The 144,179-nt window shown below is 41.7% G+C and overlaps 2 protein-coding genes and 1 long non-coding RNA gene across 7 annotated transcripts in view; 1 reads left to right on the top strand and 2 right to left on the bottom strand.

The window, feature by feature from the left end:
- ARID2 (AT-rich interaction domain 2) overlaps positions 1 to 22,938 on the bottom strand; it is a 103,937-nt gene extending 80,999 nt beyond the window's left edge. For 2 of the 4 annotated variants that reach the window (XM_081928912.1, XM_081928915.1), the window contains exons 1-4: positions 21,248 to 22,938; positions 11,174 to 11,449; positions 10,900 to 10,993; positions 9,691 to 9,788 (exon numbers count right to left, since the gene is read on the bottom strand). In XM_081928912.1, coding sequence (XP_081785038.1) covers positions 9,691 to 9,788; positions 10,900 to 10,993; positions 11,174 to 11,265 — 284 coding nt within the window. In that variant the 5' untranslated portion in view covers positions 11,266 to 11,449; positions 21,248 to 22,938. Of the gene's footprint in view, positions 1 to 9,690; positions 9,789 to 10,350; positions 10,536 to 10,899; positions 10,994 to 11,173; positions 11,896 to 21,247 lie in introns of those variants that run through there. The other 2 variants (XM_081928913.1, XM_081928914.1) reach the window with 2 other exon arrangements.
- Positions 15,268 to 19,325, top strand: LOC309379666. The gene is made up of 2 exons (XR_014172572.1): positions 15,268 to 16,000; positions 19,070 to 19,325. It is a non-coding gene; the product is annotated as an uncharacterized lncRNA (long non-coding RNA).
- A 44,794-nt stretch (positions 22,939 to 67,732) lies between the features above and the next one.
- On the bottom strand, positions 67,733 to 133,095 carry ANO6 (anoctamin 6). Of its 2 annotated transcripts, none has more exons than XM_081928958.1 (20): positions 132,849 to 133,095; positions 110,052 to 110,131; positions 105,665 to 105,790; positions 101,219 to 101,284; positions 99,072 to 99,350; positions 97,794 to 97,907; positions 94,097 to 94,212; positions 92,776 to 92,910; positions 91,005 to 91,110; positions 89,441 to 89,501; positions 86,019 to 86,164; positions 81,563 to 81,640; positions 78,711 to 78,936; positions 77,723 to 77,892; positions 76,000 to 76,097; positions 75,160 to 75,290; positions 74,022 to 74,227; positions 71,908 to 72,110; positions 71,128 to 71,233; positions 67,733 to 69,150 (listed from the first exon to the last, which is right to left on the bottom strand). In XM_081928958.1, exons 1-20 carry the CDS (start codon positions 132,970 to 132,972, stop codon positions 68,944 to 68,946), a joined length of 2,778 nt encoding a protein of 925 aa, XP_081785084.1. In that variant the 5' UTR covers positions 132,973 to 133,095; the 3' UTR covers positions 67,733 to 68,943. The 2 variants fall into 2 exon arrangements, with proteins under 2 accessions (XP_081785084.1, XP_081785085.1); XM_081928959.1 differs by lacking the exon at positions 132,849 to 133,095 and adding an exon at positions 116,115 to 116,430.
- Positions 133,096 to 144,179: the final 11,084 nt, after the last annotated feature.

The following is a 144,179-nucleotide window of genomic DNA, read 5'->3' as shown; positions in this document are numbered from 1 at the left end:
ATTAAACTAATGTTAACACCAAACCACAAAGTATTAACTTAGTGACGTGTTGAGCACCCTAGTCCACAGGCAATTGCTAGTACAATTGTGCCAATTCAAAACATTCCTAGGACCAGCCACCAAGCCACAAAAATTGAAGTTTAAAAATGTATGGCTAATGAATCAGAACCTGATAATAAACATTCTTCTGTAGTCTCTGATTCTCACCTGCAGGCCCACAAATGGAGCTTTATGCATGAATTAGTTAACAACTCTTTATAGGGCTGGACCTCAATAATCATGACATTAAAAACAAACGCAAAAAAATGGAGTTTAAAAATGTATGGCTAATGAATCAGAACACGATCATAAACACTCTTCTGTAGATTCTGATTCTCACCTGAAGGCCCACAAATGGAGCTTTATGCATGAATAAGTTAACAACTCTTTATAGGGCTGGACCTCAATAATCACCACATTAAAAACGAACACAAAACACGTTTAATCTGGAAACCTTCTCCCAACCTTCACATTCCCATGCTATTATTTTCTTTTACCAAATAACAAAACATGTAAAAGCACGCTTCCCAGCAGCACTGTTTCTTTAAAATCCTTCATTTATTTATAATCCTTCAACTATTTGTAATTCACTTTGCTAATATAACTGAGCAAAGCTTAAACAACAGACCTAAAATCCAGTTCAGAGGAATTATATTAAGTGCTGCTGCTCACATCACAAGAACAGGTACAGTCCATGAATGGTTACTGACACTCTGGCTTCTGACTGCTCACTACACTTCCACAAATCATAAAATTACCACATCTGCCAGGAAGTGCAATGCAATATAGTTAAACTAGAACCTCTTTTGTTTAACTTTTTAGGTGGGAAACAGAATGTAAAACTGAATTTTTAAAATGCTGAGAGCATCCAATCTTCTACATCCAATTTTAAATAAAGCTGAAACCCACTACCTCATTGTGAGAATGCAACTGTCAAAGTAAAAAGCTTGTTCATATTAATAAATCTCTCTCTCTCTCTCTCTCTCTCTCTCTCTCTCTCTCTCACACACACACACACACACGAAGAAAGCGAAATCATCTATAAAGAGGAATGTGTTGAAAATTCAGTGAGGTGTTTGATAATCTTGTAACATGTTGGAAATCTGATGAGGTTACTGAAGCAATTTTCATACACACACGGTTATTGGCCTGAAATGTTTGGATATTAAAGGACACCTTGGTCAGCCATTCTCATTCTAAGCACCTGCTAATGAAAGCAATTTTAGGAAGAATTGTTTAGTTTAACACTAATATGATGCAATTAAAATACTGAAGTCCGGAGCACGTTAATATGTGGTCATTTGTTTAACTTCTTAAAGACGTGGTCTACATAAAGACCAACTCACGAGCTCACTATATGTATACCAACGGCACACTCCTATGCTCAAACTGCACTGGCTGAAGGTGTATCAGTGTGGGGTCTTGATGCATACATGTCTGGGATACATTGACAAATTCTCACTGCTTGCTCCACCAATAGAGGGACCAAATACGGGTGGCATTAGGAGCAAGTCAGGGAAGGAAGTCCTAAACACCTTCAGGCCCCTCTCCTGGTTATTACGCTGGTAAAAGGTTATGCCAGCAGAAGTATTGATCTGATTTAAAACAGCCCTAATGAACTCACACTGTCCTCACTCTGTGCACACTATTGTGACAAAGCATAGGATTCTGAATAACTCTGCACTCAAATCATAGCACACCCATACCTGTATACAAAATCTCTTCCACAGAGCCCATAACACTATATGATGTACACCAGGAGGCTATATTTCTCTGGCCTCCTGTCAAGCATACAAGGGGATTCTGATTATGGGAACTATGGAGAAAGGACACTTTGCACAAAGGGCTTTAACTCAGCAATATATTATTCCTCTACTTGTTGTTCTAACACTTTTCTTCCAAGAATCTTTAAATATATTTTGCCTCAGGACACACACACAAGATTCTGAGTTTGACTCCTTCAACTAGAGATGAAGGGACAAAGCACCCTACATGGGAAAGGAAGGAAAAGAAGAGTCCATAATTCCATCCATGACTACTGAAAATATTTCAGTCTTTTATGTGCTTCTCCCTGCCCCCCATGAAAACAGTGCCCCAGTTATACTGTTTAACTCTTGGTTGCAGTGCCTATCTGCACTGTATAGAAAGGGGTAGGGTTAATGCCAGGGTCTCTGATCCAACCACTGCTACTACTGCCCAAACACACTTGATGGCTTTTGTCCTGCAGGATCACAGTAGAATTTCCCTGCAACTACTCTCATGGAAGATGTTATTATATTTTCAGTCATTACACTCTCCATCAGGCAGAGTGAAGCTGAGGCAAAGGAACTGGAAGAGACTAGATGGCAGCACCCAGTATTAATCACTCATTAGCATCTACTGAGAATCGAAGGAAAGGCTGTGTGTTGCAGATGCTGCCTATTGCTGATTCCTGTCCTGGGATCACTAGCCTTACCTCCCCACAAGCAGCCCTCCAACAGGTGCGGAGGAAAGGGTGTTCCCAATTTCCAGTGTCATAAAGACAACTAGTGAAGCCTACTGCAAGACCAACAATTGCCAGCCTTCATGTTCTAGCTGGACAACTTTGCAAGATGTTTGACAGATGTTTATGTAACAGTTGAAACCATACACAGCAAAGGAGGCAGCGATAGGTAAATGCTACTTGTTACTCTTCTGTTTATTATCATAGGCATAGTAGCCCTACTGGAGTAAGAAGGTTGGCAACCATAGCCATTTACCTGCTTCCACAACTGACTTCGTTGCCAATGTTCTTTAGTGAAAACATTCACTTTCTCATAGCTGTTGTTTGTTAGTTACTGAGAGCTTGTTACTGCAGTTTGTCTTCCTGTAAGTTGTTTTTAACTTTGTACTATATAGGATTCTGGCTACACTACACATTACACTGACTTTATATGGGGTAACCTGGCAGCCAGCTTGATTGCCTGGTAAAGCCAGCTTTGTCAGATGCTGAGATGGAATGAAGGATGACAAGTATTTAAGAGCAGCTCTTTCTGTGTTGTTAGTAAATGCTGCTAGTAAATGCCTCAACAGCATCATTTTAAAAAGTCACCCCTTAATTTCCTTCAACAGGTTTTGTGATAAGGGAAAAAATCCATAGACCCTAGTGAAAGTCTGGTTTTCATAACTGTTGCCAAAACAAGCTTTTTAAAGACACCACAGACTTCCTTAACAAACTTAACTCTATTAGACAACTTCCACAGGAAACAGTCTCAGCAACTGTGGAAATAGAATTATTATATACAAACATCACAATGACGATGGGCTTTGGGATATCATAACTACCTTCCCTGGCAAAGAAATACAGTCAACATCACCCCAGAACATTCATATATCATCCTCTTTACATACTATTGTTTCAAGTTGAGATACCCATCCCTACAAACCCACAGTACCACAATGGGCACATGTGCAACAACATATACCAACATCTTCATAGCAGACTGTGTAATATGTATTTTAACTAGCAGTTAACCCAGTGGCATATCTCAGATACACTAATTATGTTTTAATCATTTGGACAAACAGTGAGGAACAATTTCAGAGATATCACCAAAACATCACCTACTGCCACCCTACAGTCAAGTTCTGCTTCATCAATTCCACAGCAAGCCCAAGAAACTTGGTGGTTTAGACCACAGTGCCTTTGCCTTTACCTTACCTTTAGCATCTATTCTATACAACACACCCTGGATATAGTACAAAAGACATCTGAATACGATCTTATACAGAAACTAACCGACCACTAACACCTACTTCTATGGCACCAGTTATACCAACAGTGCATTATCTACATTCAGTTGACTGTCTGTAAGGATCTGTTCAATGAATGGAAATGCCTGCTTCACACATAACCCTATCCATGGTTTGGTGGATCATCTAAACCATGCACAAACTATGGTTTAATTACTGCCAACAAACAAGAATCTGAAGTAATGGTTTGTTGTTGGCTAAGGAACCTTTAGTTTGTTTTAACTACGGCTTGGCATTACATGTGACTCCGACACCCTTCCTTAATTATGGTTTGGATATCCTACCCAGATGCCCACCAAGCTACAAAGGTGACTATGGGGTGCGGTGCTTGTCTTGCTTCAGTCTGAGGGAGCAGGCATTTGTTCACAGACAGCCTTCCGGGTCATGTAGCCAGCATGACTAAGCCACTTCTAGCGCGACGGGACACCGTGACGAGTGCCGGTGCACACAGAAACGATGCTTACCTTCCCACTGCATACACTGGTATGCTTTTGAACTGCTGGGTTGGCAGGAACTGGGACAGAGCAACGGGAACTTACCCCGCTGTGCAGATTCGAACTGCCAACCTTCCAGATCAGCAAGTCCAAGAGGCTCAGTGGTTTAGACCACTGGGAGTGGGTACCGATACAAAGGAACAAAACAAGAATAGTTGGAAATAAAACAAACCTCGGTTTGTTTCACGGTCTGTGGGACTATGTGTGATTAATATGTGGTTTCCTAAACAAACCATGGATCACTGTTATGTACAAACCAGGCCATAGGCACCAATGCAACAAACCAGATAAATCTTTTTTATTAAAATGAGAACACTGCTAACAATGCAATCTATAGCATCTAGGATTCCTATGAATGCCACTCTACAAATCACAAAGTGGCTGTCCTAAAACTCATTAATCTGGATGGGCAGAGAAAATAGTAATTGTGTAAACCAGTGTCTCAACAGCTACCATTGATTTCTTCTTCCCTGTATAGTATCATGGAAAACACTAAGGTGCATCACTTTAAAATGTAATTTCCACTGAGGTGTTTCCCTTTAAAACACAAACAACCACCCTTACATCTATGCTATTATCCAGTCCCTTTATGTATATGATGAAGAGGACTTTAGGCCATGAAAGTTAATGCTTTTGAAATGCTGGGCTTTTATACCACTTTTTAAAACCGTGCTCTGTTAGACTTTTCTGCTCAGAAGTAAGATCCACAGCTTAGGGACTGCCACAGATAATGCCTCTTTAAGATTACCTCTCCCTGAAGTTCTGAGGCTCACACAACTACCAAGAGGACTCCCTCATCTTAACATCTGAGAGGGTATGTAGGGAAGTAGAAAGCCTTCCAAATATTTGATGCCTAAGTTCTTGCTTTAAACAATGAGTACCTTGAGTCAGGTCCAGAAACAAACCAGCAACCAGTGCAGCTCTTTTAAACAGGAGTTATGGGAGTTGTAAATATTAGCCCAGCCAGTAATCTGGCTCTTGCATTTTGGAACAGTTGAAGGTTCTGAGTTGCCTTCAAGGGTAGCCCCACATAGGGTGCATTCTAGTAATCCTATCTGGAAGTTACTATAATAATATAATAATGATTTATTATTTATACTCCGCCCATCTGGCTGGGCCTTCCCAGCCACTCTGGGCGGCTTCCATAAAGACCAAAAATACAGTAAAATATCACACGTAAAATATACTAGAGCACAGAATACAGTGGTCAAGTCATCTAAACAACTATCTGGGCATCTATTAACTTTGTGTATTGCTTTAGCACCAGCTGACTGTCTGAGACTGGATGCCCACATAAATGTACAAGATGAATAGAAAAGTGACAAGTAAATGCCTTCTTAAGTTGTGAACAGTGATTCCCCAGAAGTCATTTACACAGGTTTACAGATCCTCACAGGGATAATTTCAGGATGGAAGCAGTAAGTTAGATGTTGTTGTTATATCAGAATAAAGATGTCAGCCATCTTTCCATTATTTCTTCAGAGGCACCCACAAATTCACTTGCCAGCTCACAAGGAGAAAGATCCCCAAGACCTCTGTCAGCCCTCTGACAAAGTGGGAATCCAGCACCAAACAGATCCCTGCTCCAGAAGCCTCAGTTCCACTGTAGGTTTTGAGCAGATAAGAATAGCAGGAGTCCCTTCCAAGCAGAGGGAGAGACTTATGGTGTCTTAGTTGACCCTTGTGGTCCCTTCACCTCTAATAATAATAATAATAATAATAATAATAATTGTACCCTGCCCTTCTTACTAGGTTGTCCCAGCCACTCTGGACAGCTCTACAATTCTGTTTCTACTTTCACCATACCGTGCACAAATGAAATACTGTACCAGTCTCTCAAGCCCCTTTGCATGCCAGAGAATACAAGGGTAGCTACTTTTTTAATGGCTGATTAGTAAGCCAAGCCAACATTTATTCTACTGTTTACTATATTCTGCCCCTTCTCCAAAAAGCTCAGAGCAGCATCTACTTCAAGGTCTGTTTTGAGAGAATGTCTGTTAGAGGGTGAGTGTGGTACAATGGTTAAAGTACTGAACTATGACCTAGGAGACTAGGGTTTGAATATCCAGTCAGCCATGATGCTCACTGGGTGACCTTGGGCTACTCATCATTTCTCAGGGTTGCTGTGAGGATGAAATAAGGAGAAGTAAAATAAATAAAAAGGTTAGGCTAGGTTTGGTTAACGTAAAACGCCTTGCTTAGTGCCAACCAATTTTCTCCATAGGTGAGAAGAAATTTTAACATGGGCTTCCCATATAGAAACCCAACAGGTATCACTCACTGACTGATAACTGTTGGGTTTATTTACACACTGGCTGCATTACCAATCTTACATAAATAACACTAATTCGACATTTTAAAAAACAGTGAAGCGTTTAAAAGCAAATTATTAAACAAGATTATTGCACATAGGACTCAATCCACCTTACTTAAATGATTAGATCAGTGTTTGATGGATACTAAGAACAATTTTAAAGAAATTTTCCTATTCATTATCTGAAAAAGCAGATTTATCTCTTCCAATTATTATTTTCTTCAAGCTTCTCCATTTTTATTTTAATGTCTTCATTTTCTGCCTCCATCACACTCCCTGGACAACTGCCTGCACCTCCTTAGGGAGACCTGCACCACATGTAAACCAAAGCCTTCTATTCCCATTTCACTCTAAACAACTAGAAATGCCAAAATCTGTGCTTCTATTACCACAATGTCCATAAGGCCATGTGTTTGTGAATACCTTCACATAGATAATTGTCAATGATCACACCAATATCTGCTTTAAGACCCACTTGAGGGCTCACAACATTTTTGTTGTTGAAGATACTACATTTTTCAGAGACTGCAACATGAAATATAAATACTGTGTGATCATAGAATTGCAGAGCTGGAAGGGACCCCAATGGTTATCTAGCCCACCCCTCCGCAACGCAGGAATCTCAGCCAAAGTATCCATGGCAGATGACTATTCAACCAGCAGTTGTGAAAAGGTTCCTCAGCAAAACACAGACCTATTAGCAGCATAGCCACTATTGCAGTCACTTACTTGAACTCACTCTCCTGCACTGATCATACTAGTATGTCTGGACAAGCAACACCCACCCTGAGGACTAGTCCCCTTGTGGCTTACAGGTGTGAAGCACATCAATTCAGTATACCTGGAACTTGCAAAATCATTCTGTCTGGAAGGATACTTCAAACATGCTCAAATCATGAACAAGAAAAAAGCAAGGAAACATCTGGGCGGGGGTGGGGGAATGGTTTGATAATGTTGACATTGGTTCAAGAATGGGCTAATATCTGCCCCCTCATGAATATGTTAATAAAACAAAGACCAGTGCTCTAGATGAAAATCTGCAGCTACAAACTAGTGTATGTCCACATATGATGATTAAAAAAAGATTTATACATCCCTACAAGGCAAAGCCATAACAGGAAAAAAATCACAACATAAGTGATCTGGGGCCAAAGTTGGGAAGGTAATTCTTTATAGGTAAAAGGTAGGTCTGGAGACTTTAAAAGCCAGATCAATCACCCTTACAAAGATCAATTATAACAAATAATTGTATCAGTCATAGGATGCTCATACTATACTAATTGAGAAAATAAAAATTCTTCAAATTCTCTTTTTTTAAAAAAAAGTTCTGAAGTATTATGAAAATGACTGCATAAATTCAAAAACAATAATTATTGATGCTTATGAGTTTATTATACAGTCATCAGCAGATAAAGTTGATTTTTGCCAATGTTAGCCAAAAAAAACCCAAAAAACCACAAAGAGATCACAGTCATTTCCTAGTGCAGCAGTGGCACACATGTATTTTAACAAGGGCCCCCTAAAAGCAAAAACGATACAAAGCTAGATTTTTAAGTATGTCCAGGTGTGTGTCTGCTGAAATGAATATCAGGAATAAAGAGATGACATGATCTAACACATGAGTTACAATGGAATCTTATACATGCCTGCTCAAAAATAAGTCCCAGTGGGGATCTGGGTATAGGACTGTATTCCTAATAGGAATTAACTCTGTGCCACACTTTGGCTGCTGTTTCATTTGAAACTTGAGTAATATGGGAAAATTACAGTGAAATCTCAAGAGAAGCATGTACTATGTTTTTTGATTAAGTGTATCTCTATTAGCTTTTTCCAGCACTTAATATCTGTAACACATCCCAAAACATCCTTTAAAATATCAATATTTCCTTATCCAAACCCTTTAGAAGTGAAGATACAAATTAAAGGTGCATATACACACTTGTAAACAAGAAATTTCTTGTTATAGTCCAATTTTAACAAAAGCATATGCCATCACAAACATGTACACAGCAACTTTATATTCCAACTGATTCTGCCTATTTCCAGACTTCCTTGTAACTCAATAACCACTTCTACACTGTTGCTGTGACTCTACAGCTTTAAACTGGAAGTCAATCTAGGACAACCGATGGAAAGTGCACCTGCAAAAATTACATTTCTTAATTCAGAGTGCTAAATCCCCTAAAGTTAGATTTTAAAATTATTAAAACTTGCCTGTCACAAAACAGAGCAGACTGTACCTATACTAACAGAAAAATGAAAATATTTGCATCTTAAGTTTAATTATAAACTCAAAATATTAAACTTGTTTAAAATAAAATAACAAAAATTCACATAGATTCCTTGGCACAAACATCTACAAACATGGGCTATATATATTTGTATTAGTTGAAAGACAACATCATATTACAATTACTACAATTCCATTATAAAATATAGAACTTCAAGTAAATACTACATGAAACCATTTATCAATTAAAATTGCTAAAGATTGGGGGGAGGGGAAATCAAGTAACAGCAACAGCATACTTCAGAAATCCCTTAATAGAACCAACATTTCAAAAATGCAGTCCCCTCCCATATTTATATGTAATCCAAAGCATACCTTCAGCAATAGCAGTCTTTGATGACAAAGAATGTATACATTTACCATTTATTTTAAAATACATAATTGTAAAACAACATCCCATGTTAAAAAACAGACAAGCAATGTCACTTAATTATTTTGCAATTAAACACTGAGTTGCTAAAACTAAAATTAATTTGCTTCATATAGCCAGCCTTACTGTGATATCAGTGTTAAATAACCAATAAAAAGCTTCCTACAACTACTATCTGTACACACTGGGCATCAGGCAGAAGTAAATAAAAAATAATGCAAATCCAGAAACATCATAGCCTTTAACAAAAGCAATAGGCACTTTCAACTGGCAAGAGACACAACAGCAATTTTTAAAAAGAATGTCTTAATGAAGGAGAAGATATTGCTTATTTTTCACACCCTAAAAAGAGCAAAATGCTACTACCCCCATGTTCCACACATCTGCTGCAGAAGTCCTTATCAACACTTACCGCAAGTAATACTGTTTTAAAGCGAAGGCAGCGTTAGAACAACTTCTGGGAAAGTTAAACTCTTCTACAATTTCTCCCCACTGATTCTTCTCAGATACCTGTCAAAAACAACACACTGAGATGCACAAAAACCACACACATGCACAACGTCGTCGCTCGCCACCCTCAGAAAAAAGGGCTGCCATGAAAAACCCAAGAAATGTGAGGAAGATCTCTGGATTTGTTTCCATCGGGTCTGGGATCCCTATTTCGCCCTGACAGGCAACCGTGGCGATCCCATCTCGCTCCTCCCCTCGCCTTTTACAACATTTATTTTATTGGGGAGCGAGAAAAGGGTTGTGAGGGTTTTTTTTGTATTTCGGTGTGGAGAGGTTTGTTTTTGTCCTCGCTGCCTGGACAATAACCAATCGGGAGTCTCTCCGGCCGCCTTGCTTTTAAATCCTCCCGCGGCCCGTTAAAAAAAAAACAACAACCCCAAGAAGTTGAAAAGGAGCCAGGCCGAGTCGGGATGGGGGGCCGCCCCCGCCGGGCCAGGGGTGCCGGGGCCCCGTCCCGCCGAGCCCGCCCGCCAGCTCCCGCGACACACAGAGGCCTTTCTTTTGAGGCCTACATTTTCTGTCCCTAGCCTTGAAGCCTAAAGATGGCTATTTGATTACACACCGTCTTGGCTGCCCCTTTTGTTATTCCTCTCCGGGAAGGGCTGGCGGGGCAGCGCCTGGTCCCCCCCACGGCCGCCGGGATCATCTCCGAGCCCGAGCTCCGTGCCGATTATCGATGTTAAACATGCCCGCTAATTTTGAGTTGCACTAAAACTGCACTCAGAGTCTCCTCTCTCTCTCTGTGCGCGCGAGGGAGAAAGACACACACACACAACCCGCAAGCGGAAGAAACTGCCTCACACACGCCGCCTTGCCCGCTCTCTCCTGCCCTCCAGGAGACGGGGGGTGATAGCAGGACCCCCCAAAAATAAATATCTAGAGGGGGGACCCTGGGAAAAGCGGCAACCCCCCCCCCACACCCCGGGCTCCAGCTCTCCGCCGACAAGGCCGAGGCACCAACCTGCCTTGCCTGCTTCCTCCTTCCCCTTCCCCCCCTTCCCAGCCCGGCTTGAGGGAAAGACGGGCGCCGACCCCCCCAGCCCGCCGCCGGGGCCCCCGAGGGCGGCGAGAGAGTTGGGGGAGGAGAAAGCGAATTAAAACTTCCACTCACCTTCCCGAATCCGCCTAAAGTGGTGACTCGGGTGTAGAGAGCGTGCAGGTCCAGCTCCTTCCCACCCACCACGGGGATCTTCTTGAAAGGAGACCTGCCGAGAGAGGGGAGAGCGCCACAAAAACAACTTGTCAAGTCGGCCCCCCTTCCCTGCCCTGGCGGGGGGCCGCCTCGTCCTTCAGGGAAGGGGCTGGAAGTTAAAATCGGCCGCTTCGCACAGCCTCCCCCCGCCGCCACCATCCCCTTCCATCTCCCCATTTTCCTTCTCGCTCACCCTCTGCTGTGGTGAAACTGCCGCAGCTCGTCCAGGAAAGCCAGTCCTTTTCTCCGATGGTCGGGTTGGTTTTTCCCGGTCGAATTTGCCATGTCGGCCCCCCGGATTTAAAAAAAAAAAAAGAGGTCGGGGGGGGGGGTTGTCTCCTTAAGTGGAGGGAGGGGAGAAAAAAAAATCCAAGAGAAAAACAACAACAATCCGCGGCTCCTCCTCGCCTTTTTTTCAAGAGACCCGGGTTCCTCCTGTGCTCGGCCGGGGATCAGCCATGGAGAGGGACTTGTTTCGAGAAGAGAGAAAGGGAGAAAAAGTTTAAAAGGAATAAGGGAGCCCGGAGAGAGTGGCAATTACGAGTCCTGTCTCCACACGGCGAGGGAGAGAGGGGCCACCGCTCGGCAATTCTTGCCGCCGCCGCTGCCTTGCCTGCCTCTCTCAGCACCACGAACCCAGCCGATCCAGCCTGCACATGAGACTCAACATGGTGCTGCTGGATCACACAATGAATTGGGTTAGTGTTGTGGTAGGGTGGGGGTTGGGGAGGCTGGAGTGAGGGACTGACAGTGTGTGTGTGCGTGTGTGTATTACAGACGCGGCTCCATGAGATCTCCCCTCTCCCTCTCTCTCGCACACACATACATACACACACACACTGTACAGCGGCGGCGGCGGTGGTGGCGGCGGCGGCGGCGGCAGCGGGATTCACTTCTCTCCTCTCTCAGACAAAAAGATCTGAGGCCGCCGTGCTGCTTGCCTGGGCGAGATCGCGACACAGCGCACCCCGCAGGCCGGCCGAGGCACTGCAAAAGGCAGCTCCGAAATGGCAAAAGGCAGCACTGCCAGCGAGCAGTTCCTGGCGGGGAACAATAGGCTTCTCTCGCGGCTAAGGGCTCATCTGCAATGTGCCGCAAACTTCACACACACAAAGCCGGGCGGAAAGAGAAAAGGCTGGAGGAGAGGAGGGGGGGCAAGGAAGGGGTTGGAAGCGGCTACTACCGGTTGTTCCAGGGTTAGGGGCAGGGGGGAAATGTTCCATTCTTCCCAAACTTTAGAAAGATGGAAGTACTTTCCAGGTTAACCGGAGGAGATATAAGAATAGGGGGAGGGAGGGACTTGCGTGTTCTGTATATAAACACACCAACTGTATCTTTCAAAAGGAAAAGGAAATAATCAACAGTGCATTTTTAACTTTGAAAACCTTTCTACTTCAAAACTGGGAGATCCCGCATATTTTTGGACACCATATGTTTTTACATGTGAACACATTATTTCCTAGTATCACATTACGCATGGCCTAAAGTAATTTTATGAGAGTTCCTAACCTCTGTAGTTCAGGGTGATCAAAAAAATAAATCTAGAAAGTTTTCTGTAGCACATGACTTCTGAAGATTCACTAATAATACAAAGGTTTTATATTTAAAATAATTATAATCGGCTTCAAAATATATGAAACTTGTCTAACCATGGCAAAGCTGGGCGATCTTCCTAGTTCAAATTCCATCTCAGCCATGAGTTCACTATCAGGCAAGTCTTTATTCTCTCAGCCTGAGGCCATGTGCAATGGGGGGGTGTGTGTAATAATATTGGCCTACCCTGCAGGGGTGTTGCAAGGCTCAACGGAATAAACTGTAACACACTCTGAAATCCTGAAATGCACTAGATAAAGTTTTATTATTGTACAATGAGCAAGTGCAGCTGTATTTATCAGGTAATATCATAATGTACTCACTGAGGAAACTTGGGCTACAAGTTACACCTGGCCACATTGCGTATGCAGCACATAGTTTTATAAATTTACACCATATATATTACTTATTTGGTGTTTTTTAAACCAAGAATATGACATACCAGTGGGGTATGACATACCAGCCCACTCATTTTGCAAATCTTATAGGTAATAACGCAGTTAAACTATTAAAGGCCCCTGATCCAAAATATGGACTGTGAAACCTAGAGGTCTGTAAAAGTGAATGGCGGTTTTGTGTTCCTTGACTATTGCAAGCCCAGACTGCAAATCAAGTAGCTCAAGAATGAATGTGTAAGGAACACAAAAGTGCTATGAGAGATTATAGCTGTTAGGGGGAAGGGAGAAGGATGTGAACTTATGCGTACAATAGGTAGGAATGTGGGGGGAGGGTGAGCTCAAGGTGTGCGAGAGGGTAGAACATTTGAACCATATTATGTATCCATATACTTCATAAGACTTGCTGCAGTACCACGCAATATGTATCGACTCAGAAGTTAAACCCCATTGTTTACTCCCAAATATGTATGTATAGAGTTGCAGCTTGAAGTGGGGCATTGTATGCTGGTGCTCCATACTATGTATTAAAATGCATGTCCAAAGAAAAGCTTCTGATCATTTCTGGTAACTTGATTAATTTAAGCACACCACTGAAGTGCAAATCACACTACGTATTAATAAAACAAGCCCTTCTTGATTTCCAGAATAAGCTTGTGTGATCCCCACCTCCAAAGTTTGCTTTTAGTTTGCAATCCATATATTGGGGTAAATTCCAGTGAGTTCAGTAGGGCTTACTTACTAGACATGCCAAAGAATGTAGTATGTGATAGTCCTTGTTAAAAATTTAGTAGCAATAATACCCAATAAATAATTTTGTAATCGCAACCCAACGAGTTGGAATTATGTGTGGAAATCAAATAGATTTTTTTGTTCCCACAGAGTAACACATGATTTCACCCATCTTCAACAGATGTAAATGGAACTTCAGATAAACGCTTTGAAATACTTGGGAATATTTCTCAATCACAGCTCTTTTTCAATTAGGCCCATAAAATAAATTATACTCTAGATGAGTGCTTGATATATTTTTTTAAAATGTCACTGACATTTAAAAATTGTAATGTAGGTGAACACTTGCTCTCTCCCTTAGAATAAGCAAGATTCTAGACTATTTGAGACTTATGGGGCAAAGGGCACTTTTCCCTCTCCTGCAGTGAACTGACCCCCCCAGCCCTGTATCATCATGTTATCAAATCTGAGATCTGGTAACTAAAGTTAGGAGAGAGTTCTGTTTAAAAATCGATTACACATTATGGTCTCCAGTGAGCCGGTCAAGGAAATCTATATTCCCTTTATGCCATGTACTAAATTGCTTCAGGAAATTAAAATCTAAGATTATGTTTTTCTTTCAACTGGATTGCAGTTTCATCTTGAAAACAGAGAGATAGAGATGTATTAAGACGGTTGGTAAAACCTGCCCTCCAGGTCATATTCATTATTGAGAAGAGGGCAAAATCCCCTGGTTTGGGATTATTTCTCAACATTTTAAACCTCCTGCCCTTCTATAGTGGTTTCTTTGAAGGGGGAGGAGGAGAAGTTCTGCAACTCTCACCCCCAGAAGCACCCTAATCCGAAGGGATGCATGCAAACTTTGATCGCCGTTGCTTATTTTGCTCTTTCCAAGTTAATAGCATCCGCAGAAATAGCTGTTGCTGTCGCTCCAGAAAAACAAATGCAGCACCAGGCGAGCGTGCGTTCAAGCGCCTTGTGGGAACATAAGGCTTTTTTCTCGTCCTCCACTCAGGAGGGAGAGTTGTAAACAGTCCTCGAATGACTCAAAAACTAGGGGTCTCCCTCCCACAAGCGCCTGGTAACTTGGCAGAGGTGAGTCAGTTCCCTCGCTTCAGTTCCTTGCGCGTACTGTATACTGCGGCGGCGGCGGCGGGAGCAGCGGCGGCAAGGATACTCAAACTGCGTAGCCGGGCTCCGCTGCCAGAGCGCCGCAATTTGCGCACGGTCCCTTACGCAACCGTCCGCTGGGGGATTCCCTGGAGGGGGTCGATACCATCCCGCCACCGCACTCAAGGCCCCGGGAGCCGTTTACAGGGCGGCCTTCGGACCGAGGAGGAGGCGGCGGCGACGCCACCACAGCACCAACAACGGCCGCTCAGCTCTTCACAAAATGGCGGCGCCCACGGAAAAGAGCAGCCCCATTTTGTGCCCGTGGAGCTGTCACAGCAGCAGCGGAGAGAGAGAGAGAGAGAGAGACGGGCTCGGCTGAAGGGGGGCCGCGCGGAGCAGAAGGCGGCGGCCAGGTCAACGCGTTGAAAGAGAGCGTGTATGAGGGAAAGGGGGAGCAAGGACTTAGCCTCTCCCTCGCCCCCCCCCCACCCCGAGACGAGCCTTGTTGACGCGAGAGCCGGAGGCGGGCGGAGTCGGCGAGGCAGCAAAAAGCAGCAGCAGCAGCTGCCGCCCGCAGGGCTTGAGGGCGCGGGGCGGGGAGCTGCTGCTCCGCCGGTCTTCGCTGCGGCTCCTCGCTGCTTTTTGGCCTTTCTGGATTGGCTGCTCTTTTCTCTCTCTCTCTCTCTCTTTCTGTTATTTTTTATTTTTTTGAATTGGGGCCATTTTCTCCGCAGTTCGGATTTCCCTCAGACCTCGCGAGCGTTCGCCTCCTCCCCTTCCGCCGCCGCGACGCAGGTCTCCACCCCGGGGTGGGACTGGAGCGCCGGTCGCCACAGCGCGGTGGAGGAGCCGGAGGAGGAGGGGATTCTCTCGCCGCTGCCGCCGCCGCCTCGCTCTCAGCCCCGTCCCCTTCCTCGGCTTTCCTCCACAGATTATTCTTTTTTTAACTACAACAGGGCCCTGTAACTTTTTTCCCCCTTAGTCCCCCCCTCTCTCTTTTTGTTCTAGCAAACCAGCACTTCTTCCCCAAGCGAAGGATGGGCAGAGTTGTAAGACTTTTAACGCGCGTCACGTCTGGGAATGCATAACTCTCGTGCTTCCTTTTTGCAATTGTGCCTTTCTGAATGTATCTCGCCTTGTTAAAACTGATGCTCTCTTCCGAGTTGCAGTGCTGGCAACCCTGCAAGGTACATCTACGTTTATGTAAGGGATCTCGTGTTTGGTCCTGTTATCAATGGCTTTTTCCCCCCCTACGAATATGATGTTTCGTTTTTAGCAAGCTCTTTTTAAAAAGGGATTAAAACAAAACTAAACTTGAATCGCTTGTTTTAATGGTTAGATTATTTAGCACCTCTAGCCTACGGAAATTATTTTGAAAAGGCTTTAAAGTGATGCGTTGAGGCTGCTGTGGTTTGCAATGCATTGTCCTAATTCTGGGGGAAAAAACCCCAACCTCATCGTAACGCTTTTTCAGTTCGCTTTGTGCGATCAAAGTGCCTTGGTGAGCAGCACAAATTATACTACGTACTTGATTTGGTAATATTTATGAAAAATAAAAGCTCAACTGGAACACTGCCTAATTGTATACTCTTAATTTGTATCAATGTTAACATTAACTTGGTTAGAATGCAGATACTGTGATGTTGCCACAGACTTATTTTTAGTAGAATTTAAAAGGTAGTTATGAAACAAAGCCACTGTGGTCATTTCCCCAGTGCTAATTCGTACCCACAATTAACTGTTTACTAACTCGTCTACTTCTCCCTTCTGCTTACTATCCTTTTATGCAATGGTTGTTGTTTTCCTCTGTGGTCTCGGCTTTCTTCTCAGGAGTAGACTGTTGCAGCTTGCTTTCTGGCATTTTGGTCTTGTTACTTTTAGTTTTTGTTAATAAAGAACTTCAAGCTTCCTAGAGTAAGCCATGTATCTTTACTCAGAAGGAAACCCCACTGTGTTCCATGGGGTTTACTCCCAGGTAAGTTTACATAGGAACTATATGCTTCAGCAGTATGGGCTTCTCTTAGAATTTAGGTCATTATATGTGCTTTATATTTTAAATAACAAGTACTTGCACTAGTTGTTGAAGGTTGTAGTCCCACAGTGTGCATTTTATTCAGCTTAATAATCAAGGCAGGAATATATTTACTCTAGCAAGCATATCTTATTTCTTTGTTAACACCTTGAAAATTCAATTTCCCAGAGCCTATCACATTCTTAATATAAAAAGACTTGCTTGTTAAGCACTTTTACCAAACATACTCTGGAAAAGACTGTTCCTTTTTTTTTAAAAAAAGATGCTTTCTCTCACAAGTCTTTGTTATATCCATTTTAAATTGAATGTGATTTAAAGTGATAACGCCAATGCAAATAGTGTTTCTGTTTGGCGTAACTAAAATATTGTCATCAGTCATTTGTCTTTTTATCACCCCCCCCCCAAGTGATTAAATTGTAACTCTTAGCTATAAGGAGAGTCACCTAAAATTGAACCTTGTCACTTAATGGTCACATCCATTAAGCTAGCTCTGCAGTATGATTTGAAGCATCCTTACTCAATGGTAAATCTCACTGTACTCAGTGGGAGTACCTCTTAAGAGTGGGTAGATTGGAGCCTCAACTTCACAAATACTCATCCTCATAATTCACATGAGACTTGCATTAATCAAGTACTTATCTAAACTAAGCTATGTAGCCAGCTGTATTCACATGGTTCATGATTTATATTCAAGGAATCCTAAGTTATCTGTTGTGGAGCACCTGGAGCTGTGATAAATTTGTTTATAGGATGGCAGGCTGGTATACATTCTTAAAAGACAATAAGATATTTGACTGTTTCTTTAACACTGTGGTCTTGGATAAATTTCTTTGAGCGTTTACAGCATTTGTGTCCCTAGTTTTTATCAGTAGCTATATACATGGCACGCTTAAATGTTGTGTCAATATTTGTCCTTTCTTATGAAACATAACTAGGTTGATATATGACATTGGGTTGCATTTCAAATGACAACCAATATTCTATTGTGCAAAAAATAAATAAATGAAGATCTGAGTTTCCTCAAAAATAGGAAAAAAATGCTTCTTGACTCTTAAGAATCTGGTGGATTTAAGACAATTGGTGTAAGTTTTCCAGCAAATGATGCAAAAGCATGCAGATGAGCTTGTGCTGACCTGCAAGCCATTATGGTGAAATTACTCTTAAAGGATAGCTAACTGATACTCTGAGTAAGCAGAGCTATGTATTCCTTAATGAGAAGGGCTATTGGTTCCTGTAGTGATTGTAAAGGGAAGAGTGCTCCTAAAGGAAGTGTTGAGGTCCGGTCTGACATCTATTCATTTTTTTAAAAGAAAAGAGAGGGAGTTATTCAGTAGGGAAGTAAGGGAACCTGAGTAACTCTCTTTCAACATAAAGGTACAGTGCCAATAAGTGCTATAAGATGGGAAGTGCAATCACCTCCCCATCCCACCCTCCCCAGTTCCCAAATCACTACATCTCAGTACTTGGAAAAATTTAATACTTTCCAGTTGTCTGCCTACCATGCAGCTATTAAAGCAGTTGTTGGGGGGGGGGGGAAGGTGGTTTCCTTTTTCTTCTAGAGAAATGTAAGTATGGGGGGGTGTCGTCTCCCATCCAAAAGTTTACTGACCATAGTTAAATTTGGTTGTTTTCTCTCCAGTTTAATCCTAAACAACATTGGTTTGTACCACACCAGCTAAACTGAGGTCCTAGGTTGATAGCAAGGGCAGCAATCTCTATTTGCTCTTTATGCATTGAAGAACAAGGTACCTATCTATCTGCATCAGCACTAACTCCCTGTATTGCATCTTGGTATTAAGTCAAGCTTCCATATTGTCATGCCTCTCTTAAGTCGTACAGGAAATGATGGAAGAACAAAAGTTTAGGTTTCTTCTGTACATTACTATTAAATCAAATACTCAGGCTTTGCCTAGTTTGTGGACTGAAGTTTTTGCACTAAATAAAAACCAGTGCTCATATATTAAAAGTGTAAAAACTTTGGACCATTTTGCGCAGAACAGTAAACTGTATTTCAGTGTTGTAAGGACAAGACTCAATGATTCCAAACCAGCTGCAAGGAGGAGTTCAGAAGCTTTCGCTACAGTTGAAGGTTTTGATGCAACACTTTAACTATAGTTAATCTTTACTGGTTTGTGGAAACAAAGCATTGTTGAAAACTATTTTTGGGAGGTAGCTTGTTTCTACTAATCATAATTAAGACTAACAACAATTTGTCTAGTTTCAGATGCCATGACAAGCTTTGGTTAGGTCAAAATGGAAGCAAAAGCTTCTGAACCCTTCAAGGGAACACCAGAGGAAGAAACAAAAGGAGGAGTACAAGAACCACAGAGCTGCTGGAGTTCATCATAATGATAATCTATAGCAGTGGTTCCCAGTGGGTGGTCTGCTGACCACAAGGGGTCTGTGTAACCCACCCAGGGGTTCCATGGCACCATTCACATAACAAAAACTACCATAGAGATAAAAAGGTTTTCTAAAGTAGGGGGTCCATGGCTTGGCTTTTTAAAAACTGGAGAGCCACAGTACTTAGCTAATTGGGAACCACTGATCTATTGTGTTGCATGCAAATGCAGCCACTGTATTTATGTGCAAGGTAACAAGTTAAGGTAGCTAGTTGAATATAGTTCTTATGGGGGTTATTCACTAAGTTTCAACAAAGCTAATTTTAGTTTCTAACCTACACATGAGCAAAGAAAACAGTGCTTTAGAGTGTTGAACATAAAAACTAGTTCTAGTGTGTTTACACACCATTTCCTATAAAGCACCTATATGTCTTGTTCTTAAGTCTGCAGTTCTAAGCATGCATCTGTAGAAGTCCCATTGAACATGATAGAATCTAATTCTATGCAGAGATTGTCCTGCACATATATTTACATGAATTTCAAAATTTCCAGTTATTGCCACTGTTGCTAATTAAGTGCATAACAGTATTTTAGACGATGTAGAATTTATAGGTCCCCTATCATAATGGCTGACAGTTTAATTCAAAACAGGTAGGGTGAAGGAAGAGGGGGAAATGAGCAAATCCAGGTGCTAATTGCAGGAAACAGTTGCAGTAATGGAGCAAGTCTCAACTCTCCCTCAAATGCAATCAAGTGCAGTGGGATGGTAGAACCCTAAAATATGCATGCTTCAATATTATGCAGCCTTTGAAGAGCAGTTTTCCTGTTACAGTTAATCAGTGAATCTGAATCTCTCTTTGCTTATTTTGGAATCCAGTGGAAGTGAGTACTGAGAACTAGAACAAGCAGAGAAGCAGGATCTCTGAGGTACTGGTTAATTTAGCTATCTTATCCTATGAGGAAATGGAGAAAATGCTATCATGCGCACTGCTCCATCCTTTATCGGTGCCAACAGTACAACACCTCATTTCTTGGTGAAAAGCACTGGTTGGCTTACACTGGAAACGGCAGCAGCTCCTCCAAAATTAGCAAAGAACATATGCTGTTTTCTGCTTCAGGCTTCTGAATTGCAGTAACAATGGGAGGGATCTGCTTTACAGAGACAAGCAACAATCAACATTCACAGCTTGTTTATGAAAGTATGAGGAGGTTGGTCTTTTTTTAAAAAAATGTTCCTTGAATGCATGTAATGGATTCTCCCAGCAGTGAAGAAATAATCCAAGGGACATCCCAGCAGTGGTTTGACTACATTTGTATCATATAATGGATCCTGCTAGATTTCCTTTTGGAATTGTCAGCTCCAGTTATCCAGACCCTGAAGTGGTTTGCAGTGACAGTAGAGACGTCAGCCATGTCCATAATCTTGTTCTGAGCTTTTGATCCCTTTTGTGGCCTATTTCACCCTCTGAACCATTCTCTACTGCCCTTTGGGACGAGTTGCAATGTGTATCTAATCAACACATCCACTGTACTTGGAGTAAGAGGAGAATTCTCTAACCATCAGGGTTAGCCCGACTCCACCTTTGCACACACACAAAGAAACCCTGCCGTCTCCTTACACTCTGTTCCTTACACTTGTGAGGTTGCTTATTGGATTAAACTGGGGTGGAGAATAATCATTATCCCACTCATGCACACCCACTTGCCTTTACTTTTATAATAACTTGACTCATCCTTCCCCCAACTTTGTGCCCTCCAGACACTTAATCCATGCTGCCTGGGAGCAAAATATCTGAAGGGCACCAGGCGGAGAATAGTTGCTCTGAGGTTCTAGCAAGAGGGCCAGAGGCTTACAGAAAGAGCTAGCTAACACAGATGCCAAAACTACCATAAAGGAGCCATGAGGCTGAAGGAAGGATGGGGAAGCCTCTGTCTCCCCCCAATGCTGAACTTGGTTGGCCATGCTAATGGGAAGTGTGCAGGTTCTCCATCCTTGTGTTCAAGCACCAGCCATTAGAACTAATAGCTGGCAACGTTAAGTTAAAATGCATAGTACTCACATCGCCGTAGGCTTTGCAGGTGACTTCCCACCAAGGTTTCATTTTAACTCGCCGCTGTAGAGAGTCTTATCACCCCACGAGGAATTATGTTGCTGCTGTCCAAACAGTTGGGGGTGGGTGGCTTGCTTTTCCTTCTAACAGTTTGTCCTAACTGCCATGGAACAATTTAAGTCCAAAATTCCATTCTCCTTTCCCCCTCCCTTAAAAGGCTGTTTGCTATTATGGAAGTAGTCGAGCTTAATTCCTTTATGTACGGTATTTCATGCAAATTCATCATGAACTACAAAATGCTGACTTTGACCACTGAAAGGAGTGTAAAGATGGTTGGTTTATCTACCGTCACTACGAGGAATGAAGTTAGCCTCCACAGAGCCAAACAGTACTTCAGAAAAGGCAACCTGTCTGGATCTGTTATTGTAGAGGAAGATCTAAAATAATTAGTATGGGTCTGAAGGAATATGGTTAACAGATTAATCTCTTCATGCAAAAGGACTTAAAGTGTACCTTGTCCTTTTGGGACAGAATAGTTGGCTGAAAGTCTCTTTGGAAATAAGCTTCTTTTGAACTAATGACTTTTCAAGGAAGTTGTGGTTTTTATATGCCCCTTTTTATGTAACATGTTTCATCAATCCTGTGATCCTGGAAGAGGTGAAGATGAGAAATGCTTGCTTTACTTGCCAGTACTTTCATAAAGACCTGTGTATTGGGGAAACTTGTCTTCATCCTTTTTAAAAATTTCATTTACAAGTAGATTTAAGTCTTTGTAAGGGTTTCGAGTCTTTGAATCTAAGGGTAGTTTATTCAGGATTCAAAGGCAGTTCTTTTAACAAAGTTCCATTTAATTTCATGGGATAATATGTTTAGAGTTGGTTTTTCAGTTTGTGACCTTAAGATATGCACATCTTGTACAAGTCTTCAGAATAAAATTCAATTTTATTATTGGATCTTGCTCCTGAAAGAAATCTCAAACGACAGTACAGTGGTACCTCGGTTTAAGAACGGTCCTGTTTATGAACGATTCAGTTTATGAACTCCGCAAAACTGGAAGTAGTGTGCCGGTTTGTGAACTTTACCTCTGTCTAAACGGAATCCGAAGGGCACCATCGGTGGGAGGCCTCATTAGGGAAAGCACGGCTCGGTTTAAGGTTTCAGTTTAAGAACAGACTTCCAGAACGGATTAAGTTGGTAAATTGAGGTACCACTGTACCTTACAACATCTGTTGTTGTTGTTTACCGTATTTATAGTCCATTCATCAGTTTTTTTCAATTCCAGAATGGGGAACAAAGTAATAAAAATAAAAAGAGGAAAACTATACAAAAACTACAAAATCATATAATCAGGACCAACAAACAGCTAAACAATTATAACCAAGCAAAACTACAGCAATCTAAATTAATATTTCCAGTTTAATGAAATACGGACCTCAAAAGTCAACAAAGCTGCAGGTAGGGATGTTCAGATGGATTTGTTGGCCTCTGCCATCTTTCTTTTCCTTACCAGTCAGCAGTCCTCTAGTTGATCATGTTGTAACCATTTAGAGATGAGGGAACCCTGGACTTATTGTTAAGTGGTGTCCAGGACCTGGTGTGAGATGAAGAGTTATTAAATTCAACATAAATGTAAGTGAACATTTGACAAGGAAGTCTTAACACAGTTGTACTGTATTTAACTTCAAGGTGGAAGCTTCTATAAAAAAAAAATGGGGGGACTTCCGGGTCGGCGCCATCGCAGAATGGCGGGCTCCCTCCGAGCTCCGGAGGGAGCCTGCTCGGCAGGGGCTGGGTCCTACCGCACCGGCGATGCGGGGACCCGTAAAAACCACGGCCACGGAGGCCGTGGACATGGAGACTCGGCTGGCACCGTTAGCGCCCTCCCGACTCGTGAAGAGCCTTTTTAAAGGCTGTGGATCGGGTGCCGGGGAGGAGCGTGGTGCCTTGAGTCCTCTGCTATCCCTGCCGAGCGCAGCCGCGAGCCATCCGGCGGAGAGCGCTGACTTCTTCTATTGAAAATTTGGACCTAAAAGAAGAACCCGTGAGTAATTGGAATATGGACTAAAAAGAGAGCTAAATTTTTTAAAAAATTGGGAGCGAACGGGGGAGGTGGAAAAAAGGAAGTCAGCCCCCCCCTAAATTGTAGAAGAGTCAAAACAAAGGACTGGATAACTAAGATCGAGTGGAACCTTATCTTGCTGAACTAACAACTTCGCGAGGGAAAATTATAAGATTGAGCTGGAGGAGAAAAGTGGAATTTGTATCAAAAAGCAACCCCCCCCCCCCGAACCCCTGGAGCGATCCGTGAAAGTGCCTGGAGAAGAGAAACGGAGGTTTTGACAGCTGTCAAGAGCTGTCAAAACGGAATAATAAAACTGAGACTTTGTTATGAGGACTTTGCCGGCTACATTTGCTATAAATTGAAGATAAATTGTTTCAAATAAGGATTTACAAGTTACTTGGACTGGTGGACGTGATCCGGAAGGGAACATTGTTACTGTAATCCATCTAGAGGAGCTGAGGGATATTGCATGTGTTTTCGACGGGAAACATGAACAGTTGAAGGGAACTTTTAATCTCCTGGGAAACTGCAGAAATGGAGCATTATTTTGTCTACAGAGGGTTTCAACCTACCGGGAACAATGGATCTATCTGTTCAAAACTGAAAGGAACATGACGCAATGTTCTGCTTTTGAACAACAAGCCTCTGTAGAGACACTAGAAGCTTTTGGAAAAAGAACATTTCTGTGAGGGAACAGGGAAGTAAAAAGGAAGAGAATGATTGACAAGAACAAGGAAGCAACAAGAATGGAACAGAGTTGGGGTGGGAACATTTGGGATATCCAGATTTGACAAGCTTATGGTTATAAATTTGGAGTTTTTACTCCTGGTTATAAAAATCTGGATAGAAGAAATGGGCCCCTTTTTGATAGACTCCTCCTAAGACTGGACTGACAAGAACAAGGAAACAACAAGAATGGGACAGAACTGGGGTGGGAACATTTGGGATATCCAGATTTGACAAGCTTAGGGATATAAATTTGGAGTTATTACTCCTGGTTATAAAAGTCTGGATAGAGGAAATGGGCCCCTTTTTTGACAGACTCCTTTTAAGATTGGACTGGCAAGAACAAGGAAATAATAAGAATAGGACAGAATTGGGGTGGGAACATTTGGGATATCCAGATTTGACAAGCTTATGGATATAAATTTGGGGTTTTTACTCCTGGTTATAAAAATCTGGATAGAAGAAATGGGCCCCCTTTTTATTGATAGACCCCTTTTATGATTGGACACGTGCAATTTAAAAAGGCCGGTAAAGGACCAGAGGGATGTGGATTTATTGAAATGTGGGATCTTCAGGAAGAGGTTAGAAGTGGAGGGATAGGAGGAATGCAACAGGGAACGAGGGGAGGGAAATTTGGAATCCAAAGGTTGTAAAACTATTATTTGTTTTTATTTTATTATTATTAGTATTATATTTGAAAGGGGGGAACTCGTGGAAGGGAATAGATCGACCTTAGGGGATGGAAATTTGGATAAATTAAGTTAATGAGGATGAGTGTATTTTGGGAATAAGAATTTGTTGAATTTTATTGTCTTTTTGGAAGATTTGGAACACAAGAGGGGGTGGGGAGGGGAAGTCCTGGATATTGGAAAAAAGTTTATGAATTGGATGTTATTTGTTTTAATTTGGAAAATCTTAATAAAAATTATTTAAAAAAAAAATATAAAAAAAAAATGGGGGTGAGGAACTGGTAAAAAGAAAAGTAACGACCAGATCTCTCAAGAATTCTTGGAGGTTTCTCACGTACAACAATAGAAGCTTAGCTTAGCTAGAATATATTTTGCAAATTGGGAAAAGTACTGCTAAGGCCACGAGGATGCAAAAAAAGAGAGATGAATATCACAGAGAACATTAAGACCAACAACAAAGTCTTTACAAAGGAGTCGGTGGTATGCTAAATGAGATTGCAGACAAGCTCAGTTATTTCATCTTTTGATGAAGGCGCAGCAAGTTCCATTTTTTAGAACTTTATTTCTCAGGCAAGCAGGGCATTAGAAATGGAAGCAAGTTGTGTTGGCAAGCGACAAATTTCTATGCCTTGCTGACAAGTTTAAAACTCACAAATCATGGGGTTGGGATGGTATCCACCTGAGAGTTCTTGAACTTCAATGTGACTGCAGATTTTCTGACAAATCTGTAAGTTGTCTCCATAGTTGAGAACTGGAAAGTGGCCAATGTAGCGCACTATAGGAGGGTTCTACTTGTGCTCTATAGCAGGGGTGGGATACCTGTGAGTCTCCAGATGTTGATGAAAAACAGGTTCCTGCCTGGGCCATTCTGGCTAGGATTGATGGGAGTTGGGAATCCCCAAAACACCCAGAGGTCTACAGGTTCTAGTTGAAACCTCTGTATCCTTAAATGCTGGAGAGTGACGACAAAAGGACAGAAATCTGCCTGACCAGCTGGTTACTTTCAAAGGAACTAAAGCATGCTAAACAATAAGATAGCATTTTTAGTGTTGTCATCTCTAGGAACTGAGCTGCAGCTTGTGCAGCAGTTCACAACACCATATTTCAAGTCGGATCAAAGGCAGTTCTGAATAATTGGACGTGAGCTGACAGAAGAATGTAGTTCTTTGTCAACTGTCAGGATTGCCTCAAATTACGTGGCTGGTTGTATACTTAATCTACAGAAAATCCAGGGACTCATCTTCCTATCCCCTAATTAGTATTAATAATTTGGTCTGCAGTTTATTAATATACTGCAGATTACGTATCCTCGTTATATATTTTCTTCCCTTTCAGTGCTGTTAAGCAGATATATGTGAGGTTAGTGCAAAGTGGCATTGAAGAGCATTTCTGTTTGAAGTAACTTAATTATTTAAAGGTTATGTGAGAATTGAAGTCACATCCTTGAAGTACGGAACATGCACTGCATTTATCGTCTAAAATAATATTGGTTTGGTATTCTAAAAGTTTGTGCTTTTGTCATCACTGGCATGAGCAATAGGTGGGTTTGGATGTGTCTCACTCAAGTGGTCTCTTATGTTTGGATGATAGGACATGTTGACCTGCCTCTGATGAGAAAGTGGAAGAGGAGGTTTGAAGAACTAGCTCTTAATCTAGAGTTAACTGTAACCTGAATAACTTAGCTGATTTTCAGCAAACATTTCCCAGTGAGGCAGTGTGGTGTTGTGGTTAGAGTGCCGGGGTTCAAATAATTAATTGTTGTAGCTTGTCTTCACTTACCCTAACCCACTGCCCTGCTCACAGTTGTGAAGGATATTCTTACGTTATGAGTGGGCCATGTTACCTTTAAGAAAAAGGGGTAAAGGGGTAGGATAGGCAAATATATATGTGGATTAAGTGACATTTCTTCCATAAGTTCTCAAACCTAGCTCAAGGTAGTCATCTAAGATAGCCAGATGTTGAACTCATAATCAATCACAGTCGGTCCATCATTAGAAAAACAAGACTTTAGAGCTGTCTTACCCCAAAATGGCAACTAGACATTTCATTTTGGAGACTGTAACCTTCATTTAAGAAGCCGTTTAGCACCTAGCTTATATATCTTGAGTTTCTAACACTGCCTACCTCACAAGGTTGTTGTAAGAAGAAAAGAGGGAGATGAATGTAAGCCACCTTGAGCTCTTTAGAGGAAAGGTGGAATTAGAAATGTAATATAAGCATGCGGTCCTATCTGATCATTCCAAGGAAGCTCATGTACAGCTCTTGAGAGGGAGCTGCTGCTTTTTAATCCGCCAGTGAAAATCATTCGGGGAAAGTAAAAAAAGACATTAATGGGATTGGCTTTTATGGAAAGGTTCTGAAGGGAGTAATCTTGGAATGAAAAACAGCCATTAAATAAGTGATCTTTTAAGTCAGGAATTCCCCTTGTTTGAAGGAGGAAGGACTGCATTGTGAAGTTGGCATTGCTGATCATTGTCAATGCAGACCAGAGATTCAAGCAATACAGTCATAGTGGTTTGAGAAATGGCACAATATCCTAAATCAGGCATAGGCAAACTCGTCCCTCCTAGCTAACAGGACCAGTGGTCAGGAATGATGGGAACTGTAGTTCCAAAACATCTGGAGGGCCGAGTTTGCCTATGCCTGTCCTAAATAGTCAAGGTTTCACATTGGTTGAAATACTGCGGCTGTGCAAATAAGGAAGGGGTTGCTATTTTAGGTCGAGCCTATATATGAACTCCTCCCCCCCCCCAAAAAAAAGTACTTGGGGAGGAGAGCCACAAATATGAATTTACAAAATATTATAAACCTATAATACTGTCTTTAAACCAACTAGCATAGTTTTGTTAATGCAGTGAGCTAATTTAAATTTGTGACATCAGTGCATTCTTACCATGATACTGTCCTTACTGCAATCTTTCTTGGAAATTCCCCTTTTATATTCTCTTTCCAGTGTTTCTAACCACACGAATAATTTTTGTAGAGCTTTATTATTTTTTACACAGTTACAACTGCGGCTCTTGTTATTGAGGACAGATTGTTCTGTATTGCCTTTCATGTTTTGTGGCAGGTTTTTTAATGTTACTTTTAGATTTCTTCCATTATTTCTAATACGACATTATTAATGTAGAATAACCTGTTGTGGGTGAGTATAGGAGCCTCCATTAGGGTAACATTGAACATTGTGTTTTAATTGTATTTTGTTTTAATTTGTTGGCAGCTGCCCAGAGTGGCTGGGGTAACCCAGTCAGATGGGCAGCATTTAAACAATAAAGTATTGTTATAAATTTACCTACAATTCTATGACTCTTCTGCAGTTTTCTTGTATTATGACAGAATAATTATTTCATTAATATTTTTTCCATTAAAATATAGAATTACGGAGCATTCATCAAGGATAATATGTGGACTGTAAAGATCCGATCATCAATGAAATATAGAAACTAATGTGCTTTGGTTTGCATTTCAAGATATAGATGTATGTATAAGTTGGCTGATACTGTCTTTTAATGGTGTATCTAGGCACATTCTGAATACAGTGGTACCTCGGTTTAAGAACAGTCTGGTGTAAGAACTATTTGGTTTACAAACTCCACAAAACCGGAAATAGCGTCCCAGTTTACGAACTTTACCTCGGTCTAAGAACGGAAGCCGAACAGTGGAAGGGCACCGGCAGCAGGAGGCCTCATTAGGGAAAGCACGCCTCGGTTTAAGAACTGTTTCAGTTTAAGAATGGACTTCCGGAACGGATTAAGTTCGTAAACTGAGGTACCACTGTAGTATGGATAGGACGTATATTTCTTTGTAGGAATGGCTAAAATGACCAGGATGGTTGCAACAACAAATAAACTTTGACCTCCAGCTATATAGAATGACACATTTTCATTTTACATAATTTGTGCTTGTTTAGACTTTAGAGATACTGAAGTGGACAAATATGAAAAACAATGGATCTTGTAATGTATTGGGGTGTGTGCATAATACATCCCAGTTCCTTGTTTGTCATCTTTCATCAATAGTATCTAGTTCACGAGGAAACAGCAGGTCCAGAAAGGAATGGGCTAGCATTCAAAGAAAGCATCTTTTGTAAACACCCAAGTGTTGAATACCTGAAAAATACTGATCACAGCTGGCACAAAATCACAGCAACAAAATGTCTCATGATTGCCATGAGCCTAGTTAAGTATCGGTTTGCTTTTTGCTGCTTTCATAATGTATTCACAATTTGGCTTTCCAGATGATATTTTGCAAACCAGTTCTATATACAGTTAGCAAACAGGTTTCATTTTTAATCTAGGCAGATCGATCTTAACTTTGCAGCAGAGCCAGTTATTTTAAACCACAGTCTCTTTATATCCCTCTCAGCACTGAGGGTTCTTTGAATATTTAAATGTAGTGTACTCACCTGGCACAACTGTGCTATTTCAGAATGCTTGTTAACAGAATCTGAAAATCTGTTTAATATATGCAGGTACCATTAACAAGCTCATTGTGTAGTAGTCAGTAACATTTAGATCTAAATCTGTGGCCAGATTCAGACACCTACTGAGGTGGACCAAATGTATGTCTGTTGCCTTCGCCACATAGTCTATATGGACCAATCGACACACATCTTTATCCTTAAAAAAGAAAAAGTGGGATGATGACCCATAAAGTGTGTTTGAGCCAATGTGCATGGAGTCTGCATCTAATACCACTTTGTGTTCGATGGACTGCACACCTTCATCACCACTGTGAGAGTTGCAGAAGCAGTTTGGTTAGTTTCTGAACCAGGCTATTGAATATCACTACCTGATAAGACTGCACCTCTTTTTCTATTATAACCACCACAAAATCCCCTATCAATCAATGCTTGGGGTTATGGGTAGTTTTTATTTTTAAGCTTGTTATCTCAGGATTTTGTTTCTCTCCTCCATTCAGTAAATATTTCAGTTGAGTGACCTTTTTAGCAAAAAAGGAAAGCTGGGGGCGGGGAGTATACCAGTCAGTGCAGTTTGGTGAAATTATTTTTGAAATTCACAGTATGCAAATAATACACAAGTAGTCAAGGAGACTGCTTCTGTTTCCATAAATTCTTCAGCCTCATTGCATTTTTATGTATATTTAATGATCTTGGGCCACACATATTTGAAGTTTAATAGCTGTGTTGCACACAACTTAATTTTGACAGTGCTTAGTCCAATATCAGTTTGTCAACAATGGTTAAAAGCAGGGTTTTTTTCATCTGGAACTCAGTTCCAGTTCCTCTCAGGTGGACACCATTGCTATTATAAGAGAACAAGGGAGGTGTTCATTGTGAGTTCCAGCACTCTTTTTCTAGAAAAATTGCACTGGAAAGGAAGAGTCTTATGGCTCTTTAGAGCAAGAGTGGGGATGGTGTTGGATTGCAGAGGCTATCATCTCTGACCAATGGTCATGCTGGCTGAACCTGATAGGAATTGAACTCTATCTTCATCTTGCAAGCCACATGTTTGTGCCTTAAAGACAATTTTATTTTGGCATTAAGCTTGCATAGATGAGAGTTCATCAGATGATAGAATACCCCCCTCAACTGCATACTTTTGATGAAGTGGCATATGCCATAATTATTTTTCTTAGTCTTTAAGGTGTTACAAGACTCTTCGTTGTCTTTGTTGCAGCAGATTAGCATGGTTACCCCTTGGTGGGGTTGCCATATCTTGAGCAAAAAAGAGGACAATCCGGAAACCCAGACATTTCCTTTAAAGCGAAGCGTGAACCTCCCCCCCCCTCCCCAAAGAGGACATGTCCGGGATTTCCTGGATGTATGACAACCCTACCCCTTTGGAAATGGTCACAATTGAAGCAGGCTACAATGGTTTCTTTCTTTTCAGATGTTTTATGTTGCCCAAAATTGAACCAATTGCGGCCCTTATTAAGGCCTAGCTTAAATTAGTGATGACAACTAGCAACTCTGAAGTGGGGTTTTTTTTTAATTCTCCCCCCCCCCCCGCTGCAAAAATAGAGTCCCTGAAGCTGCTATTACCATTTAAAGGGAAGCTGATATTGGTACTAAGATTAACTTACCATGGGAGTGCATGTTGGGAGTGTAGTGCAAAGCCCCAACACTGGTTAATACTCTGGTCCTGATTCTATTGGACTCATCAGTCACAGTTGTTGTAAAAGTGTGAGAGAGAAAGAGATTTAAAATGCATGATTGGCCTGAGCATTGGTGTGGTGCATGTAGGGTAGAATCCTTGTGAAACAGCAAAATCAAAGCCAACATAATTTAGGATTTGTTGACTGAATTTAATAAAATGGACCCAGTAATTACATAATTTTAATAATGCTTGTTTTTTAAAATTTTTGTTTAGACTCCCGCAGAGTTAAAAATATGAACATCTCAAGTGGGAGGAGGGAGTTAAAATACTGTACTGGTAATGGTACGTTAGACCTTATTCTGCCAGCAAGCAAAAGGCTCTTGTTCTGTCCCTTGCAACTGCCAAATAATGAATTTGAACAGAGCTTCTAAGGAATTAAAAAATCCTGCATGATTTCTCCACTCCCCTTCCTGCAAGTATTCACTGGAAACAGAAACAACAAGAGTCTAAACCAGAAAAACCAGCACCAAAATTAGGGCAGAACCCAAAAGGTGAATGGGGTTCTGTATACACCATTGCTTTTTAGGAAAATCACATAGGAGCATGGTGAAGCACAAGGCAAAGGAGTCTGGAAAGTTCTTTCAATGGGAAATGCTACCAGGCTAACCCTTGGCTAAAGGCTTTATGGACTGGATAAGGCAGAAGTCAAATAAGTATTCTTATGTGATCAGCTAACTAAAAACACTTAACTTTTGTGGGCGATGACACAGGAAATGGTCCAAGGTCACATGAGACAGTTCTTGCTGAAGCTAATCCATTCTTTGGACCTTGTAAGTGGCCTAAATTTAGTGAGACCACTTTGAGTTCATTTAAGTTATACTGACATTTACGGAAGAACAGCATTACAATAGTGAATACTGTAGAAACATATCCCCTCACTAATTCAGAACTGGAAAGCCTGGTGGAGATGTGCTCATCTGGCCATTGGTTTTGCACACTCAGCCATTATAGGTGCTTTGTCTGTACAGTGACTAAGCAACTCTCAGCCAGTGCTGTCTTGTGCCCATTGAGACCGCTAGGCTGGAAGATGGGAAGACCAACAGTAGATGGAACCAGAGCCAATGACGGGCAGAGTCAACAATTCTAGTTTGGGCCTCATCAACACTAAGCTTGGAACAACAAAATCAGGTCTGAATCCAGTCTAAAACCAGTTTATATGCTGGGTTGTAAGTGATGTTGCAATGTTTTTTTTAAAATTATTATTACCACCAGGGCTTTTTTCGAGCTGGAACTCAGTTTGTGCAACTCACACACGTTCAAGTGAACAGAAATACCCTAAAAAGCAAGCAGACAAAACCAAACCCAAAACAGACCTAGGAAGATTTTAATGCTCATTAGCAACAGAATGTTGACTTGGGACATGGAAATGGGGGGAGGGATGATATTGCCACTTGAAGGTGAACATCGCTAGAAGTTGGCAGGAACTCTGTGTGGTGTGTTGCTGTCAAGAGGTGTGAATACGTTCTAGCATTTTTTGGGTGTGTCTCAGTGACATGTGTAATGCATAACATTTGCCGTAGAATTAACATCTGCTATGTTCTGTTCTTTTTAAGTTATACATGTAGCCGGTTCTTAACTATGTTAAAAACTCTGGTTTTATTTTTTGTTGTTTTAGACAAGCAGGGTATGGAAGAAAAACACTTGTCTCTCATTACACCTGCAATAATAGAAGTAGAGGGTGTATGCATTTGTGCAATCATGCCCAATCAAAGGGACATTATCAGAATGGTGTTTTAATTATCCAGATGAAAAAATGCTGTTATCTCTTGTGCACCAAACAGTTTAATAAAGTTCCAGAGACGTATTGCGTAACTATGTTGCATTGACATCCTATAATTAAGGGGCAGATGGAAAGCAGTAAGACTGAAGAGGGAGATGCTGCTTCAATCAGAATGTGTGGAGTGAATCTGCTGAAATAGGCTAGTGGGCAGGGAGGATTAGATGCTGTGCTCCCTGCTCCTATAATTTGGGGCTGGTGTTTTTCTAAAGTGGAATGAGTTCCACTAGCCTAGAAAAGTCACAGGAAAACAAGTACCTAGCAATGTTGTAATTGTAGCAAATAGAGTACTACATATGGTTGCATCAGAGGTCAGGTTTAGCATTTGTTCCACATAGATTTGGTACCAGCTAGATACCTTATATGGATAATACATTCAGCTGGCAACCATCCCAAAAGTGCAGGTGCTTTTCTCTCATATCAAACTTAGTACTTAAGCTGCAGCCTGCCTCATGCAGCTGCCTCTTCCTCCTTTCTTCTGGCTGGAGGTTCCCTTGTTCTAACAGTGTAGTTTAATTGGTTTGTACCATGACAAAAAGCTGCACAGACCAGAATGTACATGCTTTGTTTTCTTACATTTGTCCATCATGGAATTCAAGGTGGTACATATGAGGCTATCCAGATGTTGACTAGACCCAGACTTGCTTAGCTTCAGCAAAGCAGTGGCCTCTTGTGCCTTCAAACCGCACCCAGTTGGTTACCTCAGGTTACATATGCTTCAGGTTACATACGCTTTAGGTTACAGACTCCTCTAACCCAGAAATTGTACCTCGGGTTAAGAACTTTGCTTCAGGATGAGAACAGAAATCATGCTCCGGCAGCGCAGCGGCAGCAGGAGGCCCCATTAGCTAAAATGGTGCTTCAGGTTAAGAACAGATTCAGGTTCAGAATGGACCTCCGGAACGAATTAAGTACTTAATCCGAGGTACCACTGTATATTCTTTCCTGCATTAAGAACATTTGCAAGGGTATAAGCAGTTTTTTTAATATTGTGTTTGAAAATCTCCATTGTTAGAATAGCTTATAGGGTTAAGAGTGCTACAAAGCTGTCATAAATGTAAAAACATCAGCTTAAAGAAACTCTGAAGCTTCCACTCACTTAACCGTTTTGCCCTGTGCAATCTTGCCCTTTCGCTCCATCGCTAGACAAGGTTGATAAAGGTTACCTTGAAAATAAAAGGGAAGCCTGCTGGTGCTCTTCAGATGCGAAGAGGGAGGAGCAACATTCTACCTGAGAAGAAGCGCTTGAAAATTCGTATGTGAAAAGGTAGAGAAGGCTATTAACTAAAATCATCAGCAAGGGTTTTGCCAGCAAGAGCTAAGAATATGCTATTCCTTTTTAATAGTAAATATAGAATCAAGAGAACAATGTTAGAATCCACATGTTTTACCTTCATTATGGACCTAGATTATTTTCACTGATCATGTTAGTTAATAAAGACATAATCGCTCAAAGTTAATTCTAACCAACAGCTTGCAAACGAACCTGAAATGGGCAAGAGATCTATAATAACCATATATGACTACGCATCCTTGAGGGAACAATGCTCCACATTTTTGGTGGGGGAGGACATTTTCTTTTACAATAGAGCTTTGCTTTCTTCTAAGCTAGTATTACTTCTGACTTTTTTATTGGAAGAATTAGACATGTATTTGGCAGCTCCTCAGGGCAGGTGTCATCTTTCACAGTACAGCACTCCACAAAGAACAACTGTAATGCAAATCACTGTGGTAAAAGTGTGCCTGAATGGAATCTAAAATAATGTGGGGAGCAGTTTGAAAGTTGATGATGAAGTAGGCCCTGGTAGCAGGTTCACTCTCCAGCATGATTTGTAGCAGAAGTAGAGGACACTGGGGCCATTCATATTTTTCATCCTATACCAGGGATCTCTGAAAAGACTGCTCAAATTTTCCTTGAACAACGGGAAAATGGCCAAATGTATTGGGTTCTAACCAAGTTGCCAATGTAGAAGCTTCACAGAACTCAGTAGAAGTTGTGTCTTCTGAGAAGACCTATGTGGTACTGTACATGCAGAACGTGGTTGTGGTTTTGGGCTTTTCTTAGCATCAGAAATTCTCTCTGATGAGAACTTCAAACCCGGGAGAGTTAGGAGGCACTTCTGCAGCTAAGAATCACTTCCACATTTGTTTTTATTTCTTAAACCTAGCCTCCAGGTGGGTAACTTCAAACCAGCCTCTATACAGTCCAGTTTTTCATTTAATTCTTTGGCGATGCCCTCATGAACTTGAGGCCTCGTAATGGTGATGGCCAAGGAAATGGTGTGCTTTGACAAACAGCAGAGAGTTTATCCTTTTCAGAAGGAGCAAGTGTTGTTTAATGGAATGTGCCTTTTTCCGGAGGCTTTCCACTATTCTCACTGTGTTGTGTCCCAAGAATATCACCACACTTTGTCAATACCACTGTTTGACAGCAGTGACTTGCAACCATGCCACCATGATAGATACGACCATCACACTTAGGGAACAGAAGTGAAGGTGGGGCAATCTTACCCCTGTGACATTTTGGCCCATAGCAGGTGACCTTGTTCCTCCTCTAGGTGAATGGTTGTGGTCCCTAAGTGACAAATACAGAAATGGGGGTCCGTAGTTGCCTGGCACTTTTAGTTTTGCTTCTTTTGCAAGCTGGAATTCCCAAAATCTGCAACACGGTAAAGTTTAATTCCCCTCCCTGTTTGCTGAGGTCCTAAGCCAGGGGTCTGCAACCTTTAAGACAAAAAGAGCCACTTGGACCCGTTTCCGAAGAAAAAACTGGGAGCCGCAAAACTCGTCATTATAAAAATAACTTTTTTGTCACTTTTTATTATTTCTTTGTTTGACCCCTCAGAATTACTCCTCCTCATAGAAATAAACGTTAAATTAACAAGTTACCTTTTTGTGTATGTGTGTTCTTTACTCCCCTTCAAAACAGTGACCAGCGTACATGCCCCCTTTCAATGCAGTGACCAGCGTACATGCCCCTTAAAATGTAGCGGGCCGGCGGGAAGGTGACGTCGGGACAGTGCGTGACTAACGCACGCACCGCCCCCATGCGACGTCACAGCCAGTACAGCGCCCGCCACAGTGGGGAGTGTTGGGGCGCACAATGCGCCTCCTCCCCTCGCTAGTATCCGCCCCGGAGCCGCGGCAAAGGTGTAAAAGAGCCACATGCGGCTCCGGAGCCATGGGTTGCAGACCCCTGTCCTAAGCAGACCACCCTCTGCCTGTTTTTTGTTGGTTTTTTTTTTTTTAAAGAAGACAGAAAGGAAAAATGCACATTATGTTGTATGTAGTTGGGTCATCAGTGACTAACTGATGAATATGAATTGGTGAATATGATATCTTATAAGACGCTTAACTCTAAATAAATAAGTAAATTAAATTAACAAATATCTATCTGATCTGCGTTACTGTTCACTCCACCCACTTTCAAATTATTTCTGTTTAAAATTCTATAGCCGCCTGCTAATAACTTTACTGGCACCAATTTATGTAGGCAATATATGGTGACAATATAATTGCTGGTGCCAAGCATCCTCTTCTGTCACCTCTGAGGGTCATTCCACCTATTACTCAGGTTTGCTCTAAAAAAAGAAGCTACCGGTACTTGCCAACCAGAATTTCCTAATAAGTATGCTTGCATGATGCATATGTTTGCCAACACATTTGTCACAGAGTCACACTACAATAGTGAAATGTTATGCCAGCAAAAGCTTGGTATAATCAAATTTGGACTACAGTCCTAAATTCAGTTAGCTGGGAGTAAACCCCATTGAGTTCAGTGGGAATTCTATGTAGGCATGCATACAATTGCTCTTTTAATTTGAAGCTTCAATTTGTTTAAAAACACTATATTGAAGCTTCCCAATTACTGTGATGCATTGACTGCTGTTGAAGATGTTTGGAAGTTTCAGCTAAGTGCAGATGACAGTAGCCAGGTTTTTGATGGTGCACCTCACTTGGATCACATCTCAAGTTCTAAAAGAATAGTGTTGGCTGCCTGTTTATTGCCAAGCCCAATTTGAAGCACCAGTACTTAACTTCAAACCACATGGGGTCCATCTGAAAAAGTTTCTCCTAACATTATCAGTTTCTTCCACACTTGGAAGATATTCTGCTGGTCGTCTTTTATGGATGCCTTAACCTTCAGAGATGAAGTAGATATGATCTACAGAAAGAACTTGGTGGGGGTTGTATTACTCCAGTGATGGAATGCTTTTCCCTGGGAGACTCACTCACCTGGTCCCATGCTAGTAGTATTATCTTCCAGGTAGCAGGTGGAAATCTTTTGTATTCTTTGAAGAACGTTTTAAGTATGGTGCAGCTGTAAACTTTTATCTCTTTGTTTCACAGGGTTATGGGGCTGTTATATGTGAAACATCTAGAAATAGTTTTTGATGAAGGGTAGTGTATAAATGCTTTAAATAAATACATGCCCATATGCCTGCACGGCTGTCTGCCCCTGTATAGATCAATATGATCACCTGGGGAAATTCTACTTGTGACCTCACACTACAAAAGACCACATGGCGGTAACCCCAAAACAGGCATTTTCTGCTATTGCTTCTGTGTTGTGGAATGCCTTTCCATCTGTCATACCTAAATCAGCAGTCCCCAGTTGATTCAGATGCCTTGTAAATATTTATTTTGCCCAAGATTTCCCTGATTCTTCAGATAGGACCCCAATGTACAAGTTACCTGAATTTCTGTCTTTTCTTGTTTTTATAATGTTTTATTGGTTTCAGGTTGCCTTTTTAATAGGTGATGTTTTATATTGTACATAGTGCACACCACTTAGAGATTTTAAAAATATGAAGCACTGCTTTTAAATAGAAAATACACTATATGAGTAAAGCGGAATTGGCTAGCCCAGAGTCTTGAAAGCAGTGGGTGAGAAGCAATTAATACTGAGAATGTTCATTGCTTGTTCTACAAGCCAAAAGGGCCATCCATTCTAATAGTTTTGACCATATTACTGCCACTGTGGTCTCCCTGCACTATACAAAAGTTATACTGCAGTTATACCTGGAATTGAACATACCTGTTTACAAAAGGGATTTCTATATGGCTTTTCATGTGGCATACCAAAGTGTTGTGCAACATGATTAAAACATTAAGCACCAAGCAAAGTATACAGAGAGAGTCACAGAATAAGCATGATAAAAAGGAATTAATGAACCAGTGATCAACAATGAAGACACATATTTAACTGCTGACAAAAGCACATTATGGAGGTTGCTCACCCGATCTGTGAGGGGAGACTGTCACTGCAAAGGAAGTCATTTTCCTGTTAATGCAAGGTGGATCAGAGGTGCCATGGTGCCACCTAGAGCAGCTCCTCTACAGACCTCGGTGCACAGGTAGGTTCACGTGGGAGGAAGCATTTTCTCAGGTAATTGAGTACTAGTTGTTCAAGGCTTTATTGGATGATAACAGAACCTTAAACCTAGCTCTGCAGCAAATTGGAAAGCAAAGCAAGGAGTGGTTAACATGAATGGTCTAGAATGCACTAGTAGGTAGACCTAGATCAGCATTCTGTACCAACTGCGACTTCCAAACCATGCTTAAGGGCTGATGCAACTCTCTGGGACGCAAGTGACAATAATGGCTCCAAGGGCATCTACTTAACGTTTCTAAGGGGAAAGTTCAGCCCCGTCCAGAACAGACAATATCCCTGATTCCCTGGTCTGGGATGCACTCACCCAAAGGGCCTCTGTCTTTATTGCCACCATATTTAATTATCCACCATCACACACCAAACTTCCCAACACAAACATTAAAAAAATATTTTCAGAATTCAATCTGAAAGTGTTCTAGTTCTGCTTGCATTACAAAACTTGTTTGTGTGCGTGTACATGTGTGATACTAGGAGTGCAGATTTTTGTCCACAAGACAACAAATGATTTTATTTTCATTTAAAATCTCATTGTGCTGTCCTTACTTTAAAATGAGTGCATTGTACTTGGCCAAGTCCATCTGTACCTGTGAGATCATTTGACCTGTGCCATGTTTGTGTAGTATTTCGCTCCTGATGCAACTAATGGAGTGACTCATGGGCTAAGTCATGCTTGTTGCCACAGGCATGTGGAAGAGGGAGGCAGAAGTTGAGCTCTGCATTTATTATAATATAACTTTGCCTGTCAGAGTGTCTGGGCCAGGAAACTCCCTTGCTGTTTGTGAAGATGTCACAACTGAACCGAGCTAGAGAACACCACACAAATTCATTGTGGAAGTACATGAAGCAATTGCTCAGTGGAGCCTAGCAAACAATCAGAAAGCAAAAGATGTGCCAGGCAGTGATAATTTTCTTGAAGTGGCCAGCAGACACAGGTAGAAACAGGTTTTGGCTTGACACAAATACCATAATTGGAACTGTCAAAATTGTTGCTTGCTAAATTAATGGTGTGTGCGCAGTGCTTCTGTTCCATAGCAAACAAAAGGGATGACCTGTACCATAATGTACCAGTCCACTAATTCGTTCCAGAGCAACATTCTGGAGAAGCAAGTATGTAGAGTACGGTGTGTCCCCCAGTATCTCCTACTTTCTCTTCCTGCCCAGGACCTATTTGTACCGGTTTAACCTTGCCTACACTGAACAGCTTAAGCATGCCCATATTTTAGTGGAAACCAGGGCCAGACACACTGACACACACTTCTGATCTGAACAGAGGAGAGGTGCAAAGAGCAAGTATTCTTTGTGAGTGAGTATAGCAGTGCCTGGTGTAGGTGCCTTTGTTTTCCATTTGTGGGGGAGGGCTTACGGGGTGCATTTTACACTCCTCCCTTTTTCGGCTCTTAGATATGGTGGTCATTTGGTGTTAAGCCACACCCCCATGGCAGCCATTTTGTGGTACGCAACGATGACCCTTTCTCAAAATGCCATATAAACCCAGTGGCCTGAAAAGTTTGGTAGCCACCGGTGTGAGAGTTAAAACTTACTTTGTAGCGGGAGTAAAAGCTAATGTTTTTGAACAGCCACAATCGGCAGGTACTATACATAGAGCAATGAATGTAACATCCCTGTGATCTAAGAGACATACAGTGGTACCTTGAGTTACATAGGCTTCAGTTACATATGCTTCAGGATAAGAACAGAAATCGTGCTCTGGCGGTGCGGCAGCAGTGGGAGGCCCCATTAGCTAAAGTGGTACCTCAGGTTGAGAACAGTTTCAGGTTAAGAACGGACCTCCGAAATGAATTAGGTATGTAACCAGAGGTACCACTGTACCACAAAAATGGAAAGCGAAAGGATTGAAAATGGGAGGTGAGTCATAAAGCTGAAGGGAGGGGGGGAGAAAAACACACAAAGGCTGAAGCAGCCCTAAATGCAGTCCAGGCTTGTTCATTAGGGCGCTGCCTCACCAACCTCGCTCTTGCCATCAATGGGCACCCCCTACATGTTTTCCTGTTTGCGTCCAGGCCAGGGGATCAGATTCCACTTTATTCCTTACTAGAAGTCCAGTCCAGTGGGTCTGTTCTGCATATGATTTAGTTGGGTGTCACCCAGAGTCTTTAAAGGGTACTGCATTTAATTTAGATTGCTGGTCCTCACTGGCCATTCCTGCTGCATATTCAGCTTTGGAAACATTATGCACAAAGTACCTTCCTGTCTGAATTTCTGTAGCATCTACAAAATGTTCACATTCCCATCCACTCACCTCTTTTGAATTGGACATGCCATTCAGACAATGCATCTAGGACAACTTCTTTTTTTTTAATTCCCTTTTTCCCCCTAGAAGCATAAAGAATAAGTAATTTGCCACCATAGCAGCAAATTACAGACACAATGTTTGCAGAGACATCCTCATTTTCCTTTGCAAGTAAAGGAATATTTTCAAAGGCACAAGGAGCAGTGTCTGGGAGAATTATGCAGGCACTATTTCACTACCAAAAAGAATTAACTTCTCTTTTTCTTCCTTCCACACTACGCTGTATATAATGGCTCGCCTACAAATAAGTTGGCCAAAGAAACTCTGGCTGCTTTTCAAGAACTGCCGAGGCATCTACCAAGTATTGAGAAAATATAATCACTTCCACTGGTAGCAGCTCGTCTACTATTAATATCTCACATTAGTTTCCTGGGTGTATGTGTGTGCCTGCATAGAAAAGGATAAACATTGCCATAAAGTCTTAACATCAGGAGGGGGGATTCACTAGATTAAAAATATCAGTTTTTATCTGTTTTTATTTGTGTTGCTCACATGACAAAAATGGCAATTGATTCCTACTCATCCCTATCTATATCTCATACAGAGAGAGAGAATTCAGTGGGGTTTACCTGCTAGAAAGCATGGTTTAGGTTAGGCATACTCTCAAGTTAACATGAATTCTAAGATTTAAAAACGCAACAGTTCTGTTTAAGTGAGGAGTGTATTTATTATTTATAACACTTTTCACTGATGGTTTCAAAGGGCTTAAGAACAGCATGACACAAAACAGAGTTAAAGTACTGTGAGACAATATTAGCGTGTGAACTGCTTTGGTATTACTTTTTGTGCTGAAAAGCATGGTAATCCTAATCATCTCTACTAAGTCTCATTGAATTCACTGGGGCTTGCTCCCAGGTAAGTAGGGACAGCATTGCAAGCCTAAGCAACGAAGGCCGAAAGTGCTTTGCCTGTTTCCAGAGTATCAGAAGGAAACCCCACAGAACAACTCTCCTACCGCCTTCAGAAATTTCCCTGGAAGGAGGAATGGAACCAGGTAAAAAAAAGGTAAAGGACACCTGGACGGTTAAGTCTAGTCAAAGGTGACTATGGGGTTGCGGCGCTCATCTCACTTTCAGGCCGAGGGAGCCAGCGTTTGTCCACAGACAGCTTTCCAGGTCATGTGGCCAGCATGACTAAGCCGCTTCTGGTGCAACGGGACACCGTGACAGAAACCAGAGCGCATGGGAACGCCGTTTACCTTCCCGCCACAGCGGTAACTATCTACTTGCATGCTTTAGAAATGCTAGGTTGACAGGAGCTGGAACAGAGCAATGGGAGCTCACTCTGTCATAGGGATTCGAACCATTGGCCTTCTGATCGGCAAGCCCAAGAGGCTCTCAGTGGTTTAGACCACAGCGCCACCCGTGCCCCTTTATGGAACCAGGACAAGGTGGTATCCCATATTTGCATGCCACAAAGGCCGTCTGGAAGGACAGCCTTTGTGGCATGCGTGACTGACTGCACTGAATCACAGATGTAGCGGAGAATCAAAAAGACAGGAAGAATTGGGGCCTTTATGAATGCACCATCGTTTCAAAAAGCATGGAAGTTGCAAGTTAAAAGCTTTTGCTATCCTTCAGAAATGGATGATGAAAGTGTTCAGCTACTTTGGCTCTTTACAAATTCAGATGTGATGAGAGGGACTGTATGGCATGAAGCTCTGCTCACTATTTGCAACACAGAAGGGCAGACAGGTCCTGACTTCCTTGTACAAAGACCTTCAAAAGCATAAGTCAAAGATGGGCTTGGCTTATGTCAAAGATTTTTCAAAGGAGAGGAATCGAGTTCACTCTGACAACACAGACAACTGAAAAACAAGAGAGATGTCGGGAACGATGACTGGTGGCTGAGAACGAAGTATTTGAGTGCATGCTGTCTCTGTCAGCCTGGCACAATTTTTATGTTGGTCTGAAATGTGTTAGAATCTTGTATCTTGGAGGAAAACCAGTATCTGCTAAAGCAGACCTTTGAGAGCAATCTCTAAGGCAATAGGTCTGTTTGGTCCCCTGGGGCATTCTGGCTTATCTATGCTATTTTTGTAGTGTAGGCAAGCAACGCTCACAGCAGGAAAGGGATTCAAAAAGGTAAGGCCAATAAAAGAGGGACTATCTCTGAGCTGCAGAATAATACCAAGCACACATGCATTCCTTTCCACTGATACTGGCAGTAGTTGGTGAAGATAAATAATAAGAATTATATATTATTATTATTTCCTTTGGTGGCGATAGGTGTCCTCAGGACTAAGGACTGTACAGATGGCAACTTTCCTCGTGTGCCTCTTAATAAACTCTCATGTAAATAAAACAAGTATTCTTAATTTTCCTTATTTAATGATTATTTCCTGCAAGAGGTATTAAGAGTGACTGCTTTTTCTGGCACCCTTGTTTGTCACAGAACATTTGTGTAGCGCTACATTCCCCTTTTCTTTTAAATATAATAAGTGATAATTATCCCCCTTGGGTACACCTTGCCCGCTGCTGCCTAACACACATGGCAAGTTGTTTTCTAGAATAGGCTTGAAATGAGGATACAGCCACACATGTGGAATTAAATATGAATATACCCGAATTAACGCACAAGCCCAAGCAACTGTAAGAGAAAGAACAGTCAGTATCATTTTCAGTGTCTCCTGTTTCCACATTAGCTAAAGAGACACCCATCCTAAGGATTTTCTGGCCCAGTACACTGTGAAATGGGCCCTCAAACCCACTAGGAAAAGAGGACACAATTTGCATAAAATTTGTGTATTTTTTGTTTGTATTGTGAATTTGTGTCCTCTTTTCCTAGTGGAGTAAGGTAAAGGGACCCCTGACCATTAGGTCCAGTCACGGACGACTCTGGGGTTGCGGCGCTCATCTCACTTTATTGGCCGAGGGAGCCGGCATACAGCTTCTGGGTCATGTGGCCAGCATGACTAAGCCGCTTCTGGCGAACCACAGCAGCACACGGAAACGCCGTTTACCTTCCCGCCAGAATGGTACCTATATATCTACTTGCCCTTTGAAGTGCTTTCAAACTGCTAGGTTGGCAGGAGCAGGGACCGAGCAACGGGAGCTCATCCCGTCATGGGGATTCAAACTGCTGACCTTCTGATCGGCAAGTCCTAGGCTCAGTGGTTTAACCCACAGCGCCACCCACGTCCCTCCTAGTGGAGTGCAGGACCCCAAAATAAATCCATGGACTCGTGATAAAATGGCTGCGCAGGCAGAATGTGAAGAGATGACGTTTGTCCCATAGCTGGCGTTTCCGAACGAGAAAAGGCTTAAACTGTTGTACAGCTATCTGTTAAAGGTACCAAGGACCCTGCTTTTCCCCATTGCCAGCTCTAATGCAATACTTAGACTTCAATCCTGTAATGGGAGTAAGCTCCATTAAAAACAGACTTATTTCTGAGTAATATAATTAATAGTACAGTGGTACCTCGGGTTATATACGCTTCAGGTTACAGACTCCTCTAACCCAGAAATAGTACCTTGAGTTAAGAACGTTGCTTCAGGATGAGAACAGAAATCGTGCTCTGACGGCAGCTAGAGGCCCCATTAGCTAAAGTGGTGCTTCAGGTTAAGAACAGTTTCAGGTTAAGAACGGACCTCCGGAACAAATTAAGTTCTTAACCTGAGGTACCACTGTAATTTATTATTTATACCCCGCCCATCTGGCTGGGTTTCCCTAGCCACTCTGGGCAGCTCCCCACAGAATATTAAAAACAGAATAAAACATCAAACCTTAAAAACTTCCCTAAACAGGGCTGCCTTCTAAAAGTCAGATAGTTGCTCATTTCCTTGACATCTGTAGGGAGTGTGTTCCACAGTGAAGGAACTGCCAGAAGGCCCTCGGAGCTGGACCTCAGTGTCCGGGCTGAACGATGGGGGTGGAGATGCTCCTTCAGGTAGTAGACTTGTACACCATAGTGCTGTCAGTTAACTATGCATCAAATGCTTAAGTGCCTGGTCTTTAGGTTTAACTAAGCATCCTGGCAAAGTTATCCCAGTCTCCATCTGTTCAAGAACTGTTTATAATTATTTTTGTATATGGAATTACTTTTAGTTGTTTTATATATGGAACTGGTTCAGTTTTTGCATTGTTCTTGCTTTATGGTGTTGTAACTGTTTGATTTGCTTTTATAACTGTTTTTGTTATTATTGCAAAACACCCTAATAAACGTATGGTAAAGAGCAGGTATGGAATCTATCTGAACAGACTTGCTTTCCCCACTGGACTTTTTGCAGTATGGAAAGTGACAGGGCAAGTATGGGAGAACAAATCATAATGAATGCTCAATAAATAGCCAACACCCTGCCAACAGATCAGAATTATTAATAAATTATTATTATTTGTACTCCAGCCACTCTGGGATAACTGCTTCCAGCACATATAAAAACATAATAAAACCTTAAAAAGCTTCCCTGTACAGGGCTGCCTTCAGATGTTTCCTAAATGTTAGGAATGTTTTCACATCTGATGGGAGCGCATTCTACAGGATGGGCACCAATACCAAGAAGGCCCTCTGCCTGATTCCCTGTAGCTTCACTTCTCTCAATGAGTAAACCGCCAGAAGGCCCCCAACATTGGATCTTGATGTCTGGGCTGAACGATGGGGGCTCCTTCAGGTATAAAGGGCTGTATATCCAATAAATGGAAGTGCCTTGAGGCCAGTGACACTTACTCCTAGGTAAATGCATATAGTATTGCAATCTTCACTTTGATCTTAAGCATCAGTGATTATTCTGCCCAGAGAATGTGTTCTGTGGTCATTTGTGCTATGTATGTATATCTCTCTATATATATTCCAAGAGATAATTGATTGCTCAACTGTCAGCATCAAACAAGTTCTGCCAACTGATGGGCCATTGACTGGAATGAGAGTGAAACAGCAAACATGCTCATTAACCCATGGCCTGTTTATTCTCACATTTTTGAATGCCAAAACATTTTCCGTTTTAAATAATTTTCTCCATGTGAAAAATTCCTGTGAAGATGTTCCCTGTTACCATGAGTCTATTTTAATTATTCTACAGTTGGAAAAATGATCCACATTCACAATTGTTTTTCTAAAAAAATTCTTGTGTGGATTTTTCAATTTTTCGTCTATACATTGATGACCCTGGTGACTTGTATATGCTCATGTATTCTTTTCCCTTTCTTTTCTTTCACTTTGGATATTTGTGTCCTTTTCAGCTCCTTTTGTTCTATTGATTCATGGCTTTCAGAATACTCCATTAACCCGAGACTCTTCCCTCTCCCCTTAAAGCCTCCTTAAATACACTTTTTAAAGGTTGTTTCATGCAATGTTCTTCTTGTATCAGTGCTTGCCTTCTCAGCGATATCCATATAAATTACCTTAAGTAATGGCCGGTTTTCTCCACACATGAAATTCACCTGAAAGCGCATCGTATTTCATTTCTAGAATGCTTTCCCCTCATTCTATGTTTGAACATTACCCTTAACTCCAAACAAATGTGGAAGTATGTTTTCCTTCAGTTGGCTCTTCACACAATGGTTGTTTTTAGGTGTTTTTTTGGGGGGGGGTTGCCCAAAAAGTCACTATTGCACTGTAGGCTGTCAGCTGGATGGCAAGCTACCCCAACCATTTAAGTGTCCTCAAAAGTTGGCAGGAATCCATGAATCCCTTGATTAAGTTACCAACAATGGTATACTCCTCAGAGTGGGGATGCTGTAGCCCAGCCTTCCTCACACTTTGCTCTCCAGATATTTTGAGACTACAATTCCCATCATCCCTGGCCATTGGTCCTGCTAGCTAGGGATCATGGGAGTTGTAGGCCAAAAAACATCTGGAGGGCCAAGGTTGAGGAAGCCTGCTGTAGCCTTTCAGATAATGCTGGACTCCAACTTCTGTCATCCCCTGCAAGCATAACCAATGGTTAGGAATAGCGGGAATTGCAATCCAACAGCAGTGGAGTGGTCACAAGTTCTTTAACACTGCTCTGCATTTATGGAAATAGGCATATAAGCGAGACTCAGCGCAATTGTCTCAGAAGTTCATCAGGGTTGATCATTTCTATGAGAAAATGTGTGAATTCTATTTATGTGGTTTGCCTCCCTTCAAAGCCAGTTGATATCAATTCAGTTCATTAAGTTTGGAATCTTTCTGCTTGAATACTAACTAAAACAGTCTTAATTGGTTCAAAACCATCTGATTAATGATCCAACTCTACCTGAAATGAATCTGGTGTTCAGTGGAAAGGGGCGCAATTCTTCCTTGAGCAACGTTGAGATACCGATGCTGCAAGGCAGATCTGTTATTATCAAGCTGATTAGTGACTCATAAGAAGTGAGGGCAGAACACTGGCAAGGATGGATTTTAACCAAATGTATTGACCATTGCCAGAGAAACAGAAATGAAGAATAACCTCTACGCAAATGAGTAAAGGTCATTTTCATCACTCTCATAACTAGGTAGGGCAATTTCTGGCAATTTCATTTCCCCCTCTGTTTCTCATTTTTCCAATCAAGTTCTGTCTGCAGTCTGCATTTTTTTTTAATCAATATGAAATTATACCACAATTTTAGGGCATATTTCTCATTAATATGCACATTTTTGCAAACCAGTTTCCCTCAAAACAACGTACGTAACATGTTTTTATGCACACACTACCCCATGTATATGTATTTTTGTACACATTACCTGGCTGGAGAATGGCATAGCAAAATTCAGAAATACGCAAATTCCAGAGGGTGGCGTGTATTTTGGTTTGCGCATCACTTCAGAAAGAGCATATCAGGTAGAGTTGCCCTGAAATGCAAACAAAGTTCACCATCTTTACTCATAACAAAATTCTTGAGATGTTACTATATACCTGCACCAATCTGAAATACTACTGTTGCTCTGTTTAGCTGCCCCGTGCATAATTTGCTCCAGTTAATAAATGCATGGACAGACAATGCTTGCTAAGTCTTCTCAGCTCTCTGGAAACTCATGAGATACGAGACTCCAGATAACTGAAGGAATTTTTGGTGTGTGTGTGTGTGTATTTTCTCATCCTTTTACTTTACAACTGTTTTAGGCTCCTTCCGACTCCTAGGCATTGCTGCTTTGTCTTACTTTTGGTTCTTCTTACAGAAATGATCACCATTCACCAGATTATTTCTTAAAATAAAAGCTTTAAAACGAAGTTGGAGGTTTCCTGTGACCTCATTCCCTGCCTCACTAACCCCAGAACTATTTTGATATCGAACTTCTGTGATGCAGTTTAATCTTCCAGACATGCATGAGTTAAAGTGTGGTTTTCAGAAACCATACATAAAGTCGTTTGCCAACCTCTCCTCTTGTTGTCCAACTGTGTTCAGCTTCAACATAGCTGCACCTGTTGCTGACACCTGCTTGTCAGCAACAGGTAATTTTAATGGTGTCAACAATTCAAGAGAAACTTTATTCCGGCTGAAGAGCTTAATTGGAGAAGAGCAAAGTTATCCATAGCCAAAAGAGTGAGCTTCATTTACTGTATTGTTCTGAAAGCCATACTTTATGTATTTAGATAATTATGCCTACTTTTTTTAATGCATGTTTCTATTGCCAATTTTTAAACATTTCATTGTATTTAACCTAAACTACTTATGATTTATATACCACTCAATTTTAAAAATATCTGTTACATAAAATAAAAATAAATTTATGATCAGATGCTAGATTAATCTAAGGCTCCATCTTGACCTGGATCAAATTCATTATGTGAAGATAGTAAGTCTGCAAAGATGTATATCCACTTTGCAAAATTTATTCTGGCTCAGCGAGTAAGAGGGAGGATTTAGATGAGAGTACAGGCCCTTTGACCAATAGGCAGACAGCCTTCTCGCATGCCACAAAGGACTGGAGACTTATATTTCATACACACAGGGATAATAAAAATAAATTAACAATCCATTAGTATTATTTCTTTAGTAAAATCCAGCTGATATAGGACTGACTGCCACCTCAGATCATGTCTCAGGGTGAAACTACACATTACATGAATAGCATAGATTCATGTTTATTGTCTGGTTTGGGGCAGGGTGTGTGTGTGTTACTTTAAAAATGGTTGCTGTGTCAATCTTGCAGAAAAGACACCCTCACCCCGAATGCATTCCTCTTACAGTACAAGTACTTTATGCTACTAATACTAATACAAGAAAGGAAGACCATTGAGGAGTACTAGAATTTAATTTTCGGTGGCAGTGGAATGGAGCCAAGTAAATTTATGTTGCTTGTATTGTGTGTGGGAAAGGTTTTATGTGGACAGAAGCCTGAGGACATGGAAAGAATTTCAACTAAAGGAGCAAACAGCACTTTGGGAGCGGGGGAGGGGGGGAAATAGCACATAGGGGGCAATTTTCAGGGAAAAAACAAAATGGAGAAGCACGAACAAGACCCTCCATTGAGAAGCCCACAGTCCAAAGGCAGATGATGGACCCCAAGTGGTTACTCCCTGCCCCCCTTAAAAGAGGGGCTAGCACATTTTTTTAAAAAGTGCTTTACCACATAGAGTTTGGTGATCCTATACTTTATTACTATTGGTACTAAGCCCCTCTAGTTTCCAAAAATCGTTTTTCTCGTCTTTATTTTCTTGTTAGAACTTGCTAACTTCTTACAACTAAAAAGCACGGTGTTATCTACTGAAGTTCTCACCCTGGGCCAGCAGGGGGATACTGTAGATAGTTATGCAAATAAGGGATCGAAAGTGACATTCAGTGATTGGATAGTTTTAGAAAATTGTTACAGTTACATAGTACTGGAGCTCTATATAAGCAGGCTGACTGAACCCTAAAGTTCAGTTCTGTCCTGGCCTGTGAATAAACAAGAGCTGTTTGAAGAATCGCTGTGTCGTCTGATATGTTCACCCACAACTTAATACACAGCATCTCAAGATTCCAGGACACGGACCAAAAACAGGACTTGAAAATTTAAACCAAAGATGGCAAACCTGTAGTCCTCTCCCAGCTACAGTTCCCACAATCCCTGACCATTGGGATGGATGTGCCTTATAATAATAATACTAATAATAATTTATTATTTATAACCCGCCCATCTGGCTGGGCCTCCCCAGCCACTCTGGGCAGCTTCCATAAAAACCAAAAATACAGTAAAATATCACACGTTAAAAACTTCCCTGAACAGGGCTGCCTTAAGATGTCTTCTGAATGTCAGGTAGTTGTTTATCACTTTGACATCTGCTGGGAGGGCTTTCCACAGGGTAGGCGCCACAACCGAGAAGGCCCTCTGCCTGGTTCCCTGTAGCTTTGCTTCTCGCAATGAGGGAACCGCCAGAAGGCCCTTGGCGCTGGACCTCAGCATCCGGGCAGAATGATGGGGGTGGAGACGCTCCTTCAGGTATACTGGACCGAGGCCGTTTAGGGCTTTAAAGGTCAGCACCAACACTTTGAATTGTGCTCGGAAACATACTGGGAGCCAATGTAGGTCTTTCAAGACCGGTGTTATATGGTCTCGGCGGCCGCTCCCAGTCACCAGTCTAGCTGCCGCATTCTGGATTAGTTGTAGTTTCCGAGTCACCTTCAAAGGTAGCCCCACGTAGAGCGCATTGCAGTAGTCCAAGCGGGAGATAACCAGAGCATGCACCACTCTGGCGAGACAGTCCGCAGGCAGATAGGGTCTCAGCCTACGTACCAGATGGAGCTGGTAAACAGCTGCCCTGGACACAGATTTGACCTGTGCCTCCATGGACAGCTGTGAGTCCAAAATGACTCCCAGGCTGCGCACCTGGTCCTTCAGGGGCACAGTTACCCCATTCAGGACCAGGGAATCCTCCACACCTGCCCGCCTCTTGTCCCCCAGAAACAGTACTTCTGTCTTGTCAGGATTCAACCTCAATCTGTTAGCTGCCATCCATCCTCCAACCGCCTCCAGACACTCACACAGGACCTTCACTGCCCTCACTGGTTCTGATTTAAAATAGAGGTAATGCTGGGTATCATCCGCATACTGATGAACACCCAGCCCAAACCTCCTGATGATGTCTCCCAGTGGCTGCATGTAAATGTTGAAAAGCATGGGGGAGAGGACAGAACCCTGAGGCACCCCACAAGTGAGAGCCCAGGGGTCTGAACACTCATCCCCCCCACCACTTTCTGAACACGGCCCAGGAGGAAAGAGCAGAACCACTGTAGGACAGTGCCCCCAGCTCCCAGCCCCTCAAGACAGTCCAGAAGGATGTTATGGTCGATGGTATCAAACGCTGCTGAGAGATCCAGCAGAACTAGGAAACAGCTCTCACCTTTGTCCCTAGCCCGCCGGAGATCATCAACCAGTGCGAACAACCCCCCCCCCCCAACCCCTGATGTGCAGAACAGCATGCACACAGATTTCTTAATCTACAGCTCCTTGGTTGATCAGTGAACCAAAGTTGTCCAGTACTTTTAGCAAGTTCCTAGAAGTGCAGATCTTTTTTTAAAAAAGCCAAAACTTGTCCATTTCTTGCTATTAGTAGTATCCATTCCTTTCAGATCCTGCACTACTCCTTTGCTTGTCCTACAAAATATAGCTTCACAGAAGAAGGAGGCTTTGGATCTGAGTCAGGAGATCAGCATGTATGCTTCAGCTGCATTTAATGGGCGTGTATCACTCGCCTGAGGACTTCCTTAATCACAGGTACAGGTTGAGTAACATCAGGGTTCAATTGCACTGTATGTAACACAACCTACATTTTAAAAATAGAAACTATAAATCCTGCAATTGGCCTACTTATCTCACTGATTTTCCCACCCTGCTCTTATAAATTTGTTGCTTCTGAATGGAGATTTCCCATCTTGATTCCTACTAAAAGTTTCTCAAGATACTTCCAAGGATTCAGTCTGTGAAATTATCCTTCTGACAATTTTGATCTTCGTATTGTTCATGTCTAAGCGAGGCAATCCTGGCATCCCTGGGACTTCAGGCTTACTGACATCATCATCATATTTATTTATAATCCGCCTCTTTCCCTGACAGGGACTCAAGGTGGCTAACAAGTAAGAATCACTAATAACGTCAATAAAAAGCAATAATTAAAAACAATTAAACATTGACAGGATTAAAATGTGTATGTTTGTGTGAGTCTCTCTCTCTCTCTCTCTCTCTCTCTCTCTCTCTCTCTCTCACACACACACACACACACACAGAGAGAAATATACAGATAATTACAATAAAAACAGCACTGCACCACCCCTTTCATTAAAAGCAGTCAGTTCCCAAAAGCCTGTTGGAACAAGAAATTGTTCACCTGCCAGTGGAAGGACAGCAAGCAGGGAGCAAGTCTAGCTTCTCAAGAGAGGGAGTTTCAAAGTCTGGGTGGAGCCACTGAGAAGGGCCTCTCCAATGGTGCTGGTAAGGGTGGCAGGACCAATAAAAGTCTCCCCCAAATATCTCAAAACATAGGCGAGTTAATATGAGATAATACAGCCATCAGATAGCTAGAACATAAGCCATATAGATGACAAGGACACAGAAGAGAACAGCCCCGCCCAATCCATCACTTTGTCCTGAATTGTGTTGGAAGATATATCCTGGTGGCAGCTGAGGGTGTCAAACGGGATTTTTCCGCTGCCCATAAAGTTTAAACTATAAAATCAATTCACCAGTTGTATGCAAGTATCTGCTCACACAGTGTTGGCTTTCCTACCACTGATACAATATCTCTGAACACTGTTATCCTTCAATTTTAGGCTGTGCTCATATATTCACTTACCTGAGAGCAGGTCTCATTGAACTTATCTCTGAGTGGACATGCATTTGGTTGCACTGTTCTTTGAACACATAGCTTTATTCTTTTCTGCAATTTAATCTCATTGTGTTCTGAACTTGACTTTTTCCATCTTCACACATTTCTGAAATCTGTTATTTTGGATGCCTTATTCTCCCGGTACACAAGGTATCGGCAGAGAGAACTCCCGTTACCAGCTGCTAATGGGAATTTTGTGCTTAAGTCTCCTGGGTGTTAGAAGTGAGAACGTTCTCTTCCTCTTTGAAAGCAGCTCTCTTCTTTGAGCATTCACAGAAAGCACAAAACAAATCGATGCCCTGCCTGGCTAAAGACTTCTTTGACTAGCTGAAGTGTCCGATTTTGGTCCCAAACTCTCAGATACGGAACATCCATTAACAGTCCAGATTAGAATTCTAATAAACTGCAACATGATGGCCTTCCAGAGCTCAGTATTCAGAAACCCAAATAGGGAAAAGTTGAATATTTAGAGAAATACCGTATTTTTCGCTCTATAAGATACACCAGACCATAAGACACACCTAGTTTTTGGAGGAAGGAAACAAGAAAATAAATATTCTGAATCTCAGAAGCCAGAACAACAAGAGGGATTGCTGCACAGCAAAAGCAGAGATCCCTCTTGCTGTTCTGGCTTCTGGGATAGCTGCACAGCCTGCATTCGCTCCATAAGACGCACACACATTTCCCCTTACTTTTTAGGAGGGAAAAAGTGAGTCTTATAGAGCAAAAAATATGGTAAGCCATAGGAGTGGGGCTTTTCTGCTTCTCAATCTTAGGAACAGCTGGTTGTGAACTCTTCACATGTCATAGAACAGGCACCCCCAACCTGCGGGCCTCCAGATGTTTTGGCCTACAACTCCCATGATCCCTAGCTAACAGGACCAGTGGTCAGAGTTGATGGGAATAGTAGTCCAGAACATCGGGAGGGCTGATGGTTGGGGGATGCCTGCCACAGAATGAGGTGACTGAATGCTGAGGAAGTACAGCTGGCAGCATCACCTCAGACGCTGGCTCTGGAGTTGAGTCATGTTTTTGAAAGCTCACCTGTGGAGCATGTAGAAAAACAAACTCAGAAGGGAGAAACTTTTCTCTTTGATAGGCTAGTTTGCTGGTAGTCACCAGCCCACCTGCATCCTGAAAAGGTAAAATCGAGGCCACTTTGTGGCTTGAGGGGCTTCCATTGCTTTTAGGTGGCTGAAAACCACCATTTAAATTTCCCACAATGCTCCTGGCAACAGTACGATAGGGTTGCCATAGGAAATCAAAATGGCAGTGATCCCTCTTGCTGTTTTAAAGCAGGGCCCAGGGCAGCTGCCTGAAAGTGCTGTGTATTGACACACATGGTGGCCACAGAGAACAGTCCTGTGGTTGAAGGCGTCTTCTGCCTGAAGTGTTGTCTGGTTCAAATCTGGGTTAAATGTAATGAGCCAAAGGAAAGTTTTCCATCAACAGTTGGCACCTGGAAAGTTGACTGAGCTGGGACGCAGGTCACCTGACCGCAGTTGTCCCCACAATGGTAAAATGGATTTCTAGTCCCATGTTCAAATCCACACTCAATCTATGACACTCACTGGGTTACTATGGGCCAGTCACTGCCTCTCAACCTAGCCTATCGCACAGGGTTGCTGGGAGGATAAAATACGTTTGTGTTTGTGGTGTGTGTGTGTTTGTGTGTAACCATTTACACCATGCTGAGCCCCTTGGGTTAAAGATGGGATATAAATGTAGTAATAAAAAGTACATTCATACATATAATTTTCTTATTATTAATTTAATTTGTACACCACCCTATAACCTGCAAATCTCAGTGTGGTTCACAACATAAAAATCACAAAATAAAAACAGGAAATACTTAATAAAAATGAAAGCAAATACAACTCAACAATCCTCCCCAACAACACATTTTAAAAAGACATTTATTTTGCATAAAAGTGGTATATGTTTATATCTGAAATGATATAGACACGGACACAAACACACACTCACTCTTCACTTTTCTCAAGGTAATGGTTTCCTCTTCTGTTTTTTCTGCTTGCCTTTGGCTGCTAAATGAAAGAGTTGCTCCCTCTACAGGACACTGCTGAGAGTAATAATCAGCTTATTTTAGGGATGAAGTGGAAATAGGAAATAAGTGTTGTAGCAATTTACTTTTATTTATTTATATTTTTATTTCCTTATTTCATAAAATTTATACCCCACTTGATGAAAGTTCAATAAAGAGGACTATTTACCACTACCTGTGATGTACTGCCAAATGAGTGAGGATAATTTTCTTACCCCTTCTTCTGATCATATGCAAAAAGGTGGTAAAGATTCCGCCCCCCCTCTATTTGGCAGAATGCTTCAGATAACTGAATTGCCATTTAGCTTACCATCTTCAACTATGTAGTGAGAAATGGGCAAAGTGGAGGTCCCGAGTCATCTTCATCTTTCAATCCTTAGAAGATAGGATGAGTTGGAAGCCAGTCTCCAAACCAGACTGAACAACTCTGGATTCAGAGTATATTAAAGCCTGTACAAAGCATATTGAAGTAATCAATTCTATCCCATTTCCTCCAGAACTGGGTAGAAAATATATTGTCTAATGTGTAAATAAACTATTACATTCAGTTCACATTTAAAGGCGTACCTACCTAATTCACAATTTCTGAAACAGCACAACTGAAATCCACCCATCCTTCAAAATTCACATTTCCCTAAATTTTGCAGTACTCAAGCTGTGTAATGCATACAGAAATGTATATCTTAGGGTAAATTGTGCATAGAAACACACACATATTAGGCAAAATCGCATATATAAACATGGATATAATAGGAGAAATTTGCATTAACATGCTTATGAATTTTATGAGAATTTTCAGAAAAATCACAAAATGACATGGAAATGTGGAGAGCTGTTTTTAAGATGGGGGGGGGGGAGAGAAAAGAAAAACTGAACAACTGATAGACTTGCCCATCCCACCGATTTCAATGGGAAGGAGTAACTATATGTGTAACTCAACAAGGATCAATGGGACTAGGCCTTTTTCATTCCTCATTTTATTGTCCACATGGGGGAACCAAATGTATTAAGCAGCTGTATGTAAACAAATACCTATAAAGCCTATAAAGAGTAAAAACCAACTCCTGACAGAGCCTTCGTTCAGTTTCACAGGCATTGTACTCTAGCAGAAGAAAAAGCTGGCATAACAGACTAAAGTGTAAACAGAAAGTCTGCTGAACCTAAACGACAGGAGAGAGCTATAGCTCTTTATTAACCTGGAGAGATTCATCTATCAAGATTTCACATCTGTCTCTTGCTTCTTCTTCTTCTTCTTAAGACAAAGATTTAATGTTTGCTCTGCCACTCCCCAAGTTTGGATTTAGAGATTTGACCTTGGATCCCTTCCCATATGCTTTTGGTGCTGTGCTTATTAGCTTAAAAGTACATGCTGTGTTTGTGTGCTTCAGAGGGTACAGTTGGACTGGAAGGCTGGAGACTTTAGGTGCAACTAGGAGCAAATATTAGAGCAATCATTCCCCACCAAAAGAAGCTGGTCTAGGGCAGAGGTGGGAAAAGTGACCTCTTTAAGATGTATCTGGACTGCAGCTCCCTGAGCACTGGTCATGCTAACTGGGTCTAATGGGAGTTGGAGTCTTAATAACTGGAAGACCATCTTTGGTCTCAGGAGGGGAAAAGACTCGAGATACATTGTCTGGATTAGGCATACATTGTGGATATTTTCCTCCCACGTATGCCAACATTTGTGATCTCTTTTATGTCTCTATCTTCAGATCAAGTTCTAGGAACTCAATGCTGTTCTCTTTTCTTGAGTGAACCTTTTTCTCTCCCCCTTTTCTCTCCTTTAATTTGTTAGATCCATTTCATTATTTTTTTTCAGGCAGACATCAAGATTTTCATTTTTTTAAGGGTGCCAGCATGTAATATCAAAATGCAGTTTCCAGTACGTATGATACAAGTAAAAGCAACTGTAAAAAATAAGTAAAAGCAACTGTTTAAAATACGACAGTGGTACCTTGGCTTACAGACTCCACTAACCCGGTAGTAGTACCTCAGGTTAAGAACTTTACCTCAGGATGAGAACAGAAATAGTGCGGCGGCAGCAGCGGGAGGCCCCGTAAGCTAAAGTGGTATCTCAGGTTAAGAATGGTTTCTGGTTAAGAACGGACCTCCAGAATGAATTAAGTTTGTAACCAGAGGTACCATTGTAACAGCAGATAAAGCCTTATCAGCTCAGTTTTGTTTTTTTAAGTAAAATAATTTCTACAGCAGTCTTTCCTTTCCCTTTCTTTTCTTAAAGTACGGTTTCAGTGGGAGCCAGGATTGGGAGCACAATGAAGGGGTCATGCTACAGACCTGACAAAAAATTTAAAATAAATCACCCTCCAACCTATTCACAATCAACAGGTCTGGATGGAGACTTGATATTCCACACACACATCCTGAAGCAGAAAAATCACAACTGGTGCATTGCTGCTAAATCACTCATATCTGGAGGCATCCTGGACTTTATATATGAAACATGTAGTCTACCATTGAGTTATGAACCCAGTCCAAATAGATTCTAAAGCAATCATGTACAAGGCAAAGCGGCAAAGTATCAGACTCTTCAGGGAACTACTCAGCAAACACTGTCAAGTCAAAAGTCTGGCTCTTTGAATTAGCCTTCATTTGGGATTCAAAACTCGAGACGCTTTTGCAGTTCCATCCCTTCCTCAACTTGTGCACCATTGTCAATAATAAAATAATTGACCAGACTGGCCTTAATTTTTTCATTAAAAAAAACCCACATACCCAGTGGACACACATAAAGCCCAATTAAAATGAAACTAAATCTGCAAAACAAGACGGCTTAAGTGTTCTTACACGTATTTCAGACACACGTTACAGCTTGGTTTGTCTCATGAATATCCCCAGAGTCTGTTTAAATGAACTGGCTGTACCCAATATGAAAGGGCATGAGTTTCAATCTAGTTCAATTCCAGACAAACTATGTGAAATCAAACAAAGGAAAGCTGGAAGAATTGCTTGCCTCAAATTACACTGTAGATAAAAAAGACTTATCCTGAAATAATAGCTTATGGCAGGAATAATGGGCTTTATTAATATATTCAATTACTCATGGCTGTGCCTATACATTGAATTGTATGAATAGTTCACCATTCACACATAATCTTAGAGGGGGAAAAAATCTTCTGCTTGAGGCTAAGATGGAAATTAATTTGTTTGTTGAAGCTTGCCCTGTTTACAGTTTTAGCAATTGTTTCTGCAGTTGAAAGGGTTGCACTTAGTACTGCCAACAGATTTAATAAAGTCTATTCCCGATACTGAAAACCAGGAATACAACGGATTTGCAATATTTGGAGAAGGGGCAAATGAGAAGGAGAGTGATGTTTTGACCTGCATGTTAGTCTGGGAGTTGTGGATCAGCTCAGCTCAGCTTGGAATCCACAAGAATCACATTCCTTTTGCATCTCTAGTCCAGGGTATCTGACGGAGCGCTCTCCTCTGAGTTCTACCCGTCTCTGAGGTCAGATTTCTAAGTCTATGGGACACAGCCTCCTCCAGAATGACACTCAGATCCTTGAATTCCCTTCCTTAGGAGGTGTGTTTCTTTCGCACACTTTTTCTGTTAAGTGACCGTTTTTATTCCCTGATTCTAACGTTTTGTTGCTTTTATTTTGCAACTGGGAGATTTGAATCATTTCTTTCTTGGTTGTATTTGATTAGGTTGTTTACTTCCTTGCAAACACACCCCTTCAGGCTGGAAAGTGGCATGTAAAAATATACTACAATTAAGACTTATAGAATACCATGTTGTCGTGGTGCCTAGAAAATGCTGAGATCTTCTTCCATGGCCATCAGCAGACCAAGTTGCCACTATAATCCATTATCTGGCCACAATAGGTGTGTGTGTGGGGGGGGGAGTGAACAAAATGGACCCTGGAAACTCATGGGGCTGTTGCATTTGTGATGGGCTTCTGAAGACCCGGCATGAAATAAACCTTTCACCAGCCACAATGCTAATAGAGTCATCAGTCTGGCACATCAGTAATGCTGAAAAGAAAGTCTGCTAATCCCCTCTGCAGTCTCCCGCTTTATGCCCTTAGGCTGCAAAGAGACTTGCCAAGTAAAGGGAAATAACTGGCTGCAAATATCTGCTCTCAGCTGTTATCTACTCCATTAAGGATCTAGGTGAGACCAACCTCTGCCGAGGACAATGCTGTACAAAATATCTGCGATTATCCTGCTGACTTTGCTATGAGATTTATAGTCATCCTCATCCCTCTCTCTGCTCAGGTTGAGGGACTGCCCAGGGCTTTCAGATCATGCCATTTACATCTGGAGGAGAGCAGTTCACCATAGAATTACCGTATTTTTTTGCTCTATAAGACTCACCTTTTCCCTCCTACAAAGTAAGGGGAAATGTGTGTGTGTGTCTTATGGAGTGAATGCAGGCTGCACAGCTATCCCAGAAGCCAGAACAGCAAGAGGGATTGCTGCTTTCACTGAGTAGCGATTCCTCTTGCTTTTCTGGCTTCTGAGATTCAGAATATTTTTTTTCTTGTTTTCCTCCTTCAAAAACTAGGTGCGTCTTGTGGTCTGGTGCATCTTATAGAGCAAAAAATACGGTAATTCTCTTCAGTTGCAATCCTTAACTCACTTACCTGGGAGTATACCCCATTGAACTCCATCAGACATAATAATAATAATAATAATAATAATAATAATAATAATAATAATAATAATTTATTTATACCTCACCCATCTGGCTGGACTGCCTCAGCCACTCTGGGTGGTTTCCAACACATAAAATAATAAAAAAACATCAAACATTAATAGTAACAATCTGATCCTATATAAAAAGTCTGGGAAGACATGGTAAGGATCATATTGTTAGTATGGTGCCAGCATCAGTATGCATGCATTATATACCAAGAAATGAATTTCTGCCTGCGAACTGGAAAAAAAAGGTTTGTACTTTGTTTACAACTGGTTAAATGAACTGACAAATAACATGATTGGAAAAAAGAGTGCTGAGAATTCTATAGGGCAAAAAATAAAAATTGTAGCTCTTCCAGGAAACGATTGTGCAATTTCTCCCAGTAAAGAACTTCTGTGTAAAAAAGAAAAAAGGGCAACATTTGTGCAAAGCAGTTATTGCACATGGCAAATGCCTAGGCAAGTCTTTTGCCATGTGTACAGTTTGGTAAACTGCTATGAATGGCAGCTTACACTATGGGCTTTGCAATACTCAGTTTTAGATACACACATGCATGATAGCCACATGCAACACATAGGTTCCATGCTTTCGCCAGTATGTAAATAATCCCAAGTGTGTAAGAAAAGTGTGAAGTGCAAAGTGGCGTAAGCTAGTCTCCAAAGCAGTTGCTGTTCTACCCCAGTTTCTTTACAGTCACTGCAAATACAGTTAAAAGCAAGTAATAACCACAATGGATTATATCTTAGTCTATTCACTGCCACAAGATGTGGTGAATGCTGGGACAACACCTTTGTGGCATGTGGGTTCCACTACTAGGACTATGCTCATGGGTTAACCAAGGCCCACATCCCAAAATGAAATGGGCTTTGGTTAGATCAGGTAGAGAGAGTCAGGCAGGTTTTAGAACCCTGATTAAGCATGTGGTTGCGAGGGCGTGTGTGTCTCATTTTGCCCCCTTCCAACCACATTTAATTAGGATTTAAAATCCTAATAAAACATTAGGGCTGGCTCCCAAATCAATTCAGGGCCTCGGTCTGGGTCAAGCCGGCCCTGGATTGCCCCCTGTCATATTTGTGCCAATCCAAAGTTCTGGTCCCAGATCAGTATTTGTGTGTGCACAGCCATAACTACTACACTGTACAATTGTAGCATCACATGTGTTCCAAACCCCTGGCCTACCTGGCAGCAAGTCAGTAGGCCAAGTCCAAAGTCTGAGGGTCGATTCACACAAGCAAAGTCCAAAGGTCAGGAAACGAGGCGCAGGGTCAATGCAAGTAGCCAAGTCTGAAGTTCAACAGTCAGGATTCAACCCAGAGTCAAACCCAAAGCACAGTCCCATGTAGGTCCAGGAACATCCAAGTCAGGGTCCCTCAACATTGACAGTTGAGAAGCCACTGCACATCACCTTTGCTTCCCTTTTATACTATTCCTGCTGATTGCCTCATCTGGGCTTGATGAGGCAGGTGATTCTCATCTGCTCCAAGCCTACTCCAGCTGAGGAATCACCCAGCTCCTCCCAGAGCTAGTGAGACCCACCTGGCCAGCTAGGGAGCTGGGCTGTGGGCCTTTGCCTGCCTTGGCCTAGAGCACTTTTGAGGTCCTGAGCATCTCTGGTAATTGCTTGCATGCTTGCTTGTTTATATGATTTCTAATCCACCCATCATCAAGAAGATTCCAGGGTTTTGTGAGACCCAAGCTGCTAAAGGTGGCATCTTTTAATGTCTGCTATGCCTGTTCAGTTTTGAATCACAGGGTTATGATGAAGATATGCTTAGATAGAGCTATATTCTGGCATAGCCTGTGCACTTGGGACAGGGTGGGAAAGATAAATTTATCAAACACGCTCTAGTTAAGTGAACCCATGTGTTTAGGTCATGGCAGGAGAGCATAGCACAGATTCTTTATTTTCCTCATTAAGTGTTTCTTGCTCCACCTTGCTCAGTGTCTATTCATAATGTGGATGGTCTAGAAGACTCATTCGCATAAAACAATTACTATGATAGGAGTCCTTAAATATATTTACAAAATGTGCAGGCAGACTGAGAAATATTTTCACTAGCCTCAGCTAAAATGAATCCCATGACTGCAAATAAAATGTGTTAAGTGTGTTTTAAGTGCAGTATACAATGTGACACTAGATAGTGATGGTGAGCCTTATGGAAAATTTCAGAATGGTTTTTATATGTGTGTAAAGGTAAAGGGAACCCTGACCATTAGGTCCAGTCGTGACCGACTTTGGGGTTGTGGCGCTCATCTCGCTTTACTGCCGAGGGAGCCGGCGTACAGCTTCCGGGTCATGTGGCCAGCATGACTAAGCAGCTTCTGGTGAACCAGAGCAGCGCATGGAAACGGCATTTACCTTCCCGCCGGAGCGGTACCTATTTATCTACTTGCACTTTGACATGCTTTCGAACTGCTAGGTTGGCAGGAGCTGGGACCGAACAACAGGAGCTCACCCCGTTCCAGGGATTTGAACCACCGCCCTTCTGATTGGCAAGTCCTAGGCTCTGTGGTTTAACCCACAGCGCCACCCGCGTCCCTTTATATGTGTGTAGATCCCACCTTATTTAGCTTATGAACAAGTCATTGGCCAAGACCACAACCACATTCAGAGGCAGAGCTTCCTGCTCTGGCACCCAGAGCGGTGCAGGGGCGGGGCTAGCTGGCCTGGGGGCACCACTAGCCTCCCGCCATCCGCACAGCGAGCGTTGTGAGCACCGCCACTAGCATCTTGCTGCCCACGCGGCGAGTGTGGGGGTGCCACTAGCCACACGGCGAGTGTCAGGGTGGGGTGCCACCATCCGCCCATGCGGCAAGCGTCTGGGGAGCAGCGAATGGGGGGCACGCAGCGATGTCACCTCCCAGGGTGACCCGGGGTGGACCAGCCCCACCCCCTTCCTCTGCCAGTGCCCACATTTTAAAGTTACATTTGAAGAGGGGAATACTAAAAAAAAAAGAGAGAGACTTATTTTTAACATTTAACATGGCTGAATTTTCCCAAAAAAGCTCTGCTGTTAAAGGAACATTTATCTTCCTTTACGCTGCGTTTTTCTACTGTAATAACTAGTTGCTACTAATCCATAATTCTTCCAACAGGTGTTTGGCACAATATGGCTTCAGGCACCACTGAGCTAAAAACTCCCTTGCCTGTTTTCCAGCTTTCCCAGTACAAGAAATAAAGAAGAAGACGACGGTTCTTGTGTGATTTGTCAATTCCCATGTGAGATTAGTACGGATGCGGGTGATTAAGTGCCAGCCTCTAAATCCTAGTTGTCCCCCAAGTTCTCAGGCAGGCAGGAAGTGTAAAATGTGGAAGAGAAAGCGGGGGCGGGGAGGATATTGCATGTTTGCAGCTGATGAAATGTGAGTCATTCAAGCTGGGCGGTGTTAAGCAGGCAGAATATTTTAGAAAATAACTGGTTGATTAAAGAATTCCTGGAGTGAAGTTTGTCAAAAGAAGCTCTGCTGCTAAACTGCAAGTTAAGTTGCATTCATTTACATGAAATATTTCTGGTGTAATATTAATTCAGAATCCTTGCACCAGATGTTTGTAGCGGGTCGCAGTAACAGGAGCCGGTGACCACTGGGGTATAAAAACTGGATTGCGTAAAGTGGGGGCAGAGCAACCACCACTTGTACATTTGTGGAAATAAGCACTCCTGCTTATTCACTCAGCCACTCTATGCGTCAAGGGAGAAGAGGAAGAAGTTGGTTCTTAATGGGCTCAGCTTGTCTAAAAACAGCTTAAAGCCACTTCCTGTGCTGTTAAGTCCCTATGCCAGTGGGGTGGGGGGGGCAGTGCTGTCCCAACCCCTCCCTCAGTCTCTCAATACATCTCAACAGGGTCTATTTTACATTTTGTTCAAGTTAAACAATAAAAAAAGGGAATGCACCACCCGATCACCTCAGCCCTGGAAGAACAGTTGCTGCTTAAGGTGGTAGATTCATTGCTACAATTAAATGGCAATTTACCAAAAGCAGTGAATCATGGCTTAGGTACAACTTCCTCTGCATCCAGCCGGCCTATGACACCTGGGCAGGGCAGAGGAGTGGTCAGGGCTTTGTGGACATTGCCCGGGGTGCTGCGTTGCCTCTTCCAGTGTGTCAAAATAGGCTCACCCTCACCACCACCTTGCCATAGCTGTCAACTTACAGATTTGAAAATAAGGGACCAGCAGCCTCAAAAATAAGGGATCAGCAGCCAAAATAAGGGATTTTACTCAACCAGCTGAACTACGAAGTTAAAAGGGACCAGATAATTTTGGAGAGCAGCGCCGGTTTTTAGCCCTTCGTTTCCAGAGGTTGCTGCTCAAGACACCAGCCGATGAAACACTGCAATTAAATAACTACAAGCAGCAACCACTTTTCACGCAAAACTAAGTCCAAGCTACGAAAATGCTGCTGCAGTTCTGTATCTTTTCTCTCGTGCTCCATCTGCAACTCTCAGTTCCATCAGGCGGGGCGGGAGGAAGGGGGGGGGAATAGCGTCCGAAGTAAACCCGCAGATCAGACCATCTATGCTAGTCTACCACTACAAATCTATGGGAGAAGCACTTGTGGTCCTTCCCTTGTAGCCTTTGGAACACCTGCCCACACCTTGGCCTCCTCCTCCTCTCTCTGAACTGCTTTCTCTATGGTTGGCCTCGCTCTCCTCTCAATGCTCCTCAGCAATTCATAGGCCATGCCAGGCTGCCCATCTCATCCGGGTCCTTCGGCGGCACAGCCACAGTACGGCCTAGCGGGAGCGGCGGCGGGACTGGCAGAGGGGAGGCCCCAGGCAGAGACGCTCAGTTCGGGGGGGCCGCGAGGAGGATGGTGGTGGAAGGGCCTGAGGCTTCCGCCAGTCCCAGCAGAGAGGAGCTCCCGGGGGCCGAGGATGGTGAGAGGAGGCCGGAGGGGGGCAGGCCGGGCAGCCAAGCAACACAGTTGGAGCCTCCCTCCTCCCTGGCCAGCAGGGAGGGAGGGAGAGGAGCTGCTTCCTTTGAAACCTGGGAAATTTAAGGGACATCATCAATAAGGGACAGCAGCGGGACACGGCACTGGAATAAGGGAGTTTCCCGCCAAATAAGGGACGGTTGACAGCTATGCCACCTTGCTCCCTTCTAGCACTTCTCGCGTAAGTCCTGCGGCTTACAGTGCCAGGAAGACGCCTCCATGGCCTTTTCCCACCACCACGACTTCCACTGGCTTTAGATCATTTATAGACTTTATGTTTCTTTCAAGAAAATTGCATTCATTTGTATGTAGAACTATGTGTTCAATGTTTCGGATAATTGAAAACTTAGTCTGGCAAAAGTCATAAATAAACACCCTCTCAATAACACTTATCAGTAGATTATTCAGTCTTGTAGTCAGGTGTTTTTTTTTAAAAAAGGCCAGTATTAAGAATGTTACATTATAAAATCAACTTTATTACAATGATAATAAATAAAAAGAAGAGGGAAAAAATCAGTTCAGAACATAATAGTCAATATTACGTGAAAAGGTTCGGAGAACATGTTCTTAGTAAATATTATTAAGCCAGGGGAATCCTCTGAAATATTCATTCACAGCTTGATTCCCCAAATGCTGGTCCAGCACTTCTTGCTGTGAGACGTCTGGGCTTATCGCTATCACAGTTACTGTCTGTTGTTGACAAAACAGCTTGTGTTACGGTTATAGCCAAAGCCAATATATAACTAATGAAAGTAATAATTTGCAAAACAATCTTCCAAACTTTATTCCTGCGTAAACTCTTTCTAATTTCTTTAGGTCATGTACCAAAAGTCTTGTTGGCTTTGTAATCTGGTGCATAGAAGCTCTGTAAAGTGTATTAATCCCACTTACTGGTCGCTCTTCTTTTTAACCTCCAATTTAAAAATTATTGTGCAGCAGTGATGTAATTAGAAAAACATTTTTTCCCATTTACATCATTATTGGGCCTACCTAAGTTTTTTTTAAAAAAATTGTCCGACAGAGCAATCTTATATGGGTTTAAGTAAGGATCCATTGAGTTAAATAGGATTCACTCCCAGGTAAGTGTGCAGGGGATTGCAGAAAAAGTTCAAGATATAGAGCAGGATGGTTCAGATCAATAAATCTAGATTCAAAAAGCAGGACTGTAGATTGCTGGTAAAAGCTCACACCCCTTTTGTTCATGCATCTTTTGGGAATCCTGCTCCACGGTTCATGCACTAGATATAATATTGTAGATAAAGACTAATTGAGTTAATCCTAGGAAGGGGAGAAGAACCCGTATGTATTATGGGGAACTTATGGATAAAATATTACTGGATGGGAAAAATGCTGCTCAGGGAAGGGTGATTTCCATGTCAGGCAATATGCCCAAAGAAAGGGTCAATCTCCATATGTGTGCTCATCACCTGATGACGATAATATTATCATGTGATGCCTTGCATGCAGTAAATACCTATCACAGAGCCAACAGCACAGGAAGTCTTTCATATCAATTCAAACAAACACCAATTCAAGCAACCCAGTCTTGAGACACGAACCTCTAGTTATTTGATGCTGAATGTAAAATTTTAGCCTGAAATCCATGAACTCAAATGATGACTTCAGTTTTCAGAATAGATGAAACAGAAAGTTTAAAATCTATGTAAAGGGGGTATACATATAAAGGGTGGGATCCAAGACATACCCAGAGTAGACCCATTGAAATTAATGGACAAGAGTAACATGAGTATAATTAGCACTGGACATCAACCAAAATATATGCATTATAGTGCAGAAATTTTAATTATCATGCCTCATGGTAAGTCTCTGCATAACACTTGGTATGATCCAGAATTTTGGGGAGGTAAAGTAGTCTGCAAATAGGAAAAAATAAGAGACAGATAAGGCATGAAATGGGATACAGTGGTACCTCACAAGACGAATGTCTCGTAAGACGAAAAACGGGCAAGACAAAAGGGTTTTTCGTTTTTTGAGTTGCTTCGCAAGACGATTTTCCCTATGGGCTTGCTTCGCAAGACGAAAACGTCTTGCGAGTTTGTTTCCTTTTCCTTAAAACCGTTAATACCCAGGGAATCCGCGCTTCGCAAGACGAAAAAATCGCAAAACGAAACAACTCGCAGAACGAATTAATTTCGTCTTGCGTGGCACCACTGTACTAGAAACTGTCATTTCAGTTCAGGATTTGAACCTGGGATGGATATCTAATTTTTCTTTGTTGACACCCTATCTGAAAAAAGCTATATATTCTCATCACCGTTCTACCCATGCATACTAGAAATAGGTTGTGTTGTATTCAGTGAATCTTATTCCCAGTAAATGTGCATGTGATTGCAGCCCCAGTTGCTCTCTGAGGAAAAAGACCCACTGAACACAGTGCAATGTACTTTTGAGCATAAGATTGCATCAGGCCTCATTGGAGGTATCTGTGGAACATATTCATTATGGTGTGCGCGCATATTATACAACATAACAAATTGCATTGATGGGAGGTAAAATGAAGCAGCAATATAGAAGATTATCTACATGCAAGCATTACATCAGTATTCTTTTCTGTTACCATGATTAAAACAAAATCAATTACTCAAAACTGCAACTCTGTATTCATAATATATAATCATATATAAGTAACACTTATGGCTCCCCTAATACATATTAAATGTAAAGTTAGCCACATTGCCTCATAGCTGATACACAATTAACACAGTGAAACAATAGATCTTTTGAGTAAGTCTCTTAATTCGAATGTCAGAACAAGTTGTCAGTGGTCAGAGTTTCACAGCACACTTCATCATCATCAACACATCCGTCTATTCTTGGAAAAACCACTTAATAAAGCAGTCATTACTGTCAAATATTCTAAACTGATGGTACCTCTATTTGTAATCTTTATTAGATCAATCAAAAGCTTTGCAAAATCAATTGGTACAAAGACTTTCAATGCTCTGTGAGCCAATGTACTCCCTACAATACCAGCCAGTTGTTCCTGAAACAGTGATAAACATAGGAGCCAACCCCTAGGGGCTGAGGTCCCTTTGTCCCGTCCCCCCCATAGAATATTTGAGCTCCTCCCCAGTTGATGGGCATTGCCATTCAAATGGAGTGCGTGCACCACATCTTGTGATCAATTTTGTGGGGCAGGGATTATCTCCACCCCCCCAAACATTTTATTCAAGTTGGCACCTCTGGTGATAAAGCACTATAAAGCTGCACCCCATTCTAAATATTCCTTTGCTGGTGACACAAGTTACACATCAGACTATTGTCTTCATTGACCTCTTTAGAATCAGGGCTAGCTCTACCATTAGGCCCAAGGAGGCAGCTGCCTCAGGTGGCAGATTATGAGGGTGAGGCTCAATGGTGAGATGTTGGAGGATAGAGTCATGTGTGTCATGTACTTTTACTGCCAGTCTGGTCACCTTCAGCACACAGAATACATGGGTGTACCATTTCGTCCTTCACCTCAAGCAGCAAAATGTATTAGGGCAACTCAGAATTCACACATGCTTTTGTAGATACACACACTCACCTATCTGAATCAAATTATTATATACACAGCCACATGGAGATATCTCTTCTTCTATGTGGTTGCATATCCATGTTTATGTTCACTTAAGTGAAGTGAGGGGTTAGTGTTTGTGTATTGGATCAACAGGGGTAGGCAAACATGGGTAGGCAAACTAAGGCCCGGGAGCTGAATCTGGCCCAATCACCTTCTAAATTCGGCCAGCGGACGGTCCAGGAATCAGTGCATTTCTACATGAGTAGAATGTGCCCTTTTATTTAAAATGCATCTCTGGGTTATTTGTGGGGCCTGCCTGGTGTTTTTACATTAGTAGAATGTGTGCTTTTATTTAAAATGCATCTCTGGGTTATTTGTGGGGCATAGGAATTCGTTCATTATTTTTTCTCCAAAATATAGTCCGGCACCCCACAAGGTCTGAGGGACAGTGGACCAGCCCCCTGCTGAAAAGTTTGCTGACCCCTGGTCTGGAAGTTGGGACTTGAATATTTGTTCAGCATTCTGAATGACTGAAAAGGCTTTCTCCATCCCATTTAATATTTCTTGGTGGTGCCTTTACATTGATCAGGCCTGACATGTCCATAGTCTGAACTACAAACCAGTGCAAGATCTTCCACTCTGCATATTGAAGCTCAATAGTTTAAGATGGCAGCTGAACACTCAAACATTCTCCAGAAATCAACATGAGCTTGGGATTCCAGTGAAACAGAAGAATGGCTATAGATCCATGAAGCAAAACAGTAATGTCTGCTAGCACTGTGAACTGCTTGCCAGAGACTTCTAGGGACATTCAGGTGGAAATGAGAGGTGGAAAATTAGAGAGTACAGAGCAAAAACAGAGGCAGGTCTGAAGTGTCCACTCTTCTGTGGCTCTTCTAATCAGCAGAGGTGCCAGTGGCAGTACGGCTCTGACTGGGATGCAAATCCCTTCATAATATGCTGAACGCAGGAGCAGCCAGTGCAGGGCAGCAAAGCCAGGCGGCTGATTGTACAGCAGTCGGTTCAGCTGCTCCTTAATGGGATGGGGCAGCATGGCAGTCAGGTTGGGCCTATGCAGGAAGGAGACACTGGATTTGCTCTACTACTGCCTTCACGTCACTGCCACCCAGCCCCAGCCCTGCCCCATTGAGCAGCAGCAACACTGCTGTCAGGGGAGCTGGGGCATGTCGCTGCCCCACTGCACTGGCCATTCCTGGCTGAACATTACTGTGTTCCCTTCGGTATACATATCTCTTAAGGCTTTATGGAACACAAGAGTGGTTTCCCCCCTTACCTTTGGATTGTCATTTTGCTTAAATGCATTTTGTGCAGACTGTACATTTGAGCGGAGGGGGCTCGAGGCTGAGGCCAGAGTAGGCAGCCCTGTTTCCCCTCCTTGCCACAGTGTCCATTTCTACCCAGTTTGATAAAGGCAATCAAAGTATTCAAAACTGGTCCCAATAAGCCGTGTCGCTCTTAAGACAAGTGGTTTGGTTTCTGAGGTTTGGTTTCAAATGGCATACAGCTGGAAGGCACACCACAAAAGTCTAGATTAGGACAGTCCCTTTATAGCAGCCAACAAAAACCATGGTGAAATGCTTGCCCATTCTGTTTACAAGCATTCACTTCTTCCTTTGCAATTACGTTCTTTGGTCCAAGTCTTTGGTCCGATCCCTTTGTTTGTTTTGGAAGAAAGATTCACACACCACTGGTTAGGCACTGTCAGGCTGTCATGTCTCTATTCAGTTTTAGGTCGGAAAGTGCCGTCTGCGCCTTTTAATATTTTGTCGGCGATGCTCCCCATATTTTTCTTCATAGCTTTCACAGGATTCTCATGCAGGAGTGTCTGTATTAGATACTTCTCCCGTTTAATTTTGCTTTTGGTTTTCTTTGACACATCGGGAATTATGTGTGAAATAGCAAATGTCACCAAGTAGATGATATGCTGGATGGGGGAAGGAACACAAACAGAGTCAGCTACTCAGAATATACAACCATTATAAAAAAGAGTAATATTGCCCAGTTATTGACTTTTGCCGCAATCTGGAATTCTGTAGGCCACATCTGCAAAACACATTTAAAGCGCTGCTACACCACCTTAACTGTCACGGCTTCCCCCAAAGAATTCTGGGTATTGCAGTTTCTTAAGGGTGCTGAGAATTGTCAGGTTAGAGAATTGTCCTATTCCCTTCACAGAACCGCAATTCCCAGAATTCCCCGGGAAAAGAGACTGATTGTTATAGCACTCTGGCAACTGTGGCAGGGCAATAGAGGTCTCCCAACATTTCACAGCACCCTTAACAAACTGCAGTTCCCAGGATTCTTCGGGGGGAGAGGAAGCTATTACTGTTTAAAATGATACAATAGCACTTTAAATTCATAGTGCAGATATGACCTACGTGCACTCAGAAAACAGACACATGAGGATCTGCACATTCACGTTCAATTCAAAGGATCGATCTAATCTGGAGATGCAAAGAAACAACCTCTAATGCACGGCAAAGGGAAATGTTTCTTTAAGGTTTCCTGCTGGTTGCTAAGAGAGTTTCTGAGAGCATGCCCAGGTGGCAATTTATTTCTCTCTCCGCTCCCTGCTAGGAAAGCGCCAGCCATGCAGCTGTTTATCTGTGCCATCCCAATGTGCTACCTACCACGGAGACCACAGAGCTATGCACTGGTTGTGCAATACGGACAGAGAAGGACCCTCATTGGAGTCCTACCTGGGGACAGACTCTGGGGGGACAGCAGCTTCCTAGCTGCCTATTTACTCCCTTTGTGAAGAAACAGTGTTTCCCTGAGCTGAAAGTTCGAATGTATTTTATGTTTTGCACCATTGCTGCCATCCTGCACATTCAGTGTTGTGGGCCCAAGGCTGTGGGATTCCATCCCAACCGAGATTAGACAGGCCCCTTCCTTGCAGACAGATGGGCGAGGTATAAATAATAAAACCATTACTATTATAAAATTATTATTGCGGAACTTCAGGTGCCTGAATCAGACTTTCTTGTTCTAGCCGGCACTTTGAGGTAGTCCAGTTATGTGATAAATGTTTATTGCTTCATTGTCCTATTTTTTGTAGATTGTTTTGATGTAAAAGGACACTGCTTAGAAATGTGAATAATTAAGCAAGACACAAACGTCTTAAAAAAAATTAAGCAAGACACAAACGTCTTAAAAAAAATAAATAGTTAACCAAGTGAAGGCGAAAATCGGGGTTTTTGTGCAATGGCTGTTTTTTTTCTTTTTTGGCAGGCTTTACTTTTAACTCCCAACTAGGGTGGCAGGCAGAGATCTTAGTGGAGTTTAATATCCTTACAGACAGAGTTAAAAAATAGCTACTAATAACATAATTTTTAAAATGCATTCACAAACTTTTTGCCTTTTTGTTCCCCCCCATCTCAGTCTCCAGAAAGGCAGTTCAAAAAACAACAAAAAACAACAACAACCCACCCCAAAAACAGTATTCAAGATTTGCTCAGCATATTTCTACCCTCCACCGTAGAGGAGAAAGGGAAGAACTGGAGAAAGGGAAGACTTGCTTCAGATGGAGGACATTCATGAGGATTTCATTTTGCACAATTTTTGTATGTTTTTCTTCCGAAATGTATGCCATTGAGGCAGGCTGCACCAAAACTGCATGGCAAGTTTTGTTTCCATTGAGATCAGAAAAATCTGTTTGCTGATTCCCCACCCCCCTCAACTCCCCCACCCAAATTTATTGATTTTCATGAGGATTGCACCAGGAAATTTCTGAAAAGCATGCCTGAGAAATCTTCACCCCATTGCATGGCTGGGATGGGCTTACTCAAGGTATACAAAGGGCACTACTGCAACTTTAGGGTGAAGGAATGGAAGACACATGCTGACATGGTTTTTAATACAAAATGATGAAGAAACTCCTTTTAGGAGGAAATATACTGACCTCCATGACAATGATGAATGAGAGCTTGGCTGCAATAACATGCCAGTAATAGATATTGTGTTCATATTGATGTTCGTGCCCAGGGGGGTATCGGAAATCCCGGTACCTAACAGTCAAAGACAATGAAGCAATCATTTCAGGAGACTCTGCAATATGGCACTCAGGCCAGAAGGGGGAGCAAAATCCATCCCATTCTCCTGATAAGGCAACACACAAGTTAAGCAGAATGTAATTGTAGAATTATAGACCCGGAAGGGACCCTGAGGATCATCTAGTCTAACCCCCTGCAATGCAGGAATATGCAGCTGTCCCATAATGAGAACTAAATGCAGATAAATCACATCTACTGAAATGCATTATTTTGTCGACTCTAAACAATCTTATTTTTTTATCTTCTCTTTTGGCCATTGTTTACTATTACTTTACAATGCTGAGAGGTAAAGTATAAGTGAAGACACGTATCTGTGTGTGTGTGTGTGTGTGTGTGTGTGTGTGTGAGAGAGAGAGAGAGAGAGAGAGAGAGAGAGAGAGAGAGAGAGAGAGAGTGTATACAGTCAGACCTTGGAAGTCGAACGGCATCCATTCCAGAAGTCTGTTCGACTTCCAAGGTGCCACTTCCGATTGCCAAAGAACGTTTGCAAACTGGAACACTCACTTCCGGGTTTGTGGCGTTTGGGAGCCAAAACGTTCAACTCGCAAGGCATTACAGAACCAAGGTACAATTGTATATATCCATATATATATATATATATGCTATTTTAAATGGTGAAATAGACTTGCCTGCATGTTGTCTGGTTAGCAAACATGGGAAGAGCGGCTGGCTTGCTTTCGTTTCTGAAGTCTGACACAGCAAAGACGGAAAGTGTGTTGTTTATGTACCCCTTCATGGAGTAAGTGCTCTGACTTCCATAGGGAGGAACGGAAAATGACCAGTAATACACCAGGCGTGGAATCATATCGGACGTAAAAGCAATTATCATTGCCTGCAGTTGAAAAGAGAGGGAAATAGGCAAGATTTAACTGCATCTAGGTAGAATTTTATACAAAGAGAGAGTGTGTGTGCCTGTATCTGTCTGGAAATGGGAAATATATTATTGTACTAAACAGAAGCGCAACACATCCAGATCTCTCCAGTTTCTGGCTGGCAAAAAAATCTCAACTCCCTGTTTCCATTATGATTGTACCCACAACAGGCTATGTGCAATGGTCTGTGTCCCTGGTGAGAGGGTGGGATAAAACATAAGCAGCTTTTCCCTGACAGACGACCACACAATGCATGCAATAAACTGTTGATGTAATACCCTGGTGGCTTTGCAGAAATGATTTTAAGAATCAGGTTTATGCATGCTAGTAGGGAACACCCTCTGAGTGATCACAATATTATACCTTTCTAATACTGCCCCCGCTTCCCAGTTTTCCTATGTATAAGAACACTGAGTTATTGCGAAACGCTATTTGCAATTCAGTGTAACTTATTTGCTCTTTACGCTGCCTTTCTCTCTCCCTCTCTCCAGTATTCTTCCCACATAAACTTTCACCTCTTTCAAATGATTTCCAGATGTGCAATAGCCGTGATGACATACACAGGAGAATATATTCTTCTGGATACTCTGTAAAAATAAACTCCCCCCACCATTTGTAGGCTGTTTTCTTTAAAAAGAGGATCACACTAAAAAAAATATCTGATTTCAATGTTCCAAGACGTGATCACTTTTCCTATTACCCCAGAACAAATGAAAACTGGGCTTATGCTTGGCAACTGAATATAGCAATGTCAGCTCTGCTGCATGAACTCTTAAGTGCCAAGGTAGCTTTGTACAATATCCACTTAAAGTTCTGCCAGTTTTGCAGAGTAATCCATAAAGTGGAAAGAAATGGAACTTGCTGTAAAAGAAGCATGGCATCAACTATTTTGGGGATTTTTATTTTTTTATTTTAGAAAGCCTCTGCTGCGGTTATGACCGTCAGGCTTTCTGGGCCACTGTGCATTTTCAGTGGCTATTGTTACTAAGGGTTGCAATCCGTGCTAGTTCTACTCAAGAGTAGACCCACTTGAAATTAATAGCCATGGCAAACTTTGATCCGTTAATTTCAATAAGTCAGCTCTCAGTAAAACCTAGGAGGCAATAATTATTTGGCTGTTCTATGATCAAACCACCTGAGTCCATTTGAAAACAATTGAACTTTTTAGATGAAGAAAACATCGACTCAGGGGAAAAACCATACAAGATTTCTTTTAAAGTGACTTACTAGTTAGTGTCGCCAGAGGCATCTCAGAAGATGCATTCCCTCTTCCTGTGTGAACGAGAAAGGGGAATGCCTCTAGCATGGTGCCAGCTAGCAGTAAATTTTGGACACTAAACCTGGCACCAGCCAGTTTAATTGAGTGGAAACTCCTACCGCAGAGCCTTCATTGCAGTAGGGTTTGTTGACCCTGTCCTCAAAGGGAGAAAGAGAAAGCAGAGGGAATATGCTTATTTAATTTATAATATTTATATACCAGCTGTCATCACACATTGTCTTGCAATGGGTCATAACAATTTAAAGCGCAATACAAAATAAGAACAAAATAGAATGTGCAATAAAGTACAACCCAAGATGGTCAGCTTGTATACAAACAGATATCACAAAGGCACCATGAGTCTTAATTGGTATCTCATAAAAAACCAACCAACCAACCAACCAACCAACCAACCAACCATTGGTACCACTGTCGCCGGACTTCTCATTCCTCAAGGAAATGGAGAACATCTAACATGTCAACAATTTCATACTGTTCGAAGGTGAGAATGTGGAGAACGGACATTACAACTGATTGAAGAACACTTCCCCATGGGAAATAACTGTTTGGCATTTCAGATCCCAAATTGTCACTACTTAAAGACTGTACTTACATTGGTCACCACAGCAAGAAGAGCTATTCCTTGCATGATGGGCTGCCATGCTCCTATGTCCTGAGCTTTCTGAGGAACTATGCGCCTGAACTGTGTGGTAATCTTCCAGGCGTCTATACGTATTTCCAGTAAATTGTTCATAAGTGCCAGAAGGGGAGCCAGTGGGAACGAGGCCACAAACAAAGTGACAAATCCAAACTGTATAACTGCCAATGAGAAATGTGACAAACACTGGTGAAATATTAATTAGCATTGTGTGCGCTTTCAAAAGTCAGGCATGCCAAACCCAGTGGCTAAACAGAGCTACTCTAGATCACTTGAAAGAGCTGGGTTCTTGGATCAGAAAAGTATGGGAAAGTTATCCAAAGTCTATGGGTGATATTCAGCTAAGATTTACTCAGACTGGATCCATTGAAACTAATGGACCCATCTTAGTCACCTTCATTAATTCACTCTGAGTAAATTACTTTGAGTAATGCTTAATTCATTTCATTCATTATCTGCACTCTGTAGCCAGCAAGAAACCAACGACATTGTAAAAAGGAATTTATAATGCCAATCAAGACACAGGGTGTGTAGAAATATTATATATATATATATATATATATATATATATGCAGGTTTTGGTGTCCTCGGGTGTCTTCCCGTGTAAAAGTTGGGGTGTCTAGGCGACGTTTCGACGAGGTCTCACTCGTCATCTTCAGGCTGGTGCTGATGACGAGCCTGAAGATGACGAGTGAGACCTCGTCGAAACGTCGCCTAGACACCCCAACTTTTACACGGGAAGACACCCGAGGACACCAAAACCTGCATTCCTGTACCCGTGAAAATCTACGAAAGCATATATATATATATATATATATATATATATGCAAGAGAGCAACATTAAATAGTACAGTTAGAGAACAACCATGTGGTTGTTCACTCTGTAGTAAAGCCCCACTGTATTCAGAGGTATTTACTCTCAGGTAAGTGCAACTCTAATGTCTTGTGTACAACCACAGTTAAAAACTCTGTGTTCAGATTTATTTTTTTTAAAGAAAGGAATAGTCCAGCCATCCAATCTAGCAGAATCCACCCATTCTGCTTTTATTAATAGAAGGTTAATTATTAAAGAGAATTATAGCAGCCAGCTTACCCATTTCAAGATACTCATAAAACAATCCAAGTTTGCCAATGGGTTGCAGGTGGTAGTCCTGTTCCCAGCGAGGGACAACTTTCTCAGACCGTGAAGCTGAACAAAATCTTCCAATCAGGTTCTTAAGCCACCTATGAATGGAGATCATCAGCTAGATTTATTTTTTATGGTAGAAATCATGCAATTTTTGACCAATATGGAATAGCTAAGTCTGCCTCTTTGCTTTTCTGGCAGATACAGGCAAGGTCAAGCTACATGTTACACTGGGAGATCCATTCATTATTTCATCTGTATAGGTTCTGATGGATTTGGCCTGTTTGGATCCTCATTTTTCTACCTTTTTTTAAAAAATGGAGACAAAACAATAGAGAATAGGGATTCCATTCATGACCTCTTCATGGTCAAAAGCACATGTTGCTGTGTTTTCCATTGATGGAGACTAATGTTTCTGGACCTTGCTTTAATCCACTGCCACTTGTTTCTTAAAATTTCCAACATTCTGAGAAGTAACTCAGTGTCATAGTTTGAACCAGTCCTATGTTTCAGAAAGTAAAATAAGGCACAACTATCTCATTGCTCATTATTATTTCCTAAATCTGTAGGACTGGATGAGGCCGTTTCTCACTTCCTATGGAGTCCTCATGAATTTCTGATCATTAAACTGCTTTTGTAAAAAAAAAAAATCAGTTGCAGCTTTTTGTGTATTAGGGGCTGCCTTCTGCTGTGAGCTCAAAGCAACCAAGAGGTTTAAATTCAGGTTCACTAAAAACAACCACCCTGTATTCAAATTCAGGTTTGGCTTTGACTCCTAGCTATCAACACTATTTACTATTTACTTACGGAAGAAGCACTTCTTGTATATTATTCCAGATTGCTTTGCCTCCCATTATTATTGTCAGTTGTGTTGTAAGTTCAAGGAGACATCCACCTGGATCACACTAGGATTGGAAGAAGAAGGGGGAGGGTGGACATGAATTTTTCCAGCTCATTAGCCGCAGGGAACAAACTTTCAATTAATGAAAACATATTAAAATATATTCTGTTGCTTCAAAAAGACTAGCATAATATTTTGTTTAGCATCATTCTATTCAGATAACTATTCAGAAAAATGCACAAACTATCTAACATTGGTGATTATTACTAAAAAATGTAACACCTTCATTTTAAATAAATTTGCTTCATTTATACCAGACTTTTTCTCCAAAAAGCAAAGAATAGCTTACATATGGCTCCTGTAGTCTTCAGCCCACAAAGTTTAGAGGTTAAACTTGTGTAATGTCTGCAGCAGAACTACATTTACCTTTAACCATAATCTGTGCCCTCCAAAATAATTGATTACCAGTGTGGGAATAGCATATAGTTAATCTTGCAGTCAAGGACACTCACTCAGAAGCCTACTTCCAGAACTCGCCCTGCTTTTAGGCAGTGAAGCAAGAAGTTGGAGGGCTCTGAATGCCTTGCAGTTGCCTGCCTTGGGTCTAAAAGTTAGCTTGCTGTCCTCGGATATGGTGCAGGTTTGTGTCCTATTGTCAGTGTTGAAAGAAGAATCGCAGAGTGAAAGGCACCATATTGCCTTTGTCCTGGGCAGCAAGATGTCTTGGGCTGGCCCTATCTGCTTCTGTCAGTGGCCTGATCTGATTCAGGGCACTTACATTTCTCACAATTTAGTTATGTGGGGTTGCGGTGAGGAGAGTGGAGGGGCTGAAGCAGCCCCAAAGATTCTTTTTACAGGTGTGGAATAGTAACAGCGCCATGTTGTCTACAGTGGTATTGCCATTTGCAGTGTTCACAACCATTAAGGGAAGTAAGCAAATCATCTGCTATTTCAAGCAACGCTGACCATTTTGTGAGGCCTCTCCATCACCATATCATCACCACCATCAGTTATTATTTCTACCCCGCTCATCTGGCTGGGTTTCTCCAGCCACTCTGGGCGGCTTTCAACAGAACATTAAAAACAGAATAAACCTTCAAACATTAAAAGCTTCCCTAAATCATTGCAGTTAAGTTATTTTTGAGGGGGAGGGGGATCAGCTGTGGCTGCAAGAAGTTATGGCACCTGAGGTTTGATGGAATATGAGCTTGGAGGCTTTGGACTCAGCTCTGAGTGGCGGTAGCTGTGAAGCTGAGTTCTTCAGTTTACCATTGCGAGATCCCAATCCCACCAAACTTTAACACCATCACTGATTCCCATGTATCTCTTGAAACTGATGAAGTGGCCAAGATTCAGGGCCAAACTAGATGTTACACGCATACATGTATAATATTACCACGATGGGATTTTCAAAAATCAAATTAAGCTTTTGAAGGGGGAACTGGGAAATGCGCAGCAGCAGCAGTGTTCATCTTCTGTCTGTTTTCCTACTTTGAAGTTCATGAAAAACAGTTAGTCGGGAAAGGGTTAAGCATCTGCTTTCCCTTCTGCACAAAAATTCTTTAAAAATGATATTTGGCTAATGTTACTTCCAACTATGTGTAACATCTGGTTTGACCCTAACACTTCTAGCTGAAAATTTTTTAAAAATGAAGAGAGGAAAACCGACTGCAGGTTGTTCATTCATACCTCTTCATTTCTGTATTTCCCCAGCCAATAAACAGGGTCGCCAGGGTAACCTACAAATTTACCCTTAAAGAATGCAATGTAGAAACAGGAAGAATAATAGTTGACAAATTGGAACAAGAACATCTTCATGGTGAGGCTGTTTTCATAATCGGTCTGCGTCCTTGGTAGTTCTGTAGTTTAAGGGGTAAGGGAGAGAGAAATGGTTAACTCGAGAAGAGCTTTAGAGATATGTATGTTGTAGACTTGAATACAATTTACATCTTTATAATTTAGATTATTTGGAGTTCTCTAATATACTGTAGCCATTATGTTAATTTCATGACAACGTGTTATAAAAAGGGGGGAAATATGTGCTCTTCCACACAAGAACAAGCAGCGATTCTCAATGCAAAAAGCCTCCAGCAGATTCAATACATAATGAACATAACATTTTGATGTGATGCAAATGAAAGAATATTAAAATGAAGCTACTTTAGATGCACCAAAATAGGACAGCTCCTTTAATGTAAATGACCTGGATGGGAAGGAAACCAGCAGTGTTTGCTCTGTTTTCGCTATTTACTAAGGCATGAAGGGTTTCAAACAGTGATTCTATCTCTTTTTATTTACAAGAAAATGACTACGCTATCTATAAACAATACCGAATGTAATTGAATGCATTATGCAGTGCTGATCCATTTTCATAAGGCTGGAATTATTACAGTAATCTTCCGTGCTTTGTCAGTTTCATAAATATACAGCTGTAAACAATTGATCTTTCATGCTGGCTATAGAAGGATTCCTTAGGCAAGGAGCTGAATGTCATTTCTTTGTTAACTGAGAAAGCCTGAACTTTAAAATCTTTAGAAGTCATTGCAAGCAATGGTGGGAAAAGTTCTTCAAATACATGGCAGAGGCATCCTGTTTTGCTGAGTTACTCCTTAAGAACACAACGCTTTTCTCCATTTACTCTGAAAGGCTTTGTAACTGGGGCAAGAGATCATCTTACCAAAGTCAGTAATCATGATTGCTACTTTCTCATAGATCATGTTCAGAATCATAATGATGATGAAGCTTATGATGGAAGCAGAAACTGAAGTTGCTGCTTGCGGAGTCAAGTACTTCTGGATAGCTTCGGTGCCATTGATATGCCTTGGGAGCGTTGCGGAAAACACCAGGAAAACAGACAGCCTGTAAACAATTATGCCAATAACCGAGGCGATAATGAGCAGGATCTGAAATCAAATAACAAAATAACTGCTATATAATAAGCATGATATATTTTATGTGTCACATATATACACATATATAGCGTGCACACACACACATATTTAATTGATGAATTTATTATATAAACACAATAACATATATAATTATAGAAAAAGTAAATGAAACTATGAATACAAATATATTAGATTTATACATTATTCAAAAGTGTGATTAAATGTATCAGTAAGTGTTTATGCAATCGTTAACATGCACTTTCCTTTATGCCACTGATTGATTGCATATAGCAATCAATATACTATTATTCTGATGCATATACCTACAATGCATTTCATTCCTCTCATAATTAAACTTCCTGAACATAATTAAACTCCCAAATCGTAACTCATTTTTTTAGACATTAAATTTTCCCCAACAGTAAATATGGGTTCGCTGAATCGTAGAGCTGCCATATGATCAGATTTTCCTGGACAGTACCGGGATTTCCAAGCCGGAATTGATGTCTGGGGGGAATTTCTGGGGGGAAATTGTCCTGGATCTTACGCAAGCATCTCAGAAAAAAGCTTGGGTCTTCCTAAAAAAAAGCTCAACAACTTGTTGTCCTGGATTTTACTTCTTGAAAGCTGGCAACCTATGAATCTTCTACTTCATTTCTGGTACAGAAAACATTTCCTACAACAGCATCCACAATATCTATTTGCTATGGGAGAAAACATAAAGGTGAGCACTGGGAACTGGAAATGGAGCGTGAAAGGAAAAGTGGAGAAAGGGAGATAGACAGGAACACAAGAATAGCATGCAGTGCAGCACTCTGTAATAAATTTCACCCCTCCAGCCCTGAATATAATTTTAGCTTCCTCCTTTTGCCAATTGCCTCTGCTCATTGCAATGTCCTTCCTTCTCATAGCCCTGTGGTATGTTCCTTAAGAGGAAGATTACAGTAGCACTTCCATGGCTGTATCTACAGCCGTGCTAATGACAATCCTACCACTGGCATTGGCTAGTGCACATTGGAACTATTTTTGAAACTCTTCCACGATGCCACACATTTCCCCCCATGGCTGTATAGACTTCTTTTAGTTTCTCCTTTGAATTAAGGCTGGAATTGGGGTGGGGGGGGGGGAGCAAAGGACACACAGCTTTGCTCTCTTAATCAGATGAAACGGGTAGAAAAAGACCCATTACAGTGGTACCTCTGGTTACGTACTTAATTCGTTCCGGAGGTCCATTCTTTACCTGAAACTGTTCTTAATCTGAAGCACCATTCTAGCTAATGGGGTCTCCTGCTGCCACTGCACCGCAGCCATGCGATTTCTGTTCTCATCCTGAAGCAAAGTTCTTAACCCAAGGTAATATTTCTGGGTTAGCGGAGTCTGTAACCTGAAGCGTCTGTAACCTGAATCGTATGTTACCCGAGGTTCCACTGTAATCTGTAACACACTTTTGAACCAGATGCCTGGAACAACACGTCTGAAAAAAGTGGCAGGAAAGGTAACAAGGTTTGGACTGACCAAGTTCATGGCAAAAAAGTTACTGTATTTTTCTCCCTATAGGACGCACTTTTCCCCCTCCAAAAATGAAGGGGAAATGTGTGTGCGTCCTATGGGGCAAATGCAGGCTTCTGGAAGCTATCTGCAAGCCGTGGGAGGGCTGTGCGAAGTCGTGCAGCTCTCCCACGGCTTGTGGAGAGCTGCCTGTTCTGGGGGCTGGGATTGGGGGAAGCTCGGGCGCCTGGGGGGGGAAATAATTTTTTTTTCTTTATTTCCCCCCCAAAAAACTAGGTGCGCCCTATGGGCTGGTGCGCCCTATGGACCGAAAAATACAGTATGTTTTCTACCAAGTGCCAGGCCAGCCGTTGTCTATCTTAGCTCCCTGGAACATGAGTCCTATTATAGAAGCTGCTGGTATCATGTTCTGCTGTGCACTTATGTAACATTTTTAGATGTTTTAAAACGTACCTTTGAAATATAACCTGTGAAGGAAATGAGCCAAAGTATCCAAGAACTCAAGCTGATGCACAAGAGGTAAGAAGGGGGTTCAGAAGAGATGGGGGATCGAGATGGGAGTAAGGAGACAGAAATCCAGAAATGGAGCCATCAGGAGAGAAGTCCAGCTAGGCAAAAATACCTGAAATTCAATGCAGGATAGCATAAAAAGAGGGGAAATGGGACAAGGTAAGGGATCAAGCCTGGCATAAGGAAGAAAGATGCTTTCTTGTAGGTGGGGGAGAACAAAGTGAGGAATCCTTGCCATTCTGAGATCCAGTTTAAAGGCACAGTTGCTCGCATGGCTCAATTCTCACAGTGCCTTGCACTGTCTCCTTTGAAAGGAGGGCTGTTTTTCAAAGTGTTCTTAAGACAAAAATAACCCATGAAAAGCTTTAAAATGTCAGGCCGGAACTTTCTCCGATATTAGAGTTCCATGTGCAGAAATGTATTAATGTAGCAAGTTGTCCCCCCCCCCCCCGTTTTAAAGAAAAGTCCTGTGCAATTCTGAAGCAGAACAGCCATGAGAAATGAGTCCACCACAGGAACAGCCGTCCTTCAGGAAGGGGCCATAACCACTTAAGCTTTACAGAATCTATCATGCTGACGAAGCTAAATAAATGACAAGCAGCAGTTGTGGAAAATTTACCCAGAATAAGACAGCACTCGTGCAGAAGGTCATCCTCACGCACTTCCCACAAGCTGTGTAGGGGATATGCTCTTCTTGCTGTGAAGAAAGGGGATCGAGAAAGAATTCCCTTTGTTAATATGCACATTTCTTTTTCACGTAGCCCAGTGTTTCAGGAAAACAGTTCGTTTGTGTTTTTTACGTTTCCAGATTAAAATACTTTGCTTCCCATATCGTCCTCAACCTGTCTGAGCATTGTTGAATCTAGTTTTGATAGGTGTAGCATGCTAAAATTACATAAAGGTAAAGGTAAAGGTACCCCTGCCCGTACGGGCCAGTCTTGCCAGACTCTGGGGTTGTGCACCCATCTCACTCAAGAGGCCAGGGGCCAGCGCTGTCCGAAGACACTTCCGGGTCACGTGGCCAGCGTGACATCGCTGCTCTGGCGAGCCAGAGCTGCACACGGAAATGCCGTTTACCTTCCCGCTAGTAAGCGGTCCCTATTTATCTACTTGCACCCGGGGGCTGCTTTCGAACTGCTAGGTTGGCAGGCGCTGGGACCGAACAACGGGAGCGCACCCCGCCGCGGGGATTCGAACCGCCGACCTTTCGATCGGCAAGCCCTAGGCGCTGAGGCTTTAACCCACAGCGCCACCCGCGTCCCTTAAAATTACATACTCCCCTCAAAAAAATGGGCTCCCCCCCCAAAAAAAACTCTGCAACTAGTTCCATGCATCTAAAGGAGCTTTGGGTTTCTCAGAACAACAGCTCTCCTAATGTAATTTAGGAAAAGGCTTTTGGAATTGTAAGGAATTTCAAAAGCAGTGCACAATATCCCCCAACACTGGCCCTGCTGTTAGACAGAGAGAGGTTGTTACCTCAGGCGACAGGTTTTAGGTGTCATGGAAGGGCAGCAAATGGTCAACTTATCTAATTTATGATCACTCTATCTTCTCTCTGAAGGTGAAAATAAGCCAACCAGCACTGGGTACTTGGCACCATGACATTTGTGTCAGTGTGTGGGTGATGGCAGTGGTAGGACCATTTGCTGTTTTGCCTCAGGTGGCAAAAATGTCTTGGACTAGCCCTAGATATACGTTGGAGATATGCTCTTCAAAGGAGAAAAGGTTCCGAAGCCTTGGCCATGCCTAAAGTAATTCTGTGGATCATTTCCAAATGTATGAAAAACATATTGTGAAAAATATATTGACTTCTTTGAATTGCTGTCATGTGACACTGCCCTCTCAGAGTCTGGTTCTACCTCTCCTGCACTTGAATGATCACAAATATTTTCTGTTTTATCCATGGACAATGATTTGTTCCAAGGCAGACATGCCTCTTCTCCTTCCCTGGCATCAGTTTAAAAGTTGCTCTGCCACCTTTTTGATTTTAAGTAAAAGTAAAAAGCAAAATGTGCTTTTAAGTTTCTGTCAAAGGAAAAGCTTACAATTTGAAAGGATTATAGAAAATTCCCTTTGCTGAAAGCAGAGACAGCACTGAGATTTGCTTGAAATAGTGCTCAAAATAATGCAGCTTCAAAAATCTATCTATTATCTATTACTAACATTAGCTATTGTTTAACACAAGATGCAAGCAGTTTAGACCCATTCAGGTCAATAATCAACTGACTTAAAAGTAAAAGTAAATTATACTCGCTGTGCAATAACAAATAGGTATCTGATCACCATAACATAACCTGAAAGCAGTTTTCCCCTAGGTGAGAGTGGTAGGTGATATGCTTTATGATGCTGTTACAAAAACATTAAAGAATTGGCAACAAAGCACAAAACAGTGAGAAAAACAATTTCATTGTTTTTCAGCACCAAAAATGGAGAACAAAAGATTTTTCTTCAAAGGGCTGAAGCTAGACTTCAATACTGGAGGATAATAATGTTACAATAAAAATATTGTAGGAAAAATGCCACATATTCATAAATGCTAATCTGGAATTCTCCATGTTTGGGAAGATGATATTAGGTGCAAATTAGCTGGCATGCCTTCATGAGTATTAATATTCTTGCTATATTGGACTACAGAATGAAAGAGATAAAGCTCATGTGAGATATTTATTTAGGTCAATTTAGCAAATTGAATTTAATGCATAGGTGTATAAACATCAGTACCAGCCATGTGTCACAAAAACTCTTAATACCTAAACTATATTTGTTCCTCATAAAATTAAAATTAAAATAGTTTCTTGCCATTCTTCAGCCAAATATATATTGTTAAGCTTGAAATTTTAGCCACCTTCCATTTTTTTGCTGACCATTCTTTCAGAGTAAGGACAAAGTCATCACACTATTTTTGGGTAATAAAACTATTTGCGACTGTTTGCAACAAATTCCAGACTCTTTCAGACAACTCAAAGTACAGTAGCTATTGTTTTTGTTTAACCAGTAAAGCCCTGAGTATCTCAGGGAGCTTCTTTCTCCCATACAACTTGCATAGTGTTTCAAGTTCTGCCAATAAGTTCTGCTCTAGAGTTTGTCCTTCAGAAGATAAGGATTCCAGGCATCAGGAATTCTGTCCCCTGGGAAGTTCCAGCAGTAGTCTCTGCTCAGAACCAGGCAGTGGGAGGTTGTTCCACTGGAGCTAATAGGGCACAGCCCTACCAAGGACAATGGCAAGTGATTACAAAAAAATAAATAAAATGAAATCAAAACCACATACTGTTTCACACACATTTACAGTAATCCTTCCATTTGAATTCAAGAGAGGCTCTGCAGACATTTCTGTCAATCTACCATTCTCTAGCCAACCAGATCTCTGAACCACTCAGTCAGTCCTTTTCCAAAAGTATTGCTCAAAGCAAAGGGGTCCCTCTCAGGTATCTCTGAACAGAAAAGCCATGTGAATGTTGCTGGTGAAAGCATTGTTATTCAAAATTAGTTGGAGGTTTCTTACTTTTAAATATATATATATATATAGAGAGAGAGCTAGCTTTAAATTGCTTTATATTGTAAAAATTGGATTTATTTTCATGTGCATGTTTGGTTTTTTTTGGAAACCACCTGTGAACAAACACTAAAAAAAAAAAAAGTTGGTGCATCAATATTACAATAAATAAATAAACTTCTGTTCACATGGCACCCATTGCAGTCATGGAGCGATTTTCTGTTTCATCATATAGCTTTAGATTTGTGTTGTAGTATATTATGCAAGCACCTGCCTCATACCCAACATCATATTAAATAGTTCCCCTGCTTTAGAAAATATAAATCAACTCATTTCAGATGGAGGTTATGGGAAGGCATTGTAAACTATCCCCCTTTACTCCATAATCTTCCACGTAAATTACAATCTGCTATGATATATATCCTTTGAGTCTTAGTTATGGCTGATGACATGAGCCTTATTTATTGACGGCGAGACTTGCCCTCAGAACAGCCTCCTTTCCAGGATGAAATAAAGTTCTAATATGAGAACTTTACTAGGTCATTAGAATAAGTTTGGGTCTTTCCCCGCAGAGCCGAACTATGAATTTAAAATTGTGCAGTACTCAGGCAGTGACAAACCTATTATATAATTGAATACGTAATTGAAATATAACAGAACGAGGGCCAGAGCTCAGTAGTGGAGCATATCCTTTAAATGTGTGAGGCTCTTGGGATGAATTCCCAGGCTAGGAAAACTCTTGCCTGAAACCCAGGAGAGCAGCTGCCAGTCTGTGTGAACAGATGGGTTAGCGGTCTGCTTTAAAGCTCGTCCACCCTTCCACACTAGAATGCATGGGTCCGAATGGTTTTCTGCTTGATCCATGCTTTCTTAGGCACGGGTCTGAACAACTTTCCATTTGCCCCAAACGCAGCTTTCCCTCTCTGCACAACGCCTCTCCAGCAAAGGGCGGCTATCCCTGAAGCCAGGAGAGCAAGAGGAATCGGTGTGCACCAATCCCTCTTGCTCTCTTGGCTTCAGCGAAAGCTGCACAGCCTGCATTCGCTCCATAAGACGCACACACATTTCCCCTTACTTTTTTAGGAGGGGAAAGGTGCGTCTTATAGAGCGAAAAATACGGTAAGTTATACTCAGAGAAGAACCACTGAAATCAACCAGCCTATGTTAGTCATGTTTGTTCATTTATGCTAAGAATTACTAACAGTGAATACAACCCTAGGTTTCCTGAAGACGCTTTTCCAAGCCTTTCTACCCAAAATTCCTGAGGTTGGAGTTCTATCTATGTAATATTTTATTTTATATATTATTTGCTTAAGGTATCAATACCAAGGCAGGGTACAGCATAAAAAATGCAAGTTAAAACTACCAGTAATCAACAACAACATTCTTAAAAATACGAGCAAACAAGGGCATAGTAATGAAAAGTGATTCTTTGTCCGTATTACATTATATTCAGCTTAGCTGATATACATTTCTACAAACAGATCTGGCTCCTGACAAAAATACTGGACTTGATAGAGTCCAAAGAACTTTTCTTATAATATTTCCAAGCACATTTTTCAAAAAACAAACCTATGCAGACCTGTGTTATTTCGTTCACTACGACGCGATGGCATCTCGCTTCATATTCGGGACGTACTTGTTCTTCTTGCTCCAAGAACTCAACAGTGTCCCATTCGTATTCCAGCTCAGCCTGCCGTCTTTTCCAAAACTCCAGAAACAAAGTAACTGATGAAAGAAGGATTAAGCAAGGATAATTTTAGCTGCTGGGGATTACGAATCCAAGGTTTATTAGTTTTCTTTGCCAATCTGTGAAGAAATGGAGTCAAATCTTGCTGGTTAATGGAATGGCAACCAGGTGTTTATAAGGAAAACAGTGGAAACTATTTTTGTTTTTTGTTTTTACCTTAATCGTCTTCTTTTTGTGATGCACCATTATTTCTATTTGTGCAGAAAGAACTCACAGCAGCCAGTGTGGCCAATGGCCAGAAATTATGTGAGCTGTACAGTCATACCTCATGTAACGTTTGCTTCATGTTACTTTTGTTCAGGTTCCATCCCACAGCGACCTGGAAGTACCGGAAAGGGTTACTTCCGGGTGTCACCACTTGCACATGTGCTCAAGTGCCAAATCGCGCCACATACCTGCACAGACGCGGCACTTCAGGTTGCGGGCTTTTCAGGTTGCAAATGGGCCTCCGGAACGGATCCCGTACGCAACCAGAGGTACCACTGTACTTCAATAACATCTGGAAGGACACAGGTTCCCCACTCCTGACCTAAAACATACTCAAGTCTCCTTTAGAGATACACATTGCAGGGGAAGGTTACCACTGTTTTCCAGGCAGCCTTCTCTGCTGTTACTGTTCTTTTCATTGAGAAAAGGTAAAGGTAAAGGGACCCCTGACCATTACGTCCAGTCGCGGACGACTCTGGGGTTGTGGTGCTCATCATGCTTTATTGGCCAAGGGAGCCAGCGTACAGCTTCCAGGTCATGTGGCCAGTATGACTAAGCCGCTTCTGGCGAACCAGAGCAGCGTACAGAAACGCTGTTCACCTTCCCGCCAGAGCGGTACCTATTTATCTACTTGCACTTTGACGTGCTTTTGAACTGCTAGGTTGGCAGGAGCTGGGACAGAACAACAGGAGGCCACCTCATCGTGGGGATTCGAACCACTGACCTTCTGATCAGCAAGCCCTAGGCTCTGTGGTTTAACCCACAGCACCTCCCACGTCCCCTGGTAAATTTCAAGGTGCTGGCTTTGGTGTATAAAGCCCTATATAGTTTGGGACCAGGATAGCCTAAAGATTGTCTCACCACCTTATATACCCAAATGATCAAAGTACTGTGCAGATGAGGGCCTTTTCCAGAAGCCATATTACCAGGAGGTCCTTTCTGCACAATGCAGGAATTGGGCCTACATTGATTACAATGGAGAAAAGAGGAATGCTTCACTAATGTTGCAAAAACTATGCCTTTTGAGCACATACAGAAGCTGAAGGACATCATAAGGAGAGCTGAGCTCCTCTGGACTGGACCAAAGGCCCAGCCAGTCTAGCTCTACATCCTCACAGTGGCTAATTGGATGCCTATAGAAAGCCTCAAAGCAGTACATGACTGCAACAGCAGCATATGTCACATACAACAAACAACTCAATAACTGTGCTGGATAATGTGCTTTCTTCTAGCTACATGTTGCCTCAATATACTTTTTTTGTAATCCACAGCTCTTGTTAGAAACTTGAGGATCTCTGTTTTATTTAGGAAAGCTGTGGGTAACGTGCTCTCTCTCTCTCTCTCTCTCTTTCTCTCTCTCTCTCTCCCCTTCTCCTGATGCAATGCTAACTCAACCGTGGTGTTTTTTATTGAAGATTTCTTAGTTTACAAAAATACGTGCATTGTCTCTTTTTCTAAGTTGTGTTTTCTACAGATCAGTTTCAGTTGTGGTGAGACATTAGTGTTGCATGCAGTGTTGCATGGGAAGAAAACAGGTGGAGGGAGATGGTAATGCTCCTCTTCTTCTACTTACTGTATGTGTGTTGACTCAGCCATGGTTAAGACAAGAACAAGGGCCTGGGACTTACCCCCACCTGTCTTTGGTATACATTGCCCCTGCTCACCTTAACCATGATTGGCACCTACCCTAAGTAGAGTTTTCAGTTAACAAGGATTTGAATCTTGCAGAAGCTATGCTGTTATGACACCGCTGTGGGAAGTGTGCATGTTAATATAATGCACTAAAATAATGTGTTGCATCATTGGAAATCCCTGTATTAAATTATAATAGCACCAGAAAGCCATTTTGCAAGGTGAAGCAGTTGGCTGCTGGGTGACATGACCCATGGGTACTTCAGTAAGTTGTTCTTCCATTACTGTAATTATTATTGTTAATAAATATTTAAGAATTGTGCATTACTGGCAAGTCTTTTATATTCAATTTAAATATTGTAGAAAATAGGTAGTTTTGGTCCATTTTAATGTTAAGTGTCGGAGGACTAAGTTGCAACACACTTAACATTGAAAGCCTGTTGTTGTCAATTTGTAATATTTGCCTAAAATGTTACAACGGCACCTTTCTGTATATTCACCTTTACAGAGTGCTAATGGTGGCCTAAATGTTACTTGACATACTGTGCAATTAGATTTCAATATAGCACTAATTTTAATCACCAGCAAGCAAGCCTGGTGATTAAACAGGGTGGATTAATGCTAGTTATTGTGACCTTGTAAATAGCATCTATTCAGTGAAACAAGATGCTTTCTGGGTAAAAAACAGCAACCCAAAACTTTACTGTGACCATTTAATACATTAGTTGCTAACAACTGTTGTGTGTATAGAGTCAGAATAGAATAGAATAGAATAGAATAGAATAGAATAGTTGTAAGGGACCACGAGGGTCATCTAGTCCAACCCCCTACACTGCGGGACTCTTTTACCCAACATGGGGCACAAACTCATGACCCTGAGATTAAGAGTCTCATGCTCTACCGACTGAGCTATCCAGGTGTGCAGTAGTAAATGAACTAATAAAATGAGGAAAGAAGCAAACGTTTTTTCACCCACACAACTGCCTCTTTCCTGATGTAATAGTTTATCACATGCAGGGTTCTTTTTAAAGGGGGAGCACACAAAAATATGAAACCCTTACCTGCAGTCTGAAATGGGACCCTCCATAAGTCTACCCACAGCAACAAAGCCATACAGTGGTACCTCGGGTTACAGACGCTTCAGTTTACAGACACTTCAGGTTACAGACTCCGCTAACCCAGAAATAGTACCTCGGGCTAAAAACTTTGCTTCAGGATGAAAACAGAAATCACACAATGGTGGTAGCGGGAGGCCCCATTAGCTAAAGTGGTACCTCAGGCTAAGAACAGTTTCAGGTTAAGAACGGCCCTCTGGAACGAATTAAGTTCTTAACCTGAGGTACCACTGTATTTTGGCTTTGGTTTGGATTTAACCCCCCCCCCCGCCTCAAATAATGTATTTGAAATTAGCTTACCCCATACTCCCATAAATACTGCAAACACAAGTGTTCCGAAGCTATCGAAGATACACAGCTTCTGGAAAGCATTCGGAAAAATAGGGGTTAGCATACAATTTTGCATTGTTTTTTGGAACAGCTAAAGAACATAGGGTGTTACACAACACCTAATTTCATAGGAGGGGCTACCTATGCATGGAAACAAATTTTCACATGGCAGACCATCTCTTCTGCCATGGAAATGGAAGCCCCACATAGACATTTGGCATTCCTGCAGAATGCATACAATGCCACAAGAAAAGCATTCCTTATCATTTATGGGGAAGGGCTGAACTCAGACACCTCCTTGTTGCTTTCTTGCCCCACAGCTAATCAGCTGAAGACATTGGCCATCTGCTTGCTAGAGGGGAGGAAGCGTTTGCCAACTGGAAGCAGTGGCCATGGCACACAGCTTGCTACTGTTTGAGAAGTTGCCTTGATAACAGCCTGCATTTTATAGTTAAATAAAGTTTCCTTTTTTTAGTGTTCTGCCAAGTTTTAGAAAACATTTTAGAAAATGCCAATCTAGTCCCATATTATGGAAAATGGCAAAATATGTGATACATAAGGTTTTGTTTTGTTTTGTTTTGTTTTTAAAGGCAAATCATTTTATAGCGCCTACTTATCCTGAAAAGAGAGGCAAAATATGTTTCAGTGTTGGGAATATTAAATGCATACATAAAAACCTGAGCAAGCTGAAAACAAATGAAATGTCAAAAATTATGTATTCCCAATGTGATGGCAGCAACCATCAGATGATAATATGGTTGTGTAAAACTAATATCACAGATTAGCAGCTCCAGCTGTTGCATTCTTATCATCATATAAACAAAAGATCTACCAGTGGAAGGCAAACTATAATGTGATAAGCTTATCACATGAAAAACATGCTAAGTCTAGGTCTATTAAAACACACACACACACACACACACACACACACACACACTTAAAATGATTTCATATCTTTGCTCTGTTTATTCAATTTATTTCACTTTCATCTCTATCATATCCCTTATATTACTCTTCTAAACTGAGGTTTGGGTCACTCTATTTATGAAGGAGAAGAAAACAGTTTGTGGCCATAAGAGGCACCAGACTATCACTCTTCCTCCTTCAAACACAGATGCGCAGGACAAACCACATGTAGACAGGAGCAATTCAAGTTAATGGACTATCCATTTTCCTAAGGATACTTCATAAAGCCAAAACTCATTTACCTGAGCAAACAGATGGGATACTGAAAGACAATATAGGAATTTGTCTTCAAGTTTCACATCCCAGTCAAATAAAAATAGAGACATTTATCTAAAGAGCTTTTTCCTGAGGTTGTCTTTTAACTTAACCTTCACACAAGTTCAATGATTGTAATCAGTAAGTTGCATTCTCCCCTTTTCATTAGTGGTCTCGTATTATTATGTAGTACCCATCCTCTTTTCTTTTCTTTTTTCTTTTGCATGTATTTCTAACTTCGCTTCAAAATAAAATTTCATGCCCCAGAAAACAAAGTCTTTCCATATTCCGCAAGAGTAAATGTTGTTGTTACCTTGGACGATTCACAGGTGATTGTGAGGTTCCAGTATGTACATTCTTGATCACATTGGGGGCACATGATGATTTTACCTCCTATGTTCGGGTCACAGACTTCTTGGCTAAAATTGAAAGGATCCATCTGAGATGTTGAGTAATTCAGTGAACAAATTGCTTAATTCACTGCTTTCATAGTTCTCCCTGCATGCTATATTCCCTTATGTTTCCACTTTGCAGTTACTTCAATAAGGCCAAAGTAGACTTTACATACAATAGTGCTTTTTATCATAGTGACCCATTTGTACAGAAAAAAACAAGTTATGGAGAAGTGATAACTTCTCCATAACTCCATTCTCCAGTTACAGATAGGTAGCCGTGTTGGTCTGCCATAGTCAAAACAAAAAAAATTCCTTCCAGTAGCACCTTAAAGACCAACTAAGTTAGTTCTTGGTATGAGCTTTCGTGTGCATGCACACTTCTTCAGATACCACTGCTTCAGATACCATTTTCTCCAGGAAAATGATTGAGTGGAGGAACTGCTTAATCTTCTCCCATCTTCTGTTTCTCTTTCCAAAATGCCACCCCTCCATGTGACTTCTTGCAACTGAGTTCCAAACACATCTTCTGTATGTAGACTGCAGTAACTTATCTTTCATTGTTCTTCGGCTGCAATCCTAATACCCCTTGTGTAGCATAGCCCTGTTGATTTCCGCCTTTATTGTCCCCCATTGCTATTTTGTGTTTTATTTTATTATCGTTAGCATCACGATTTTTAAAATTCATAAATCAAACTAATATTTATACGGGTTTGTGAGTTTCAACAGCAGATTTTTTTCAACTGATTTCAGCTGAGAGTTGTATAAAAATAACTGCTGAGATTTCCCTCTATGCCTATGGCATGTCCAGAAGAGAGGATCGTTAAAGATTTGCAAAATATATTACTCTAGAGAACTATGAAACAAAGGAATAAGAACAGATGCAAAAAAGAAGTTTGGAAAACTGGTCATAGATGACAGGAGATTTGTGGGGCAATACAGTACCACACACTGAAGATTAACTGGCCTTAGCATACTTTAACCTTTTCACATTGAATGCATACCCTTCAACATTTCTCTGATGATAGATGTCCCATTCCATAATGATAATTTTACTATTTATACCCCACACAACTTACTGGATTGCCCCAGTCACACTGAGCAGCTTTCAACATATATAAAAACAAAATGAAACATTAATATATATATTTTTAAAAAACTTCCCTATACAGGATTGCCTTCAGACAGCTCAGGGGTTCAGATAACGCCATACCCTTCAACATTTAACCAATGAAAATAGGGACATCCTAAGGGAAAACGGGACATTCTGAGATCAAATCAGAAACCAGGACGGCTTCTCTAAATCAGGGATGTCCCTGGAAAATAGGGACACTTGGAAAGTCTGTGAATGTGGTTACTCAGTAGCAAAAGGGGTGGCAAAATATGTTTGAACACTTAAACAATAACTTGACCATTCGTATGTTATTATAAAACAACAAACAGTGCAATCCTATACATGCATGCACATAATATAGGCTGCGGCCTCAACCCCACTGGCTCAAAAATAATCCTCATTGAATTCTGTGTCGATAGGTTTGAGATTGCACTGAAAATCTATTGAGTTCTGCTGAACTCTGGAGCAACAAATTATTATTTGGGAATGGTCCACTTAATGACATTTGGATCTTTATGCTGGATCATATGCATGCTGGATCATATCCAACGAGAACGACATGAACTGGTGCAGGTTACCTCCAAGTGCAGTTGTCCTTCATGAAATAGCCATACAAAAAGCACCCGAGTCCAACAACTGCTGCCAGGAGTAGCATCTGAGTATAGAATCCTAGCCAGGCAAAATAGATTCCAATTTTCTCCCCATAATATTTCCTGCAGATAAAAACACATATTTAGAAACTATGAACGAATATACATTTCCTCTCAATCCAATAATTTGGGGAAGTGAGAAACTCCTTATACTTAATGCTGACATGCATGGATCATTGTGTACTGCCATCAGTTTCCAGATTCCTTAAAGCAGGCTTCCTCAACCTCGGCCCTCCAGATGTTTTGAGACTACAATTCCCAGCATCTCCAACCACTGGTCCTGCTAGCTAGGGATCATGGGAGTTGTAGGCCAAAACATCTGGAGGGATAAGGTTGAGGAAGCCTGCCTTAAAGGAATTGAACCTTGAGGCCTCATTTTCTGTGTTTATGAATGAACTCCAAGAGCATTCAGAAGCAGCGATGCCATCTTTTCTTTTCTTTTGCCCTAGCAAGTTTAACAACACACTTCCTGGCATAGAGGTACAGAAATAGAAAATACTTTTTGTCTTTTAAATTTCTGCTTGTCACACAGATATTAAGAAACCTTGGGAACCTTGTCCCAAAGGAACTCTATCAGAGCACCACAATAACAATTTCACTTGTGTTAAAATTTGTATAATATCCACAGTTGGATTCTCTACTAATGTGAAACCTCCTTATTTTGTAATTTTGCTGAAGTGTAAGCCTGGTAATTTTTGGTTTAGGGCTAAGTTTTTATAGCTTTTGCTTAACATTTTTTTTTTGGGGGGGGGTTAACATATTTATTTCATTTTTTAGAAACCTAGTTTCAAAGATTTCCATTTATGCTACAGTGTTAGGGATAAGGCCAATTATAAATATCAAGAAACAAATAATTTAGTTGCATGAAAACTGCAGTCCTATGCAGACTTAGACAATGACTTGGGAGTAAGTCCCATTGAATGAGAAGGGGTATACATTGGATAGACATGCATAGAATTGTGCTGCAAATTACATGGCTTTGAGATAACTTCCAAGTGGGACCTTGGTTTTCTTATTCATTACACAAATATATTTAGGCATCTTGAACATTCTCACAAATATGTAACCAGTAGCTGATTATACAAAATTAAACTGTCTCCAAGGAACATCAAGAGAAACAAATTAAGGTGACTTGACTAAGCTACCTGCACTCTGCATGTTTTCTCTAAAAATAATGATTATACATGGAGCAGGGAGGGATCACATTAGAAGAGGACTTTCAGCCTCACTCATGCTTGTCCATACCTACCTGACAAGATCTAAGGGCTGTAACTTGAAAATATTTCGAGGGTGAGCCCATTCTCTGTACAGCAGATACCGTTCATTTGGACAGTTGGGATCCTCTGACTGGTAGTTGAATCTTGACTGTGAAACAGAATATTGAGTGGATAATTAAAGAATTCCCACCTCCTTGAAGGCACAGCTCATGTCATGCCTTTTTAACATCAACTGTTGCTCAGACCCCTGCTCAAAAAAGGAATGGCTTCTCTTGTAGCGTTTGCGGTGCCTACCAGGAAATGCCTGAGGGTCAAATTACACCATTTTTCATTTAGAGGAAACTACAATCTGATGTTTTATCATCATCATTATTTTTGTAATGCTGCTGCTGTAATGTGCCACAGCAGTCATAAATGATTTCCTGGTAGCTGCTGCAATTGACACAGAAGCTTCCCACACTATGCAGAAAAAAACCACAGAGACGGTTAATGCTGCCCGTTTTGACATGTGAATGTCTGAGGCTTTTTCTAGCTTCCTTTGAATGATAAGAGATATTAAGTAGAATAGTCTTCTTCAACCTGGTGCCCTCCAGGAGCTTTTGGACTCTTGAGCTCCCATCAGTCCCATTCAACATGGCAAACGGTCAGGGATGATGGTTGGAGGATGGATGGCAGCTAACAGATTGAGGTTGAATCCTGACAAGACAGAAGTACTGGTTTTGGGGGACAGGAGACGGGTAGGTGTGGAGGATTCCCTGGTCCTGAATGGGGTAACTGTGCCCCTGAAGGACCAGGTGCGCAGCCTGGGAGTGATTTTGGACTCACAGCTGTCCATGGAGGCACAGGTCAAATCTGTGTCCAGGGCAGCTGTTTACCAGCTCCATCTGGTACGTTGGCTGAGACCCTATCTGCCTGTGGACTGCCTCGCCAGAGTGGTGCATGCTCTGGTTATCTCCCACTTGGACTACTGCAATGCGCTCTACATGGGGCTACCTTTGAAGGTGACCTGGAAACTGTAACTAATCCAGAATGCAGCAGCTAGACTGGTGACTGGCAGCAGCCGCTGAGACCATATAACACCAGTCTTGAAAGACCTACATTGGCTCCCAGTACGTTTCCGAGCACAAAGTGTTGGTGCTGACCTTTAAAGCCCTGAACGGCCTCGGTCCAGTATATCTGAAGAAGCGTCTCCACCCCCATTGTTCTACCCGGACACTGAGGTCCAGCACCAAAGGCCTTCTGGCAGTTCCCTCACTGCGAGAAGCCAAGTTACAGGGAACCAGGCAGAGGGCCTTCTCAGTAGTGGCGCCCTCCCTGTGGAATGCCCTCCCACCAGATGTCAAAGAGAACAACAACTACCAGACTTTTAGAAGACATCTGAAGGCAGCCCTGTTTAGGGAAGCTTTTAATGTTTGATGTATTACAGTATTTTAATATTTTTTTGGAAGCCACCCAGAGTGGCTGGGGAAGCCCAGCCAGATGGGGGGGTATAAATAATAAATTATTATTATTATTATTATTATTATTATTATTATTATTATTATTATCCTCCAAGTGCCCTGATTTTCCATAGACGGCCCAGGAATTATGAAAGACACCCTGGCTTCTGATTTGATGCTGGGATGTCCCTATTTCCCCCTCCAGTGCTGTTGCTGCTGAGCTCAGGAAGGAGACTGAGCCTGCGCTCAAGCAGTGGTGGCAAGGGAGCATGTTGTTGCCTCTCCATAGTCTTTCCCTGGCTGCTACTGCCAGCCTCCTCTCTTGAGGAGAAGATGCTGTCGTACCTACGGGACCGCCTCTCCTTATATGCCCCGGGGAGGACCTTAAGGTCCACAAATAACAACACTTTGGAGGTTCCAAGCCGCAAGGTGGTTAGATTGGCCTCAACGAGGGCCAGGGCCTTTTCAGTACTGGCCCCGACTTGGTGGAATGCTCTGTCACAAGAGACTAGGGCCCTGCGGGACTTGACATCTTTCTGCAGGGCCTGCAAGACAGAGCTGTTCCGCCTGGCCTTTGGTTTGGACTGGGTCTGACCCTTCTGTTTCCCTCCCCTTATGGTTTTGATTTAAGGGCTACTATTAAAATGAGGCTGCATTTTAAATTATATTTTAACCCGTATTTTAACAAACTGGGTTTTTTTTTGTCCCTCCCCCCATTATGTTTTATTGTAATTTTATTGGCGTTAGCCACCCTGAGCCCGATTCTGGCCAGGGAGGGCGGGGTATAATATATATATATGATGATGGTGATTATGATGATGTCACTGAGACCCAGCACCAAGTGATACACCAAGTGATGAAAGCAAAGAACAAAACATGAGAATCACAAAACGCCGCAGTCTAGAAGGGCAAAAGCACAAAGACAGATGATAAAGCATCACCTCACAAAAATATTCTGTTTACAAATAATAAAGATATATAAAATTAAGAGTTTTCTTCACCTTTGAGAGAGCCATCGTTACTGAAAATAAAGGTTTCATAACACCAGTTTTATTTCAGCTCAAAGAATAGTTGACAGCCTTGGGAAAGGTGATTGCACTAGTCAGGGGAGAAAGCTCTGCTGTGAGTCTAAGGGGCAAAAGCTACCCGCCACAAGCATGGGTCAAATTGGCATCTCTGAGTTAAAAGAAAGGAGGGGAAATGTACACGGCTAAAGAATAAGACCAACTCAGATCTCAGGAATTCTATTTCAAAACCAACATGGAAGATATAAAAAAAAATGCTGAAAATAAAGCCTGGGTTTTCATCTTTTGCTGCAACTTGAAAATAAGAAAACATATAAAGAAATAATCCTATTATTTCTTTGTCTTATTTACCAAGGTTTAAAATAACCATTTTACTCCATCTGAGTACTTTTAAAAGGTTCAGAATCTTCCTTCATATGACTCTAAGCATAATTATTTTTGCTATTTGGTCCATGGGCCAATATATTCCCCAATACTAGATGGTATTTTGCACAGACCGCTCTAAATATACATAATTCTTGTAAAGACACTGAGGGCAAAAGCCAGGTTAAAACTGTGTATAAAGTATATACTGTATTTTTCCATGTATAAGACTCTATTTTCCCCAATTTTTTAAAGTTTAAAATTGGGGGTCGTCTTATACATGGAATGTTGCAATTAAATATTCTTAATTTTGGGCTCAAAAATAGGGGTCGTCTTATACATGGGGGCATCTTATACATGGAAAAATATGGTATATATCACTTAGTGTTTGTCCATTTTGCAATATTCCAGAAAATATACTGTTTGTCCACTGGAGTAGCTGCAAAAGAGACAGGCCACAATTTGGCATACAGTGTGCTTCCAGATTGCTATGATTTTTGGGTGTCAATCACATACTGACATATTCAGGTGAGCAATTATAATTGCTTTGGTGATGTTGTGCAACAAATTCACTCCCCACCCCCAAATCAGGCTTTTTGTGATAAGCAAAATGCACTGGAAAGTGTATGATACTAATTCCTTGATGAAACACCAATATTACCTTCCCACAAACAAATCATAATGAATTCTCAATACGTAGTTAATGTTTTTTCTAGCCTCCCTGCAGTTTTTGCGCAAGCAAAACAGGATGAATGTTCCACAAACAGCTAAAAGGCTAGCTAGTATTTTCTTATTGGCTTCTATAGAACCTTTTGTATCATTGTTTCTAGGATTATTTATAGGACTGCAGGGTTGTTTCTTTGGTTTTTCAGAAAGGTACTTTTTAAAAATATTGGACTTACATCATGGAGTGGAAAAGCTGCTTTGTAGATCCCAGAGTCCAGTAGCTTATTGATTCCAAACTTTCTCACGTTGTCTCTTATAGCATATTCCCCACGGCAAAGAATAAAGTGAACCTGAAAAACCCCAAAAGTTCTTTATTAATGAAGAATTAGACCAGGATAAGCTCAGGGGACATCTATCATGTGGTAGGAGTCTCTAAAATTATGCATTGTCTTGATCAGTGGTCTCCAACTGGTCCAGACCAAAGACCCACCACCAGTGGCGTAGCGTGGGTTGTCAGCACCCAGGGCAAGGAAAGTAATTTGCACCCCCTAACCCGTGGATTTGCGCCCCCTAAGCCTAACCCCCAGATGTTGCGCCCGGTGCGGCCGGCCCCCCTGCACCCCCCACGCTATGCCACTGCCCACCACGACTCCCAACTGGCAAAAGGGGACCAACTTTTACAAATTCACTTCTGATGTCTACTTAATAGTGCTAATCAGGCACATTACTAATCCTAAAATGGCAGTTCTTGGAGCAGTATACATAGTGTTCCTTAAGTATTACTACTAAATGAAAACCACTGAAGTGGGCAGGTAGCCTGAACAGATATTCTGAAATGGGAGGTAGGTTTACGCTGTGAATCAGGGAGAACGGAAATGGAAGCAGGCATTTGGAACTTGGCAAATGGACAGAGAGAGGCTTCTCTGCCCAGCAAGGAACTTTCCCCCTGACTCAGTCCTATTTCAGGTTGCAGTTAGTGAAGTAAGGGTGATGTGGCACCCCTGCTCCTTCTAACTCTCACATTCTGCAGCCAGACTCCTGTTGTCACTTGCAGAACTGAGCAGCCCACCACAAGTGTCCCGATTTCCCAGGGACAATCCTGGAATTACGAAAGCCATTCTGGATTCTGGTTTTATCTTGGAATATCCCTATTTTCCCCACCAGTTCTACTGCTGCTGAGCTTGGGGAGGAAGATGAGATGGCGCTTGTCCCACAAGACGGTGGTTGTGGCTGCAAGGGAGTGTCCTCCAGATGTTTTGGGACTACAACTCCCATCATCCCTAGTTAAAAGGACCAGTGGTCAGGAATGATGGGAGCTGTAGTCCCAAAACATCTGGAGTAATGAACCTTCTCCAAGCTACAACCCATCCCCAGAGATTGATTGTACGGTGCAAAACATTGTTTGTGCATCGTTTGGCTGGTCTGATGCTCAAAACAGCTAGGGAAAAAAAATGGTCTAGATATCTACACCAACAGAAAGTAAATTCATCCTTATGTAAATGTTGGGAACTTACTATCCGGCTCCTGGTTGCTGGATTGAAGAAAGTTTCCTTGTCCTGTATGTAAAAGTCTGACAAACGGTCGATTTCAAATGGCGCAGTGAAAAACTCCTGCTCTGGTTTGATGATATTTTCATCCACACTGAAGAATCTGCTAATCCACTTAAATGGTGAGTCACGGGTTTTCAGGTCATTGGGTTGTAGGGGCAATTTGATGTGCATAATTTCAGCGAAGCTGCACAGCAGTTCCCAAGGTGCGTGCACTTTTACAAATATAAGCTTTTCATCCACGACCTGCAGTGAATGGATATTCATATATAAATTTCATTGCTCTTTTAAGCCATTACCAGCAAAGGACTACCCAGGGACATTTTTGGACAAACTCAGCTGAGATGTTCTCCTGCACTTGACGCACCAATAACAGTAGGAGCATCATAAGATCACAACTGGGAAGGTGGTGCTTCTTTTTTAAGAGTGCAAGGCTTGCTGGAAGTCATCATCCTCCCCTAACCTGGCATACTATTGGTTCTTTAGGGATTAAAGTGTGAATAGGAAAGACTGGTGTTCAATGAGGAAGTAGCTATTTCCTGAGGGAGAGCCTGGAAATTTCTGCTTCAACATGGCGGCTGGTCTTTCTTACAATACTTCTATCCTTGAGCTTGGGTTGCTGTCTGCTAGGCATCCGTGCATGCACAGAGAGCAGCATCTAATATTGCTTCTCCTTCTGCATCCCTCATCCCTCCAAGTAGGCCTGAGAGAAGGGAAAGGAAGAAGATGCAAAGAGGTCTAGGAGTTTGCAGGTGTGCATGTGTTAAGTGTAAGGTAAGTCATGAGGACTTTACCCATCACTCCTTCTGACGATTCAAAGATGATCAGAAGGTATGGTAAAGATACCCAGAGGCACTTTCTGGCTTTATTGTTGTTTCATTGTTTTGAGGCTGAGACCTGGCATTGAAAGTAGATTTGTGAGTTTAAGCCCTGGCACAAACTAAGCTCCATGGAAAAGGAGATAGAGGTTTTCACTGGAGAAAGGTGTCTATTAAAGGGACAAATAACTGTCTTGTTTTAAGTCAATAAGTCCATCAAGCATGTTATAAACAAAGTTGTATAAAGAAATTCTATTACTAGTTGTGATTACAAAATTTACCTCTGAGAGCAAGGTTGCTGTTTCTAAATGTTTTGATTGATGAACAATGCCAGTTGATGACACTAGCATAAAAATGACATACGGTCATAAATATGACCAAGTTGGCTCTAAAGCTTGATTTGCTCTTGATTTTTAGCACTTGCCACATGTAATATATGCAGCTGACCTTCATTGTCCACAATATAAAATATCTGGGAATTGGTAGAGGCACTGTAAATTGTGCCGGTTTGAAGAGGGGCAATTTTTCTCTCTTCAGCTTACTATATTTCAGCAATATGGGTGGATGGAAATCTGAAAGAAGGCATGACTGTTGTGCATAAGTGAGAAACTTTGCAATTTTTTCTGATTTTTTTTTAAAGGTGGAATAACATAGAGCGTTAGAGAAGCTGAACCATATCACTTCATTTCTAGCAATCGTAGAGTCATCCCATAATAGCCCAGTAAGTGCAGAAACAGAATGAACTTCTAATAGTTATGCAGGAACACTAGAAGGAGCAGTTGACAAGACAGAAATACTTTGCAAGCATTACAAATCTATGCTATTTCAGATAAAAGCAGATTAACTTGCAGTGGAGATGGTACACTATGAACCAGAGCACTGACTGTGTCGCAGTGTGCAGAGAGAGCTCTTGTGTAAGCTGCCTTTCCTTTTCATTTCGGTGGAAGGGACAGTACCATTAAAACATAACAGAAAAGGCATGGTTCTCCCATGGTGAAAGTGCAGGCACCTCTCTTTGCCGTAACATTTGAGGCATTCTTTTGTGCAACTAAACCCACTTCAAACCAAGTGTTCTGAATGTACTGATTTGTCACACACACCTGAGAAATAGAACATATATATCAAAGAGGGAGTTGAGTTTCCCCCTTCCCACTATTGCCAGATTAAAGAGAGAATGGTGTGAAAAAATGCAAGCACCTGGATAGATTTCAATGCCACTTCCATACACATTCATTTCCTCCCCTTTTGATGAAAAAATTCACACTTTGCCAAAAGTACAAAGGAAGCTGCACTCACCGAACTTGTTGCTTCAAGCTGCAAACCGCAGTTTATCAAGTTAGATTCATATGCTAGCCTCTTCCTCTGTTGAAATCGATTGAAAAATAGTTCAAGATTTTATTTCCCCCCCCCCACGAAGAGCATAACAATTCATATTCCCAACAGAAATGCAACAAGGTCTTTGTGCAAAAAGAACAAATCACTGCGTTTAACTTATCATCAAGGAGCTTTAGAATCTGGCTTTCTTTGTATCTCTTTCGCACATCAAAATATTAAGCTGCACACACGATGTAATGAATTCATACAGCAAACACATGTATATGTTTGAACGTGTGTGCGTTCTACACACAAGTCAGGGAGCTGGCGTTGGCCATGGTTCTGTGAATGTGCAAGGTGGAAAGTATGGGTTTGCCATTGAGTGCGAAGCAGGCATTTTTCTTACAAACAGACATTGTTCTTAAAAAAGCAGAACAAACGTAAATATAAAACAATACTGAATTTTAAGAGACAATTCCATAAATAACACGTTTTCAATTCATAGAGTCTGTTCTACAGGTCAGTTACATTCAGTGTGAGAAACTGCTATCATAGGAATTTTGAGTTTGGGGGAGAAAGAGGTGGGGAAAGAGAGGTGGGAGAAAGAAAGAGGGTCATGATCTTTCATTCTTTTGCATAGCGTATGTGTGGAGTTTTTGCATCAGTGTCACATAGGAAGGTTCTTTATTTATTTGTTTGTTTTCATTGGCAGTGTGAGGCACTGGAGTGCCCAGAGCATGGCTGGTTGCATTTGGTTGATTGCAGTGAGTTTTTTTCGTGTGTGCATTGGGGTGGGGGTTGTTGGGTCAAATTAGTCATACCGATTCACGCTATTGTTTTATAGGACCGGAAAAGAAAGTTTTCTCTTTGCGTTAAAGAAAACTGTTCAAACAACTTCTCAATTTGTCAAGCAGCCAAACTAAATTTGAATTACTGTATTTGAATGGTACAAGTGAGTCAGTAAAAGACTATTTACTTATGAAATCAGGCTCTTCAGATCCTGGTAAACTGGATGTTCTCTGCTCTGTATCTCATGATAAATCTACAATATACTGAGCCATTTTGTAGAGTGGTTTGGCAAATGCAGTTCTTCTGTCCTTCATGCAGTTTCATTAGCTGCATCTTGGTTTGAGGCAAGCCATGGTTTGCTGTATTATCCAAATCTGGCAAGTGATTTGCAGTTATATCCAACCAACCACCCTGCTTTGGAGTGAGGACAAGTGCAAACCATAGGTTGCCAGTTCAGAGATAATGATGGTATATGCCAATGGTATATGCCAAGAAGAAAATACTGTAGCTAATTAGGCTTGCCGCGTAAGAGGAAAGAGAGATAGGGGTGACAGAGGAAGCACAAGCCTGAGGCTTGGTCATGTAATGCCAAACCATGGTTTAGCTGGGTGTTACATGGGATCCAACCCTTTGGTTTTATTTTATTGGGAGGGCTCCACTAGCATTATATGTGTTCTCACTTCCCTGTTGGCAATTGCTATTAAGTCCAATTTAGCTACCAGAATTAAAATTAGAATCAGAATTATAGCATCTTAAGAGAATCCAGTGTTAATGGGGCAATGACTACAGTTGTTGCAGTCTAGGGGCAGAGATTGAAACAATAGCCAGTAGAAACTTTTAAGATTCAGCAGCAATGTTCACACAGAGCAGTGAGGAGATTCTCCTCCTTTTATGCTGATCATTGTAGCCTTTCTGCTGCTGACTTTAGAGCTGAGACAAGCTTCCTATAGTCCTCAGAGGCTGACCTCTCTAGGCAGAAGGTGGAGGTGCAAATGTCCCTGCAGTCATCAGCAGAACAAAAGAAAGTTTTGTCTGTCCACTACACACACATGCTCCAGATAAGGGGTTTCTTAGCTCCCTATCCCGGACTATCAAAAGTGAGTAATGGCAGTAATTAAAGGATTTGTACAAGAACTGGGGTTGCATATTTTGGAGGACAAATGCAGATCATAGTTTGCTGGTTTAAATGTAAGAGGAAACTATGGTTTGTCCTAAAGAGAAAGCACTTAATCAAAACCAGGTATTTGAGGGAAGGAGAGAGAGAGGAAGAGGAGATGCACATGAGTACAGGACTTGTTCCTCTAGTCCCAAACTGTGTTTCAGTGTTACTTTTGAATGGAGCCTTTGAAGTTATGAAGGGTTACTCATTCATTAATCTAAAACTCTTTTTAACATAGCTACAAATATGGTGTAGCTAAGCCCTGTGCTACAAACTGGAAATGTGAAAATGGCTCAGTTGAGGTTAGGAAGGTCAGGTTAGGATCATGTTTGGTCAATCTAAAGAAAATTGGTGTTATTGCCATTTTTATTTTCATTGCATTTTGGGGCTGCTAGACCATAGCTGGCCTGGCTTAGGAGGGCAGTGTGAGACTGCGTAGTCATGTGGGTTTTACATCACCCTACTTGCTTGCATATGGGTGGCCAATGACTTCATTTCTATGTGGCTGCATATATTTTGCAAGTTCAAAACCCAGAACTAGTCATGGAATACAAAGCATGTGACAGGATATAATGGTTTTGTAATGCAGGCAAAAAGTGAACCAACTTCTGTTTTTTAAAAACTTACTGGGAACTTTTAGATAGATAACTCAGGCATAAATCAATAATATTCCTTTAATTGTTCTATTTGGTTATGTATTTTTTTAATATTTTAAAATTGTTTAGGACTACTGTTGTTATGATTGTACTTATGTAGTATTTTTATATGTTGAAAACAACCTTGAGCATGGTTTTAACTTTGGAAAGGTGGGATACAAATAAAATGATTGACTGATGGACTGAATGAACACACACAAAAAATACAATATGCTAAGACTAAGACATGTCAACAGATTATGCTGGGAACCAAGCAGATAAGTACTAAAACAAAACAAAACCACAAACTGGCATGTGTGGAAAGCTAGCAAGAACATGGGAACTGCACAGTGTAATGGCAGTGTAATCTTCGTTTAATTGAGGAAGAAGATCAGGCAAAATATTCAACAGTTAGACATGGTTGTTAAGAGTCAGTGCAATTCAAAAAGAAGGAATGAAAGAATTTGAATTCCTGTCACCTAGGAGGAAAATATAAATTAGAGGTCACTCAAAGGTAAATAGCATAGTTACACATTTTAGGTAGTATTTTGAGGTCAGTAGGTCCTTAACTGCTCTTGTGCCTTTAACAGCTATGTGACATATTCACATCTAGCAGGGGAAATTCTTTCCAGTGTAGACTTGGAGTGATAGTAAACTGCCGCTATTGAGTTCCTGCTTATCATGTAGTGGCAACTATTAGAAAAACAATGAGGCAACCAGGGTTCACTAGATTGACCACAAGAGACCTATGAAAAATAGGGTGTTGATGCAGCTGGCGCCATTTGCTGGTCTCCAAGGGACATTTATGCTATTTATGTCTCCGTTTGTTCATTATTTCCTCTTTTTTGGTTTAATAAGGATTATACCTTATTATATTATATAGCATAGCCTTCCTGCTACTACCTAAATTTGGATAAGTAAATTGGATGGTTGAACAACCCTTTCACCCATTCTAAAGACGCCTTCCTATAGAAAGCTAGCAAGTACAGAAGTTAGCTTTCCTGTCTCTCTGATGAGCTGGTTTTCTGAGTGCGGGGAAGGGTGTTCTTGTTTTAATCTGGATTGCACTCAAAGATTCATTCTGAAGGGGTACTATCCCAAAAGCGCAACACCAAGCTAAAAATTGAACTGTAAAGGTAAAGGGACCCCTGACCATTAGGTCCAGTCGTGACAGACTCTGGGGTTGCGGCGCTCATCTCGCTTTATTGGCCAAGGGAGCCTGCATACAGCTTCCGGGTCGTGTGGCCAGCATGACTAAGCCACTTCTGGCAAACCAGAGCAGCGCACGGAAACACCGTTTACCTTCCCACCAGAGCGGTACCTATTTATCTACTTGCACTTTGACGTGCTTTCGAACTGCTAGGTTGGCAGGAGCAGGGACCGAGCAATGGGAGCTCACCCCGTCGCAGGGATTCGAACTGCCGACCTTCTGATAGGCAAGTCCTAGGCTTTGTGGTTTAACCCACAGCGCCACCCACGTCCCTGTATGGAACTGTACGGAATGCATAACTTTTAAAAGCTTCCTTTTTTAATTCTTGGCCTCAGTCCTCTCTTTGTGGCAAGCGCTCAGAAAAGTAACATTTGACTTCAAGGGATAATATAGCTTTCAACTATGAGAAATAAAACCCAACTGGAAAGATCAAGACAAAAAAAAAGGCCAAGGGGAAGAACAGCAAATCCTCTCTTTGTTTGAGATTCTATGAATCAGCTTTGTGGGAAAAGACAAAAGCAAAGAAGGGAAGGTACACCTTTGGAAGCTGCAATCACTAAAAACAGATGTTTCAAATTGCCCATAAAAGTGGAGCCCCAAAAAACAGCAGCATAAAGCAAGAAGGCAAGCCATACCATTTGCTTCTTCTGAAAGCTCCTCTTATGTTGCTTTTTGCTCTCATCTTCATATGCTAAAACAAAGTCGATTCTTCTTTGGCCATCATTAAAGTAGAGGGAGTCAGGTTTCAGATTAAACTCTGCCTGTAAGGAACATATCATACCTTTAACATTACAGTGAATACACTAGCCATCTTTACATACTAGAGTGAAAATTCCAACATACTATTATACAGAACATACCCAGCACAGCTTTAATAAGAGACTGTGGACTCTTCTTCCTTGGAGGTTTTTAAGCAGAGGCTGGATGGCCATCTGCCATGGATGCTTTAGCTGAGATTCCTGCATTGCAGAGGGTTGGACTAGATGACCCTGGGGCGGGGGTCCCTTTCAACGCTACAATTCTATGATTCTAAGTTCAAGAAAGTGCACATGTATGGTCAATTGTCTAAGCAGAGCTCTGTAGGAAAATGTTTGGATAACATCGCAACACACACAAAACCTATGTGCCGCCCCACAAGGTGTAAAGATTGACTTTTAATCCAATACATGCTGAAGAAATTGTTTTTTTTATATAATGCAATGAATAGTCTACCAAAGCAAAAGCCAATGGAATGCATAAGCTTGTCGCTGCAGATCCTGGAAGCAAACATTGATCTGAATATTTATCTCAAACGTGCACTAAAGCTTCGCCTAGCTGTCTCGAATATGCATACCTGCTTGTGTGTCTCTGTTTGCTAATGTGCCATTGGATGGCTTGAGCAAAAGGGTCACGCTATTTCACTGGAAAGAATTGCTACACATCCTAGAGAAGTGGGCAAGCAACTCTTTACAGAGAGGTGTGCACTAGTGGTTCTCACCTGCACAATGGTTTTGCCACTTAATGTTAAGTAGCACATCTTTTACAGCATGTACTTCTAAAAGCATGTCATAATTCCGTTTTGAAATAACAATAGTTGTCTTATCCTTTTGTCCTCGTACAAATGTGGATCCAATGTTCAAAACAACACTGCTTTGAATGGTGGCTTCTTGATGCCATCACCTCTATTTTATCCCAGAAATCCACCAACTGAAGAGGCTACTTCAGTTAGGGTAGGGCTGGCTCTGATTTATTACGTGCTGTTGTTTTACCCTTACAGGTGGGGGAATTAGGCTGGAAGTCATGGCTTTAAAAAGTGAATAAATCCGCAGCTGGAGCCAAGGGATCCATTCACGGCTTAAATGAGCAACCTGGAAAAGAGGAGGCTGAGGAGAGATATGATAGCCATCTTCAAATATCTGAAGGGCTGTCACATGGAGGATCAAGCTTGTTTTCTCCTGCTCTGGAAGGTAGGACTTCAAGTTGCAGGAAAGGAGATTCTGCCTAGACATGGAAAAACACTCTGACAGTAAGAGCTGTTTGACAGTGGAACAGTCTCCCTTGGGAGGCTTCTTTTAAAGAGAGGTTGGATGACCATCTGTCATGGATGCTTTAGTTGAGATTCCTGCATTGAAGGGTATTGGACTAGATGAGCCTTGAGTACCTTCCAACTCTAAGATTCTGTGATTCTATGATTCTAACCTCATGGTCTGGGAATTGGTCTAGTGAGTTGTTCAGTAATGTGGGTCCTTAGCTCCCACAGAAGAAGTATTATGGGTGTGCAGTGACTAACAAGCAATATGAACCCTCTGAATGGGGTAGGTCTTTGGTAGGATCCAACAGGCTCTTCTTATAATGTTACAGGATTTACCCTTGCTATTATTGCCCTATAAAGAGAAATGATTGCACATCTCATGCTTTCTAAGCAGTTTCAAAACCTGATACCGATAAACACTTGAGTCAGTACAATATTATTTGCTAGACAGAGTAAATGTTCAATGTTCAAAGTATCTATGTAGCACTAAAAATAAAACAATTCAATCTGTGTAATTAAGTGGGACTTCTTTGTAGGCAGAGATCCATACTTCTTGTTTCTGGTTAAAAAGATACTAAGAAGATACCAAGAACTGAAATCATTTTGTACTGTTAGATATCCAATGAGATGCATTTAGTGAAGGATGCTGTATAGTGATTTAAGATGTCCGAACTCTCTTACATACTCAGGACTGCTATACCTAAAGGACCATCTCTCTCTTATGTAATGCTCTCAGGCAGGCAGGCAAGCAAGCCCCAATAAGTAGTAATGACTCTCCGGCAGTTTTGTGTTATGTTTATTTACAAAAACACATCCAGAGCATGGCTTCTCGCCTGCTCGCATTGACGATAGTTGGTCAGTCTGATTCTCTGCCCCTTTCACAGCAGGAAGGACATCAAATTCCCTCCCTTCCCCTCTTGCCCTTCTGTTGTGCTCTGACCTTATCCAGTCTCCTAGAATGGGGATTGAGAAGCTGGCCTTCCCCCTCCACACTTCCACTTGAAACACTCTCAGTCGTCTGCTTATCTGCTGATTGCCTAGCAATGCTCTGGCTGCCTCCTAACTCTCCCACTTTTTAAGAGCTGACAGTGTTTTCTTCAGGAAGGGGGGTCGAACTACGCCTTCTCGGCTCTGTCAGCCAGTTCTTACCTGCAGAGTCGCTCTCTCTCTCTCACTTAGCTCAGTTTCTGAGTCTGCCTCTTTCCCTGCACTTGGGTGATCCATGTTACTGACACCTTATAGGAATTGACCTTGACCCTGCGATCATCATCTGAGGCCCTTGTTTATGTGCTTCCTCCATGAAAGGTCTGGAGGGTGGCAACACGAGAGCGGGCCTTTTCTGTGGTGGCTCTCCATTTTTGGAAGGCTCTCTCTAGGGAGGCTCACCTGGTGTCTTTGTGGCATATCCTTAGGTGACAGGCAAAAACATTCCTCTTCGCTCAGGCCTTTGGCTAATGAAACTATCTATGGCCTTTTAAACAATTGGGGTGGGTCTTATTGTTTTCGCTTGTTACTATGGGTATACATTTTTGTGGTTTTATATTGTAAAATGCCCTGTGATCCTTGGGTGGTATAGGAATAATAATAATAATAATAATAATAATAATAATAATAATGATAATGATAATATGAAGTTACTTTAAACTCAGCCAAAACCCTAAGGCCTCCTTCCATCTTTCACTTCCATTTCCAATTTGGGCTTATTATGTGCAGCACTTGCTAATTACTCATGTATTATATGAATACAGCCTTACAACATTTAATTGGCAATGTTACTGAATGAAAAGAGACCACATAATCTGTTCTAAAACTAAAGCACTGCATGTTATTGACATAGTTATTCCTGAATAATTAACCAGCTATTAATTATCCTAAGAACGTAGAATTAGCATGAATGTTGTCGTGTACTTTCCTATGTAGCCCATGGGGGCCTTATAGGGTTGATATTGTGTGGCATAAGCAAAACAAGATAAAACAACAAAGCCTGTTGTGGGACTTTAAAGACTAAGTGGTTTATTGTGGTATAAGCTTTATTGGGCAATGAGGCAGTTGGTTTTATTGCGATACATCAACATAGCTAAACCCTGTGAAAGCAAAGCAGTAATTGATCATACAGTACAATTAATTTATTTTTCTTTACGTAATTCTTGCATGTGAGTGTCTCTATTCTCATTTATATTCCTCTTAGTACCATGGTTATCAGTATTTCTGGGATGTTAACTAAGACTCAGAGGTCAAGGGTCAAATACAATTGGGTTCATCTTCAGTCCATTGCTGCCACATCTAATTCCCTAAGCCTGCTAGCACATCCTTCAGAAATGAAGATTCTGAAGTCTCAATATATTCTTCAGTAAAGGGAGATCATAGAACAAATCAAAGTGTCATGTGAGAATGGCTCTGCAAATTCTCCTTCTCTTCAGGCTCCAGACTTCTGAGGGGTCTTGGCACAGTGTCTCCAGTGTCCTTGAAAACCCCAGTGTGACTATGTTTTCCTTTCTTCTGCCACCACTGCCAAAATTGCTGCCACAATACTACTACTTATTGTTCTCCTTGCCAGAACACAAGCACATACACTCCAATATTTCTCTGATGAATATAGAGGTGTCCTATTATTATTATTACCCCACCCATCTAATTGGGTTGCCCCAGTCACCCTGGACGGCTTCCAACATATATAAAAATGTAATAAAACATTAAACATTTTTTTAAAAAAACCTTCCTTACACAGGGCTGCCTTCAGATGTCTTCTGAAGGTTGCATAGTTACTTATCTTCTAGGCTTGGGGGTCACATTTTTTTAAAAACCTTCCTTACACAGGGCTGCCTTCAGATGTATTCTGAAGGTTGCATAGTTACTTATCTTCTTGGCTTGGCAGTTGCATAACTCCATACCCTCCATTCCTCCCATGAAAGGGGACAATATTCCACAAATAGTGGTGGCGATGGGGCCACCACAGAAAAGGCTTTGGAGAAGAAAGCAAAGATAACAACACTTGTTGAAGTTGCACCTACCCATTCTGGCTTATGCAGTGGTTGCTGGCCGGGCATTGTTCCATAGCTCTGAAAGACATCTTGTTCCACTTCTTCCAAGACTAAAACAATACAGAAGAGATGATTTAGTTACAGCCTTCAAATTTGTGACATCGTCTTCATTTTGGGGTGAAATTCTCAGCTTTGCCCTTTCATTTCTACCACTGAGAGTTAAGAACATAATATGCTACATTAGGTTCATGAACCCAGATTATGTTCCTACATCAGACTCAGTTCCCTATAAATATATAAAGCCCAATTTTGCTTTAAGCCAGCATGGCCAATAATAAGGGATTATGGGAGCTGTAGTTCAAAACATATGGACAGGACTATGTTGGTTATCCAGTAAATGTAGTTTTAAGAACACAGATGGGCAGTCATCCCCAGGAGACTTTTTTGAACATCGGTGTGCCTTCTGGAAACATTATTGTACCATAAAAAGTGATGTAAAGGTAGAGAAAGCACATTTATCTTACAATAAGATTGATGTGAAACCAGTGATATAGTTGTTTCTAACAGGATGAATTTTTAGTTTTGCTGCAGAGTTCAGTGAGCACATTACTGCTTCATGGTGAAAATTTGTGATAAAATAAAGGCTATATTTTAAGCAGCGCTTTTTTTCTGGGGGTACACATACCCCTAAACATTTTTTGAATCTAAGTTTGGCCTCATTGAGGGGCAGTATTTCAATACGAGTAGGAAAATGAGAGTATCCCTATATATATGGGGGAAAGCACTGATTTTAAGCATGTGTTCAGTTTAATTCTCACTTGGTATCTTGCTTGAGAAACAGATTCTCATAACTCTGGGCAAGAGTAAAAGTAATGCTGCTGTTTTTTCTGAACCGTAATTATTTCCAGACGGCTAGTCTTTTGCAGCAAAAACAACTGAGAGTCCAGCAGTACTTTAAATACTTATTGTGGCATAAGCTTTCATGGATCACAGTTCACTTCCTTCTTCCCCTTCCCTACTCTCTCTTTTGTGAATTCCTTCTTCCTTTCAGAGTAAATCACAGGGCAATATGACTCATCAGAGTTTTGGTTAATTACTATTGGCTCTGCATTGCACTGGAGAAAATTTCAATTTACTCTTAAATTTCCACTTATTTATTTATTTATAGCATCATATCCCATGGTGACAAACGAAGGATAAACAAGAAAATATGCAGATCATTATGTAACAAAACACCCACGGAAGATGGCAAGGTAAGGGTTTAAACAGGCAATGATTAGGCATCAAGATTTGGTTTGGGTCCATATTTGGTAAGGGGAGGGGTGCTTCCTAGTCCACCACAAAACTATTCTATGTGTCCTACTCAAGAGAGACAAAACTGAGAAAAGAGCAACAAGCATGTGAGTCCAATGTGTTTATTCCCATCAACATCCTTTCCACAAACCACTGTGATTAGACAGCCACAGTGAAATAATTCCCTCTGATTAAATGCTAGACCTGTGTCCGTCACAGTGGGCTATCCTCCTCCTCACTCCTCTCCCCCAGTCCCAGCTTGACCAAGGACATTTCCTATTAGAATGGCTTTGCTTTTTTCCAAAAGAAAGAAAGAAAGAAAAGGTCTGCGGTGTTTTGGGTTTATTTGCAAGCATGGAGACAAAGTGCCACATGGCTTAGGAGATTTTGTGGGATATAGGGGACTTGCAAAGATCCTATCTCACCTTGTGTAAACCCCCCAAACACTACAAGGCACTCTGATTCAACTCAAGGTTCATATAAAGCATGAGCAATTGAACTTGCTTTCAAAATATATGCCCTTTGCAACAGGTCAGTGTGTTAGTCTTAGGCTGCAGTTATAAACACCGTTATGATGGAGTAAGCCCCACTGCACATAAGAGGGCATCTGAGAAAAACACGTGTAGCAAGGATAAGAAGCAATTTTGCATTCCCTCTTGGCCAACCCTCCATAGGTCACATCTCTGTGGTACGTGTGATCAGAACAAGAGGCACACCCCACACTTTCTCTCACACATACACAAAGTGTGCACATGTACAACACATACATGCACACATATATCAGGCATGTAAAAGTCTCACTTTTCCCCACTCCAGCAATTAGGTAAAGGTAAAGGGACCCCTGACCATTAGGTCCAGTCGTGGCCGACTCTGGGGTTGCAGCGCTCATCTTGCTTTACTGGCTGAGGGAACCGACGTACAGTTTCCGGGTCATGTGGCCAGCATGACTAAGCCGCTTCTGGTGAACCAGAGCAGCGCACGGAAACACCGTTTACCTTCCCACCAGAGCGGTACCTACTTACCGGTATCTACTTGCACTTGACGTGCTTTCGAACAAAAGCATTTCAGCGTTTTTCAACCCTATTTGCCAGAGGGAAGTGTGTGTGTGTGATCTTCACAGAGACTGCAAGTAGGGAAGGAAGATCACATCTGTGAAACAATCAGGCTTCAAAAAACCAGCCTACCACTGGCACCCGTAGACATCTGTTTTCAAATCCATTTGCAGCACCATTTTTGGTAGGGGAAGATGCTCAAACTGTGGCAGGGAATGAAAGTGCTAACCTTTCCATGCACAGCTGTGATCTTCTCCTGAAAATATACCACCACCATTAAACTTGAAAACAGTCTTCTGTTTCCAGTTTCCTACTGCTGGTGCACAGGTGTGCACTGTTAAACACTTGTGTTTGTGTATATTTACCTGCAGCACTGGTGTAACATTATGTAACTTTTCACAGTCATAGTTCTTGATAACACTATGCAATTGCTGTCATAGCATTTGAAAGACTGAGCCACAAGTCACACATAGTTTTAAAGGAATGTAATGTAATTTTCCATGAAAAATTCAGAAGGAGGGACTTCGCATGCAATACATGGGAGTTGTTCTGCACTTGCTGGGAGAGTTTCAAATGCCCAAAGGGAATACCTCTGTTGTGGAGATATGAATAGTTCAGTTGGTTAGACAAGGTGCTGATAACACCAAGGTTTCAGGTTTGATCCCTGTATGTGACAGCTGCATATTCCTGCATTTCAGTGGGTTGAACTAGGTGATCCTCATGGTCCCTTCCAACTCTATGATTCTATGAAATAGTGCTGCTGGTTTGAGATCACTTTTAGTATCCCACATAGGGGCGCCAGGTACTTAAAAGACTCAAAGCATTGACTTAAGACATAAATTTGCAAATGTTAATATATTTGTGTAAATTTTTGAAGAAATTATGGTTGTGATTGCCTTGCCCTTTGCAGTCTGCCCAGCCTCCCTGTAAGTATTTTTTTTTTGTAATTAAAAAGAAGGAGGAAGAAAGGACAGAAGATTCAGGGTTCAGGTCCTCTAGATAACAACCTAAAAACATCCCAGTGGACACTCTGTGTACCAAAATGAGCTACGGAGAGGGGAAGATTCTGCAAAAGTTTGCAGACATTTCAAATCATGTTATAATTGATATGGCTTTTTGTTGGCCTAGATAAAATTGCTTGAAATTGTGTAGAAACTGCTTTGCACAAAGGGATTTGTATAATAAAAACTTGCCATGCGAACTGGGCAGAAACTATAGCCTAGTATAACTTATAAAACATATCTAGGATTAGGGATGCAGGTTGTGGGAACCTACTCTTCATATTGTTTAAGCTTCTTAACGTTTCTTCCAGATGTGGATAATTCCATTTCCTGCTTGTTGTTGTGGGGGTGGTGTCATATTTGCTCCAGGGAGGGAAACAAGAAAATATTTCAAGCAATTTTCCGCCAACATTACATTTCAAAAATATGAGTCATAACTTAAAATGTTGGTCCTGTTCAATGATCTCAATTGGTTGGCTCTCAAACCAAGAGTAGAGTTTGGTGCAGATGTGGGAATTATAGTGAGAGCTTTAAAAGCGTAACATTCTAAAAGCCTCCCCCACACCATAAAAAGGAATTTAAGGAGAAACCTTTTAGTGAGTTTATAATATAAACCATGAATCTTAAAAAGGATCCTTTCAGCACTGCAGAATACCCACAGTATATTTTCCACTAGCGCTCGCTGTTAAACAATTGCTATCAAGTACTGATTTCTCGAAGCTACAAACATGAGTCTGACCAAACTGCGGGAGGCAGTGGAAGACAGGAGTGCCTGGCGTGCTCTGGTCCATGGGGTCACGAAGAGTCGGACACGACTAAACGACTAAACAACACTGATTTATTTTTTTTAAGGAAGGTAAACTGCTTCTGTGAAATGTGAAAACTTTTAGACACCTAAAGCAACTTAGGCCACTTTGAAAAAGACATCATTTTACTCCACCCGCCTTCCCAGAAGCAACAGCTGGTAGCTCGTGTTATATATTCAGTGGTCTGTGTTTACCTGAGCTGGAATCTGGACTAAGGATTCTGAGCTCCTGTGTTCTGATTTGATGCATGTTGTCCAATCACAGAACATTTCAGGATTTGGGCCTCTGCCATTGGCCCTTGAACTCTGAGTTGGATTCGCAGTTTGGAAGGCAACTCTGAGTCGGATTCGCAGTTTGGATTGGATAGACAGCCAATCACATTGGGAGTGAAAGCTGTAGCTAGATGATCTTGCGCCCCTGGCAGAACTGTCCAGATTGCACCCCCTAGCCATGGACAAATTAGCTCTTCCTTCTGCCTCTTCCTCCAACCCCCTCCATTTATTCAATTCACCCTCTATTTAAAACCCTTTCTTATGAGGCAATAATGAATATTTTTATTTACAGACATATTTGTGGACATATTTTAAAGCCGATTTTGCGGGGGCCCTCGCCTGTGCCCCTGGCAGGGGCCCACCTCACCACCCCCTAGCTATGGCCCTGCTGGGAGTGGGAGTGGCCCAGGCTTTCAGAAGTGTATATAAGCAGTTGCTTTGCCTCTGTTTCCCAGTTATGTAGTTCAATAAAGGTTCTTGTTGTATTTACTGTGTCTTGCATTGTGGGAGCCCACCTACTGGATCTCATGCATTTAATCATACCATGTGCCAAATAGCAGGAGGGAAAGCTTAAGCAGTGCAGAGATATGTATCCTAAAGTAACACCAAGGTACCCTGGGAAAAAGGTGGGAGAAGATGGGGGGGGGGCGGCGGATTAAAATAGCAGACCATTCAAGGTGAGTCAAAACAGAAATATGTCATCTCCACCATCCCCACCACATTAAAGTGGCCCTTGGGATTTTGTTATTTATGTTATGGCATAACGTTTGGTTTGGCTGTAAGTTCGCACTTGACAAGAATGTTAAACATACATGCCTGAGCCTGCCTCATACCAGAAGCTACTCTCTGAACATGACTCTGAGAGTTCCTACCGCTATTAGATCACAGAAACTGCTACTTTAATTATATCAAACGTGCCAAGAACATGCTTGGAAAGGATGTATGTACTATTAAGCTCCACCCTTGAAGTTCAACAAAGATTGAAAACAATGAAAAGCTACGTGGAAACCTCCCTAGATTAGCATTAAGGCATACTTCAAGCAAAAATATACATGTAGAAAAGACAAAAATTGCTTCTTTTTCAGGCTTCCCTTCTTTTTCATGAAACATTGAACATGTCATTGAGGAAGAAGGTCTGCTCTAAACCATGTTGGAAGGGAAATATCTCTTCTTGCGTTACAGAAAAATCTTCCAAATGCAATCTGATATTTAATTGAATGTTTCTATTTATTTATTATTCAGATGCTATGTGATATGAATTAAGAACTCTGCATTTCTCTACATGACTAGTCCTTCCCTTCTGCATCTTTCTTTCCCAGGCTGTTTTCCTCAGTTCAGCCCCAGTGGTAAGCAGTTTAAATATTGCATGCTTAAATGTGTGATTAACAAACACACATGAGCAATTTGTCAATTACAGCTCACATTATGACCTTTCTGCTGCTTAACTTACTACTGTTAATTCTGCATCTGTGCAGCAAGTTTTGTGGATTCTGGATTGAGTCCCTTCAAAAACCGCTTCCTTCCATATTGTTCTCTGGAAAAATCCCACCACTCCATCCCCTTTGAAACTCCTGCATATAACATAAAAAGGTTTGCTGCCTCTCAATCAAGCATGCACTTTCTTCTTGAGCCTTCCGTTCCTTACAGTTCCATTAGCTGTTTTTCTTACCTGGCTGCTGTTCTTCCATGTGGCTCCAGAATTAAGCTCTTTTGGCAGCACTGGGTGGCTGGTGATGTGATTCACTTTTGCCGATTAAGAAGCAGAGTCCTACACAAGCTACGGCTGCTCTTTCCTATGCTTGTACAAAGACAACAATTTCACCTTGAAAACAACTGGTGTTTGTTTGCCTTATCAACGGTGGGAATGCAAGAGGGGAGAATGAAGCAAATTTCCTAAATGGAAATAGCAAGGTGTTTATTCTGTCTCAAGAAGCTTTGTACAAATTCTTTCTTAGCAAGCAAAGTGTCCCAACATCTTGAAAAACCCGACTGACCGGATTAACATGGGAATATACCGCTCTACAAGAAACTGGGGGCGGGGAGAAGTTGTTCCCAAATTCTTCCTTTTCAGTTACAGAGCTCAGAAGAATTATGATGACAAGACATAAGATGGGAAAGTATACAATGTCAACTCTAAATGACAGTGCTCTAATTTGCACCATCTAATCCACATGAAATCGATTAACAGTGGACACAGCATACTCAAAGACCAGTGGTTTTTTTGTGTGGTTCTTTGCTAGCATGTGTAAAAGAACACTTATTCTCTTTTGATTTAAGGTTTTATACATTTTGGGATTGCCCCCCCCCCCGCAAATTTGGACATAAAACAATCAACAGATTATATTTGTAGCATGAAGAAGAGGCCTTCTCTCCAAACAATTTAAGACTTGCAAGCTTTTTCTGCACAAAAAACTGTAACAAACATGGCTGGGTTGGTACCACTTTACAAACATGACTTGCAAATATTAGTAACACAGTTATACCATATAGCCAAACAAGTAAGCTACTTTCTTCTTCTGACAATGTAACATTGAAGATGTCTTTTTGAGGCTTACATTGTGGTTATGTCCTGTAGTGTTTTTATTTCCGGGCAGATATATTTTGATAGGCTGTTATTTCCCCTACAGGAGACCAGGATTCAAATCCCACTTTATCCACTGACCTATTATGTATAAGCCATTGTGTCTCAACCACAATTTATTACCTGTAACATGGGAATCTTACCTAAATTTCTCATATTTGTGAAAAACTATAAGATGAAGAATTAGAGAATAAGTTGTTGCTTTTTAGTATATGGATTACAGATTCAGTTTTCCCCCCCACTCAAAAAACTCTGCTAGGTTTGTGGGGGCTCCATTCTCTTTCCCTTCTTCTCTCTTCCAAACCAACTATGGAGATTATAAAATTGCATATGGTGGCAATAATTATTTAATGGTGACAACTCCATATTGTTCTTGTTAGTGCACTTTCAATGCTGTTAATTTTTAACCATGGTCCTTGTTCTAATATACATTTGACTATATAGACGAGCACAGGTCAGACAGTTGCATGGCTAATGTATAAACACATCCTGAGTTCTAGAAATAGTGATGTGCTTCTTCCTCAGTTGCAACCAGAAATAATGAAACACTCTGAGATAAGCTACATAACAGGCTCTGCACTCTGAATGGGGGCATTTGGGGCTATTTGAAACTGACTGTGAGTTTGTACAGTTGACCTGGGGGGAATTGCCATGATTTGAGGAGAATATTTTGATGAATGACACCTCCGTGTCCCACTAGACAGGCTGCTTAGATGGAACAATTCATCATATTTCTCATATGCTACATGCATCATTTTTTATAGGTAGCATTGTATTTGGAAAAGTAAACCTGCCAAAAATAATGATTACAGCTGCAAGCAAACTCAGGGGCATTGCTATGGGAACTATCTCACATTTTAGATCCATTTAAATGGTTATGGGTCAGGAAACTGTTGAATAATGTATCTGTAAAACAGATCTACACTTAGATGCTAACCTGCCAACAGATATATACACAGAGGAAACCACTGCAGCACAAATAAGATGAAACAGCTTTTCTTTCTGCTGTGCTACAGAGCTTGGGATTAGCAGCTGATCTTGACGGACAGCTTCCCTCTGCTCAAGTCCTGTGTATGCCTGATATAAGATACAACAGAATCAATAATCAAAACCCCCAATACAAACGCTTTACACATTCTGCTTGGGATTCACATGTTACTAAATCTATTCTGCAAACCCATGGCAGCCTTACAGCATCCAAGTACATTGTTTATACTTCATGACATTTTCTCACAATAAAATGGGATATACTGTACCCTGTTGCGCTGTGTTGTTTATTTGAAAACAACAACACTTTAGGCCACCTTTGGAGGCATTTTCCAAACACAAAACAGCATGAAAAGCAAACAATAATACAAAAAGTTTAAGCTTTAAAAAGCTTAAGGTTCTTAGGGAAAACTCTTCTTAAGAAATACACCCAAAGCCATCACCCAGCCAGTAGAACATCACTCCTGGAACAACAAATGGAAAAGAGATGCTTCAATGTCTTCCGAAATCCCTGCAGCATAGTAACCTTGCACAGATCTGATGGAATGGAATTCAAAAGTCAAGCAGGCAACGTAGAGAAGAACCTCTCTTTCCTGTCGACTTCCACATAAGCCAGTGTTTTTCAACCACTGTTCCGTGGCACACTAGTGTGCCACGAGATGTTGCCTGGTGTGCCGTGGGAAAAATTGAAAAATTTGAAAGATTAAAAAAAAAAGTCAAATTTTCGCCCACTAGGCGGCCGCTGGACTGTGTCCACCCTATTTTCCATCCGCTCTCATCCGATTCCCCATAGAGAGCAGCAGGGCTCTGACATCTCCCTCTCTGCACACAGTGCGGGGACGGAGCTGTCATCCGCCGGCTCAGCAGGGATCAGCGGATCGATCCCCGCTGAGCAGAGAACGGTCCGCAACGTTTTTGTTTGCCATTAAAGAAAAAAAATATTAAACATTTTCTAATGGTGGTGTGCCTTGTGATTTTCTTCATGAAACAAGTGTGCCTTTGCCCAAAAAAGGTTGAAAAACACTGACCTAAGCAACCTAAAAGGTGAATATGTCAGGGAGCCTCTGAATCAGATCCTAAAGTGTGGGCAGGATAGTGCAGGTAGTCCAAAAAGGAACTCAGTGTCAAACTGAGGGCTTTCAAAGTAAAAAGCAGCACTTTAAATTGAGCCCAGAAACACACCAGTACATAGCACACTAATATGACAATGGTGCTTCAGGCGTTGACTGCCTAGCTTCCAAGGATTCTGGCAAATTCTGAGTTTCTGAAATGTTTTTAAAGGCCCTTGTGTTGTGCATCACACTGTGGCAAGGTCAGTTCTCTCCAGATAGGGCTGCAGTTTGTGTACCAGCTAAAGATGGTGGAAAGCACTGCTGGCCACTGAAACACCACTTGGTTTGAATCCAGTAGCACAGGCAAACGGCACACTTGGCCTTTATGGGAGAGTGTCTCAGGCATTCACCTGAAGGTCCTGATTTTGATTTTTGTTTTAAAAAGTGGTGAGGGAAGCTAGTAAAATTATGAACGGTGGATTGATCGTGTTCAATTTTTGTATGAGACAAGTTTAATGCCGGTGGCTACAAACAGCTGAGCTTCCACCTTCTGTGCTCTAAACATGCTCATGATGTGCATAGCCCAGTTGGTTAAAGTGTGGTGGCAATAAAACCAAGGTTGCAGGTTTGATCCCCATATGAGACAGCAAATATTCTTGCATTACAGGGGGTTGAAGTATATGATCATCAGGGTCCCTTCCAGCTTTACATACAATCTATGATTCTATGGCAGTGGAAACTTCATTTCATCTTATTCCTTTCCTGTGTTTTTTCTTGCAAAATCTCTGTTCGCAAGGCAGGTTGGCTAAATGATCCCATACCATCAGTTCTCATGAAAGGGCAAGTTCCCAGACCAAACATAATAATGTTAGAATTAAGGTTTCTAAAAATTATCACATAGTTATTGTATGTCAAGGGAAAGGCTATGTGTACAGATCTCTTTCTCTTGCCCTTCCTTGGTATATGTTATCACTCTGTTGAAAGTGTTTCGCTAGAGTGCTATAGAAACCTGATGAGCATTTGCTATGCTAAGAAGTAACTCAGGTTTCCTTACAGCACCCCTAAGTACTCCTTACTGACAATGTTGGACCCCCCAAATCCTGAAGCCAGCACTGCATGAAGATGCCCTTCTGGTGGAGTGCTGTGGAATGACATCCAGATGGCCCCTTAAAAATTATCACCTGAAGGTGGTGATTTTAGCCACACTGGAAATAAGGATTACTGTGTTACTGCAACATCTGAAATGGGACTCAGGTGGCTTTAAAGGGATAAAGGTAAAGGACCCCTGGAAGGTTAAATCCAGTCAAAAGTAACTATGGGGTTGTGGTGCTCATCTCGCTTTCAGGCTGGGGGAGCTGGCGTTTGTCCACAGACAGATTTCCGGGTCATGCAGCCAGCATGACTAAACCACTTTTGGCACAATGGAACACCGTGACAGAAACCAGAGCACACGGAAATGCCGTTTACCTTCCCGCCGCAGTGGTACCTATTTATCTACTTGCACGGACGTGCTTTCAAACTGCTAGGTTGGCAGGAGCTGGGACAGAGCAATGGGAGCTCACTCCATCACAAGGGTTCAAATCGCTGACCTTCTGATCGGCAAGCCCAATAGGCTCAGTGGTTTAGATCACAGTGCCACCCACGTCCCTTATGGAGGAATAAGTGTCAATTACAATAATTGAAGTAGCATAAGATGCTGAGAACAAACAACAAAGGAAGGCTACCACCATTATGGCATGGAGGCTTGCTATGGGCATCTCATACTACAGGAGACTGAATGAATGGACCTTTAGTCTGACCATGCAAGGCAATTGTTACACTCTCAAAAGCTGAATTATAAACGCTGGGTATTAAGAGCTAGATCACAAGGAGCAGTGCATAGCTATTTTTATGACCTAAACCAGACAGAAATGGTGCCGCCAGAAGTTATTCTGTGCTCTTGCTGATTCACACAAGCACTCCTTCCTATGGTCTTTCATCTCACATGCAGAATATTAGCGGCATTTGCGGGTGTGAAATGGCCCAGATAATGTTCAATATAAATCAGAGCTGCAGTGAATAATAAAAAAGGAGCAAGTGTAGTACAGAAGGATTTCCTTTTGTTTGCTTTTTTGGCTCTTGCCTTTGCTTTTTGTGCCAGCAAGTCACTTCAATTAGTATTCTAGCATGAGCCCGGTACTTTAATAGTGTGGTGGAGGAAGTTGCATATTAACCCTTCTCCTGTGCATATGCTGTAGCTTAATATGTTTTGCTTGAACTGCAATTGAATCGCCCTCTTGCCCATCTGCAATTACTCTTCAACAGACATTCATTTTGCATTCGCTGCTGAAGGCAAGGGTTGACTGAAATGTTCCTTAATTAATACGTAGCTGGTTACTAAACATACACATGGAAATGAAGAAAAACAGTGACATTACTGAGATAAAACTGGCAGTTTCGGGGAACTTGAGTCCTGCACGTGTCCATAAAACACAGATGGAAAATATCTCAGCATGGAAATAAAACAGAAAAAGATGCCAACATAGTTTAAAGGCCAGATGCAGTATTAACTCATCATGTCCAAGATCTAAACTTAGCACAGATAAGACTACAGTATGTTTCCTCAGTTATGTCTTTGGGAGGGGGGGCAATATATTTCCTAAAGGCAAGAAACTGCATTTAAGATATCTTTCTTGAGCTGCATACTGTATAGCTTACTTTTCTATTAACCCTTTCTGATAGAAGTACGGATTAATAGAAGTTCTGATATGATAAGGTGAATGCCGTGCTTCAATTTGTTGCTGCTTCTTTAAGGGTTACTTATATATGCTGTAATAAAGTTGCTGTATCTAAAAACTGACTGGGTTACAGATGTTTCCACGAACCTGGCTGATACACTTTAGTTCCTAACACTTTTTAACGTAATAGCCATTACCCTTAGCTACTCTTCCCCAGTCAGTCTTGCCACTAGCTACTGTGGACCACCTTTGAGCCAGGCTTACAGGCAGTTCTGGTCAGCTCCTTGCTGAATTCTTCTTACTGTTTTATATGGCCTCACTGCCCATCTTCAGCTTAAGGTTAATGATTTTGCTCTTTTAAGGCAGACTATTATTTTCAGCTTCCTCCAGCCTGGATAGTTTCTTTCCCATCTGCTTCACCTTTAGCCTCCAGCTGCTTCTTCTCAGCCAGTTTCACCCTCTGTCTTCTTCATATCTGGTCAGCAGTCTCTCTCAATATGAGTAGATTAGGCCTATTTATGTCTGTCCACCAACCCATCAGATTTGAGAGGCATAGAGTCCTCCCCGCCAATCAGGCCACTTTTCCTGTCCAATGCATAATTAATAATTTCTGCCCAATGAGCCAATCAGAAGTGCAATTTACAATTCAGTTGTACCTCGAGTTACAAACGCCTCAGGTTACAAACGCTTCAGGTTACAAACTCCGCTAACCTGGAAGAGTTACCACGAGTTGAGAACTTTGCCCCAGGATGAGAACAGAAATTGTGTGCCGGTGGTGCAGCGGCAGCAAGAGGCCCCATTAGTGAAAGCACACCTCTAGTTTAGGACAGTTTCAGGTTAAGAACAGACCTCCGTTAAAAATTAACAAATTAAGTTCGTAACTAGAGGTACCACTGTACTCTCAATATTGCAAAACCAACCAACCAACCAACCACTTTCCAACAGACGAGTCTCAGGTACTTACATAGCAGCCCTTCTTCCTCTTCTTCTTCTTCTTCTTCTTCTTCTTCTTCTTCTTCTTCTTCTTCTTCTTCTTCTTCTTCTTCTTCTTCTATCATTCGTAGCCGAGTAATATGGTTTTCCATGAACACAGTCTTAACAATTCTGCATCCACACATCCTTCCACAGTAGGGACATAGGTTTCCGAGTGGGAGTTGTTCATGGTGACGGTTTGCCAAACGTACCTTCCTCTTAGAACGTTTCTCCTTTTTGTCCTGAGCTTGAGCCTCTTCAAAGCCCATGGCACCTTTGGTAAAGGCTGTTCTCCAATTGGAGCGCTTGCAGGCCAGTGTTTCCCAATTGCCAGTGTTTACACTACATTTTTAAAGATTTGCCTTGAGAGAGTCTTTAAACCTCTTTTGTTGACCACCGGCATTAAACTTTCCATTTTTAAGTTCGGAATAGAGTAGTTACTTTGGAAGACGATAATCAGGCATCTGAGCAACATAACCAGTCCAACAAAGTTGATGTTGAAGAATCGTTGCTTTTACATTAGTTCGCCTTTCTTCCCAAGTGATGTGTAAAAAATTTTGGAGACACCATTGATGGAATCTTTCAAGGACTTGGAGATGGCGTTTATAAGTGGTTCATGTTACACAAACATACAATACAATAAGTTTGGTAGTACAATATCTTTGTAAACAAGCATTTTGGTTTCCCTGCAAATGTCTCAGTCCTCAAACACTCTGCACTTCAGTCAGGAGAAAGCTGCACTCGCAGAGCTCAGGCGATGCTTGATTTCGGCATCAATGTCAGCTCTGGTGGAAAGATAACTGCCCAGGTAGAAGTGAGCGACACTTTCCAACATTACACCATTGAATTGGATTTATGGCACTGCAGAGGGGTTGTTTTGTCCTTGTTGGTGCAGCCCTTTGGTTTTTTGGATGTTGAGCAATAGGCCAATCTTTTCATAAGCTTCTGCAAAGATATTTAGGATGACTTGGAAGTCATCCTCTGAGTGTGCACACACTACATTATCATCAGCATACCGAAGCTCTGTGATGGAAGTTAAGGTAACCTTACTCTTTGCTTTCAGACCAGTCTCAGGTACTGACATAACAGCCAATGACCAGCCATTAACACATACTTAGTATTTTCAAAATCAACCATTTCAGTATTATTATTTTTAGTATTATTTATTGAATTTGTATAACGCCCTTCAGCCACAGATCTCAGGATGGTTCACAAAATAAAATCATAATATAAAACCACAAAATACACAGTAAAAACAAACAACAAACCAATAATTCCTGCCTCCCACAACACTTTTAACAGGACATCAGATGACCCCACATTAAATGACCCTACATACACATACACTGTAACTAAATCAAATCCTGCTTGGGTAAGTACATTTTTTTTACAAAATGACTTATCCAAACACCCTTTGGAAACTACAGTGGTACCTCGGGTTAAGTACTTAATTCATTCCGGAGGTCTGTTCTTAACCTGAAACTGTTCTTAACCTGAAGCACCACTTTAGCTAATGGGGCCTCCTGCTGCCGCCGGAGCATATTTCTGTTCTCATCCTAAAGCAATGTTCTTAACCCAAGGTACTATTTCTGGGTTAGTGGAGTCTGTAACCTGAAGCGTATGTAACCTGAAGCATATGTAACCTGAGGTACCACTGTAATGCGGAATGTAGCAGGACTGCTGTTAACCAGTGTTGGCCCCTTAGAACACATTACACCAGTGCTGAAGGAGTTCCACTGATTAACGGTGAGTTTAGATACAATCTTCAAAGTGCTGCCATACACCTTCCCATCCAGCCTGGCTAGGATATACCAGAGGCTGCTTTCCCCATGATTTTTTTTCTGAACGTTAAGTTATTTGGTTAGAGCCTAATCCCAATGCCATCTTTATCAGAAATTAGTTTGTCAGCAATTAGGTGTGAAATATTCTTTCTAGTGGCACTTTCACTTTAGAGTTTCTTTTATCAGAAAGGCCGCAGGACTCTTTATCTGTCTTTGGAAAACAAATTAAAACTTTCCTGTTCCACTACGCCTTGGGTGAGAACAGGAAGTTTAATATTAGTTATGGTTCTGTTTTTCTTTCCCATTTTGCTTTCTCTATACTGCTTCCCTGTTTTATTGTGACACTAATATTTTATTTTATTGTATTATTAATTATTTTATTAGTATTTAGCATTACTGTAAGCTATCATGCAGGCCTATGTGCAGGATATAAATATATTATCATAAAACTACAGTATAGGCTGGATGAAAAAGATGAATCTTCTATTCAGAATCTTAATTAGTATGAGATAAGTTGCTCGAGAACTAAAGCAGACAAGGCTGCTTGCCAAAATACATATTAGATTTTGCCAGTGGGGCATATAAGGAAGGTCTGGTCTTATGGAGGGAGATGGGTAATAAAGACAATTTGGATCATTAGTACAATTTGTTTCTTCTTGCCCCCCACAATTGCTATAGTAACCAGGGCCTTTAACGTATTTATCTTCGAAATATCCCTGCGCTGCTTCTGGAGAAATGTTGAATTTGATTAAACAAAAGAATTAAGGCAGAGAGCAAATGCAGATGAAGAATGGAGAATTGGCCACAGAAGCTGGCTAGCCCTAGATAACTTCTCTCTTGATGTAGATGACATCAACTCACATATAGCCTGGACCTCAGTTATCTGAACACGAGTAGGAATAGGGAGTTTAGGTGTAGACCAGAAAAGGCTAACCTGTGGCCCTCCAGGTGTTGTTGGGGTACAGGCCAATAGCAGTGTGCCAAATATTTCTTCCAATATTTTTTGTGACTATTCTCCATCAATTACTGAGAAAAGAAATTACATTTGAAAATTATCAAAGGGGAGGGAAAACTTGTGGATTTGTCATCCACATTTGCTTTACTTTCGACACAGATTTCGAGGTTGTGAGTATCCTCTCTCTCATTCTATAAATCATTTCTTTGATGGTCTTCAATCTGCAGCCTTCCCAAATCCTTGGCTTCCTGTCTGGAATGTACCCTGACAGCCTACCAAGTTTTCTGCACTTTAGTTAAAGCCCATCACTAGATAAAGACTGCCATGAGGCTTTTTTTTCATACCAGGGAGTTTGGAGAGGCAGGAAAGTTGCAGAGTGCCGAAGAAATATTTAATGGGATGGTGGGAGACACACGCAACACCCTTGGCCACCTTGCAATGATATAGTAAGTTCAATTTTGTAAGCTCACCTATATACTAAAGAAGAAGAAGAGTTTGGATTTGATATCCCGCCTTTCACTCCCTTTAAGGAGTCTCAAAGCGGCTAACATTCTCCTTTCCCTTCCTCCCCCACAACAAACACTCTGTGAGGTGAGTGGGGCTGAGAGCTTCAAAGAAGTGTGACTAGCCCAAGGTCACCCAGCAGCTGCATGTGGAGGAGCGGAGACGCGAACCCGGTTCCCCAGATTACGAGACTACCGCTCTTAACCACTACACCACACTGGCTCTCAATTCTAAAGCAATTCTAAAGCATGCTGGGGATAGCATAGGTTTTGGCATAGCACTACTTCTTGGATTCAAGTATTAGAATGGTCCAAACCATGCAGAAAAGCAGTTCCAGACATGAATTGGTCCTGAGACTGCTGCTTGCTGGGAGAACTTGGGCCAGTCACTATGTCTCAGTCCAAAGGTAGCCAGTATTGTTCCTCCAGATGCTATCAAGCTCCAGCCAGGATAACCAATGGTTGGGGCTGATGGGAGTTTAATCTGACAATATCTGGAGGGCACATGTTGGCTATTTCTGTCTCATCCTAACTTACCTCACAGGGTTGTAAAGGGTAAGAACCATGTACATTACCCTGAACTCTTTGGAAGAAAGGTAGGAAGTGCAATCCTATAGGATAACATGTGCAATTCTTCAAAATGTGGTACTTTTTGCCTTTTTGTGCGTGGAAAGTTTGATGTCCCACTTTCTGCTTGTAAGGAAGGCAACAATTCTAGAAATATCTTATCTTTACTCTCTCTAGCTGACTAGTTGCGTATCCACCTCCTTGACAGTTAGATAGTAGAAGAAATAACTTTCTTTAGTGTGAACATGAAGAAAACAAATAACTGGAAGAGAATAAAACTTAGACTGGTTTAGTTTTAGCATGTAAAACAACACACTGAGTAGTTTCAGAAAAGGAATTCTAAATGGGTGTTTTCTTGAAGAAGGCCACATACATAAAAATATCCAAGAGATAAAGCAAAAACAGGAAAACAACATGACTTAAACTATCCTAGGTAACTGAAGAAGATGCTCTGCTGCATCCTAATGTTATGGGTGTCATATTTCACACACAAAAACTCCTAGGAGTATACTAAAGAAGTTAGCAATTGCTTGTAAAATAAATTTATGTTACGGATAATGGATCATTTTTTTATTGCACCTGTACAGTTGCTGAATAAATAATTTAGGAGGGTGGCAAATTATTAGGTTTCTATCCCAGAGAAGCTAGAATGTATTTTGCCAAGTAACCCAGAATTCTGGGGCCTAGAAGCTTGGGAAATTAAAATAAGTGTTCAGACATAAATCTTTTCCTACTTGTTAAAAATGTGGCATTCCTCATTCAACCAGAACTTCAACTGAGGTCAGCAAGTGAAGATTTTTATTTCACTAGAACTATCTAGGAACTATCTATTTCACTGGAACTTGTCTAGGAAAAAAATACTGTACAACCAGGTACTTGTTAAACTATAGTAAGAATTTTAAAAATATGATCAGCAAGATAAATTTTGAGCCTTGGGGCAGGGAGAGAGAAAGCCACTTGTACTCGCTTTAGTCCTGCCTAAATGCTCATAACATCCACTATTAGAGGTATCTCTATCTTCCACTCCTGGCCTGCAGAACTAACAGCAACTTCAATTAACTAGCACCACAGGCCTGATTCAATCATTTCCCCAACCAATGGCTGCTTTGAAGCTAGCATCAGTACCACTGATCTCCATCATCTCATCTGGTTGGGCCCTAAGATGGTAAGGGGTAAGTCTTATATACATTTTTACACAAATTTCAGAACAATAGATACCACAACAGAATTCACTATTGATTTTTTTTTTGCTGTTGTTCCATAACTTTTCCATTTTCCTTTCCACATGAGCCACAATTATTTGACATTCTTCCTTGGGAATAAAGGAATAATTCTACCATTCCTTGGTAGCTCTGAGTTTTTAATGCTAGGCAGCCTTGTGCCAAGAGCAGTACTGGGGGTTCCCCTTGCAGTAAACCACATGAAAGCTAGAGATCTAGCTTAATCTAGGCCCTACTTGCTTTGTGTGCTATTCCACTGTTAATGTGGTACAGGTGGATAGTGTCATTATAGGATTTAGCCACCAGGTGGCAACTGGACACACACACACACACACACACACACACACACACACACACAGTGCCAGAAGTTTTCTGTTGCCGTTCTTTTTGGAGGGAGACAAAACTTGCCTAGTTTTCCTTCTTTCTGGTATGTGCATTAACCTTCCATGACAAGGCACAAAACTTTTCTTGAGCAACAACTGCTACAGTTATGTCACAGGGTGTGGTGGTCAGTAATCACACGGTCCAAAGTTGGAGTTAACACTTGATGAGCAAAAACACAATCTCCACAGACTTTTCTGAGTGCCAGGCCTAATGAGCAGCAACTTATTCCGGGTGGGTCTTCTTCCAGGAAATCAATTGCCAAGACTAAAGGTCCCCACCTTCCCACAGCTGTCTATGTCTCCTCATCTCCAGGGCTTTCCCCAAGCAATTGGAGACTGTATGTCTGTGTACAGCCAAACTCTCCTTGACCTTTTCATGCCTCTCCTGGTTCTGGGAGGGAGCTTGTCACAGCAGCAGAAGGAAACAACCATGACTTTTCACCAGCCTGACTTATCTCTGCCTCTAATTTCAATTTGACTTCACTAACTTCAGCTTCCAATTCTTGACCTCTCTGCCACAGGCTCTCCCTGCTCACTAAGCCCTGCTTCTGCTTCTGCTTCTGCCATATCCTCTTTCCAGTCTTCTCCCTCTGACCTCTCATCACTGTCCCACCATCACTCCCTGGGCTCTGAGCTTTCTTGCCTTGGTGGTTCCACAGCTGGTTCCTCCCACCATTCCTTTGTGTCCAACCAGCCCATGACAATTTGAGGGAAAGAAAGTATCAGTTTGCCTGGTTGCAAACCATGCATTCAAAGACACTGATTTTAATGGGACACTTTCTTTCTGGATTACATTCTGGAGTACAACTTCCAGCACAGGTTGATGTTATAGATTCAACAACAACAGCAATTGAGAAAGCAATGCAGCAATGCAGAAGAGTAGCATAGACATTTTAGAAATAAACAAGTAACAAAATGTCTATGAGTTCACTTTCTCTCTATGGACAGTTTTTAAGAAGACAGCTTGATTCGATTATAAAACCAGAAGACTGACTCAACCCACAAAGAAGGAAGTGATGCCATGCCAACTTAGTTCCTGAAACATACTGTAGCTCTGTTTCATTTTTACATTTCTCTCTATAGCAGGGGTCAGCAAACTTTTTCAGCAGGAGGCCTCAGACCTTGTGGGGGCTGGACTATATTTTTTTAAAAAATAGTGAACGAATTCTTATGCCCCACAAATAACCCAGAGATGCATTTTAAATAAAAGCACACATTCTACTCATGTAAAAACACCAGGCAGGCCCCACAAATAACCCAGAGATGCATTTTAAATAAAAGGACACATTCTACTCATGTAAAAACATGCTGATTCCCGAACCGTCCGCGGGCCGGATTTAGAAGGCGATCGGGCCAGATTCAGCCCCCGGGCCTTAGTTTGCCTACCCATGATCTATAGAGCCTGAACTGAACACACACTAAAACCTAACTCCCACCCTATTAATCAACTTCAGTTTGATTAGGGTCAATGATCAGAATGAGCATAAACGTAATGAACATACAAAGGCAATAAATTTATTTCAGAGGCTATGGAAAATGAACTTGCTCATGTGAACTTCCAAGTACCTGAAGTCTTTTTAAAACCAGGTTGATTGCTTGCACATTCAACCTCACTTAAAAAATTTGTGTTGACATTTACCAAGACTTAGGTTTGACACAGATAAACTACAAGACTTCCTGAACACCAATGATAGTTGCCTATACAGTATAATTTTGCTACATTTCAACAAATAACGGTACTTGACCTAAGCATAATACAAATGGCAATAGATACAATCACATGTCTATTGACTTTTGCCTTGTTAGAATTTGAAACAAAGATGATAAAAAAATTCACACACTATCCCTTTGATAAATCTGAACAGCTCCTAATACCCAGTCTCTTCTGATTCCATGCATCACCGGCAAATATCATACACACCAGTTGTTTGTTGTCTTTGCTTCGTTTTATTTCCGTTGACAACTTAGGCAGAAGTAAACGGTTTCATGATTGCAAGGAAGACTCGTGTCAATTATGTAGACAGACCTGCACTATAATTTAGAAGAGTTAAATGCCAGGTTCGTTTTACAAAGTAGAAGGAGAAGATTGGAGTAACATTTTTTTGTGTACTAAATTACAAAAAGCAATTTTTGTGACAATTTTATGGGGAAAGAAACATTTGTAACTAAGGCTGGAAAGTTATAAACCACAGTTAAGGGAAAGCAAAAGCTTCCAAATTCCTTTTCTTAGGCCTGTGGGAAGCCACAAAGAGGAGAAGGAATAGCTTAGAAGCACAGGAAGAGGCTAGGCTCATTTATGTAATATTAAACAAGGATTTAGCCGTACATCTGAATGCGGCCTCTGCCTATTTATGAGTTTATGCTGAATGTGCCTCAGAGGTTGTTTTGGAGTGGTACTCTGCTAGTTTCTCTTTTGTGGCAGCTGGATGAGTCCCTCTTTGTATCACTTTGGCATTTTAACATGGAGTATTATGGTTGATCGATGCGACCTTCAGTTGGTACTGTTTTGTCTCTTTGGTGAGTCATAGTTTTTACGCAGCTTTAATAGACTGTTTTTTATTGTTCTGTTCATTTGCTCTTCATTAATCATATGTCACCTGCAGCAGCAAGGGTTGAATCCACACAGGCAGAGCAATCCTAGCAGTCTTGTCCCTCATAGTTGACAGCAAAGGAAAGTGGGAAGGGAATGCAGGTTGTGGGGAGGGTAGGCAGTGCCAGGCTGGCACAGTGATCGGGCCCAGATCAGACCCAATGCCAAATGGCATTAGCTTGGCATATAAGGGTTTGGACTGCAGCCTAAGTCATGCTTAGAACAAGCCCATTGAAATGGACTTCACACTTGGTAATCCTTAAACCAGTCCCTTTGAAATCAGTGGAGCCTAGGTTCGTCACTTTGGTTTCAATGGGTTCACTCTTAAGCATGACTTAGGCTGCAGTCCAACTCCCAGGTTGTTTGAAAAGAAAGTTGGTTTAAAAAAACTTAATAATTTGTTTGAAAAGAAAGTTGGTTAAAAAAAACTTAATAAATAAGCAAACAGCTCTCTTATGTTTTATCTGTGAGAGACAGTTAACTACTTTCCCCCTTACAGACAGAGAATACATTTTTTTCTTACTCATCATGCCTTTTCTCTCATGCTTTGGCAGTCAAATTAAGGCATGGCAAAACTGGGAAAGCAGAACTGCTTCTTCTTGATGCTGATGCCAGCAGTGAGGTCCAAGTGAGACACAGAGGGTGGCTTTTAACGCAGCAACCCAAGAGATTGTGTTCCCCACTGGACCTACAGTGGAATGCTGGCTCCATCACTACAGCAAACTGCATCTTTCTCCTACTGTCAGTTCCTGTATGTTACTTCTTTGTTAAACTTACTTCCATGTCCTTTTCCAGAACAGGACAGCTTAGATTTAATAAAGAACACATTTTATTGCTTTATTTACGGATATAGTTATTTTAAAGAGCAGCAGGGGGTTTGTGACTAACCTAACTCTTCTTTATTTCAATGGGACTTGCAGCCTGTGTCTACACCATACATTTAGAGCACGTTTTCCTCCAAAAATCAAGGAAATTATAGCCAAGGGTGCTGGGAATTATAGCTCTGTGAGGGGTAAACTACAGTTTCCTTGATTCTAGGGGGTGGGAGGTGTGCTTTAAATGGAGCCATAGTCAGGTCTGCAGCCCATCTATTCAGAAGTAAGTCCCGTTGGATTCAGTGGGGCTTACTCCCAGGTATGTGGGGTTAGGAGGACTACAGCCTTGGTCAAGACTTTTGCTGGATTGTTACCCTCAACTTATATATCCTAGCAGTATTTTAAAGAATTGCCTTTCGCACGGGGAGAAAGGTGGCGCTATTGAGTATTTCCAGATCATCTGTTGCAAAAAACAAACAACCACAACCATGCCTTTAGGTCTCATTTATCCTCCCAGCTTATTCTTCCGTCTTTTCTGACTCACATTTATCTGGAAAAGTGACAAATGATCACTGAACTTTAAACTCCCAGACAAAAATAATAAAAGCAACACCCAAAGATTCCGGAACAACACTGCATTCTTTCCCAAGCCCATCAAAACGCCCATGGCCGTCAGTTTTCTTTGCGGATGTTCCGTTCAAATCTCAGATCAGCATTTTGGAAGCAGGGAGGGGAGCGAGGCGAGCACTGGGGAGAGAATAACGGCGAGGTCTTTCAACTCAGGATTAGAAAGAAGACTTTTTCCTCCAGGCACAGGACACTATCAGACCCAGCTGAATGGTGCAAGCCAAATAACTCCGCGGAACGGCCTGCAAAGGAGCTGGAAAGAATAGCGGAGCCAAACTTTCCGAGTTAACTTTGTGCTGCCTGCGCCACTGTCCAAGCTGTTGACACGCCGCTTTAAAAACAAAAAAAGGGTGAAAAAAAGGGAACCCACCCTTTCCTCCTCTCTCTCACTTTGGGGAAAGACTTTTAAGACGTGATTCAGCTCTCCCTGTTGCAAAGCAAGCTCGGTCGCCTGAGCTCCAAAGTGCTGTAGTTGAGACGCGCTTCCTCCACTGTCTCATTTCAAGCCTCTCCCCTGGGATCTGTAGCTTGCTGGGAATTGCAGCTCGGCGGGGGGGTAAAAGTACAGTTCCCAACATTCTTTTTCCCGGAGGGGGGCGCTTTAAATGCACGGAATGTACACGTGTACACACACACAAATACTCCTTACTCACCCATCTCCCCATCTTCTTCTTCCTCCCCCTCTTCTTCCTCGTCATCTTCCTCCAGCTCCAGCAACACACCCTCCTTCTCCGCATTCATCTCCCCAGAAGTCCGTCGCTGCTGCTGCTGCTGCATTCCCCCTTTCCTGCAGATAATATGGAATAATCTCCAGCAGGAGGAGGAAAGCAGCCCCGGGGCTCCCGCGACCAGAGAGCCCGCCTTCCCCTCTCCGAGAGCCGCGGGGAAAGCAGAAAGGCGGGGCGGCCTGAGCCAGAGCAGCGGGCTGGGCTGAAGGCGCCGCCCTCTTGGCAGCCCGCCCGGACTGAGAGAAAGAGGCGGGACAGCGAGCAGGGAGTTTCCTCCCGTTGCCATAGAGACGGGGCTGGGGTGACGGGGCTTCCCCCCACGTCCCGCTTTTTCCTTCAGGGGCGCGTGGTTCCCCTCAAGTTACCTCAGCCAGGGGGCTGGTCGAGCCCGAAGCAGCAGCCAGCAACCCGCTCGAAAGGGGTGGCTCTCGCTCTCTTCCCAATAGGACCTTTAAAAAATAATAATAATTAAAATATAACTTTATTGAATAATACAATCAAATTTCCAGACATATCTGCAAAAACACAATTATTTACATATTTGCCACACATACACTGTGAAAGGAGATAAAGAGTAAGAAGAAACGAAAAAAGAAAAGGAAAAGCAAAGGAAAAGAAAGAAAATGCTGTTTTCCATAAACAGTAATTCCAAAATTACACTTGCACACATTATAAAATTCAAATCTTAATTAAAATATCTTAAAAGACTTCCACCGCCTAAACCACACTTCTTTTGTTATTGAATTCTCTGCCTCTGTTCTTCACTTCCATCCCTTTAGATCCCTTAGGATCTTCCATAATCCATTAAATTCTCTATATTCTTTATAGTCCAATAGGACCTTTCCCAGAACTGTCGACTTGGAAGGGACCCTGAGGATCAGGGTCGCCAGCTGTTTTTTTTGGACTACAATTCCCATCACCCTGACAGCGGGTCCCGCTAACTAGGGATGATGGGAGTTGCAGTCCAACAGCAGCTGGAGACCCAAGGTCGGGAAACCCCTGGATTCTCATCCAACTCACTGCAATGCAGGAAAAGGCAACCGCCCCCCCCAAATATAAGGCTATTTCAGGATCATTATTTGAACTTCCGCCCCACTGTTACACAAAATGCATTGTTCTGCTTTGCTCCCAACCGGCTGCCTTCTAAAGAAGAGCCATTTCTGAAGAAACACTTTGTGAGGGGGAAACCAGAAGTGCACAGAGTTGTCTACAAAAAAAAAAAAAAAAAAGGAACATGATAGCTGCACATATGCCTTTAATGCACGTTATTATTTCCCCAAGAATCCTGGTAGCTGAGGTTTGCACCTAACAAAGCTGCAGTTCCCAGCACCTCCACAAACTACAGTTCCCAAGGGTCATCTAGTCCAACCCCCTGCAATGTTTTAAAATGTATGGCATGTACACAAAAGTTGATGCTGACTCTGGAGCGGTTGGTGTTGATTCTTTACCGCTGCTGATTTTTGCAGCTTTGGGTGTTAGGTTGCTTTTACTGTCCCTCTGTGTGTGTGTCTTATTTCTATTACATATTTGATATCGCAATCTGTCCTGGAGGGTATAAAAACTACATATCTAATAAGCATATGAATACCATGCTGTGTGTTACATGGTGTCTGCTTTCGCAGGGGGTAGACATTGCGGGAGGCAAAATGTGTCCAGTCTCCACCCTGAAAATATAACATTAGATTCTAGAGAGTCTGTAGAGCAGAACAGCCAAAGCCCGGGGAATGGCGACTTCAGCAAGTCAAGATAGCAAAAATTAAGCAACAAAGGGACATAAGGGCTGACTGTGAATTCTGCTGAGTTCACGGAAAATCAAAAGAGCATTTTTGTTAATCGTTTTCCAGTGGATAAAGCATGATTTCCAAGAGACTGGTGAAAAAAACATTCCTGTGACTGGGCCACATTTCCCAGTGTCAGAAACTGATTCCCAGTATTTTCATTGGCACTGCAGTGACGTATTAGAGGAAATTAAAATGACTGTGTATAGAAAAACGGTGCGAAGCAGCCATAACCCAATTTAGCATTGTTTCCAGTTGTGTATAACCCTCCAAGGACTTGTTAATTTTCATGCCTCTGTGCAAGTTCCAGTATGAAATGATGACAGTCTCTTTTGCCCTCTACTGAACTGAACTGGTAATAACAACTGACGATAAAATTTGCTGCTGATCATATAGGGAGAATGCTGTACCAACACGTACTGTAAAGGTGTATTGCAGGATTCATGCTTTCATCATGGGTGTGTGTGTGTGTGTGTGTACATCCTATACTTCCAGGTGCATGCTAACACAGCCACAGGGCCAACCCAATGTATATTGTTGCCTAAGGCAAAGGACAAGACCACACCCTGCAAGCCCATCAACAGAAACAGACCAAACTGGCAGCTGAATCTTAGTTCAGCACTGGTGGCAGGACAGCAACCTTACTGCACCTAAAGTTAGCAAGGGGTTGCAAGGCACACACAGCTCTGTCCTCTCCCACCTTCCTGCCTCTCCCTGCCTCTCAGCATCTTCAGTCTGAAGCAGCTGTCTCACCATACCTAGCAGCAGAGCCGGCCCTGTGCAGACAACTAAGAACCTTTTCCGACACTGCACGGGAGCAATGTCCTCAGACCCAACAAGCACCCGACATCCACTTAAAATACTGACCTTCTAAATAAATGCAATCATTTTTATAGATAATAGACCTTGCAGAGTCACACCCATCTAACCCAGGGAGCACCTAACCCAGATCCGGCCCTGAAATAAACCAGGGGCAGAAATAATGTTTAATTAGGGGTTGGTTGTTGTTTTTAACTAATTAAACATATAGTCAGGCAGGAGAAGAAGGAGGTGATATGGGCAGATGATGACCACCAGCAGAGTTTCAATCCTGTGGGGTGCTGCTTAGTAAGGAAAGGTGCTTGGGGAGCAGCACCCTGCAGAACTGAATCCCGAGGGCCAAAGTGTGTTCTCCTTCACAAGTATCTTCATGTAGCTTGATGTGCCAGTATATCAGTCAAAGCCCTGCAGGCCCCCGACACAACAGGTACTGCACAATGTGAAAGGAACATTAGAAAATGGGGAAGGTAAAGGTAAAGGTGAGGGACGTGGGTGGCGCTGTGGTTTAAACCACTGTGCCACTTGGACTTGCCAGTCGGAAGGTTGGCGGTTCAAGGCCCTGCGACGGGGTGAGTTACCGTTGTTCGGTCCCAGCTTCTGCCAACGTAGCAGTTTGAAAGCATGCAGTGCAAGTAGATAAATAGGTACCGCTCTGGCGGGAAGGTAAATGGCGTTTCCATGCACTGCTCTTGCTTCACCAGAAGTGGTTTAGTCATGCTGGCCACATGACCCAGAAACTGTCTGCAGAAGCAGACAAATGCCAGCTCCCTCGGCCTGTAAAGTGAGATGAGCGCCGCAACCCCAGAATCATTCGCGACTTGACTTAACTGTCAGGGGTCCCTTTACCTTTTTAAAAGGTAAAGGACCCCTGAACAGTTAAGTCCAGTGAAAGGTGACTATGGGGTTACGGCACTCATCTCACTTTCAGGCTGAGGCAGCTGGTGTTTGTCCACAGACACCTTTCTGGGTCATGTGGCCAGCATGACTAAACCACTTCTGGTGCAACAGAACACTGTGATGGAAACCAGAGCACACAGAAACACCATTTACCTTCCTGCCACAGCTTTACCCATTTATCTACTTGCACTGGCATGCTTTCAACTGCTAATTTGGCAGGAGCTGGGACAGAGCAACAAGAGCTCACTGGGATTCAAGCTACTGACCTTCTGATCGGCAAGACCAAGAGGCTCAGTGGTTTAGACCACAGTGCCACCCACGTACCTATTAGAAAATGGGGCAGCCATACTAGCAGCATAACAGGGAAACTAATGCAGTATCCCCCATGTCTAAATGCAATGGGCAGGATATAAATGGGCAGGATATAAATAATAGAGTTGTTAGTAGTAGTATTAAATGTAAAAAATGGAGGGTCACTTAAAGAAACTGTGCCCCCAGCAAATTTCTCACCAACTTGTAGTAGACAGAACTGTGAAAATCTGGGATATAAATATTGTGAATCAATAAAACCATCCTGCCAGGACGTTGACCTGAATATTTCAACTTTTGGGTGGTTGCTGCAGCCCTGCTTCACCTGAGTGCAAATGTGTTTCCTCTGCCTTGCGTTTAACTTTTGTCACCGTTCTTCCCTTTGGCTATCAGCCAGCGAATCACCTAGGAAACCCAAGGACTGGTTGCCATGGGCACTCTGCTAAGCATCTGTTCCCTTCCTTGCACAGCACATCAGCACAGGAGGGGAAGGAGGGTTTTTCCAAAGGATTGTGGTACTGAAAGGATAGGTCTTGTCCTCATTTAGCCCACTCAACTTTCTGCAAAACTGGCAGTGTCGTCGTCACACAACAAACACGTACGCCATAGAACTTGTTGTGCTGCGACAACGGAGTTCTAGGAATGCTTTGACCTTACATAACTTGATGAGGCACTGCCCATAGTTCAGTACAAACTGCTAACAGTGAGCCAAAGAGAGAAAAACTGGGAAATCCTGTTCCTTTCTACATACTGATGATTACACAGCTAGTAGTATAGACAAGGCCCATGTAAGCAAGTCTGGCTTTCTATACTGTGAAGCCGTATTTTGATCCTGCCGAAGGTTATAAGAAATAGGGCAAGGTGATGCATGTGTCTGGAGGCAAATTTTAACTCCTGTTTTTAGGCAGTGCCATTTCTTCCCATTCTTAGTGCTGAGAGCATGTAAACCCTGTTGTTCCATCTGACCAGTGTGTTTCCCCGTTAACTGCAACATCTGAGCATTTTTCAGTACTTGCAATCCATCATTTGGCCACAGGAGGGCATATTTATACAACCTTTAACTAAGGAAACATTTTTCTCACCATAAATAAAAAACCTTAACCTTTGCTTTTCAGAAATACCAGCATGGGCCTTACAAAATATTGAGGTCATATTAAGGAACATTTTCCCAGGCTGGGTTTTTTTTCCAGACATGCTCCATTGGTTTGCCAGCGTGTTTCATCAATGTCTAATTCCTCCAAATGAAAGAAATCAAAATTCCTCACAGGAGGAGACGAGATGAGTAAAACCCAGCCTGCGTGTTTCTTTTATGACTTTTCCACAAGTAAAAAATGGGGGGAAACACTACATAAACAGAAGACAACCCCTCAAAAACCATTTCTCTAAGAGTACTACAGTCATAAAACACATTTATAAAATGCTTGATGCATTTTCTGTAGAAATGTCAATATATTATTTGAAGTGTGTCTTAAAGTTTCAATTTACATTTCCCCCAGAGTGTTGGCCCTGACAACAAAAGCCCCCACTAAATAGAATACTTCACCAGACAGAAAATCATTCCCTATAGAAGCTAGAAAAATTGCACCAATTATCCATCTGATAGGAGCAGGGTGCCAGGTCAAACATTGCTGGAAATAATGACTTCTAGTCTAAAATCTCTGCCTTTAAAACCTGACATTTTGGAATAGGATTGCACTTAGTTACTATTCAGTGATGAAAGCAAGCCATTTTCTGCCCTTTCGTTAATTCACATATTATAGAACAGAGTTCCACCATTTACTGCAGATTCCAGGGTTGATTCCCAGTGAATCCTCGTTTGGTTTGACGCTCGGCTTTTGTATAGCACTTTCAAGCACTTCGCATGCATTATCTAGGTGTGATTCTTACAACAACTCTACAAGGCAGATTTGGGATTATTTCCCCAGGGAATGAGGCTGAGAGACTGTGCCTTGCCTAAGGCAGCTAGCGATTTTGTGTCAGAGGAAAGATTTGAACCAGGGACTTCCAGGGAGCAGCACAGTTTCTTAGCAACCAAACAGCACACCTCTTCCTTGGCAGCTATGTGGCAACCATGTCACCCCAATTAAAAAGATCTTCTGCCATCCATGCCCAAGGTACATGCTAACAATCACTTGACCAATGCAAACTTTTTGGCTATCAGTACTATACAGGCTAGGTGATGATGCCTAGACATCACCTTGCCAACAAAGGTCCGTATAGTTAAAGCTATGGTTTTCCCAGTAGTGATGTATGGAAATGAAAGCTGGACCATAAAAAAGGCTGATTGCCAAAGAATTGATGCTTTTGAATGATGGTGCTGGAGGAGACTCTTGAGAGTCCCATGGACTGCAAGAAGATCAAACCTATCCATTCTGAAGGAAATCAGCCCCGAGTGCTCACTGGAAGGACAGATCCTGAAGCTGAGGCTCCAATACTTTGGCCACCTCATGAGAAGAGAAGACTCCCTGGAAAAGACCCTGATGTTGGGAAAGATGGAGGGCACAAGGAGAAGGGGACGACAGAGGACAAGATGGTTGGACAGTGTTCTTGAAGCTACCAGCATGAGTTTGACCAAACTGCGGGAGGCAGTGGAAGACAGGAGTGCCTGGCATGCTCTGGTCCACGGGGTCACGAAGAGTCGGACATGACTAAACGACTAAACAACAACAACTGTGCAGGCTAGCTAACTACCTTCCATTGTTATATTTCCTCCTGGGGCTTTGTCAAATGGGCCAACAATTTTTGTAGCTCAGCTACAAACTTCAGGTCACCTTGTTCACCACGGCCTCCTGGAGGCAGTCATGTTTTGGTTTGTGGCCTGAAACACCAGCTGCTACCACCTAAGCTGCATCTGCAATGGACTAAAAACTCTATGTTCTAGGAACAAGCTTGGTTTGATTTAAGAAGCAATGCTGTGATCCTAATGCAAATTTGTACAACTCCTAGCTTGGAAGGTTTCATTTCGCTCTTACTAGAACTGACATATACACAGTAACACCAAACAAACAGATGTAGAAAATCCCAGGTATTTGATTATCTACCAAGCTTTGTGGATGGTGATGAGATCAGAAACTGGAATATTTGTACAGCTGTTTTCTTCACAAAGCAAGATGGCAACCAAAGCCTATTTATTCCTGCATTGCAGGAAGATGGACTAGACAACTCTTGTGGTCCCTTCCAACTATACAATTCTGTGATTCTGTACAGTCAAATATTTCAGCACTAAAGCTTTAAATTGCAATCGGATTGTTCACTCCTACCTGAATTTATGTTTCAGGTGTTGGAGGAGGCCTTATGTGGGCCAAATCTTATGCAACTGTCTACGCTTATATAAGGGATGTGGGTGGCGCTGTGCGTTAAACCACAGAGCCTAGGACTTGCCGATCAGAAGGTTGGTGGTTCGAATCCCCATGACAGGGTGAGCTCCCATTGCTCAGTCCCTGTTCCTGCCAACCTAGCAGTTTGAAAGCATGCCAAAGTGCAAGTAGATAAATAGGTACCACTCCGGTGGGAAGGTAAACAGCGTTTTTGTGTGCTGCTCTGGTTCGCCAGAAGTGGCTTAGTCATGCTGGCCACATGACCTGGAAGCTGTACACCGGCTCCCTCAGCCAATAAAGCAAGATGAGCGCCACAACCCCAGAGTCAGCCGCGACTGGACATAATGGTCAGGGGTCCCTTTACCTTTACCTTTATGCTTATATAAATTCTTACTTTCTTTTTAAAAGCTTTTGCCCTGATTTTATAGTAGATATTAAAAAAGACAGACAGTTCAGCATCAGGACACACAAATTCAATGAAGAGACATTCAATTAAACAGAAATCAATGGCTATGATCCAGACTTCAGAAAATCCAAGTAGTCCAGGTATGGAAGGCCTCCATGCCAGACTATCCAATAGGGTTTGTGTGTGTGTATATGTGGCTCACTTGCACAATACATTTAACATAGGAACATACAATTATGGCTTCCCCAGTAAATCTTGGTAACTGAAGGTGCTGAGAATTGTTAGGAAACCCCTATTTTCTTCACAAAGCTCTAATTCCCAAAGTTTGCTGGGAAGAGACATTGACTGTGAAACTACTCTGAGAATTGTAGTTCTGTGGAGGAAACAGGAGTGTCTCCTAACAACTCTTAGCTCCTTTAACAAACCACAGTTCTCAGGATTAGTTGGCTTCAAAATAACGGCAAAGCGAAATAACTCCCATCAGGCCTAGCAAGAATGGCCAATGACCAGGGTTGATGGAAAGCCTTAGTTCAACATCTGGAGTGCCAAAGTTTTCCCACATCTGTACTATATTTAGATAAGAATTTGGAGAAGGAGGAGGATGAAATATGATCATTTTACTGCTATTGTGCCTTCTTTCTTTTTACCTTTGAGTTATTTGTATCTCCACCCCCTTCTTTAAATTTTATTTATACTTTTCAGGTTTATACATTTTTGGTACATTTCAAAACTTGACTTCCTTCTCCCTCTTTCTGCGGTTCCTTAAATTTGTTTTTAATATCATCTGCATATCCTAATTAAGTTAATTTGCTCATTTGTTCATCTTCTTTAAATATATACTCTTATGCAACTGCAGGTTATTACAATAATCCTGCCAATGTTTTTATCTGTAAATATTAAATAAACCATTTCCATTCTTTTATAAAAAGTTTGTTATCTTGATTTCTTATTCTTTCAGTAAGTTTCGCCGTATCTGCATATTCCATAAATTTTTGTATCCATTCTTCCTTTGTTGGGACGACTTCTCTCTATTTTTCGGCAAGTAACATTCTTGCCGCTGTAGTTGCACACAGGAATAAATTTCGATACAGTTTGAGTTATTTGTATCTTTTATTCTTTTACCTTTCTTATGTCAGTTGGTTAGAAAGTTAGAAATATTTTTAAAAAATAAATGCATACATATTTTTATTTGGAAAATTTAACTAGTAACAATTTGGCTTAAGTTCAAAGGCAAGAAACCATGTACTTTTGGGCAATAATTTTCTGACGCTTATCTACTCCATGATGTCTCGCCCAACATTTTTCACACTTGTGCTTTTTCCACATTAAAAGTCTTGAGCAGTAATTGGATTTAGCATATTTTTAAAAGACGAGGGAAAGGTCAATCGACAGCAAGCTCTTGTTTCCTTTTGATATTAGTCTGGCACATGAGCTAGCTATCAGTGTCAAAAGGGGTGAGATGTAAATGCGCAGGAAGTTAGACAAATGCAAACTCACATACGCCTTTCTTTCATTCACTTGGATGAAACAGTTACATAATATAGTTTTACAGCCACTAGAAAAAAAAAGCCAGATGGCAGCGATTAATCTTTGTTTGCCATGGTGCACCTTGGGTGAAACCTATTGCTCATTAAGTGCTTGCAGGGAAATGTCACTGCAAAGAGTCACACAATATGCTAATTGTATGATCTTGTTTCATAAACAACAACATGAATATACAGTGGTACCTCTGGTTGTGAATGGGATCTGTTCCGGAGGCCAGTTCACAACATGAAAAGAGCGCAACCCACAGTGACGCGTCTGCGCATGTGCGGGTTGTGATTTGCCGCTTCTGCGCATGTGTGTGATGTCATTTTGCACTTCTGCGCATGCACGAGTGGCAAAACCTGGAAGTAACCCTTTCTGGTACTTCCGGGTTGCCAGGGACGTAACTTGAAAGAACGTAACATGAAGCGGACGTGACATGAGGTATGACTGTATATATATAAGCATCAACCCTGTGCAGAAATCAGTTTACTAACGATGCAATCCTACACACCAGTTGGTAGAGCATGAGACTCGTAATCTCAGGGTCTTTTGCCCCACATTAGGCAAAAGATTCCTGCATCTGCAGGGGGTTGGACTAAATGACCCCCGAGGTCTCTTCCAACTTTACAATTCTATGATCAATTTGATAATAAGCCTCAGGGGACTGAGGGGACTTTAGTATGTATAACCCTTGATTCCTGTACACCATTTTTTTCTTGTTTTACAGATTTTCTTGTTTTACAGATTTTCTTGTTTTACAGAAGTATGTGTAACGTCTCTCGTATTTTTTCCATGTAACATTTTTACAAATCAGTTTCATTTCCTGTACACCTTTGAAGATTCCCCTCCTCTTTTTATCTGAAACTGATAAGGTGAAAGATAAGCAGCCTTTTGTCTGTGCATGGGGACTGTGGGCCATAATCTTTGGCTGCGAACACACAGCGCTACAATTCCCAACATCCTTAACAAACCACAGTTCCCAGGATTCTTTGTGGGCAGGCAAAAAAATGTACTTCAAACGTATGGTGTGTACGCAGCCCTCACGTTTATCATCTTATTACAATTTTGTATGTTGTACGCTGCCTTGTGGCCTATAAACATTTAAATAAAAAGAAATTCTATAAACACCTTACAAGCAATAAATAAATATGGAAGCATGGTGGGGGAGCACATTAAATGTCAAAGCACAGGAAGGAGCCAGTTATATGGAACATGATCACTGCAAGGGATCTGAAAGATTAAGTGAGATGCACTGTGCAGCCGCAGATTTTTTTTGGGGGGGGGTTTCTTTTTTTTTTAAAAAAAGGCACTGCACCTGTTAAATATGCACAATTGGGGGGTTAGGAGAAGTTGTTTAATAACAAAGACAATTACTTTTTTTAAAAAAAGAACTCAATGCGGGTCCTTATAAGGCACCCACAACACGGATGTTTATGTTCTTTTGGCTGAATGAGATTAGTGTGCAAACTATATTTTTCTCTGGAATAATGCAAAGAAAAGACCCAGGGCAAAATCCTATAAAGGACGATCCTTTCCAGAGTGTGCGTTTTGACACAGGCCTAGTGTTCTGTGGAACAGGTCTAAACAGTTAGCTCTGATTCTTTTGATTTTTTTATTTAAGCTTCCTAGCATAGCAGGCCCAGCCATGCTCTCATTCCTCACATATGCAAATATTCTATTGTTTGAGTCCACCCCAGTGGAGGTTTTTTGTTTTGTTTTGTTTTTAACAAAGAGATTCCACATACACACACACAACCAATTTGAAAGGGGGGGGGACAACATTACTTATTATTGGCCTGATACGTACAGAGATGGATATCGCTTACGATGCCGTCCCTGGAAGCAAACGAAAGCCCTTGTTCTTTGTGGGGAGGGCAAATTTGCCAACGTTATTTCATACCTGGGAGATTCCGAAAGTCCTGCTGCGATGACATTGATGTAGTGCTGCTACTCTGTTATCATCTGTGTATATTTTCGAGTGTAACAAATACCTCATTCATAGGATGCCCTAAACTTTGCATTTGGTGACATTCTTGCTGCTGTGTTAATATCGGGTCTATTAAGCAGCACCTCATGGTCCATTAACCTTTCTTTAGGCCTGACCCCGTGAAGTTTAGGGGTCTTGAGCACAGTGTGAAAAGGCAACGGGTTTCACTCTCACCCAAGGAGCTCATTAGGACTTTATAGAAAGACAAAAAAAATA

The sequence above is a fragment of the Podarcis melisellensis genome (assembly GCF_964234715.1).
Source record: "Podarcis melisellensis genome assembly, chromosome: 10".
Classification (NCBI taxonomy): domain Eukaryota; kingdom Metazoa; phylum Chordata; class Lepidosauria; order Squamata; family Lacertidae; genus Podarcis; species Podarcis melisellensis.
Note: the sequence above shows the minus strand (reverse complement) of the source record. Positions and strands in the feature narration are given on the sequence as shown.

Excerpts from the sequence above, each read along its gene's own strand:
- ANO6 (XM_081928958.1), bottom strand. The coding sequence starts at position 132,972 with ATGCAGCAGCAGCAGCAGCGACGGACTTCTGGGGAGATGAATGCGGAG. Across the intron at positions 110,132-132,848 it reads AGAAGAAGATGGGGAGATGG|TCTTGGAAGAAGTGGAACAA; the intron begins GTGAGTAAGGAG and ends GTATTGTTTTAG. Across the intron at positions 78,937-81,562 it reads CGAGTGCTGTCTTATTCTGG|ATCCTGCTCATTATCGCCTC; the intron begins GTAAATTTTCCA and ends ATTTGATTTCAG.